General features: G+C 44.8%; 2 protein-coding genes and 1 long non-coding RNA gene across 10 annotated transcripts in view; 1 reads left to right on the top strand and 2 right to left on the bottom strand.

Annotated features, from left to right (window-relative positions):
• Positions 1-8501, bottom strand: part of LOC113912798 — a 9088-nt gene extending 587 nt beyond the window's left edge. The window contains exons 1-4 of one of the 3 annotated variants that reach the window (XR_003516976.2): positions 8203-8501; positions 7637-7911; positions 6919-6987; positions 1-1156 (exon numbers count right to left, since the gene is read on the bottom strand). The exon at positions 1-1156 is cut by the window's left edge and continues 587 nt beyond it. This is a non-coding gene — a long non-coding RNA (uncharacterized LOC113912798). Of the gene's footprint in view, positions 1157-6918; positions 6988-7118; positions 7362-7636; positions 7912-8202 lie in introns of those variants that run through there. The other 2 variants (XR_004819598.1, XR_003516977.2) reach the window with 2 other exon arrangements.
• A 63941-nt stretch (positions 8502-72442) lies between these two features.
• TIMM21 (translocase of inner mitochondrial membrane 21) lies at positions 72443-78476 on the bottom strand. Its single transcript, XM_027576767.2, has 6 exons — positions 77911-78476; positions 75336-75398; positions 75140-75237; positions 73227-73300; positions 73035-73140; positions 72443-72938 (listed from the first exon to the last, which is right to left on the bottom strand). The coding sequence occupies exons 1-6, from the start codon at positions 78206-78208 to the stop codon at positions 72843-72845; spliced, it is 735 nt and encodes a 244-aa protein (XP_027432568.1). The 5' UTR covers positions 78209-78476; the 3' UTR covers positions 72443-72842.
• A 123-nt stretch (positions 78477-78599) lies between these two features.
• Positions 78600-126109, top strand: FBXO15 (F-box protein 15). Of its 6 annotated transcripts, none has more exons than XM_027576765.1 (10): positions 78600-78630; positions 86395-86511; positions 89111-89215; positions 92510-92752; positions 93293-93517; positions 96911-97037; positions 98518-98600; positions 99559-99701; positions 120154-120278; positions 125728-126109. In XM_027576765.1, exons 3-10 carry the CDS (start codon positions 89112-89114, stop codon positions 125992-125994), a joined length of 1317 nt encoding a protein of 438 aa, XP_027432566.1. In that variant the 5' UTR covers positions 78600-78630; positions 86395-86511; position 89111; the 3' UTR covers positions 125995-126109. The 6 variants fall into 6 exon arrangements, with proteins under 6 accessions (XP_027432566.1, XP_027432564.2, XP_027432561.2 ...); XM_027576760.2 differs by lacking the exon at positions 78600-78630 and adding an exon at positions 79072-79268; XM_027576761.2 differs by lacking the exon at positions 78600-78630 and adding an exon at positions 79078-79268 and having other exon boundaries at positions 93308-93517.
• Positions 126110-143595: the final 17486 nt, after the last annotated feature.

Below are 143595 nucleotides of genomic sequence, written 5' to 3'. Positions count from 1 at the left end.
TCACAAAAGGCCAAATATTGTATGATTTCGTTTGTAGGAAGTGTTCAGAATAGGCAAACCTATACAGACGGAAAGTGGTTGGCTAGATCTGGGGAAGAGGGTTGAGGGGAAATGGGGAGTCACGGCTAATGTGTGCTGGGTTTCTTTTTGGGGTGATGAAAATGTGCTAAAGTTGCTTGTGGTGACAGTTGCACGTATCTGAATGCCCTAAAAAACCATGGAATTGTGCAGCGTTAAGTGGGTGAGCTGTATAGTATGGGAATTACATCTCAATACGGCTGTTATTTAAGAAATTCAACAAGCTCCAAGTACACTCATCCTCTAAAATAGTTATCGTCTGGTTCGTTATCTCAGAAGTGTCTGCCCAGGTCACACCAGAAATGGGGGTGACATCCTGCTCCCCCTCAGCATCGCTTCCTAAAATCAGCCACCTGTTAAAAGTGGCCTCCCGTAAGGTATGGGATGTGAGGCTAGAGGAGGGGCTCTTTATATTTTGTCCTGTTCTACAGTTTGAGTGAAAGTGTTAGACTTCTGCAATCGATAGTAAGAAATAGCTGGAATGACTGATCGACTCTAATACCCATCTCCTTTCTCCAGCTCCCATGTCACCACCTTAGTTCACATGTTCAGCTCTTCTCTGAATTGTCGCTGCGTGTGCTCCCTGGCGCCTCCCACCCGGATCTGGCCGTGCCATTATTTTGTTCCATGGTGTGTCCTTAGAGCCTCTTCCAATTCCTGGAACATGGGAGGTGTTTGTTGACTGAATAAACTAAGAAGTGAAGTCCCTCAGCTGCTCCCCCAGCCCCATCTCGACTTCTAATGTCTAATCCCCATCACCATCAGATGGTTCGTACAAAGACACCACTTTGATATCACTCTTGCCCAAAAGCCTTGGCGATGTCACCAAGTCCGAGGCAGTGCTGAAGGCACTTGGCAAACTTCTCAGCCTTTAAAGATAGTGATTGTTAAGAACTGCAGTCAGAAGCCTGAGTGTTGTGTATTGGAGCATGGGCGCGTTTAGACTCCAGGAGTTTCTCAGCACAGCACGAGGCAGAGAAAGGTGTTAGCTGACAAAGCTCTGATACTCTTAACTTGCTGGATCCTGTTGGCTGACGAAAGCCTATGAACAGCTATGTTGGTGCCTGGATCTTGGAGCCTGTCCAAAAAGATGGAGGACAAGGGAGGGTGGAAGGTTATCAGCAGCAAACATGAGGGAGGGCAAGGCTGACTACGTATCCGAGGGTCAGGGAAGTTCTGTGCTCTTGGACCTGAGTTTGATTAGCTTATGCGAAAGCACCCTTTATCTCTGCCAAGCTGCAGTTATCTCATGACTTCAGCAAAGCCTGCCCCTGACCTGAGTCTGTGGACTCTTCCAGGCTAGTCAAGTTTACTTGGCAGCAAGCCCAGTCCCTAAAAGCCTTCCTTTTAACTAAAACCTACTGGTTTGGGGGGCCCCAAGTGACGTGCTCCTTCTCAGAAAACTGATCATTTCAGCATTTAAGACGTACTACTGAGGCTTAGCAATAATTGGAGAGAACATTTTTCTCTTTCCTCTTGGTATGAGCTCGGTCACGGATTTACCCCGAGACACTGAATACGATCTAAAGCGCTCCGTGTTTTTGGTTGAAGTTTTCGTATAGCAGAGAAAATCCTTTCAGGGAAATCATGGAGTAGATGTTTGCTCTTGTCTCCAGTGCTCTTCACTATCAGTTATCTTTCAGGATCATCCGTGCTGAGCATTATGCCCCTTCTTAGCTGGTTCCCTGAGTTTTTCAAGTTCAAACTGGATTCCACAGTCTTTTCATTTCTCCTCAAGCTCTTCTCAACAAGAGCAAAAGCTTAGCATGAGTCTGTCTTCTGTGCCCCTCTTCAGTGTCAGGCTGACTCTCCTCAAGGATTCCAGAAGACCTGTGCTTGGCCAGTTTGCTGAGTCAGGCCAGGAGAAGAACATGCCTTCTCTATAAGAAATTAATTCCAGGGGCGCCTGGGTGGCTCAGTCGTCAAGCGTCTGCCTTCGGCTCAGGTCATGATCCCAGGGTCCTGGGATCAAGCCCTGCATCAGGCTCCCTGCTCAGCGGAAAGCCTGCTTCTCCCTCTCATACTCCCCATGCTTGTGTTCCCTCTCTCGCGGTCTGCCTCTCCTCTCTCTGTCAAATAAATAAAAAATCTTTAAAAAAAATTAATTCCATCATGTTTACAGGATTTGTTTCGGATTTCAGGTTGGCTGCCTCCCTATTTTTAGAATGTAGTTGAAGCCCCTTTAATTGTATGTTTGGATGGTTGATTACTCAAAGTCGGGTAAAGTGGGAAATCATTTTATTTTAACTTACTTTAAGTTTACTCAAGTGTTCATTTATTTGTCCAGAGCTTTTCAGTGTGCGTCCACTGAATGAATGCATCAGGAACTCAGCAGCTAGACCTCCCTTGCTCTTGCCGAGAGAGCACCCACCATTCCTGTACCACAGCATTCCGGGAGTTTTAGAATTTTCTACCTGGTCTTTAGTGTGTCTTGTCGGCGGCTCCTAACCAGGCTTTCTAAAACAAACCCTTGACCAAAGCTTTCCAACGCGTTCAACTTAGTCTTTGCAGTCTTTATAGGACCGTCTCTTCTTTGGCACCATATTTCTTTCCAGGCTACTTAATATTCAGTTAAACAGTGAAATTACACTTAAAGGTACAGCTAATATAAATAAGCAGAGGGGAAGCAGATAGAGCTGATAAACAATCCACTAGTTAGAGTGGGGCATGCAGGTGCTCAGGAAGGCAGGCTCTTAATGGGGCATATCAGTGTGTCATGGGCGTTGGGTGTCATGCATTTCAGAGGACATGGAGAGAGACAGCTAATCCTGTGACGAGATTAAGTAGAGATGGACGATAGAGCTCCAACTGTAATTTATACTGCTGGCTCTGGACTGCTGATTTGTTCTCACCCATCTCAAGCTCAGGTTGTAAATGGGAACTTATAATTTGTGTTGGTGTTCATGCAGTACCTCATAGACAACTGCCTCTCTCTGACACCCTCTCTCTCAGTAGGAGAAACCCAAAGGAAGGATCTTTCTGGTAACTTCTGGTGTAGCTGAATAGCAAGTCAGGCTTGAAAGAGTGGCACCTATAGTTTAGGGTAGCAGGTCTCCGCTTCATGAAGCAGCTCCAGGAGGTCATTAGAACCCCAGAAATTACATGAAACATTTTGTTCATATGCATGTTTTTCTGAGAGAGGTATTAGGAACTTTCCTTAAGTCCTTAAAGGGCCTGTTATTCCCCAAAGATCAAGAGCCACTAGCCTTAGTAAGTGTAAGAATGAAGGAAAAACCATCCCTCTTCGGGTCCCTAAAATTTACCCCCCAACTATGCATTGAGTTGGGAACCGTCTCGGCCTGGGGATACAGGCCTGACAGGTCGTTCCCTAAGGCTCTGTCTGCTCTCCCTATCATACCACATGAGGAAGGCAACTGTTGTCATGACCTCAAGTATGACCCTGTGACTCCATACTCTCCTGAATCCCTTGACCAGAGACCTTCCATCCACCCATTCAGCCGAGGGAGAAGTTTCCATACATCAGTTTTTGTAGAAAGCCCTGGAGGTACAAACCCTCTGAGACATGAGCAAGCTGGAGAAGGTTCCAGGAGGCTGGCTTGGGCATCTGGGAGTTGATGGTGTCCTGTCGTCCAGGTTGGAGACAAAAGCTGCCAGCTCTCCATCTAGGGGACAGGGAGGCCTGGAAGGAAGCTGAGCACTGAGGTAGCAGGGAGGCCAAGGGCGTGCAGGGCTCAGAGCCCAACAGAGAGACTGCCACAGAAATGTCCTTGGAGGGACGGAGAAGAGCAAGTCTGCCCCGGGCCAGGCACGCTTTGGAGGGTGTCACATTAGGACCTCGCCCAATCCTCCCCCGACACACAGGAGGTGGGAACCTGCTATAATCTCCGTGTTAAAGATGAAGCACCAGAGGCCAAGAGAGAACTCAGCCAAGGTCACCAACAATGACAGCTGGGACCCACGCCAGGCTGGCTCTGAGCCCATGGGCTAGGACTGAGACTGCACTTGTGCCCTAGGACATCAGCAGGACAGTCCTGGCTGGCCCTCTTGGGAGAGACTGCTTTGTCCAGAATACTGGTGTGATGGGGGAGCGGGTGGGGGACCGCTGGAGCGATGGGCAGGGGCTGGAGGGTGTGGGAGAAGGGAGCTGCTTGGCGGCCACAGGTCCCTGGGCTGGAAGGGCCAAGGAAGCCAGAATGTTCCACAAGAGTTGGAAAGAGGAGAAAGGGAAACGGGAATCCACGCCTCTCATCTTCTGTGAGGGGGAGGTGGTGGAGGAGAGAATGAGGAGTGCCGTGCGGAAGGGAAGGAGAGTTGCCTGGGCGGCACCAAGACACCAGGCGGGTCGGAGACTATGCACGTGGCAGGGTTCCGTGTCCCCAGCTGGACACAGGCGCACTGTCCAGTGTCCTCTCAAAGACCTGCTTGAGGCCCACATGGCCCCACTGGCAGGGAGTAAGGTCCCTTAGCCCCATGGCCTTCCTCCCATGAGGTGGCCGCTAACACTCAGGGCACTTACTGAATGTAAAGTCTTATTCTGGTCACACTCCACGAAGCGCTAGCAGCCTGCCCTGGGCATGTCCTCTCTGCCACCAAGTGTCCGTTCCCGTCTGGTTGCAGCACCCAGATTTGACCGGCAGGAGACCAGCCTCCCTTGCTCTCAGCTATGTGATATGGGTGGGATTGACCCTCCTCCTAACTCCAGGATGAGCCCTGATGAGCTTGAGCTAAAAACAAAACAAAACAAAACATCTCCTGACTGTAGTGAAAAAGTATTTCACTGTTAGTGCTCGCTTCGGCAGCACATATACTAAAAGTATTTCGCTGTCAGAACTGGAAGCAAAAGAGCTGTTTGCCAGTGTTTGTGTGTGCTTCTGAAAAGACCATTTCTCCTCTCCTGGATGATAGGGTGTACAGATGTATGTTTTGGCACGTTGCAGCCCTTTTGACATCATGAGATACCTTGGGTCCTGCTGGGGTGAGGACTCAACGAGGTCTGAGAGGAGCCTGTACCCATGGAAGGCAGACTGGAAAGATGGGGAAATCTGAGTCCTTGGAGACACTTGATAAGCTGCTGGATCATGCCTCTCCTGAAGCTAAAATGATCTCTCGTGGCTTTTTAGAATGTCGGAAGCATAGAATACTGCTGACGATTTGATAAGTGTTGACCTACAAGAATGGCAGTTTCTTTCAGTTCAACCTGAGAGTTGAAATTCATAAATCCCCTTGATTGTGTAAGTCAGTTTTAGGTTGTTTTTCATCACTTGCTACTCAAAAGACAGGTGGGGAACACAAGCTGGACCTTAGAACCATGCCCCAAGGAAGGGGAATCTCCCTCACTAAACCCCAGGTGCTGATGGCTCGAAACCGTCTTTGTGCTGCTCTTGCCAGGTTCCGGGCAGTACCAGAGATACAAGAGTTTGCTCCTGTGGCCAGCCCCCGGTGTGGCCAGCCCACGGGAGACAGGTGTGGTTGCCCTTGGCTTCATTGACCACCACGTCCATCGGCCCCAGCCTGGAAGAGTTACAATTCAGAGCAAATCCCAGCTCAGGTCAGCAAGAGGGAGCAGGTTAGCACTCAGGAGCCCCCTTCATGTGGGAACCATCAGTGTCGGGGGTCAGGGGACGGACACTTTTCTTTGGGGGGCACCCATCCTCGTCACGGATGTTCCCCCAACATTGGCATGGCCCCGAAAAACGGCCTTCCCCTAAATACTGAGAATGCATCGAGGGGCCCTCACGGCGCACAAATATTTTTTAACTCGGAGTAAATATTTGGGAACAGCCAGAAGGATTTGTGGGTGGTGGGATAAGTCAGATCCGTGCCAGTTTGCGGGCCACGGGCAGTGTTTCTGGGTTAGAATGTGTGCTCTGTAGACCGTTGAGCTTTCTGGCTAACGCTGATGTTGCGCTAATGAACTGCAGGCTCAACCAGGAGCCATCATTCATTAGCACCGACTCATCGTGTTTCATCAGGTAACTGGCATTGGCTCATGTGGGGAGAGAGAAATCATAAGTCATGCACCTGTGCAGGTTTAACTGAGCTCTGTTTATTAGTGAAACATGCCCCTCCTCTTGCCCCCTGATTTGTCACTTTCAAACCCTGTCCCCAGAGAGAAGGGGACAGGCTCCTTCCTGAGCCCAAATATATGCAGGGACAGCTCAATTGTTGGTATGGCCAGCGAGGTCTTCACTTCCACTGTCAGGGCTAAAGGTCAAGGAGCTATTAAAACCCATACACCTTCTTTCTGAGGGGTGTAAAATGAAGGATTGTATGAGATTTTAATAGCGAGAGTCAGATTCCAAGCGTCTCTTGGCATTTGCCTTTGTGTTGTGGGGATGTGTCCCCATCATTATGCAGGGCATGCTATTTGGGTGAGAAAAGTATTCTCATTGTAATTGCTTCCCCTTAGAGGCTAAAGGCGGACCTGGGGCCTTGCCCCTCGAGGCCCCAGCTGCCTTTAACTCTTGTGTGGGCAGGAGAAAAGAAAGAAAATATATTTAATATCTTCTATGTCTGTCTGCCTTTATTGGTTTTAAGTTTAGCCAAACAATTAAATGATGAACAAGATTTATATTCTCATTTTGCGTACGATACCATCGAATTATTATTATAATTTCACATGACATAAACCTCTCAGCTTTTACTTTCAGGAAATAATTGAGCTCTCTTTGGAGAAAGCATGCCAAGAAACCCTTCTGGAAACCCTTTCTAAGATCATGCAAGCTAAACTAGCAAACTGGAAACTAATTTCCTAACCAACCGGAGTCACTAGTATAATAAAACATACAGTGATAAAACATCTAATCGATAACAAAACCTGTGCTATAAACCAAGAGTTCAGAGGTAGGTTATTTGGGGGCAAATCCGAGGCAGACTCACCTTACAGTCAACTTTCCTGGAAAAGTCCAGGGACAGAGGATGAACAGGAAAGAAGCATCTCACGTTGTCCTGATTGATTTGGACACAAATAGTTAGTTGGAATTATTCTGTTGCATTGGTTTTCCCGGGTCATAGTTGGAGGTGGGTGTTTCTTACGGTACAACTTTTTTAAAGATTTATTTATTTATTTGAGAGAGAAAGTAGGGGAGGGGAGAGGGCGAGAGAAACTAAAGCAGATTCTGCACTGAGCTCGGAGCCCAACGCGGGGCTCGATCTCACGACCCTGAGATCAGGACCTGAGCTGAAACCAAGCCAAGAGTGGGACTCTCCAGCGACTGCGCCATCCAGGTGCCCCTGCTTATAACAACTTCTGCTTGACCTCTTCTTCATCATTTCTGCTCAAAACACGCCACATGGGCCTCCTGGGAATGCCAGGGATATTCCTGAGAAAGAATCAGGTTTTGATGAGGAGAGCCCATAGGGGGAGTTTCTGATAGACAATACATTTCTATTCTCTGTAATTAAAAACCGTAACTGTTGGGATGAGAAATGCCTCTCCTTATGGATTTTATATGTTACATACTAATAATCTGTCGTACTTTGTTAGATGGCCAATATTTAAACTCAAAAATCAATTTAAATAAATGTGTTCATGTGCCAGGGCTGCCTTCACAAACTACCAGAGGTGGGTGGGTTAAATAGGAATTTATTGTCTCACAGTTCTGGAGCCGGATGTCCAAGATCAAGGTGTCAGCAGGCCGGTTCCCCCTGGGGCTGGGAGGGGGAGGGTGCTTCAGGCCCCTCTCCCGGCTTCTGGTGGCTTTGCTGGCAATCCTTGGCCTCCCCTGGCTGTTGCTGTGTCACACTCATCTCTTTCTTCATCTTCACATGGTGTCCGCCTTCTGTGTCTCTGTCTGGACACCAGTCCTACTGGATGAGGGTCCACCCCACTCCAGTGTGACCTCCTCTTGACTAATTATATCTGCAATGACCCTGTTTCCAAACAAGTTCACATTCTGAGGTGCTGGGCTTTAGGACTTCAACGTATGAATCTGGGAGGAAAAATCCAACCCCTAACAGTGACTAAATCTCATATTGGAGCAGAATTTCAGGGAGATTGTGGCCTAGGACCCGTTGTTTAATTAATTAACTTTTAAAGCAGAAAAATACCGTGCCAGCAATTGGTGATCCCACTCCCAGGAGGGAAAGAAAATATTAACATTAAAGCACCACCAGATCCAGATCGACATTTCTATTCTGGAAAAATGGCATCGTGACACAAACCTGGTGCCCCGGTGCTGGCCGAGACATTATCTGTGGAGCTCCTTGGGCCCCCTCTGGGCCTAGCTGACCCCGCAAACCCAGGCGAGTGAGGGCAAGCGCGGCAGGAAGGAAACGCACATCAAACAGACCTCGCTGGGATGGAGTCCGCCGCCCCACGTGTGCTGCAAATCCAAATCCGAGAGCTGCTGGACTGGGTGGAGGTGAGCCTAGAACAAAGTCCCACACGGCTGCGTTAACAAATCTGTTCGTTCACCAGCTCTGCTTTCCTTTGAGGTTGAAAACCTGACCTGCTGGGCAGTGCCCATGCCAATGATTCAGCACATAGCTGGGAGCGGAGCTTTGCCAGAAGGTGCCGTGAGGCTGATGGGCAGAGGCAACCCTTCCTGGGGCACCCTCCCCCCTGTGCACGCGTGGGTGCGGGTCAAGGTCGCTGGGAGTCGAGGGAGTTCACTTTTCCAGTCTTTAACGGAGGAAAGGGCATTTGCCATGATGCGGTATTAATATATTTTTGCCTAAAGCTTTGTATTGAGTTTGTGACTGACAAACAACTAAAAATTATACCTCCTCACAGTTAGTGCTCCCCTCCCCGGTAGCATCACATTTCCCACCAGCAGTGGGGTAGAATTTCTATTAGCTTTAAAAAAAAAAAAACCTCATCAAAACTTCCTGTACACTGCAATATTAGGACCGTGTTGACTTTCAGGCATGAAGTTGAGTTAAAGAAAAGGTGGGACGGTGTAAGGTACCCAGGGATGACGTTGAACCTGGAACCCAGCAGGGTCAGAGCCATCTCCAGGGGCGATTGTCCGCCTAGTTCTCTGTCCTGATCTCTTTCTTCTAACGCTGCTTCCCCAGTGAGTTTGCTTTGTTTTTTCTTCCTTTACTTCTAGCTGGCCAATACGTTCTGTTATCTTCTAGTGCACATGCTGTGAGGAGCTAGCTTTCTGGCTCGGCAGAGTATTATCGCCACAGCCTTCGGCACCCCATGGACAGGTCCCCTGGGTTCGGGGCATCTCTGTGGCCCAGTCCGTGACCCAGTACTTCTCAGGGCGGATGGTACTTTGGGGGTAGTTCGGGAATGTGCGGAGACCTTTTTGTCTCCTCTCATAACTGTACCCACCAAGCATTTACAGATTGAAATAAATATTAATTATGAGTTGCTTTTGTTTTATTTTTCTTTCTATTAGACTTTGGTCATCATGATTATTCTTCCTGAAAGCACTTATGAGTTATATCATCTAGGAGTCGTCAGATGAAGATAGCCTTCCCAAATACCAGTTTTAAGTGGGTTGGTAGGGGCTCTGATAGGTCGAGAACCTGTAATGCCATGTCTCGTACATACGGATGTGAGTTACTTTCTTCTGAAGAACGATGCCATCTTTTCTCATGTTTCAGATGTTGACCCCTCACTTTTTAAAAACCTACAGAATTTGGGGGCAGGTGGCAATACCTACTGCTTCGTGAGCAATGCCCCATCGTCGAACCTCGCCCCCTCTGCCCCCGTAGCAGCTGAGCTCCCTCACCTACGGAGGAGGCTGAAACCCGGCCACCCACCATGCTCGGTACCGCACGAAGGCTGCTCTCAGCAGTGCGTGCTGGAGCCTGTGGGCCCGTGAGTCTCTGAGTCTCACAGTTCTGGTCTGGGGTCTTGGCCCTGCTTCTTGTACTCGTTTTCCCCTCTGATACCAGCATTTTATGCTCCAGCCTGGCTCATAGGAGGGCCTGCATTTATTCTGGACACACAACTGAAGGTTGATGTGCTGTTTTCTAGGTTAGTGGCATCACATACAGCCTCAAGATATTGGTGGCCTGTAGAATTTCCTCTGTCAGTTTGGATAAGGCAGACAGATTATTTTAAGTTGAGGGGAGGTTGGGGCACCTGGGTGGCTCAGTCAGTTGAGTGTTCAACTCTTAATTTCGGTTCAGGTCATGATCTCAGGGTTGTGAGATCGAGTCTCGTGTCGGGCTCCACGCTCCGGAGTGGGATCCTCTCTCTCGCTCTCCTGCACCCCTACCATGCTCTCTCTCTCTCTCTCTAAAATAAATAAAATAAATCTTTAAGTTGAGGGGAGGTTGGTAGTCTTGTACTTTATTTGGAGCTACATATATGTATGCTTAAGTTATACTGAACTCATATGTGGAAGAAGAATGTCAAGGATTGAATTACATCTCCCCCAAAAGACACATAGAAGTCCAAATCCCGGGCGCCTGGGTGGCTCAGTTGGTGAAGCGACTGCCTTCGGCTCAGGTCATGATCCTGGAGTCCCGGGATCGAGTCCCGCATCGGGCTCCCTGCTCAGCGGGGAGTCTGCTTCTCCCTCTGACCCTCTTCCCTCTCGTGCTCTCTCTCTCTCATTCTGTCTCTCAAATAAATAAATAAAATCTTAAAAAAAAAGAAGAAGAAGTCCAAATCCCTGGTCGCTGAGGATGGGATTGTTCAGAAATAGGGCTGATGTAATTAGTTATGATGAGGTCAAGTGGAGAGGGGTGGACCCCTGATTCGGTCAGTCCTCATGAACAGATGGCTGTGTGAGGACAGGGATACACATGGAGACAGCCATGCTGAAGGGCGAGACATGAGTAATCCAGCTAGGAGCCAAGGAACGGCAGGGACTGCCCACAGCTACCAGAAGCTGGAAGAGGCAGGAAGGCTCCCCACTCCCGCAGGTTTCGGAGGGAGCACAGCCCTGTCCACACCTGTATTTTGCACTTCTGGCCTCCAGCACTATGAGAGAATACATTTCTGTTGTCTGAAACCACCTGGTTTGTGCTCTCTTGTTATGGCAGCCCCAGGAAACGAATCCAGGAAGAAGGAGGGATGTGTCCCATTCGAGACAGCGGGTCAGGGAGGATCTGAGTGGCCAGCATTTTCCTGCATGACAACGAGTCATGCATCTCTCTGTACCCCCTGGATCTTGGCCTCCTAACACACCCAGATATTTAAACAAACAAAAGAAGATCAAGGTAATGGTGTCAACTAAGTAAAAATAAACATAGACAAGCGATTTTGAGGAGTGTTGTGTCGGGAAGGCTGTAAGATGAACTGACGTGTTTTCGGTATTTGTACGATGCTCACGGGGTGCCTTCTGGTGATAGGAACCACCGCAGAGAGCACGGTTCGTCGGACACTAATGGCGGCACACGTAGAAGCCTTGGGGAGATTTGGCCACCTCCTTCCGCAACTCTGCAAGAGAGGACTGCTTTTCCTGTGATCCCTATGCCCCAGCTTGTGGGTGCGGGCAGCTTCTGGCTGACCTGTGTCATAATTCCTAGAGGGGTTCCCTTAGCAAGCAATGCAGTCGGCCTTGACTCTTTCTGTCTCTTCGAACTGTTGTCACCCTCTCAGTGGCACCCGGGCAGGAGCCCTTTCTCTCTTATCACCTCATCATCTACCATGTCTGCCTCTCCCTGGGTCCCTGGATCATTTCTCCTCATATATTAAGGGCTGACTTGACACTCAGCCACATCCAGGACGTGGGAAATTCTATCAGAACTCAGTGTCTTCAACCAGTAAGTGGCATTAAAAGGGGAGGAGGTCGCATGGGTTAAACTTCTCTTAAGAGCTAGATCCATCAGGTAAAGTGTGTCGGCCTTGTTTGTTTAGATCCTAATTTAAACAAAGTGTAAAGAGACATTTTGGAGATAATTGGAGAGAATGGACTGAGTACTACTAGGTGATACTGGTGAATCAGGTTATTCCTTTAAGTTTTGCTGCAGATGATAATGGTATTGTCCTCAACTGTGAGAGACTTGTGTTCAAGTTTGTTTACAATTTGCTTTAGTATTTTCTTGCCAAAAAGTAGGGGGGAGCATGGGGTAGGGCGATGAAAAAAGAATAGTGGGTGAGGCCACATGGGGCTCTTCCTGTTTGTGCATGTTGTAAATTTTTCATAATACGATGTTTAAAGAAGAAAAAGTAAATGGGTTGTGAGCTCTTTGGTGCCAGTGCTGTTCCAGATTCGCAAATAGGGCACCACTGAATTCATTTATTATTTATTTATTTTTTAAAGGTGTATTTATTTATTGAGGGAGAGAGGGGGCCCGAGGGGTGGGGCAGAGGAAGAAAGAGACTCCTCAAGCAGACTGTCCACAGAGCCTGGAGCCCGACGCGGGGCTTGATCCCAGGACCCTGCGATCACAACCTGAACTGAAATCAGGAGTCGGCCGCTTAACCAGCTGAGCCACCCAGGCGCCCTGTCATTGAATTCATTTCGTCACCGTGATGACAAAAGACGAATTCAGGTCGTGGCCCCATGGTTTCCATGAGCATCCCAGCAAGGTCACTGCTCCATTGTCTAGTTAAAACAACCTGGCAGCTTTCTGTCCAAAACCACAAGGAAGATGAACATCCAGGTGACCAGTGGCAGAGAGCAGATCGTGGGACCCCTGTCCCGCCCAAGCAGGTGGCTTCTTTGGTGAGGCAGCACCCAGCAGTACCATTTTGCATGTGTGAGCCCAGTCCTCTGTCAGAGTTGCTGTGTTGTTTTCCTTCTCTTAGCCTGAGCTCTAGCTCTCTTTGTTCCAGAGAGTGAACATGGGGAGACTCTTGTTTCATCTTGCTGGTTCAGATAACAACCGGCTCTTGGAAAGGACACCTCTGTGACAGAAGTTAGCATACTTTGTCCAGACCTTTGTCAAGCACTGCCCCCACAGAAAGGAGCCAGGTCTCCTTGGGGAAATGGCTGATTTCAGGGCCAGGACATGTGGGTCCGTGAGTATGGAGTGCCTTATGCCACAAAATACAGAGTGACTTTAAAAAAAAGATGGGGCTTGTCGGAAGGACGCAGGGGCCAACTCGGCAGGGCTCCCATTGGCCAAAGCTAGCCGGACCTGAGCAGGAACACAAGCAAGTAGAGTAATGACTTACAAACCATTGGAAAAAACAGGAGTCAGTGAGTCCATAATGATAATTAAAGGGTAAATAAATGGGAGAGCAAGGAGGCCTTTCGTGGGACACGGTGCTCAGCAATGTCTTGGATGACTGAACAAATTAGTGCCTTTCTATCATGAAGGTGTCCTTCCCAAGGCTTGGTTTTTATCTGAACCAGCATTATAAAAACGCCTCTGCCAGGGGGTGACTGTGACACAGGGAGGGAGCGCCAGAGGTGGACGATCTGCAGTCCTCAACGTGAACACCGGTTCTGGCCAGAACCACCACGGATGCCGAGTCTAAGTGGGATATTTTGTGAGGGTCAACGTATGTGCTGGCCGTCGTGTGTCTCCTCTTAGACTGATTAGTCGTCACAAGGGAAGCCATACATAGTAACTCCTCAGTGGAGAAACTGGTGATGCCTGATGGGGTGCTCATTTGCAGTACTAGTGAGGGGCCAATGGAGTGCACGCCTCCAGGCAGGATGCCCTGATTGGGACATGGCATCGTGTACGTGCTTCACTGGCCAGGAAGGCATCCAACCCTAAATGAGGACAGTGCCACTGGAAGGGAGAGGAGACTATTCTTCAGAAATATAAGGTCCTGGGCGCCTGGGTGGCTCAGTTGGTTAAGCGACTGCCTTCGGCTCAGGTCATGATCCTGGAGTCCCTGGATCGAGTCCTGCATTGGGCTCCCTGCTCAGCGGAGAGTCTGCTTCTCCCTCTGACCCTCCCCCCTCTCATGTGCTCTCTCTCTCTCTCTCTCTCTCTCATTCTCTCTGTCTCAAAAAAAAAATCTTAAAAAAAAAAAAGAAATATAAGGTCCTAAGAGATAATGACAAGCCATAGGAATATTCCAGAATGAGCATGACTACAGACGTGACAAAGGGATGCAGTGCCAGATGCAGGGCGAAGTGCTGAGCTGGAGGAGAAAATGCTGTACGGAGTATCGGTGGGCCAGTTGGCAGAATTAGAATATAGATGGTACCCTCGCTGGGTATTGTGATGTTTGTGAAAGGGACTGGGGTGGGGCCGCCATGGCTGCCCTGTGTCCTGAGAGCCCCAGGCAGTGTGGGGCGAAGGGGGTGCTGGAGCGTGTTCACTGCAGCTGCTGCATGTTTCTAGGAGCCACCGCTCGGGAACCAGGACACTACTGCTCACGATGCTCATTGCTCTCCACCCTTCCTCCTGTCTCTCTTCTTTCTCGCCCAAGCACAGGCCAGGCCTTCTCTTCTTCTAAGCGATTCCCTAAAGTGCCAGAAGGTGCAAACAACTCATTCTTCCTTTGTAGGTGAGCTGACAGTTGGTGATCTAACAGGTATTATTTTAGCAAGTAGTTGGTGAATAGCTTCCTTTGTTTTTTTAAGAGTGAGCCTCTTATGAGGAGAGAGGGGAACCCTCCTGCACTGCTGGTGGGAATGCAAGCTGGTGCAGCCACTCTGGAAAACCATATGGAGGTTCCTCAAAAAGTTAAAAATAGAGCTACTCTGTGATCCAGCAATTGCACTACTGGGTATTTATCCAAAGGATACAAACATGGTGATTCGAAGGGGCACATGCCCCCCCAATGTTTATAGCAGCAATGTCCACAATAGCCACACTATGGAAAGAACCCAGATGTCCATTAACAGATGAATGGATAAAGAAGATGTAATACACACACACACAATGGAATATAACTCAATTATCAAAGAGAATGAAATCTTACCATTTGCCACGACGTGGATGGAACTAGAGGGTATGATGCTAAGTGAAATAAGTCAATCAGAGAAAGACAATTATCATATGATCTCACTCATATGTGGAATTTAAGAAACAAAACAGAGGACCACAGGAGAAGGGAGAGAAAAATAAAACAAGATGAAACCAGAGAGGGAGACAAACCATAAGAGATTCTTAATCACAGGAAACAAACAGGGTTGCTGGAGGGGAGAGGGGTGGGGGGAAGAGGTAACTGGGGGATGGGCGTTCAGGAGGGCACACGATGGATGGAATGAGCACTGGGTGTTATGTGCAACTGATGAATTGCTGAACTCTACCTCTGAAACTAAGAGAAAGAAAGAAAGAGAAAGAGAAAGAGAGGAAGGAGGAAGGAAGGAAAAAGAAAGAGAAAGAAAGAAAGAAAGAAAGAAAGAAAGAAAGAAAGAAAGAAAGAAAGAAAGAAAGAAAGAAAGAAAGAAAAAAAAAAAGAAAGAAAGAAAAAAGAAAAAGAAAGAAAGAAAAAAAAAAAAAAGAAAGAAAGAAAGAAAGAAGAAAGAAAGAAAAAGAAAGAAAGAAAGAAAGAAAGAAAGAAAGAAAGAAAGAAAGAAAGAAAGAAAGAAAAAAGAAAGAAAGAAAGAAAGAAAAAGAAAGAAAGGAAAAGAAAGAAAGAAAGAAAGAAAGAAAGAAAGAAAGAAAAAAAAAGAAAGAAAGAAAAGAAAGAAAGAAGAAAAAAAAAAAAAAAAAAGAAAGCCCTAATAAAAAAAAAAAGAGTGAGCCTCTTCTGGTGTCTTGGGTTCTCAATATATTCATCTCTGAAGTGGCATTTCTGATAAAGAAGTATATACAGCTGCAATGCATGGTTTTCATTAATAAACATATGGTGTTTCAAAACCATTGTCATTACTGGACCCTGATACACGACACCCCACCTTGGTGCTCCTTTGGGTTCTAGAGAATAACCCAGCGCTGCCGCGGATTTTCGCCTGTCAGGAGGGCTCGGTGGTACCTGAGCTCAGGTAGGTGCGCCAGGGGTCCCAAGCCTCGCTCTCTGGGGCAGTTCCATCGGAGCCATTGGCTTCCCGTGTCTCTCTGCGGGAAGCGTTCCCAGCCTCTGCCTGGGTTCAGGCTGGCCGGCTAGTGGGCAGGTATGCTGTAATGTCCCAGGAGTGATTCAATCAGTGGGTGCAGCAGTGGGTGGGTGGGTATCTGGCTTCCTCTCCTTTCCGGAGGCAATGCTAAGACTGCCCCTCTGCCCTGCGGAGTCCCTGCTGGGGCGCAGCCCCAGTTGCCTGTGACTGTATCCCTCCCACAACCTTCCTTGTGTCTCCTCCCCGCCCCGTGTCACCTCCCCGCTCGGGATCACCTCTCCCATAAACAATTTGTGCTTGTAGGCTTGTCCCAGGTTGACTTTCAGGACACCTGTCTGAGACATACAGACTTCTCATCTTTATGGCTATAGGAATTGGCTATTTCCAGAAAATGTGATGGTTGGTCATTGCCTTTTACCCATTCGTGCACTCATTTATTGTGCAAATATTTATTGAGTCCTACTGTGTGCTAGAACCATTGCTAGAGATAGAGTTGCCGGCACCTAGTGGGTGGATGGCAATTGCCTAGAGGAAGCAACAGGGGAGGGCATGTGCTATGACAGAGGTGGGGAGAGCCCAGAATGACAGGCAGACAAAATATAAGGTAAATGTGCTTGAAAGGTAGCATTAGAAATACGAGCTTCCTTTCCAAATGAGCATTGGAGGTGTGCAAAATCTGGCTTTCCCACAAACAAAATTTTCATTTGCAGTACAGTCTGTTGCAATTTTAATTGATATTTCAAGCCGTGTTGCAATGCAGGTCAGATTAATACAATCGTGGCAGGACTGACTGACCTGACCATTTTGGAAGGCAGCATGCCGTTGCCCAATCTCTGCCCCACGAATGAGAGTGCACCCCTTGGGGTTCACGGCCGCCTCCGGTTCAGACAGGAGGAGCACTGAGTTGGGAGTTGGGAGAAGTGGGTCTTAAATTTGCGTGTTGCCTTTAACAGACTGTGACCTTGGGCTACAAGTCCTGCAGCTTCTTTGAGTCCAGATTCCTTGTAAATTATAAACTATGAAATTGTGAAATAATGGGCCAGGGATGAGCAGCATTTTGTTGTGCAGAAGCTAGTTTAGGAAGCACATGGTTGACGGATTCTCTTTTAACCAAGGACAGCAGTGATAACTATAAAATCCGGAGTTGCAGTCCTGTGTCTGCCTTTGTGTGCAGCATTTGTGAGTCCTTTCTCCTGAAATTACATAGTGTGTTGCCCTCGGTGGCCTCGAAGATCTTTTGCGGCTTTAGAGGCTTGGCTATTACTGTTCTAGCCTCAGGTAATAGCTAGGGTTTAGTTTGACATCTTTTGAGATACTTGATAGGTCTTGAAAATGATATGAACAGGGTTACAAAAGAGATTTCTTTTTTAAGATTTTATTTGAGAGAAAGAGAGGGAGATGGAGAGAGAGAAACACAAGCAGGGGGAGGGGGCAGAGGCAAAGGGAGAAGCAGGCTCCCCGCTGAGCAGCCCCCCCTCAACGTGGGACTCCATCCTAGGACCCTGAGCCTGAGCCGAAGGCAGACGCTTAACTGACTGAGCCACCCACGTGCCCCAAAAGAGGGGTTTTAAACCTGTGACCTGTGTGTACCTTTGTGTAGTTCTGAATATGCCTGTGAACTTGGAGATGTCTCAGGTGGGTGTGAGGGTGAATGGGTGATTCTCCTGGCCCCTGTTCCAACTACACAAAGAAGTGATACTTGTCTCCATTATGTGTTACAGGGATCCACTGTGCCCACAACATCACATTGGGAGTGATGAACTCCTTACCAGATGGAAATACTTGCTTGTTTGACTTTTCCTACATCATACTTTCTTTCCTCTGGTTGTTTATTTACACTCAGTCCTGTTTATAAGTCACAAGAGTTCATTCGAAAGCATCACTCCAAGTCCCGAGGACCCATGCACACCAGAGTTCACCTTTATTTTTTTTCAAGATTGATTGATTTATTTTGAGAGAGAGCGCAAGCGGGAGGGGCAGAGGGAGAAGGAGAGAATCCCGAGCAGACTCCCCACTGAGCACAGAGCCCAACGCGGGGCTCTATCGCACCACCTAAGGATCACGACCTGAACTGAAACTAAAAGTCGGGCGTTTAACCGATTGCACCCCCCAGGCGCCCCGAGAGCTCACCATTTGGAGCACAACCTGCTTTAGGAACCTGGATTCTAGTCATTCCAAGTCTGCCAATCAGGGTGCTGGTCCCCGGCAGTTATACACTCGAATCCATCCCTCCCCTGCCCCCTGCCCCCTGCCCCCTGCCCTGCCCACGCCCTGTTTCACAAGAGTACCCATGCTGCGCTGGCTTCCCTGGCTCCTGAGGCACCGCCCCTGGGGGGAGCTCCGTTAGCAGGGGCACCGGGCAGGAGGCAGCAGAGGGGCGCAGCATGTGGCCTCCGTTCTCCCTCACGTAGTATTGCAGGGCCTCTGACTCTGCTGACGAGGCCTTCCATGATCCCAGTTAGGCCCGTAACCCCACCGCCCTTCCCTGGGTCCATCTGTCCTTCCCTCTGCTGGCTGGCATGCTCCGCCTTGCCTCCCTGACCCCTGCGTGGCTTCTTGGTTCTTCTATCAACAGCTTAGCAAATCCACCAGCACTGATTTTGATCTCAGACACTTGGCATGGTTTCTGTTCTCCTGATGGGACCCTGACTGATGCTGGGTGGGGGGATGATGGCTTCGTTCTGCACTGGAAGAAACAAAGGCAGAGATCACACAGCTAATTAAGTTGCAAGGAAAGTTAATCCCAGGGCTTCAGACCTCAGTGGCAGAGATATCCTGTAGACCGGACCGCTTCCAGCAGGATTGAAAGCTGGACAGGAACCATTCGATGTCACATTGTTCCGTAATATTAGAGCTCCAAATGTATTGGTTTAGACAAATAGAATGATCTTTTTAAAAGTCAGAGAGAGAAGAACAGAAAGTGCGTTGTTTTAGTTCCGTATTTGATACATATTCCTTATTATCAGCAAAAGCTAGCTTCGAATGTGTATTTCTGAAAAGGTTACAGGGCAAGATGAAATGCAGATGGGCTGTGAGATATACTTCCTGAGGTAGAAACGTAGCTTTTGAGCATTTCCTCTAATCCCATCCTCCATTCCAGGGGTAAGGCCGTGGTTGCCGCCCCCCAGCCCCACCCTGGCACCTTCCTGTCCAGGGCTGAGCTGCCCTGCATCTGGGGGCCAGTAGTTTTGAAAATTATCATTTCTTCACTGACTAGGATTTTCAGCAAAACCACTAACAAGAAGCAAGATGCTCCTTTTACTTTTTTAATTCTTTTTATCACTATCTGGTTAGGATACTGGACACCAGGCTAGCTGGCTGGCTTAGTCGGTCAAGCAGACGACTCCTGATTGTAAGGTCGTGAATTCGAGCCCCACATGGGATATAGAAATGCCTTAAATAAAAAAATTTAAAAAAACAAAAGAAAAAGATACTAAAAATCAGGTTAATGGCCAAAAAGTATTTGTAAGTTAAGTATTAACAACTGCATCAGCTCTATGTAAAGAGAAAAGAGCTCTACTAAAAGGTTCAGAGCAAGAGATCAAGAGTAGGTCCAGAAGAAAAGAGGGGGTTTCCTTTTGGTGTGTGTGTCTATGTGTTTGTGTATTTTAAATACAGTTTGTGGAAGTAGCAAAAAGACCTGGTTCTTGTTAAATTCTGCTGACAGCCAAGTTGATTTTATGCCCTGTGTCTGTCACGTTTGCAGCCTTCTGAATCGGCAATGAAATAGTTTCTGTGTACAGGGATAAGATTACAGAAGCATTCAGTGTGTCCCGAAATTCAGGTCTTGGACGTTCATTCCACTGTTTCTTAGAAACCTTTTATTTTATAAGGCAGTATTTCAAATTTGTTTTCAGCATCCAAGAAGCTTTGAAGTTGGGGTAATGTACATTTCGACCACTTAGGGGACAAGGTTGAAGTTAGATAAACTATTAATAAATCTTAGCATGAAAAGATCTGAATGTAAAAGAAAACAGGAATTCAGTGTAGCAGCAGGACATTTAGGGCAGGAGGGGGAGAAGAAGGTGGGGTTTTTAAAAATTGATCTCTGTTGTTTTACATTATGATTTTGAAAGAGGCTCAGGGCTACTTAGGGATCTCTCTACCGGCTAAACTGGGGCCCAGCCCAGTAACCTTTCTAGAAGAAGTCTTCACCCCTCACAGAGGCACACGGCAGGACCACGTGAATGGCCCCGTCTCGGGAGGAGTACCACCAGGGAAGAATGCCTAGAATGACTTCTCAAATCACTCTCTGGGGTCCAGGAGAGGGAGGGAGTGGCTCTGCTTCCATCCTCCAGGCCCCAGGAGAGCGTCTGGTGGGGATCGCTGGAGGCCCTCTGATCCAGGCAGCCTGTGGATGGGCCACTGTAGCCCTTGCCATTGGGTGGTCCTGCCTGGCTCCATGTTGCCTCCAGAGTCCCTGGTCTGAATTCACCCCTGCAGGGGGCTCTGCCCCACATCACCCCTGGGAGGAAGGAAGTCCATGGGGTTCCCAGGGCTGTACGATGTTAGTGAAGGCAGTGCTGGGAGGGGTCCCTAGTGGTTCTGTGGGACAACCCCAGTGTCTTACAGCTGCCTTCTGCTAAGGCCTCTGATTCTGACTTCTGGTTCATCCTCTTTCCATTGCATTTTTATGGAGCTTAGAAAGGGAGCATAGTGGTATAGGGCTGTGGCCAGAGGTCCACGGAGGGGCCTCCACAGGGGCTCTGATTGGGTGATGGAGCAAGTTAGGCGTTGGCATCCGGTTCTTTCCTCACCTGGACTGGCACCAAGTCTGCTCTTGGATCCATACTGCCTGAGCTCGGCGGCCGGCTCAGCCCCTCGCCAATGGGCGAACTTATGCCATTTGTACAAACCCTTCATGTCTTTATTTCTTCTTTCATGTAAGAAAGTCACGGCACTTACATTGTAAGGTCATTATGAGAAATCAGCGAGTTTGTGAAAAGTGTTTGGAGCATTTCATGGTATTTAGCAAGTGTTCAATAAATGCTAGCTCTTCTCAGGAATTTGATAGTAAGGTAATGTTTGTCCAGGCACATGTGCTGTGCTGGAATTTTAACATACTCACACTGGTAAAGCCTGCTTAGTGAGCCACAGTTTCGGGAATCCTCCCTGGAGGTATCCAAGCCCCGTATCTGCAACTGTGCATGCCTTGTGTTGTTGTTAAACAGCTTTATTGAGATAGAGTTCACATACCCATACATGCTCTATTTTGAGAGTGGAAAATATTCTAAATCTGGAATTCTGACCAGGACTGAAATAATATGACCATTATTGGATATACAAATCTAAAAATAGGATTTCTTTTATACATTATTTCCCACAACTAGAACTGTGTCTGGTTATCTTGACACAGAATTGCATTTTCCAAAAGTAATATGATTTACATAGCTCAAATTAAACATTTTGTAATAATTCTGTTACTTTGGCTTAAGTCTCTCTATGCAGATCTTGAATTCTGAACGTATGCAGCATAATACAATTATATCACCTTACTGATGAATGTTTACAAGGAACTAAGTAAAATAGGTGGGAAACATCCAGCATTTTTATTATCAAATGTGGGTGTTCATTTTCGTAAGCTGCTTTGGCTTCTAGCACTGGCTTGAATTGAGCAGGCGTGAGCAGGAACAATTCCAGGGGCCCCTGTTTACTGAATCAAGCAGATGGGCCTCATCTTTTCCAGACTTCTACATTTCCGCTGTTGGAATGACATGGTATTCTCATTTGATTATGTGTCATGGGCTTAGAAATAATATTTCCACATCACGCAAATAGTATGGTTTTTCTGGTAGAATGCCATCACTCGTTCTTCCATACTGATTTATTTTTGGTTGACAACACTCAAGAACTTCAAACATTTGCTCTTTGGAAGAGAAAAATTAAATGTCTCGCAACTTGACTATATGCAGTAGAATTTTCTAGAAGGGATTCCTGAGTGCTCAGTCATAGTCAATGAAAGACGAAATTCCTACTAATTTCATGTCTCTGAGAGAAAGTGGGTTGCTCACTCCCAGGCCACGTAAGTATGTCAGCTTTTCATCTCTAAGAAGTTCAACAAATGCCCTTAAAACCTGAGGACCATGACCAATTGCTTCTTATTAAGTTTTGACTAAAAAAATAACGTATCAATGAGATCAAAGTCTTACCTCATTGCACCTCATATGGAGTTTCTTATACATGAATAATTCACATTAAACAACTTGACAATATTTTAAATCTTATTTAAAACTCTCATTTCTTTAACTTTTATTCCAAAAGGCTTAATTTTTCTTGTCCTGCTATTTTTGGTTTTTAAATATTCTATTTATTTATTTGAGAGAGAGACAGGGATAGTGAGAGAGAGCACTAGCGGGGAGGGGAGGGAGAAGCAGGCTCCCCACTGAGCAGGGAGCCCGATGCGGGGCTCGATCCCAGGACCCCGGGATCACGACCTGAGCCAAAGGCAGACGCTTAACGACTGAGCCACCCAGGTGCCCCTGTCCCGCTATTTTTACTAGAACCCTCTAATTATTCAAAATGATTGAGGCATGGGATTTTTGATTAACTATTAACTAATTTAATTAGAACTGAGACTGTCCCAAACTGTCAAACATATTTCAAATGCTGCTTGAATTGATAACAACTATTATTATTATAAGCTTAATATTGTAGAAAACTGACAGTAAACAATATTTCCCATAATTGGATTTCTAAAATGAAAATAAATCAGAGTAATACATGTTTAACATCAGAAAGTTAATAGACCATAATGAATCTTGGATATTCTAGAGCGTGGTGGGTGCTATACTGTGTGTCTCCTTGTATCTGTGGGGATGGTAGGTGTTAATTATCTCAGTTATTCTGATGACAAGACTGAGGTTCTAAGAAGGCTCTCGAGGAAGCACCAGGTCCTTTTGATCACTGGGTCCTCAACCCTTGTCACAACACCTGGAGTAGCCAGGCGTGCCGTCAGTAACTGTTGAGGGAAAGGTGTTTCTGCATAGCTGGTCTCAAGCTAGAGTACTCTCCATTAAATGGCAAGGAAGACTGAGTTATGTTTGTTCTGACCCCAGGATGTTGTCTTAAAAACACACAAACCTCCCAAATCAGCTCACTTCTCATCTGGATACTGAATAAACACCGAGTTTCTCATACTCTGGTGCTGAAGTGAAATTGGGAGAACATGATCCTATTTTGGTTATAACGTGATAGATAAGACTCAAAGCTGTGTCAGGTAGACTTGGTGTTAAGATTCCTTGACCTTTTTATCCTTATCCAGGGTCTAAAGTTTTAGGACTTAAAGCCTATGGCTTCTCTAATTGGCTCCTGGGAGCCGATTACCGCTTGGGGCAGTGCCTCTCACGGCAGGCTCCTGGCTCCTGGCTCCCGGTGTGATGGACGTCTGTGTGTTGCTTGGTGAGAACCATCTCCGCTCCTCTTTGCCCCCCACCCACTAGCTTGCCACTCATGTAGGGGATGGCTCCCCCTCCCCTGGGCAATCCTGACTCCAGCCACATGGCTCTAGGGAATCACTGGCCTTCTACTAAGACCACAGCTGGTGGTCTGGGGGTGGTTTTCTCCAGGGACTTTCTGTGCAGAGCTGAGGACGAGCCCTCCCCTGAGCATGGAGGCTTGGGCTGAGAGGCCAGGGCTTTGCAGCTGTTTCTGAGAAGGGAAGGGAACCAGCTGCCCTGAGAGAGAACAGAGAGGAGCTTGCTGGAGGTGTCGAGGCCTGTCTCTGCAAATCCTTGAGCCCCACATGCATCTGTGGCCTTCCTAACATTTGGATTCCAGGGGCTGTTAAATTTGTTTTTGTTTGTTTCTTTGTTTGTTAATGTCCAAACTTGCTTGCACTGATTTCTGACGCTGGATGCTCCATAAAAGGTCTGACCCACACAAGATTAATGTCTCAGGCACAAGGTCAGTTTATTCCTAAATAGCATCCTGACGTAGCCGCTAGAAGGTGAGTAGGTGCCGTTAGAAGGGACGCAGGTGCCGGGGGATGGGAACAGCCAGGATTCTATGGCATGTCCTCTGGGAACCGTGGTTCTCATGCCCGTAGGATGCGGACCACGGAGCCTCACCTTCCAGTTCTCCTTCCTCTGGGTTCCATGCGGCTCACCATCCCCCTGCCCCGACACATTCCCTAGTGTAACAACATCCTTCTTCATGTAGATGAAGAACATTTTAAAAACATTTTTTTCTCAAATTCAGCTTTATCGAGTCAATCTCCATCTGGCTTATCCCACCCAGCAGAATAATCTCGATGTCCATCTATGTTATTGCCAACACAATATATGAAAAGATGCTCAACATCACTTATCATCAGGGAAATGCAAATCAGAACCACCGTGAGTTGTCACCTCACGCCTGTCACAATGGACAAACTCAAAAACACAAGAAACAACAAGTGTTGGCAAAGATGTGGAGAAGAGAAGGTTTATGCGCTAGTGGAGGGAATGCAAATTGGTGCAGCCACTGTGGGAAACAGTATGGAGTTTACTCAAAAAATTAAAAATTAGAAATGCGCTATGATCCAGCAATCCCACTTCTGGCATATACTCAAAGGAAATGAAATCAGGATATGGAAGGGTTATCTACACCCCCATTTTCATGCAGCATTATTCACAATGGCCAAGACATGGAAACAGCCTAATGTCCATCAGCAGATGAGTGGACAAGGAAAATGTGATATATATAGTGGAATATTATTCAGCCACGAGAAAGAAGGAAATCCTGCCGTTGGCGAAAACATTAACTTTTATATTCATCAACTATTCAATTACATTTTAAGATACGCTGTTTGCTGAAGATACATAAGGAGTTTAAACTTCGCTTTCTTGAATAGTTAGTTCACTTTTAGAAATATGCTCAGAATGTACTTGATCCTTTTCCTGGTTCACGCTAGCATTCTTTTCAGACTGATATTTGATTAAACCATTTCAAAGCTTGGAGGGACCTGAGGCTCCTGGCTGGCTCAGTCAGAAAAGTATGCAACTCTTGATCTCAGGGTTGTGAGTTCAAGCCCCACATTGGGTATAGAGCCTACTTTAAAAAACAACAACAACATATCTATCTATCTATCTATCTATCAGTTTTTCAAAGCTTAGAGGGATATAAACTCCAACCTATTTGGGTGTATTCTTTATTTTTTAAATAAAAGCTCAATATAAGAACTCTTCCCTCAGCAATGCATGGAATCCATAAAGCAAAGGCACCCTATTCAGGAATGTGTCTGTTGCCTGAATTTCAATGACTGAATCATGTGCCAACTCTCATGACTCTTGTTCAGGAGAGAAACTCTTTTTGGGAGCCTTTCACCATTATAAGTGATTTAATTGTTCAGTGATAACAGACTACAATTATTTCCTGATACATTAATTGCTTTCACTAGTACCTTCTATATTTGGGTATGTTTGCATTTTAATATAACTTGGACACTTTTCTCTCAGAACTCGGGGGTCGATGCAGATGGCTCTTGAGCATTCTGTGATCGTATGCCTGACATTCGTGCCATAATATTGATTTCAAGGAAAACCTACACACTGAGCTCTTGAAGCAAAGCTTGCAATGGGGAGCTCTCCCTGCACCCCACATTTGCCCAGCCGCCCCAGCCGTGGCGGTCAGCTCTTCTCCGGGTTCTGCCTCCCACATCTTCCAGTCCCTCTTTTTGAACAGGGCGGCTTCCCTTCCTGGCACACAGGTTACGTGGCTCCCATGCCGGGCTCTCCTGCGCCTTTGGCTCCCCCTAGTGTTGACTGTTCAGAGAGGCCTTAGTTGTGACTTTACTCAATGCGCGGGGCACCATGGGAGGTGCTTTATGCCCACCAGCACGCGCAGCCGGCCCATTTAGGGGTGGCGTGGGGGACGCACAGTGGCCAGGCGCACATGGCTCAGCATCACGGCGGCCCACTCTCACTTTCTCGGCCCTGATTGCCCGGTGGGTTCCTTCCACGGCTGCTAAAGCCCCCAAGCGTGGCTTTGCTGCTGGGACCATAACCGTGTGGCTCTTGTGGGGACTTGCTGGAGAGGTCAAGGCCTGCCCCAGTCCCACGGCTGTGAGTGTGCACGGAGACTGTGGGTGGCCCGCCACCGTGGCCCCGCCGGGCCAGAGCTCCTGCTCTTGGCCGTCATGACTGGGATGGCGCCGCATCCGCTTCCTGGGGCTGCTGGGACGCGGAATCTCAGACTGGGTGGCTCAAACCCCAGGAATCTCTTCTCTCCCAGTCCGGGAGGCCAGAACTGTCAGAGAACGGTGTCAGCAGGGCCGGTTCCTTCCCAGGCTCTGTCCCAGGACTCTCTCCAGCCTCAGGCTTTGCTGACAGTCTGCGGTTCCTCGGTTCCAGCATCACCCTGATCTCGACCTTTCATGTTCACATCAGTTCTCCCTGTGCTTGTGTTTGTGTCCAAATGTCTCCTTTTTATAAGGACAGTCATATTGAATTCCGGGCCTCCCCACTCCAGTATGACCTCATCTTAGTTCATTACGTCTGCAACAACCTGGTTTCTAAATACAGTCATATTCTGGGCCCCCCCGTATGAATTTGGGGGACATTCAATTCGAGCCCTAACAGGTTTCCTGGCCCTGGGACCCCACCTGAGGTCAGAGTCAGTGCTCAGAATCACTGCTTCTCTCCGTGGTGACCTGTCGCCTCAGAACTGATTCACTGACTCTGCTCTTCCCTCCCTGAGGATGGACTTCTGGGTTCAGGAGGCTCCTCCTTTCTGCTCCAGCCAGATCCCCATCCAGGTCCAGGGCTGTGCTCCACTGGGCTCTCAGCTGAAGTGACACGGACAGGTCACTACTGCTCATCTTGTAGTGCCCACAGGAAGGCATGCGGAGGTTCTGGAAAGGCTTTCTTCCTCAGTCTGTTCAGACTTGACTTCGTTTCTGGTAGTCGGGGCTTCAGTGAAAATTCAACAGAGTAAATGATTTTCATCAGATGAGGAACTCTCACAAGTACAGAGGGTTTACTAGAACTAGGTGTCAAATATAAACACAGTCTTGAGATGTTCTTGTGGGAACAACACAACCCTTAAGGTGCCACCACCTCAGGGCTGGTCTTTTGCAGTTCCTGGATCCCACATCATGGAATTTAGGACACCAGAGCTCAGAGGGTACCTGGAGATCGTCTGGCCGGTGTGAGTCACCGGAGGACTGGGAGGAGGCTGGCTGCAGGTCCCTCTGCCCTCCCTGATTGGGACGCTCAGATGGACACCGCCTTCTGCTCATCCCCAGACATCGGGGCCAAGCTGGCCAGGACTTGGGCCAGTGGAGGCATCCAGTCCCAGCTCAGACCTAGAATCTTCCCTGTAGGGCAAGGCGCAGGGGAGAAGCAGGCTGCAGCCTGTGGAATCGGGCCATGCATCTAAATTCAGACGGATCAATACCAATAGCACTCCCCTTTGGGCTCTCAGATGACAGCACGGCTATCAAACTCTTTCCTGAATTCACTTACATTCCCACTCCCCAGGGAAGAGGAAGGGAAGGGACGGACGATATCTAACACTTAATAAGCATTTACTTACATAATCTCATTCAGTCTCCACAACCAGCTCGTGAACCAGGATTGATTACTATATGAGTTTCTCAGGGCCACCGTTACAAAATGTCCCAGATGGGTGTTTAAACTAGCAGAGATTCAGGGGCACCTGGGTGGCTCAGTCGTTAAGCGTCTGCCTTCAGCTCAGGTCATGGTCCCAGGGTCCTGGGATGGAGCTCCACATTGGGCTCTCTGCTCAGCAGGAAGCCTGCTTCTCCCTCTCCCGCTCCCCTGCTTGTGTTCCCTCTCTGTGTCTCTCTCTGTCAAATAAATAAAATCTTAAAAAAAACCCAAAAAACAAAAACAAACAGCAGAGATTCATTCTCTTACAGTTCCAGAGGACACAATTCCCAAATCAGGGTGGCAGTAGGGACCAGCTTCTTCTGAAGGCTCTGTGGGGGAGGATCCTTCCTTGTTTCTTCAACCTACTGGTATTGCTGGAGTCCCTGCGTGATTCTTGGCTTATGGACACATCCCTCCAACCTCTGCCTTTTCTTCTCTATGTGTCTTCTCCTCACGGGAACACAAGTCCTACCTAATCCAGCATGCCTGTCTTAATTTATGTATTAATTACATCTGCAAAGACTCTATGTCCAAATAAGACCACACTCAAGTATCTTTTGCAGGGACAGAACTAACCCCCGACAGTTACCATCGTTTTACAAATGAGTAAGCAGTGAAGTAAGTTTTCAGGTTTTAGTTTGCAAGATGGCAGAGGTAAGACTCAAAAGTCAATTCTGTCCTACTTAGAGTAAGCGTGCTCCTGCCATGCCGGGCAGGAGGCTGGCGTCAGCCCACCCGCACCACTGCGGTCTACTTCGGTTCATGCAGCACATACAAACTCAGGACAGCATCCACAGTGTTTTGTCGCAAGGGAAGGCGCCGATACGTCCTCCCTGGGAAAGCCAAGCCCAAGGGTGCATCCTGTGAATACCGGTTGGCCAGAGCAGCTTGCCCCGTGGTGCCCAGGCCAGGATGGGAGCGGCAGGTTCACAGAGGGGAGAGGGAGTCTCAGGCCCCGGCACGCTCGTAGAGCAGAGAATAAATGGGGCCCTGGTCCTGGGCATCCATCACTCACCCCCGCGTTCCAGTTAACACTCAGGCGGATTTTAAATTCTTGGAACAGAAAGAGAAATTGTGCGAAGGACAGAAGAACAAAAGGAGACTTAAAACCAAGAGCCTTTTATCTTGTGTGCGCACTGTCCAGCACATCAGGGGAGGAGCACGAAGAAGTGCAGTGGATTTGACGCATTCAGCAGATGTCTCAGCAGCTGTCTGAGCAGTTCTTCCGACCTCGTGGCACCTGTGGCTTGCGGGATGGGTTTCGTTCTAAATGACAGGAAGTGAAGATTTTTCTGATGAGCTTCCCATTCCCCTTTCCTGTTCCTCGTGTCAGTAATCTGGGTAATGCCCAGACCCCAAATTTCCATTTTTCTTTTCCCACAGATTTAAGAAAAAGTGTTTTTTTTATCCCCCCACCCCCATGGATTTTGGCTAAATTGAGCACTCTTTAATACCAGGCATTCAGGGAGAAAATAAGGAGATCTGTGCATGTGAATTTTGTGGACAAAGATAGCAGTGGCACTTTCCACCCCTGCCCCACCTCCCCAGGCCCCAGGGGAGACCACGCAAGCTTCTCCCATGGGGAGAAGGTGCAGGCGTGGCCCCTGGACCGAGCGCAGGAAGGTGGCATCCGAGCAGAGCTGCACCCCATCAGCTGAGTGTCCACCGCGTCTGTGGAGCCCCCTCCTTGCTCCCGTCCTGCCCAGTAGGACCCACTTCTCTCGTATCTTCTTCCCCACACCAGGGGCTTGTGCCCTGAGCCCAAGTACCAATGGCACAAAATGTGATCGTCGTAAAGTAAGATTATTGTAGTGAAACAGGCTTTTCTTATCTAGTCACGCTGACTACCGCAAAGTCGTTTATTCATCGCACGCAGCACGTAACCGGTTTGATTCCACTGCTCTTCCCAGGGAGCAGGTAATCATCACAATCATTAGCATCTGCCGAGCTCTCCCCGTGTGCCCGGCACCGGCTGAGTGCTGGATGTCTCGCTCCCTCATCTTTATCCTTTCCGTAAGCTTTTGAGGAAGGGACTGTAACTATCCCTGGTTTTCAGACAGGCACGAGAGCTAGCCAGAGATTAAGGAACTTACTCCAGGGGTCACAGTCAGGAACTCCAGGCGCCGTGCTGTCAACAGCCACGAGGCTGTGTATGGAGAAATCTTGGCGCGCGAGGCAACATCTGTTTCCTTCTCCTCGTCCAAGCTGAAATACTCACAACTAAATCTTGAGAAGTTTCTGTAACTCTCTGGGTTGTCTGCGGTTCTCCAGACGGGCGGGTCAGCCTTCCTCCTCTTCCTGTGCCCCCAGCTCCCCTCTCCAGATGGTAAAATCCTTCACTCGCAGATTCTGGAAGGAGCAGCGTAAGAAAGGATGACTGGCCCTCCTCACTCGTCATTCGGACCATGCAGAGAGAGACCCGTCGTCAATGGGTCCCTCGCTCTGACACCAGTGGGGGCCGCAGCCTTGGATCTGGTGTGCAGAGCGTGCAGGACCGACACTTGGAAAGCGAGAGCTCAGGGTCTCGTTTTGCCAGTGACGGACACCCTTCACCTCCACGACAGACCGGCAATCCACGTGCTCAGCCCACAGACGGCTGTTCCGATTCTACGCCGTCCTTCCTAATATTTGAAATATCTCTGGAGGTTGTGAGCCTCTTCTTGGGACTTGACTGCCCCAAAATGTAGAGAAATAGATGAAATTCAAAATTAAAGAGAAAAATACCCCAGGAGCAAAGATCCCATGTTTAGAAGAATAAGGATGCTATTTTTAACCTTGGCGGGTTAACTCTAAACATTTCCATCTTCACCTCTAGTTAGTTCCCTGCACTAAGTTTTATTCGCTGGCAGCACTTTGCATCTCCTTTAGTAAGATGCCCGTCGAATATTAGTGAAGTCTCAGCCTTCACGAACGTGTTCAGAGGTGGGCAAGCTAAACTGAGCTTTCTTCAGCCAAATTTCTCTGTGTTGACACAACAGGGTAGAGGCATAAGCACAATTTCAAAGATGTTTCCAAGCACGGAGGTGACAGACGGCCTGTTTTCAGGGCCCTCCGTGTATCAGACGTGTAATTCCTAGTCGGCGTGCTGCTCACTGGTCATGCTTGCGTGCTCACCAGCTCAAGCCCTGGCTCTCCCCGGATGCAAAGCCTGATCGCAGATCTATCCAGCCGCTGGTAGTCCCATCCGAGGTGTGCTGGATGTGCCTTATCTTCAAGCCTTTTCCTATGTCGTATCAGCTTGTTTCCAAGCCCCCTACCTTCAGTCGTTTCCAGATCAAGCTCTTCTGTGACAGCCGGCCCCTTGTCATCCAAGTTTGCAAACTGGCTGCCGTTTCCAAATCTGCTTCCTCCGTAACCCTCCTGGTCATTTGAAGCCAGAGACTAGTGATTTTATTCCCCGAAGGCTCGTTTTCTCAGGGACAGATGTCCAGTCTGTGGCCCTAGCTCAGCCCCTGCTGCCTCACCTGGACCTTGGCAACCGTGTGCCAGCCAGCCTCCTGCCCTGGCCCCGCCTGAAGAACGGCATCCCTTTCCCTTCTGTGCCAGGCCCTGCGCTGGCTGTGGAGGGCCAGAGGGACACACCGAACACATGTGGGGGCCACCTTTAAGGGACTTACGGTGTCAGCTCATCCTTTCCACTGTGGCCAGAGAACTCTCCGTATGACAGGTCAGCTGGGCCTCGCTGGCCCCCTTCCTGCCCCCTGCCCTCCATTCGTCTGGGGACACCAGCTCCCATCAGAATACCTGCGAGTCTGTGTGCAGGCCCCAGCGGGCATGGAGGGTCTCAGAGACAGTCTGGGGTACCGCCCGGGAGCCCGCTGTTGACTTCCCTTCCAGCGCCCTCCCCTCTTGACAGGGTCTGTGGGCGGAAGGCCACCTGCCTCTCCAGTGCTTGCGTAGGTGCCGCTTCCTGCCAGGCCCAGCGACTCCACTGTGGCTGGGGCAGCTCTCTGCCCTCCACCATCGGGGCGGGGGTGGGTGAGACTGTGCATCACGGCTGGGCTGGGTTTCGAGGGGGTGGGGGCGCGTCCCTCTGTGTCCCTGTCACTGCCATGATCTGAGCAGCAAAGCTGCAACCGCTTATCTGTCTGAGCGGACGCGCCTCACCAGGCCCGGCTTCCTGAGCCCCGATTTGCTGCCTCCGGAGTGCAGCCCCGTTCAGGGTACTGACTGCAAGGTGCCCCCGGGGGGGCTCCATCAGCCTTTGCTGAGCATGTTGCCCCCCTTCACCCTCTGGGCCTGGCTTTTCTCCTGTCCCTCTGCTAGGGATCGCGTTGTCCCAGGCTCAGGGGTTGGAGCTGCGGTGTACCCATCAGGTGCACGTCCTCGGCCCCCCACTCTGACTGGTGACACCGAGAGTCAGTTGGTTATCAGACATTTGTTTTCAGGTGGATGCCTACATCCAGTTGACATATGCCACTGGTTTACAATCTGGGGAGTTCCTGGGGACTAGGGGGCTGGCCCAAGGGCCTTGGGGCTCAGATGTCCCTGGACTGCTTGCTCATTGATCGAAGCTGGCTCAGGGCCCACAGCCCAGGTAAGTGGGACAAAGGGTAGTGTTCAGATGTTTGGACTGGCAGGAACTTTCAGGGTCACACTCTGCCCTTGTTTGGTGACTCCTTCAGCTCCCGTTGTGCAAAACAGAAGAGAAGACATACCCCACTTCACCAAGTAGCGGGAGCCCCAGGGCCACATCAGGCTTGCACTGACTCCTCAAAGCAGGAGCCTGGAGTGTTCCCTGACCAGGCTACACAGCATGGTTTTGGGAGAAGATAGATTTTTTTTTTACCCTTTTTAAAATTAAAATATCTTTTAAAGGGGCACCTGGGTGGCTCAGTCGGTTAGGCATCTGCCTTTGGCTCAGGTCATGATCCCAGGGTCCCGGGATCGAGCCCGCGTCGGGCTCCCTGCTCAGCGGAAAGCCTGCTTTTCCCTCTCCCACTCCCCCTGCTTGTGCTCTCTCTTTCTGTCAAATAAATAAATAAAATCTTTAAAAATATATCTTTTAAAGGATTTTTTTAAAAATTAAGTTCCTTATGGGGGAAAAACATCATGGTGGCATTTGGTAGGTAATTTTAGATTTCTAAGGTAGTCAGGTTTGGGGGATTTCCCGTTTCTTTGTTTGTTTTCTCCAGTGAATCCAACGGTGACCACAATCTTCTCTTTAGGAGAGTGTGGGAATGATTTTAGGCTTCCTAAATCTCTAGCAATAAACACTTGAGGAAGATAGATTGCCTCACTTGTCATATTAAACGCTGTATGTCCCGGTCATACTCCCTTGTGCTCCACGCCTTCAGCTGAACCCTCTCAAACCCTGAAATGCTGAGTAGAGTCTTGCTAGCACCCCCTTGTCCTGTGCATTGTTCTGCTCTGACACTTACCACCCAGTACTGTCACGAACTATTCATGCTTCTGATATGCCTATTCTTGAAGACAAGGATTGAGTCTCAGTTTGGTGGCTTCACTGTCAAGGACAGACTCCTATGGAACAGAATGCAGGCTGAGACAGTTAAATATTGTTCCATCCGTGAAAGCTGGGTAAACAGCTTTTTACTTAACATTTCATTGGACTTACTAGGCGATCTTGAAATTTAAATAAACCCTATACGAATGAATACTAAAGAAGTGAATATCTTCAGAAGACTATCCGGGAAAAAAAAAAAAAAACTGTCTTATAAGAATGTCTTTGTAGAGTAAATAATTACCAATTTATTACATTTCAGGAGTCTGAAATCCCTTATAGTGGATGTCTGTGGCCCTCTAGTGGCCCCAAAGGGTTAAAGCGTTATTTTAAGGCTCAGGAAACACTGAGCTTTTCCCAAGATGACCATCTGCTCACCAGAGATACTTTATGAAGTCAGCCGAGTGGAGTGAAACCACGTGGGCAAGGGCCCGAATAAGTGCAAAAGCGGATACTTCGAGCAGCAATGGTCTGACCAACTCAAACAGTAATTTGGCCTTTTATATAGAATCCTTAATACTATTCCCCTGTTGACAAAATGAAGAAACAAACCCCCAAAACCTGAGGTGCTGGGGAAACAAAACTAAAAACCGAGAGCTCCCGCTTCTGACCCAAGGAGGTTCTGAGCCTCTTTGGTGACATTTCCTGAAAAGTGAGACCGCGCTGCCATTAGGAAAAGATCGGGTCCTGTCTTCTCCATCTTCATCAGTCATCTCTCCTTGGGATCAACGGAAAAGACAAAGATAGGGTTTATTGCTCCGTGTGTTTCAGAATACTATGAACTTTGGTTCCCTTTTCCTCACTTTCTTTTATATGGAATCATTTTGTTATTCTAAGCAACTTATACATCTGGATCTGGTAAAGGTGTTTGTGTACGTAGATTCCCATAAAGGGCAACCAGCCCTGTGCTCTTTTCTTTCCGGGCCTGGAGAGGAGAGTGAGGCCATCACCTCCAGCATATACTGTAGGGGGGCTGAAAACACAGTGATCAAGATAACATTTCTATGAGATATTTTTAGAAATCAAAATTAATTGAAAATATCTGTAATAAACAAAATATCACCATTTTAAGGACAGGCAATATCAGTAGGCTGATTTTTGCCCCACTTTCCCATTGTCTCGACATGGCATCATTTTCTCTTCGCCCCAAATGAGTTTTGTTACAGAAGCATTGTCTTGGAGTGGTTAAGGGCCCAGCCTCAGTAGCTGAAATGCCTGGGTTTCAACCCAGATGCTCCTATTTACAAGGTGCCCGACTCACTTGTTCATCACGTGAGTCCTTGAAAATGGAGAATCCTGACCAGCTGGGTCAGACCGAGGAGTTGGAAGAAGGAGTTGAGATTCAAAGGGGGAGAGGGTCTTGACTCACCATTGCTGGCTTTGAGGACAGAGGCAGGGATCCAAGGAATGCGAGTGACTCCAGGAAGCTGGGAATGGTCCCCAAATGATAACCGGCAAAGGAACAGTGCCCTTGGTCCTGTAACTGCAAGGAATTGAATTTGCCTACTTTCCAAATGAGAAGGGCCTCAGCAGTCAGACAACAAAAAGAAACAAAAGGCATCCAAATCAGCAAGGAAGAAGTCAAATTCTCACAATGACACTCTATAAAAAAACGCGAAAGGCTCCACCAAAACAAACAAACAAAAAAATCTGCTAGAACTGATACACAAATTCAGTAAAGTCGCAGGATACAAAATCAATGTACAGAAATCTGTTGCATTTCTATACACCAATAATGAAGCAGTAGAAAGAGAAATCAAGGAATCAATCCCATTTACAATTGTACCGAAAACCGTAAGATCTAACCAAAGAGGTAAAAAGATCTGTACTCTGAAAACCATAGAACACTTATGAAAGAAATTGAAGATGACACAAAGAAATTGGAAAACATCTCATGCTCATGGATTGGAAGAACAAACATTGTTAAAATGTCTATACTACCCAAAGCAATCTATACGTTCAATGCATTCCCTAGCAAATGAGCAAGGTAACAGATCGTCCCCTAGAGTCTATAGAAAGGATTGCAGCACCGCTGACACGGATTTTAACCTGTGAGACCCATGTTGTGCTAATGATGTACACAGAATTGTAAAGTAATAGATTTGTGCTGTTTGAAGCCATTAAGTTTGCGGTAATTTGTTATGGTAGGCATAGAAAACAAATACGGTTTCCAAATGGCGGAAGCTAGGGTGGTGCTCGGAAACCGTGACCTGTGGCTTGCCAACATCCACAGGTGCTGGCAGATTATACTAGGTAATGGTGCTAAATTGGTGGGCCGGGATAGGGGGTACCATCTGCCAGTGTCCTCAGTGAAAATGGGAACACACACACGAAGTGGGGAGGGACAAGCCAGCCGCAATGAGACCTAGTCTTCATTTTGGAAACCAGCTAGGTTTGATTCCAGGATTCACTAGGGAATAACATAAAATGGACTTCTTGTCCAAACCCCAGGATGTGTTAAGAGGGATGTTTCGGTAGCAGATGAAAAATGGGTTGTCTTATGGACACAGTTTTTATATTTTTGTTTGGACCAAATTTCAAATAGTCACTGATAAAGGACATGTATAGTGATGCTAACTGATTTCAAAATGATTTCTTCCTTTCTGTCTTTAGTTGGGGAGTTGGATCGATTGTAAAGAGTTAAATGAAATTGATGAAAGATAGAAGAGCAAAAAGTTCTAACAAACGTGAGACGGGGGCGCCAGACTATCTACTTGGAAAGAAAACTACTAGCACAGGCAGGTAAGCAGGTTCTTCCTGAATCCAGAAGGACGCGTCAAATATTTAGGTGTCTCATACCCCTTATTTACAGCACCCCCTCCTTTTCCTTTCGATCTTTATTCTCTTTTCATTCTACCATTTCCCTTGATAATCTCAGCCACTCCCATGACCTTAATATTTATTTGCCTTTTTCAAACCTTCACCCAATCTTTATTTTATTTTTATTCAATATCCCGTAGTTATCTCAAAACTTTGTACATCCAAAAAAGACTTCATCATCCCCCACCCAAAGATCCTGTTAGACTTAGCTCTTATTCTCTCGCACACACTCTCAGTCTCTTTTCTATCCTGTGATGAAGGACTTGAGCCAGAGTGTAAAAATACATGACAATATCAAAGATCAAAATAAACACTTGAATGTCCTCTGGCCAAAGGAGAAATACGAAAAGCCAGCAGGTAAGATGAGCCCAGAAACAAACGTTAATTCATCCTTTAAAATGGTAAGTGGGTCTCAGATTTAACTCTATGCTTCCTATGGGCCAAAGAGAATCTGGAACTACATTCAGCTACTAAGACCCATTAGATGCACAAGACTGCAACTCACTCAATTTCCAACACAGTTTCCTGTGCAACCTGAGTGAAATTTCACCCCGCCGAGGGGAGCCTTGTATATTGTGGCTAATGCTGTCCTGACCCTTATTCGTGAAAACATTCAATTTCCTAGACCCTTTTGGAACCAGAGTGACTGTCTGCCACTGGTTATGTGTTATAGGTAGATATAGGTTAATGAGTTATAGTCAGAGGGCTCTGTTGAAGCCATCTCTTTCCAAATAAAAAGACGATGTTTTTTTAAGGAGAAAGACTGCTGCATTCCCCCTGCTTGGTGGCGTGTTGTGCCCCATGGTTAAGATGACAGAGCCAGAAGATAGAGGGATCCTAGGTCTGCAAAGGCAACTAGAAACACTGTGATTGCCCCTGATTATTGACTTTAAACCTCCTTATTACGTGTGAAAATAATCTTGTTTAAGCCACATCTTCCCCCCAAATTTTTATTTAAATTCAAGTTAGTTAATGTATAGTGTAGTATTGGTTTTAGGAGTACAATTTAGTGATTCATCACTTACATAGAACACCCAGTGCTCATCACAACAAGTGCCCTCCTCAATGCCCATCCCCCATCTAGCCCACCCCCCCCCACCTCCCCTCCAGCGACCCTCAGTTTGTTCGCTATAGTAAAGAGTCTTTTATGGCTTGCTTCTCTCTGTTTTTATCTTATTTTATTTTTCCTTCCTTTCCCCTATGTTCATCTGTTTTATTTCTTAAATTCCACATGTGAGTGAGATCATACGACAGTTGTTTTTCTCTAATTTTGTTTAGCATCATACCCTCTAGTTCCATCCATGTGGTTGCCAATGGCAAGATTTCATTCTTTCTGACGGCTGAGTAATATTCCATTGTGTACGTATACTACATCTTCTTTATCCACTTATCCGTCGATGGACATCTGGGCTCTTTCCGTAGTGTTCAGCCACATTTTTGGAGGGTTTCTGGTACTTGCAGCTGAACATAACCATAATCGATAAAATATCCCCATGATAAATACTGTATTATTTTCCCAGGGCTACTATAACAAATCACAAACTTGGTGGCTTAAGACAATTCATATTTGTTCTTCATGGCTCTTGAGACAAGAAGTGGCTTGGCCTCTTGAGGCCAAGACATTGGCAGGCCATGTTTCTTCCACTGAAGGCTCTAGGGGAGAAGTCTTCCTTGCCTCATCCAGCTCCTGGTCGTGCCTGGCTTTCCTTGGAGGTCCTTGGCTTGTAGCTCCTTGACGCCTATCCTTGGCTCTATCTTCACATGGCTATTTCTCTCTGTGTGTCAAGTGTCCTCTCCCCTTCTTATGAGGGCACCAGTCGTATTTGATTCAGTGCCTACCCTAATCCAGCATGATCTCATCTGCAAAAACCTTATTTCCAAATAAGACCACATGCTGAGGTTCTGGGTGGACATGAATTTTTGGAGGACACCAACCCACTGCAAATACTGTATCAACCTTTGTGTAGGTCTCAGACTTTTTGACTGTTGCCCGCATAGACAGGATAAAAGACTGTAGACCCTGCATACCCCTCTATTTCCAATATTCAGTGGAAACATAACTAGAGGAGAAAATTGGCAAACTGCGGTCACCTCACTGACGTCCATTCCACCCTCCCCGGGACTTGGTGGCCATTCTGTTTGAGTTCGTACAGACCCATTCCCAGCTCTAGCTGCGAGCACGAATCACACAGTGACTGGAAGCAGTAAGCAGCAGTAAGAATCTCTCCCTAAACTATTCCGTGCAGTGCCTTACCCAGGCCACAAGGGGTTTAGGAGGGTGAAGGATCTGAACGGGGCTGTGCGAATGCAGCTCTGAGGGTTGGGGAAGGAGATGTTCTTTGTTTGTAAATGGGGAGGGAGGCTCTGGTACTGTTGACAGACATCTTCCAGGCTAGAGAAGATCAGACGTGGCATCAGGCGGACACCTTGGGAGGCCAAGGGGAGAGACTGGAAAACACTGGGTCACTGTTGGTGTTGGACTTTTAGGTTCCACCCCACCTGCCCCCTGATCTACCCCTGGGCTTTTCTGTTGTGTGAGCCAAGAACTTCCCTTTATTAAGGAAGTTTGATTCAGAGTTTAAGTTCCTCATAATAAAAAGTATCCTAGCAGACATGCTGCCCAAGCAACTTTGGGGGGATTTTAAGGTCCCAAAACTGGAGATTCCCACTCTGAGGACTAATGACCTCCCTAAAATAAATATAATCATGCATTTCCTCTGCTAACAAGTCCTTCATTTCCCAGAAGACAAAATCTAGCCCTTCCCCTGGTAGGTAAGGGCATTCACCAGCTGTCTTCAACGCATACCCTTACCAAGCAAGCTCCCCCACCCCACCCCCTGGCAGATCCCGCCTTACTGAATTCCTCCCTGTTCTCAGAACCTCTGGGGACTGTCCACGGAGGATGGGTGTGCCCCGGGAATAGGGCTTTCATTCTACTCACACACGACTTTGTCGCTCCCTATTCTGTTCCTAACCTGCTCCTGTGGGGATCCCTGCCCTGTTGGACTGTGAAGTATTTCTCAGAAAAACGATCTTCTTGAGAATGGTCTCCCTCTTTTTCTCTTCCATTCTCTGTGTGTATAGTCTGCTCTGTGTCTCTGTGTCTGGTTTGTGCCCCACTCTCGTCTGAGTTGGGGTAGGGGGTCACAGACTTCACTCTATTTGTCCCGTAGGAAATAGCTCCCAGGTCACACCCCAGCTGACAATCTCCCACCCTGGGCAGGAGCTTCGCAGCTCAGACCCCTATCCCTTCCCATACAGGAAATGCAGATACTGCAAGAGCCCCAGAAAGATCTCTTTAAGGAATTATTCCTTTATGTTTTGAAGAACATTATTATTTCTTCTTACTTTTTTTTTTTAATCTTCTAAAAATAATTGATTTTAGATTGGTGGCTTTCAACTGTGGGAGGAGGCAGGGGGTGTAGATAGAGATTCTCAGTCATCTGATGGCAGAAGAGAGGGCAGCTCTGCCCCATCCTGGCAACTCCTTGTCTGGTATGAAGGGGGTGGCCTGGGGGGTGGTCAGCAGTGCTGAAGGACCAGGCTTTGGAGGAGGTAGTCATTGGTGGGCAGGGTCAAGTAGAGAGACTAGAACCGCGAACAGCCTTGCCTTTCGGGGAGAAATCAAAGCTAAGACAACCAATGCAGCCTTGTTGGAACAGCAACAGGCTGGCAAACCCCTCTGATGGGACCGGAAGACGCACACGTTGAACTGTTCAGACAAAGGTCTCTTGTGTAGCTGGTGAGCCAAAGGAAAGAGCCTCGTGTGTACTCATAGTGGGACCATTACCAGTAGTGGTCAAGAGAAACAAGGAAGGGCAAAGCAGTGGTACAGTAAAGACAGGGAAGGAATACAGGTGTGCTTGCATGTGTAGAGAACACCTCCCCGAGGACAGAGAGGAAATGCGGGGTGGGGCTGTTGGGGGGGCAGCGTGGTGAGCCGAAGAAGCCCTTCCTGATTCTGAACACCCTCCTCCAGCTACCTTGAGCTTTAGTGCCCTCTGCCTCGCTCTGTGCCCACCCCCATCCCCAAGCCCAATTTGAGGGTCCTTGCTCTCAACCCCCATATACCCTTTTAAATTCTACCAACGCAGCAGGAGATTCAAAGTTGTTGAATGCCACTCTCTTCTTTTTTCCTTTTTATTGCATACGCATTTGGCATAAAACGCCATGCCCAATGTGGATATGTAATATTCATTTAATGAACAGCTGTTGTTTTTTCTTTTGCTAGCCCCATGTGTTGAGATTTTCTTCTTTTTATGATGAGCTAAAGAAAATAAAGCCTTCAATTTATTTCATATGCCCGTTAAAAGCTAAATTAACACAGTTGTTCGCACACTTAGAAATCTGTGATGGCCTCAGCCTGTCTGTTCTGTGGCCCCCAGGGGCCCGTGTGTCAGCCCCCGGCCACTCCCAGGCCCCAAAGCACATCTGTGAGAGTGAGAAAAAAAAGATCGTTCTCCAATTTAAAAAGTTTAATTTGGAATATTACATTTTCTCAACAGTAACAATTGAAAACATGAAATCATTCTATGCCAGTGATACAAATCAAATTGTTGAACCTAATTAAAAGTTGAAAAAATTTACCAAAATAATTAGGAACTCAAAGTCACTAGGATAGAATAATTAACCTGATGTATTTTTGTCTGTTCTTTTCTTTTCCAACATTTCATGAAATGTGTACATCACAGCGGACAAGAAAGTAGCTGATAGTCACTTCAACCTCATGCTTCGTTCTTGTGATGATGACATGACATGCGCTTTTCCTGACACTTCATTTATTATCCCCAAATGTACATTCAATAGCATTTTTTCATTTTCTTCTCTAATAGTTTTCAGTTTTTCATGTTCTGATTCTGAGTTTTGTCTTCTGACACCTGGGAAGTATTTTGTCTTAGGAATTGTGACATTATAAAAATAGGCAACATGCTTCTGAATTTTAGCAGCACTTAATTATCCTCTTGATGAAATTTCCATGACAATAAACAAACAATTGCCATATTTAGTACATTATTATGTATCTAATTTGTATATAATCCTTGTCTTGTGGGTTATCCTAGCAGACAGGGATGTTACTGTGTAGTAACGTGGGTCACAAGGAAAATAATAGGAAACTGAAGTTGTCATCTCAGTGATGCCATTCTGGTAAATGCTCATAGGAAGTATGATGTGCATCTCTCTATCCATCTCCTATCAATAGGAGGTGTTTTTAATCTTAAAATGTTCACTAATCAGTGTATCATCTAGAATGGCAGCTCTTGTTTATAAAAAAAAAAAACTTTTGATGATCAATGTAGTTCTCCTCTGTAAAATGAAGCAGAATATATATAGTGTTAGAATAATACCCTTTATTTCCACCATCAGAAAGCTGTCTTGGTGCATTAATTTTTGTTAGAACAAGACACTTTATTGCTCTCTTCGAGAAAATAATTAGAAATATAAAACATGCCCATTTTGGATTAACAAAATTAGAATAAAGATGCAAGAAATTTCAAACAATGAAGGTGCCCACAATGGGAATGGAGGCTGCTGGTGTGGCTGGTGTGTGGTGTGGAGCGCACAGGGAGACCCCGGTGCCCCGCAGCCGCCCTGAGCGGCCGACACCAAGCTCCCCCCACCAGGACCTGCGCAAGGGCTGCACCTGTACTGCCCATCTCAAATGCCTTCTTCCCACCCACCCCACATGGCACCATCACTCTTTTGTCCTCGGCTTACGTACCAGTGCCCTTAGGCTGATATCTCCCTGCCCCGATGGAGGCAATGTGTATAAGCTGGTGCTGGCCATGTTCTGGAATGTCTCCCCCTGGAATGTGCAGGTTCCTCCTGGACAGACATGGGCTTGTCCTCATCTCTCCATTCCCAGAGCTTTAGCCCAAAACATGCGTGAAGTAGTGACTCAATGCAGAATGAATGGAAGGAGATTTTAGTCTACATCTTCGCTAGAAAAGTCTTCACTTAGTGATGATGACTCATTATCGGCTGTTTTCACCATTGATTTTGGATATTGGTGTTTTGCCTCGTAGTCTTCTCTGATTTTGAGGTGTTTTCCATAGTTTTCTGAGACTAGAAACTATAGTTCTTTTTTTAAGTCGCTTGAGCAAGATGACTCAAACAATGAGACATTTTTACTACATGCTCTGTGGATTTACTTAAAAAAAAAAAAAAAAAGCCTCAAAGCATATATAGTGTATGCGAGAGAGCATGGGATGTGGGGAGCCAGGACCTTTGCTACCAGCTGAGACCTGGAGCCTCCTCCGTAAGATGGAGACATCGATAATGCTGTGTCCTGGGTCACTTGTGGGGATAAAGATGCTCTAAATTACTGTGGAAATGCTAGTTCTTGGTATTTGTGTTGCTCCTACCCCATCATGATGATGAGTTAAATAACATTGAATGATTACTTAGTAATCGTTGCCACATTAAAAATTCAGTGATCTTGGAACAAGTGTTAGGTTTCCCTCAGTTTCAGATGATTTATGATTCACTCTTTGTGGTAGTGTGTGTGTTTGTTTCGTGTGTGTGTGTGAGATAGATGGGGGAGGAAATTCTTGCAAGTGTGTAAGCTAAAATTCTTGCTATGGTGACTAGAACATTCCTTGCAGGAGGGATTAAAACAAGGAAGGCACTTTTTAAAATGAAGACTTAAAAGTTGGAGAATGAGTTTTATTTTTTAAATACAAAGAAGGTGGTCAGTGTGGTTGGAGTTGTGGTGTTGTGCATGAGAAGACAGCATTGTGGGAAGGGAGAGGTACGTGCGTGGATGGAGTGGTTTGAGTGTAGCCGACTCTGGGACAGGGCAATGAGGGAAGTGGATGCGAGGGGAGAAGGAGTTAGAGACTCTTAGAAGTGTGAGATAATGTCCACGTTTGACGTTGAGAGCAATTTGGAGCCACGGCATATTTCGGAGCAGAGTAATGGCATACTCAGAAGGACAATAAGCAAGTTTATATATATATATAAATATAAATAAATTCTATTTATATCTATTATATAAATATAAATTATATATATTATATAATGTTTATTAGATATATATTATATATATAATATATATAATTTAAATATATGTATATAAATATAAATATATATATATATTTAAGAACTACTGGAAAATACTTAAATAATTTATAGATTCATGTCTAACCATACTGAAAGTTTTCAGTTCCTTGGGCTCAATAAAAAAAAAAACAAAAACAGGAGGGGCGGAGCAAGATGGCGGAGGAGTAGGAGACCTAGATTTCGCTGGTCTCAGGAATTCTGCTGAATAGGGATCAAACCATTCTGAACACCTACGAACTCAACAGGAGATCGAACAGGAGAGTAGCAACAACTCTCTGAACAGAGAAGCGACCACTTACTGGAAGGTAGGGCTTGCGGAGAAGTGAATCCGAGGCGATATTCGGGAGGATAGACGGCGGGGGAGGGGCCTCCGTCGGCCGCTTCTGGCAAGTGCTAGAGCCGCGGAGCACAAAATCGGACCTTTTAGAAGTTGGCTCGGCAGAGGGACGTCGCTGCAGTGGCTAAGCGGGGGGTGGAATCCTCCCGGGACAGTGTGGTCTCAGGACCCTTGGGGTCACAGAGATACCGGGGTGCCTGAGTGCAGCAGAGCTCCCAGGTATCAGAGCAGGGAAACCGGCTGCAGATACGGAGCAGAGTCGCGGGTTCTCAGCTCGGGGTTGCCATAAACTGTGATCCGCGGCCCAGTCGGGGCACGGCTCCCCCAGCAGGGACCCAACAAGCAGCAGATCCGGGGAGACTCCCCTTCCTTCCCGGGGAGGAGCGGTGCGGGAACGCACTGCAGGGATCTGCTGGGTTTGGAGACTCCGCGCAGGGTCGGGTGCCAGAGAGAGCAACGCTCGGTCACAGGCCGGGTGAGCACGGAGTGCGGCCGGAGACCGGGGACACGGAAGTGACTGCTTTTCTCTGGGGGCGCACTGAGGAGCGGGGCCCCGAGTTCTCAGCTCCTTCAAGTGGAGATTGGGAGGCCACCATTTCTGCCCTGGGCCTCCAAAGCTGTACCGAGAGCTTGCAGGGAACAAAAGCTCCTGAGAGCAAACCGGAGCAGCTTCCTTAGCCTGGACCGACAAGGGCGGGGCAATTCCGCCTCCGGCAAAGACATTTGGGAACCACGGCAACAGGCCCCTCCCCCAGAAGATCAGCACGAACAGCCAGCAAGCCAAGACCAAGTTTACCGATCAAGGAGAACGGGAGAACTCCAGCGCTAGGGGAATACTGCACATAGATTCATGGCTTTTTTTTTTTTTTTTACCATGATCATTATTTCATCAAAGTTAATTTTTGTTGACTGTTTTTTTTTTATTTTTCTTTTTCCCTTTTTCAACCAACATCTTATAAATCCCTTTTAAAAAAAAAAAAAAAACATTTTTTATTTTTCATTTTTAGAGTCATATTTTATCCCTTCATAGTAGTTACCCTTATTTTTGGCATATATATATAAGTTGTTCTCTCTTTAAAATTTTGAGGTACAGTTTCTTCTAACAGATCAAAATATAACCTAAATCACTAGTGTATGGCTTTGTTCTAGTCTCCTGCCTGATCACATTCTCTCCCTTTTTCCTTTTTTTTTTTTCTTATATCTTCTTTCTTTTTTCAAACAACTTATCTTACCAAGTCCTTTTATAAATTCTTTTATAATTTTCATCTTTACAGTCATCTTCCATCCCTTCATTGTATCAACCCTTATTTTGTACATATATGTCTTTCTTCCTTTAAAATTTTAGGAGGCACTTTTTTCTAACAGACCAAAATACGCCCAAAATCTAGTGTGTGGCACTGATCTATGCACTAGCCTGATCATATTTGATCATATTCTGCCTTTTTTGTATTGTTTTAGTTTTTATCTTTTTTTCTTTTTTTTTTCTTTTTCTCTTTCTTTTTTCTTTCTTTCCCTTTCTTTTCCCCTGGTGTCAGGTCTTTTCTGATTTGTATACAGTATATTTGCTGGGGACGTTGTTAACCTGTTAGCATTTTGTTCTCACATTCATCTATTCTCCTCTGGACAAAATGACAAGACGAAAGAAATCACCTCAGCAAAAAGAACAAGAGGTAGTACCGTCAGCCAGGGACCTACTCAATACCGATATTAGTACGATGTCGGACCTAGAGTTCAGAATCATGATTTTAAAGATACTAGCTGGGCTTGAAAAAAGCGTGGAAGTTATTAGAGAAACCCTTTCTGGAGAAATAAAAGAACTAAAATCTAACCAAATCGAAATCAAAAAGGCTATTGATGAGGTGCAATCAAAAATGGGGGCACTAAATGCTAGGATAAATGAGGCAGAAGAGAGAATCAGCGATATAGAAGACCAAATGATGGAAAATAAAGAGGCTGAGAAAAAGAGAGAGAAACAACTACAGGATCACGAGGGCAGAATTCGAGAGATAAGTGATATGATAAGACGAAACAACATTAGAATAATTGGGATCCCAGAAGAAGAAGAGAGAGAGAGGGGCAGAAGGTATATTGGAGCAAATTATAGCAGAGAACTTCCCTAATGTGAGGAAGGAAACAGGCATTAAAATCCAGGAGGCACAAAGAACCCCTCTCAAAATCAATAATAATAGGTCAACACCCCGACATCTAATAGTAAAACTTACGAGTCTCAGAGACAAAGAGAAGATCCTGAAAGCAGCTCGGGAGAAGAGATATGTAACCTACAATGGTAGAAACATTAGATTGGCAACAGACCTATCCACAGAGACCTGGCAGGCCAGAAAGGACTGGCAAGATATCTTCAGAGCACTAAACGAGAAAAATATGCAGCCAAGAATACTATATCCAGCTAGGCTATCATTGAAAATAGAAGGAGAGATAAAAAGCTTCCAGAACAAACAAAAACTAAAGGAATTTGCAAACACGAAACCAGCCCTCCAAGAAATATTGAGAGGGGTCCTCTAAGCAAAGAAAGAACCTAAAAGCAGCAAAGAGCAGAAACGAACACAGACAACAGACAGTTAACAGTCACCTTACAGGTAATACAATGACACTAAATTCATACCTTTCAATAGTTACCCTGAATGTAAATGGGCTAAATGCCCCAATCAAAAGACACAGGCTATCAGATTGGATTAAAAAACAAGACCCATCCATATGCTGTCTGCAAGAGACTCATTTTAGACCCAAAGACACCCCCAGATTGAAAGTGAGGGGTGGAAAACCATTTACCATGCTAATGGACACCAAAAGAAAGCTGGGGTGGCAATCCTTATATCAGACAAACTAGATTTTAAAACAAAGACTGTAATAAGAGATGAGGAAGGACACTATAGCCTACTTAAAGGATCTATCCAACAAGAAGATCTAACAATTGTAAATATCTATGCCCCGAACATGGGAGCAGCCAATTATATAAGGCAATTAATAACAAAAGCAAAGAAACACATTGATAACAATACAATAATAGTGGGGGACTTTAACACCCCCCTGACTGAAATGGACAGATCATCTAAGCAAAAGATCAACAAGGAAATAAAGACTTTAAATGACACACTGGACCAAATGGACTTCACAGACATATTCAGAACATTCCATCCCAAAGCAAAGGAATACACATTCTTCTCTAGTGCCCGTGGAACATTCTCCAGAATTGATCACATCCTAGGTCACAAATCAGGTCTCAACCGCTACCAAAAGATTGGGATCATTCCCTGCATATTTTCAGACCACAATGCTTTGAAACTAGAACTCAACCACAAGAGGAAAGTCGGAAAGAACTCAAATACATGGAGGCTAAAGAGCATCCTACTAAAGAATGAATGGGTCAACCAAGAAATCAAAGAAGAATTAAAAAAATTCCTGGAAACCAATGAAAATGAAAACACAACTGTTCAAAATCTTTGGGATACAGCAAAGGCAGTCCTGAGAGGAAAGTATATAGCAATACAAGCCTTTCTCAAGAAACAACAGAGGTCTCAAATACACAACCTAACCCTACACCTAAAGGAGCTGGAGAAAGAACAGCAAATAAAGCCTAAACCCAGCAGGAGAAGAGAAATCATAAAGATCAGAGCAGAAATCAATGAACTAGAAACCAAAAGAACAGTAGAACAGATCAACGAAACTAGGAGCTGGTTCTTTGAAAGAATTAACAAGATTGATAAACCCCTAGCCAGACTGATCAAAAAGAAAAGAGAAATGACCCAAATCAACAAAATCATGAATGAAAGAGGAGAGATCACAACCAACACCAAAGAAATACAAACAATTATAAGAACATATTATGAGCAACTCTATGCCAACAAATTAGATAACCTGGAAGAAATGGGTGCATTCCTAGAGATATATCAACTACCAAAATTGAACCAGGAAGAAATAGAAAACCTGAACAGACCTATAACCACTAAGGAAATTGAAACAGTCATCAAAAATCTCCCAAGAAACAAAAGCCCAGGGCCAGATGGCTTCCCAGGGGAATTCTATCAGACATTTCAAGAAGAATTAATACCTATTCTCCTGAAACTGTTCCAAAAAATAGAAATGGAAGGGAAACTTCCAAACTCATTTTATGAGGCCAGCATTACCTTGATCCCAAAACCAGACAAAGACCCCATCAAAAAAGAGAATTACAGACCAATATCCTTGATGAACATGGATGCAAAAATTCTCACCAAAATACTAGCCAATAGGATCCAACAGTACATTAAAAGGATTATTCACCAGGACCAAGTGGGATTTATTCCTGGGCTGCAAGGCTGGTTCAACATCCGCAAATCAATCAATGTGATACAATACATTAACAAAAGAAAGAGCAAGAATCATATGATCCTCTCAATAGATGCAGAAAAAGCATTTGACAAAGTACAACATCCTTTCTTGATCAAAACTCTTAAGAGTATAGGGATAGAGGGTACATACCTCAATATCATAAAAGCCATCTATGAAAAACCTACAGCGAATATCATTCTCAATGGGGAAAGGCTGAGAGCTTTTCCCCTAAGGTCAGGAACGCGGCAGGGATGTCCACTCTCACCACTGCTATTCAACATAGTATTAGAAGTCCTAGCCACAGCAATCAGACAACAAAAAGAAATCAAAGGCATCCAAATCGGCAAAGAGGAAGTCAAACTCTCACTCTTTGCAGATGATATGATACTGTATGTGGAAAACCCAAAAGACTCCACCCCAAAACTGCTAGAACTCATACAGGAATTCAGTAAAGTAGCAGGATATAAAATCAATGCACAGAAATCAGTGGCATTCCTATACACCAACAACAAGACAGAAGAGAGACAAATCAAGGAGTCGATCCCATTTACAATTGCACCCAAAACCATTAGATACCTAGGAATAAATCTAACCAAAGAGGCAAAGGATCTGTACTCAGAAAACTATAAAATACTCATGAAAGAAATCGAAGAAGACACAAAGAAATGGAAAAACGTTCCATGCTCATGGATTGGGAGAATCAACATTGTGAAGATGTCAATGCTACCTAGAGCAATCTACACATTCAATGCAATCCCCATCAAAATACCATCCACTTTTTTCAAAGAAATGGAACAAATAATCCTAAAATTTGTATGGAACCAGAAGAGACCCAGAATAGCCAGAGGAATACTGAAAAAGAAAAGCAAAGCTGGCGGCATCACAATTCCGGACTTCCAGCTCTATTACAAAGCTGTCATCATCAAGACAGTATGGTACTGGCACAAAAACAGACACATAGATCAATGGAACAGAATCGAGAGCCCAGAAATGGACCCTCAACTCTATGGTCAACTTATCTTTGACAAAGCAGGAAAGAATGTCCAATGGCAAAAAGACAGTCTCTTCAACAAATGCTGTTGGGAAAATTGGACAGCCACATGCAGAAGAATGAAACTGGACCATTTCCTTACACCACACACAAAAATAGACTCCAAATGGTTGAAAGACCTAAACGTGAGACAGGAGTCCATCAAAATCCTAAAGGAGAACACAGGTAGCAACCTTTTCGACCTTAGCCGCAGCAACTTCTTCCTAGAAACATCGCCAAAAGCACGGGAAGCCAGGGCAAAAATGAACTATTGGGATTTCATCAAGATAAAAAGCTTTTGCACAGCAAAAGAAACAGTCCACAAAACCAAAAGACAACCAACAGAATGGGAGAAAATATTTGCAAATGACATATCAGATAAAGGGCTAGTATCCAAAATCTATAAAGAACTTATCAAACTCAACACCCAAAGAACAAATAATCCAATCAAGAAATGGGCAGAAGACATGAACAGACATTTCTCCAAAGAAGACATCCAAATGGCCAACAGGCACATGAAAAAGTGCTCAACATCGCTCGGCATCAGGGAAATCCAAATCAAAACCTCAATGAGATACCACCTCACACCCGTTAGAATGGCTAAAATTAACAAGTCAGGGAACGACAGATGTTGGCGGGGATGTGGAGAAAGGGGAACCCTCCTACACTGTTGGTGGGAATGCAAGCTGGTGCAACCCCTCTGGAAAAGAGTATGGATGTTCCTCAAACAGTTGAAATTAGAGCTACCGTTCGATCCAGCAATTGCACTACTGGGTATTTACCACAAAGACACAAATGTAGGGACCCGAAGGGGTACGTGTACCCCAATGTTTATAGCGGCAATGTCCACCATAGCCAAACTGTGGAAAGAGCCAAGATGCCCATCGACAGATGAATGGATAAAGAAGAGGTGGTATATATACACAATGGAATATTATGCAGCCATCAAAAGGAATGAGATCTTGCCATTTGCAACGACGTGGATGGAACTGGAGGGTGTTATGCTGAGTGAAATAAGTCAGTCAGAGAAAGACATGTATCACATGACCTCACTGATATGAGGAATTCTTAATCTCAGGAAAGAAACTGAGTGTTACTGGAGTGGTTGGGGGTGGGAGGGATGGGGTGGCTGGGGTGATAGACATTGGGGAGGGTATGTGCTACGGTGAGCGCTGTGAATTGTGCAAGACTGTTGAATCACAGTTCTGTACTTCTGAAACAAATAACGCAACATATTTTAAGAAAAAAGAAAAAGAAGAAGAAACAGGAGAGGAAGAATATGTCAGAGGGGGAGACGAACCATGAGAGATGATGGACTCTGAAAAACAAACTGAGGGTTCTAGAGGGGAGGGGGGTAGGGGGATGGGTTAGCCTGGTGATGGGTATTGAGGAGGGCACGTTCTGCATGGAGCACTGGGTGTTATGAACAAACAATGAATCATGAAACACTGCACCAAAAACTAATGATGTAATATATGGTGATTAACATAACAATAAAAAATTAAAAAACAAAAACAAAAACAAAACCAAACCAAAAACCAAAAAACGAGTGAATCTGAGAGTATCTTTTTAAGATAAATCCCTATTTACAGGAAAGATTTGGTTTTGTCAGATACAGACACAAACTCAGGAGTTGGTCTAACACTGGGAAATAAAATATTACAGAGAATTTCCAGAACCCACCATTAAATTTGACTTACCAGGGGTGGCAGTGAGAATCGGGGCTACACCAACTTAATTTTTACCCAATAAAAACCTATTAGGGACGCCTCATAAAGAGAAGGAGACAAACTGTAAATTCAAAAGGTGGCTCTTGGGCAGGTAGCAGGACTGGCAGTTAGGACACATGGCGATTACTCTGAGTCATCAGCCAAGGGCTTCTGTCCAAGGATTTAAAATTCTCACCAGAGGCTCACAGGGGGACATACACACCGTGATTGCTTTAGTTTCTTCTGTCTTATTTCAGTGTTTTAAGGTGTGGGCGGGGGATGGGGGGAATGACCTGATTTGCACTTTTAAAAGTTTCCCACTCCATGTTGGGTGGAAAACAGATGGCGGTGTGGGTAGGAATCGGGGATCAAGCTGCAGGCAAAGGGCGTTGGTGGTGTGGGTCAGAGAGGACACACTGGAGATGGACAGAAGGAAAGATGGACAGAAGGAAAGATGGACAGAAGGAAAGGTATTTGTAAGGAACTGCTGGTAACACTTAACTGAAAAGTTAGAAGGAGGTACAAACAAGGAAGATGGTGATGCCTTTTTCCAAGGTGGAGAAGGCAGGAGAATATTTTTTGGGTGGTAGCAATTCAGTGCTCTGCTTTGGACATGTTAAATTCAAGATGCCCATTAGATATCCAGGAGGAGATGCCATAGAATCGGTTGCTAACGGCATCTTCAGTGCAGAAGATAAACAGGATTCATATATCAACGTTATTACAAGTCATGGGACCAGAGGCAATCAACTAAGGAGAGAGTGTGCAGACCAGGAAGAGATGAGGGCTGCAGGCCAAGGCATGAGATGTTCCACCTATAAAGGTTGAAGAGAAGAGACTAAACCAGCAGAGGGGAGGAAGAGGGATGGCGGAGAGGTGGAAGGAAAGCCCAGCTCGTGAGGACAGCGTCGTGGAAGACAAGAGAAGTTGTCCCTGGCCATAACGGCTGCCGTTAGGTCAGATATAATGCAGGCAGACGGGGGATGACGGGATTGGCCACAGGGAGGGTGTTTGACCTTCACAAGAGCAGTTTTGGGAAAGACGAGGAAAGAAAACTGAATTGAGTAGGTCAAGGTGAGACGGAGCTGAGGCATCATTTTATTGCTTGTGCTAATGATGGGCACATCAGTGTCTTTAAAACGTTTTCTTGAATGCCTGAAGAATTTCATAATGAAATTGTTTGAAGATGAAGAATATGTATCACTTATTCTAAAATTTTTTTCTTAAGTTGCAAAATTCTAAGAGTTAAAATTAATTTAAAAGTACACTGTAACTTTTTTACCGATGAGACATTAAGGTGAGTTGCAGAGGTAGAGTGGTGGGAGGGGCGAGGTGGAGATGGGGGAGGGCGGAGCAGGTGAGGATTGTCAAGGGTCATCGTTACGTAGTATACGGTAGTATTCCATAAGAGTATTACTATAATCACAGCATGTATTGTCAGCTCTGGGAGCAGAAAAATAAGTCTGGGGTCTACCCTGAATCTACAAAATATATATTTTTAAACATAAATGTGCAGAGGTCGAATAGCTAGGCTGAAGAACAGGTAGTATCTTATTAAGCATTTTGATGTGTATAACCAGATTTTCTTTCTTGAAGTGTGTCAGTTGTAATTCTCACTTGCAGAGAACTGATCTATCTGTTTTGTCATACACCTCTGACAGTCTTGAGCAAATCCTTAAAAAAATATCAGAATAATCCTGGAGAGGTAGAAAAAAAGAAAAATAAGAATGAAAAACAGACAAGACAAAAATGTTTGGAGTGGATGTATTAATATGAAAACGTGAATTTCAGGGGCGCCTGGGAGGCTTAGTCAGTGAAGTGTCTGCCTTCGGCTCAGGTCATGATCCGTGTCCTGGAATCGGGTCCAGCATCGGGCTCCCTGCTCAGCGGGGAGCCTGTTTCTCCCTCTGTCTGGCCCTCCCCCCTGCTTGTGCTCTCTCTTTCTCTCTGACAAATAAATAAAATCTTTAAAAAAGAAAAAGAAAAAGTAAATTTCAAAGCAAAATGTATTCCTAGAAATAAATAAGCGTAACTCATAGTGATAAAAGGGTCAATTCAACAGGAAGAGACACCAGTCAAAAATGTGTATATGCTCAATAATGGAGCTTCAAAATCTGTGAGGGGAGAATTGACAGCGTTCACAGAAGAAATAGACAATTCCATAATATAATCTGAGATTTTAACACTTCTCTGTCAAACAGTTGATGGAGCAACTAGACACAAATCCAGCGAAGATGTACATAGTAGATCTGAACAATGCTATCAGCACCAGGCCTTGTTTGTCATTTATATCAGTTGTCAGAGCTACAAGGATCGGTCCCAGCCTCCATGCCCTTGGCTTTCTAAGACCCTACAATTGCTGTCCCTGGGACTTTCTGCAAGGTCCTTCATCACTCTGTGCCTCGGTTTTCTTGTTTGTAAAGGGAGGATGGTAATGGCACCTACATCACTTACTTTTTATGTATTCTATGAGATAATGAGTAAGAAGCAAGTTAGCATAACGCCTGGCATATATGAAGTGTTTGATATACCCCAGTTATTTTATTTTTAAAAAGATTTTATTTATTTATTTATATATTTATTTATTTATCAGAGAGAGAGAACACAAGCAGGGGGAGTGGCAGAGGGAGAGGGAGAAGCAGGCTTCCTGCTGAGCAAGGAGCCCGATGCCGGGCTTGATCCCAGGCCCCCGGGATCGTAACCTGACCTGAAGGCAGACACTTAACCACCTGAGCCACCCAAGCATCCCAGATATATGCCAGTTATTATTGTAAAATCCAACAGACCCCATTTGGTTGCCTGGCCCAAATTAGGGGATTTGTTTTGTTTTGTTTTGTTACCATGACCTGGAAATCAATCTGCCGTGGACACCATCCCGGTCGAGGCCTCACTCAGAGTTGCTCCTAAACCGTTCCAGTGCCTTTGCACTTCAGCTTCCCTCCCAAAGCCATGGTGAGCCCACAGGCATTGAAACATTTGAAAGAAGCCCTTGGTACTCCATGCAAACCTCGAAACTTCCAAATTGCCTACACACGTTTTTATCTTTCCCACGTCACCCTGTTCTCACGGGCCTGAAACGTACCGTACGCAACAGTGCTCCTTCCAGAATGTTCTGAGGCGCTTGGCAGAAGCACCAGCTCCACCTGGGATGACATCAGCTAATGGAAGAGGTCAGGCCCGCATTCTCCACCTTTTTATGCTCTTAGGCCTTTAAAAATTAATGTTACACCTCTGTATAGCTATTAATAATATTCCATGGTATAGGAATCATCTCTAAGTTTAGTCCAGGGTCTTGCTTTTTAAAAGGAGCTAAGTTGAAATGTTTGGTAAACAGAAGAGTTCTTCTGTGTTGCACATCATCCCTCCCTGATTGGCAATTTGTATTTCTTCAGAGAAGAACAGCCAATAAAAGAAGTCAATAACATAAAGCAAATTGTCCCTTTCAAGTCGGCCAACACCTTGGGAAGAGCGATTCCTCTTATTTTCCTAAGAATCAAGGCTCATTTATTTACGGGTATGTGTTAAAGAGTAATGAGGCAAGTTGAAAAAGATCTTCCAAAATACTCCTTGTGAAATATGATGCATTACTGTTACCAAGGACTTGTAAACATTTTGAGCCATTTCTTTTCATTAAAACATATGAGCAGTGAGACTGGCTACACTCGATTTGCAGAAACCAAAGGAAAGAGTCTTGCTCTACCAGATTTCTGTGAAACAGAAAATACCTTGTGGGTTGGCCTCATGGAGCTGGGGAGGGGCCCAAGGTGGTCTCAAAATGGCAGCTATGGAGGGATAATTACTTCCTGTGGTGGAGGGACTTTGGAAATTGGGAAGGGCCAATTCTCCCACAAAAAGCTCCCTCCACACTGGCTTGTGCTGCATGTTCTACAGTCTGTCTCCCATACTTGGTTTCAGATTTTAATTCCGGGATGGAACTGTCAATACACTGACTACAGAACAGTGGTTAATGAGCACTGCGGAGCTTATTAAGGGAGGGAGGTCTATATGAATATAGTTCTGGAGAGAGGTTTAAAAATTACAATAGATGGCTTTTAGAAGAAATGAAACAGAAACCAAAAATTTTTTAACTTAAAATGTTTAATTAAACTAATTTAATTTCAATTTTAATTAATTTGATCAAAATTGAACGAAATTTAAATTAATTTAATCTAAAATTATGACTTGAGGGGCACCTGGGTGGCTCAGTCAGTGAAGTGCCCGACTCTTGGTTTTGGCTTGGGTCATAATCTCAGGGTCATGAGATCGAGCCCCACCTTGTGCTTCCCCTTGGGGTGTGGAGTCTGCCTGAGATTCTCTCTCTCCCTCTCCCTCTGCCTCTCCTACCCCTCCCAGGTAAATCAAATAAAATTACACCTCGAAAGAAATATTTTCTCCAGCTTCGTCATAAAAAGTGGACCCGTAAGGACAGCAGGACCGTTACTTCTGCCCACCCGATGTCACGTGTACACCCACTGCCCAGATTATAGCCTCCAATATTATTTAATATTATTCCCCCACAACCAGTGTGCCTGGAAAGTGCTATATTCCATTTATGGGGTCTCAGTGGTATCAAGACAAAGGGCTTTCTGCTAATCTAACTTCAACAATGTGAACATCAAAAAGAAAATGACATCCTTAAGTTTCAATAAAATAGAATTTGAAGTTTTGTGAATTTATAATGATGCTCAGAAAAGGAAAGTCAATATGAAATGCACCAAAAAGTACTGTGAATACAACAGGGCATGCTTGGTTTCTAGTGGTCTTAAAAAGTAGGGGACTGTTTGTGTATGTACGCGTGCATGTGGTTATTCTTTTAGGTCCGTGTCTATTTATGACGTACAGGTGTGTTCTTGTTTTGGAGCATGGCCTCGGTGAATGAATCAGCAAAGTCCTAAACATAGCTTACTATGGGATGCTGGGATCCCTTGACGGCACATTTCAATTAGGATTACAATACTGTTATTGGGTCAGAGGCACCTGAAGAAAGGAAGGGGTAGGTTTTAGCGCGAGGGCTGCCGGCAATCCCTAGAAGGACAAAGGTGAGCGAAGCAGGTGGTGATATTTTAGAAGGACTAGCCTTCCTTCCTGTCCTGTCCTGCAGGCGAGGGATTCATGGTGCCTCCACAGAGCATCCCTGCTTGCTGGCCCTGTGGAATGATAATATTAGCATGCGGTCCGGCACTGCCCTGTGTACTAACACATCTCTGGGGCACAGAGGGGAGTTTTATCTAAAATTCAGAGGAGTAACTGGTAGAATCTGATGGACTATAACAGCAATACCAGTTCAAGTTCTTTATCTCAAGAACATAGAGACACTGCCTCCCCACCAGGACGGGTCTCCCTCTGCTGGGTTTCGTGCTCCGATTTCTGTCTTCTAATGTTTCAGTCTTTATTACTCTGCACCAGCTGTTGCCAGAAGCCGAAGAGCATTTGTGGACAGATGAGCATGTTCCTCAAGTGAGGAGAACAGACAGCAGGCTGTAAATATTTTATACTTTCCAGGATCATTTTCTTTCAGAATATTAAGAATTCATCCAACATTTCATAATGGGTTATCTGAAGAATGCTCTGCTTAGTCAAACATTTATCTTGGTAAAGGATAGGAAGAAAGCTTGGATAATTGCAGAGCTGAGATTTCAAAGTGCTACAGCCTCATGTCATCATCGTAGAACTGCTACCTATTAACAGAACTTTAAATGCCCCTTGTGACTGTTTTTCTTTAATATTTTTGAAACAATCTCCAGCTTACAGAAAAGTTGCAAGTAAGTGCAGTTGCAAATAACTCTTTTTTTTTTTTTTTTACACTTTCTGAGAATAAGCTGCTGTCCAGACGTCACCTTATTTCCAAATTCTTCAGGGTACATTCTCCGACTTTTATGGGCTGGATTGTGTCCCCTCAAAATTCACGTATTGAAGTCTCAACCGCCAGAACCTCGGGTGACCTTATTTGAAGAGAGGGTCCTTGAGGTGATTAAATTAAAATGAGGTCACATGCGTGGGCCTTAATCCAATGTACTGGTGTCCCTGGAAGAAGAGGAGGTCAGGACACAGACACACACAGAGGGATGACCAGGTGACGACAGGGGGAAGAGACCATCAGCCAGCCTAGGAGAGAAGCCTCGGAAGGACCCAATCCTGCCGATGCCTTGATCTTGGAGTTCTAGCCTCAAGGACCTCGAGAGGATGGACGTCTGTCCAGTAAGCTACTGTGTGTGGTACATTGTGATGGCAGCCATAGCCACGTCCCCCACCTGCACAGCCCAGGAGAGCCTCCAGGAGCAGAGCACCAGCACGGATGCGTCGCCGCCACGTGGCCCTCAGCCTTCCAAGTCCCAGTATGTCGCTGTCCATCGCGATAGAAGCACCAGTGCGGGGTCACGGGCTGCACGCGGTTGTCTCCTCTCTTCACCGTCCTTCGGCTGGAGCAGCTTCTCTGAGCTCCGCTTTCCCTGACTCGCACGACCTCAAACATCACAGGCCGGTTAGGGAGTGGGATGTGTCTCAGTCGGGGGGTGTCCGACGGCACGCATCAGTGGCGGGAACGTCACGGAAGGAGCACTGTGTTCTCACGCCTCCTCTCAGGGATGTGGGATTTGCCAGTTCTCGGTGCCGTCCCGCGCCGTGTGCCAAGGTGGCATCTGCCGGGCTTCTCCCTTGGGAAGCCACTCCCAGTGAATAATACTGAATTGTGTGTGTGTGTGGCGGGGGGGGTACTTCGGACCATGTAAATATTCCATTCCTCATGAAATTTTCCATTTCTTCATGTACTGATTTGTATCAGTGTGGACCCAGAGTTCCCTCCTTACTCACTGGGTTGTCCACTGCTATTCACTTTGATGCGCACACGGTTCCAGATCTGGCCGGTAGGGGCCCCTTCAAGATGCTTCTGTGTTCTGATGTGTCCCCATCAGTCAGTGTGTGAGCATTTCTCGTGTTTTGGCATAAGATGATGTAGGTTTCTTGCATGCATCCTGGCCCAGTCCTGGACTCACCCATTTCTCCAGAGAACCTTGGGTCCTTTTAGTGAGAACTGGACACCTGGGAGGTGAGTTAGGGAATAGATGTACAAGTGTAGATACACACAAACACATATGTGCTTACATCCATAGGAATTTCTCTCTCCATCGTGTGAATTAGCAGCCCCGGTTCTCATTGCCACCGCTGCCCCGGTCCAACGGCACAGGCTCACTTCCTTGCAGCAGTGAACTTGGCTCCCCTCCCTTATATATGTGACAGTCGGATCACTGCCCTACAGGTGATCAGTCTCTAGCTGCCTCCTCACGCAACACCCCCTGACCCACCGGAGCTCCAACCCCCTCCCGACAGGCCAGCCCGAGTGGTGGCCCCCTTCCTCCCTGGCCACGCTCCAGCCCCGCCCCCCACAGTGCTGTCCCTACACTGAAGGCCTCCTCCTGCCCCGAGCTCTGACACCCTCCCCCCTCTAGAGGCTCTTCTCACTGTGCTCAGGGCCTGGCCCCCATGCTGGCCCACAGCGCCACTTATAGGCATCCTGTTCATCATCGTTCTGCCCTGGGCCCCCCATTCTCCCCCCAACCCCGATTTAGGGAGACACCTATTGTGTTTGGTCATAACCAATGGCTTTTTCTTCAAACTGATTTGCTTCTGCAGCAATGGGGCCATGTTTCCTTGAATAAGAATTCCATGCTGGCTCATGGAATTTTACCTTATCACGTCTCGTTCAAAACCAGGGCCCCTCTAGAATCCAGTGACTGTGTTATAAGACATGTGTAAAACATGGCGGAGCAGTGCTGTGTTACAGGACTCCTACCTGCGGTCCCAGGAGTGACACGCACCACTACCTTCCTTGCCCTCCTTCGGCCACAGATGAAACCAGGGGCCACTAACCCTTGCTGGGCAGCCTGGCCTTTATGACAGGTGAGCAGCTTGTCCACAGCTCTTCAGGAAACTGAAGCGCAGGTGCCCTTTGGTGGGCTGAGTTCCTGGTTCCGTGAAATACAGCACTGATGTGACAGTGGATTCTTGCTTCCTCGATGTAGCGGTCTTGCCCCGGTTCCAGGATTGCCACCATATCCTTCGCAGCTGTCCAACAGAGCAGGTCTTCTCTCTGTGTCGGCCTGTGGTCCTACATCAGTTGATTTGAACTCACTGCCCTCCATCCCTTTGATTACTCCCTCTGCTCTCCTTTTGCGTGCTTCCTTGAAGGTCTCCGGTAACATTCCTCTTGGTGCTTCTCTTCTTCACACCCTGAAACACTGCACCCCACTCACTCCGTGGAGAGCACCCCTGTTTGGGCTTCCGGACTTGTTTCCCGGGGCTGCCATCACAAATCCCCACACACCGGGTGGCTTGACACATCATGTGTATTCTCCCACAATGCTGGAGACCAGACGTCCCAAACCAAGGTGCTGGCAGGGTTGCCCTCTCTCCACAGGCCCAGGGGAGAATCCTTCCTTGCCCCTCGCAGTTCCTGGTGGCTGCAGGCGCCCCTGGGCTTGCAGCTCCGTCCCTCCAATCCCTGCCTTCGCTTCACGGCCCTCCTTCTTCCATGTGTCCTGTTGTGTCTCTTATAAGGATGCTCTGAATTGATCTAGGGCCCACCCTAATCCAGTATGGTATCATTTCAATCCTTACCTTAATTACATCTGCAAAGACCCTATTTCCAATTAAGGTCACATTCTGAGGTTCCACGTGAACACAAATTTTGGAGGACACTCTCTAACTCACTACAGGTCAGTTTTGAGGCTTGTTGCTTCCCAATGTCCATCCTGATCACGGTGTCTATCAGACCATCGTTCTCTACCCACAGACACACCCTCAGAAAGATGGCCATGTTCATTCTGCGCTCAGGGCTCAGTGGATACTTGGTGTACGCATATGAATGGCCTACGGTTCTAGTCTCCAGGCCTGAGTCCTGCAAAAAATCAGCAGTTTCAGCTGCCTGACCTCTATCCCAGCATGGCTGATGCTGAAATCCAGCATGTCTAGTACGAACTCATTCTTACTCTGTCCCTCTGTCCAACACCGCCATTCAGCTTCTCAGCTCCTTCCCAGCTCCTCTGGGGTGTCAGGGGCATCTGAGTTTTGTAGTTGTGGAGGCTAAAATTCTTAGGTTCATCTATGGTGTAGCAATTTGAGAATTTATGGAAATGAAAGAGAAGCCATATTCTATTATAGGCTGATTGAGGAAGGAAATTACAGGGGATCCTTTCCTTTTAAGGTATATTCCTTTTGGGTAAATTACAAAGTTAGCTCAGAGTAGCTAAATAATGTATTATTATAAATTATTATGTTGTTCACAGCTTCAGTTAGAAAAAATAAAATTTTTCTACTTTCCACGTATTTAAAACTCAGGAAAAATGGCTATCACTAACTAGAGGGAAGGCCATTTATACAGGGCAAATAAAAAGAAAACAAGATAGCTTTTTTAAAATGCTGTTTGACAAAGTAGGAGGGGGATGAAGGGCCTGCTTTTTCTTTAAAAATAGTTACATATTGTGGTGGTGGTGTTGAGATTTCTCCCATTTTCTCATTTCTACAGTATTCTTTTGCATTATAACATTGCATACCTGGGTTACATGCATTAAACTGTCCTTGGAAAATAAAATTGAATTCTTATTCTCACACATTCCCATTGTATAGAAAAATGTGACATTGGTTTTAAAACTTCTAGTCCTAGGGGCACCTGGTGGGCTTAGTCAGTTAAGGGTCCGACTCTTGATTTCGGCTCAGGTCATGATCTCAGGGTTGTGAGATCGAGCCCCGCGTTGAGCTCTACACTCAGTCCAGAGTCTGCTTGTCCCTCTCTCCCTCTCGCAATCATGCACGAGAGTCATGGGAGAAGAGAATGATGGCAAGAGAAATGTTATATGCCCAGTGCGGTGTGTGAGGACAGATTTCGTAGCTGAAAAAAACCACTCCTCCCATTCAGGCCGTAAGTTTTGGAATGTACTTGAACCCCATGACAAGGCTTTAAAGCAGACATACTAAAGGGTTTTAGTACTTCTCTAAATCGTTGTGCTCATTATAATCTCAAACAAGGACTTTGAATGGCATATTAAAAATGCTTCAGAGCTAAGGACTTATTTCCTTTCTGCTATGTATATTATTTTGACCAAGAGACAGAATCTAATTAAGCTAAAGCCTTTATGCACATTAAACTAGTCAATCTTCCTTCTCATTCTGCAAATATGCTCAAATCCGAAGGCTGTCTCCCATGAATTGTAACGTACTGTCGGTGTCTATGAATACAACTTCATAATGTCCCAATTTCCATAAAGAGCCAAGGGTGTTTCTAAAGTCCATTGCAGGTAAGCAGAAAAATCACGGGTGGGATTTCCCTCCGGCAATCATGTCACGAGGTCTTCATAATAACATCTGTAACAGGCATTGAGGTGGACAGGCCTGAATTGTCTTTTTGAACTCGGAAATTCCACTGTGGTTTTAAACTTGAGCAGATGGGTGACTGTGGCCATCATCTGCTGTTGAATCCTTTTGGTTGTTTCTGACCGAGGCTCCCTCCTTGGGCTCCATCCTGATACGGCACGGTAATTGTGGAGTGATCTCATCTGTGGTTTAATGGTTTTCGGGAGAGAAAAGAGGCCACTCTATTGAATTCGAGTTTTGGGGGGTAACTTGTGAGTTACATAGTTCATTACACACTCTATCACTTTTTGACACTTGACTCAGAGTGGCTTTTCCAGCGCCTGGAACGCAGCAAGGCTCAGAGGGCCAAAAAAATGGTTCTGGAAACCTCTCCTGGCCCACAGCGAGCTACTTCCCTCCCGGCGCACCGGGAGCCCACGAAAGCTGCGTTCATGGCAACTTGTTTTGCTCGCACCAGGTGTAGTGCAGTAATTTACCTCTGCGGCAGGTAAACGTCCTTCCAAAACGGAGTTAACCTTCTGCACGCTGATTCTTATTCAATGACCACAGATGTGCTGCGAGCAGATGGGAGCAGACGCCTGAGCAGCGTGGCTGTGGAGCGAGTAGGACCCACATGGTGGGGTTCTGGAGAAGGAGCTGCTTAGCTGCAACCCTGGGCCTCCTCTCTCAGAGATGCGCATCCCGCCATGGGGTGCTTGTGCAATCCCAGCCAAAGCCCCAACCCCGGTAAAAAGACAGCCCAGTTACAGAGACAAAACCAACAGGGAAATGCAGAGAACAAAGAGCTCGCTGAGGCAGTGAGAGCCAGTGGTGGGCATGGCCTTAGCCAATTGTTTCTAATTCATCCGTATTACAGAGGGAATCCATTAAAAATGACAGATTCTTGGGCCCCATAGTGTTTGATTAAATGGTGGCCCCTCAAAAAAGATGTCCGTGTTCTAATATCTGGACCATGTGATTGTGACTTTATTTGGGAAGATTCTTCTGCATGTGTAATTAAGGATCTTGAGATGGGCCCTCCTAGATGACACAGAGGGGCTCTAAATCCAGTGACGGTGTCCTTCTAAGGGAGGAGAAGGGGGTGGACACACAGAGAGGAGGCCATGTGACAAGGGAGGCAGAGACTGGAAGGATGCAGCCGCAAATCAAGGACCCGGACCACCGCCAGAGGCGAAACGAGATCAGGTAGGATTTTCCCTCTGGGGCCTCCGAGGGGTGTGGCCCTGGCCTGGCCTGGATCTCGCAACGCTGGGCTGCATTTCCGCAGCCGCAAGCCCTGTTGTGGTGATAGGTTTCAGCAGCTGCAGGGGACCCTACGGCCCCACCCCTGGCCCCCTGGAAGCCATCCGGTTTCAGAAAGCTCTAAAGCTATTCTGAGGATCTGATGATTTTGAGAAATACCGTCGGGGTCCTTGGTCTGGCTCAGAGAGGGAACCCCCGGAGCGCCTAAAATCAGGGATGCCCCAGGCCACACCTCAGACACTGATTCGGGCGGCCTGGCTTGGATCTGAGCCCCCCACCCCGTGACTGTGATGCGCAGTAGGTGTGAGCCTCTGGCTGCCGGGGCCGCTGCAGGTGTCCTTGAGGTGGAGCCCTGGGTTCTGGGCTGGAAGTTTGACCGCAGCCCTGCAGCAGCCGACCTGGGAAACAGTCCAGTCCTGGGTCTTGCCAGCTCGGGCCACTCTGCTTACCCCTTTAAACGGAGGTATCATTTACATACAGAACGCGCAGCTGGTAAGAATTGTTGAGTTTTACAGTTTCATGTATCTGTGCGATCATTACCGCCGAATGTTCTGAATCCCCTTCGGTCAGTTCTCCAGCCCCCAGGAGTAAACAGCGCTCAGTACAGATTAGTTCTTTGTTCCCCTCCTGTAACGCGTCTTCTTTTCCCTGCCCATTTTAAACGGTTCTCTTTACTTGGGTTCCATCAGTTTGAGCCCGACATACCCACATCTAGTTTCTTTTCTTTTTTAAGATTTTACTTATTTACTTTAGAGAGAGAGAATGGGAGGGAGAGGGAGAATCTCAAGCAAACTCTGCCGGAGCTCAGAACCCAACTCAGGTCTCCATCCCGTGGCCCTTGATCATGACCTGAGCTGAAATCAAGAGTCCCCTACTCAACCCACTGAGCCACCCAGGTGCCCCCCCATGTGTAGTTTTCTTGGTCTTTTGTCTCTCACAGAGCTTCTTGGATTTGCAGGCTGTTGCTTTTCACTAACTTCAGAATTGTTTTTGGCCATCGTGTCTTCAAGTATTTTTATTCCTTCCCTGTTTGGTCTTGTCTCTCCTTCTGGGTCTCTAAATTTCCGTCTTTAGAGAACCATCTCTGTGCTGACAAGTCCCAGAGCTGTGTCTGCATCCCCGACCTTTCTTCTGAGGTCTGAATCTGTGGCCGAATGCTGGACATCCGTGTATCAGCGGCATTTCAGATTCCAAAGCTGAACTTACAATTTTACCCCCCACACCTTTTGTCCCTTGTGTTACAACTTTTATATCCATGTCAACACCACCCTCCCCCTCAAATGCAACGTTAGACACTTTAAGGTAACACCTTCCTTGTGACTGTTCCTTCAGGTATAAACATGTATACATTCCATGTGTTTGTGTGGGGCGGTGTGTGTGTGCACCTGTTGGGGGAGGTTCTACCCTGGAATAAATGTGTAAGTCTTCATTCTAACGTTCCCTTAGATGCTGATCATTATAAGTTGCCACATACATGCCCTTAGAAGTCCTGCAGTCGAGAAGTCTTTTTAACTTTGTTTAAAAGTTAAAATGTCATTTTTCAAAATTATTTGACCAATAATTTGGGTGAAAATTTGACCCACTCTTTTTTTAAATAAAGTAGAAAATCTAATAAAATCCATGGGGCAAATTTTGAGAAAGAGAACCAGCACCAGGTGCAGAGAGAACAGGACGATGAAAGCCGTGGAAGGACAGGGTAGGAATGAGGGAAGAGCTGGGTGGAGAAGTGGCCCCGGAAGGGCTGAGACAAGATGGTGACTGAAGATGAGCTGGGCTTTGCTGAGCGCTCCTTTGTGCAGACTCTGATGGTAGGGACTGGGCAGACAGTCCTGCTCCCACCTGCAGCTGCTTCCCTCCACTGGGCTTGTGGTTTAGCCCACCAACGGCATACAGCCGCTGTCGCTTTATTTCTTCCCCAGGCCCCAGCCGATGGAAAGAATGTGAAGCCTTCCCCAGTTCCACCCCTGAAATGTTTGATGGTAAAGCTGCATTGCTTCTCTTAAGAAAAGTAGACCGAGTCTCTGGTCCTACTCACTGTGAATGGAAAATAAACATTTAAGGAACTGGTCTGAGACTGAGATGGGGTCCTGGTGTAGGCATTAGAGGATCAGTGAGATGCTCTGGATCCCTTAGTTGACTTCATGAAGCGGCTTGTTTCTAATTTTGTGCTTCTTCCACTGGGCGAGATGCATCCTCACCTCTCCCGATCCAGTGAGACCCACAAAATTGATCTTGCCTGATTGAAATTAACAAGAAGGAGCTTAATGTTCGTCAAGGGGGTCTTGGCTAGACATAAGTCTTTATTGTAGTCTGTTAAGGAGAGAATAGGGAGAAGACGAGGAGCAGGAAGAAGCAGGAGATGAGAGAGAAGAGTGGAGAGAGTCAGAGGTAGCGGTGGAGGGAAGGGGACACAACAGAGGAGAAAATGTGGGACCTGCGGCTTGATGGATTTTAAATGAGAGCAATCGCATCCTGCTGTTTCCTCGGGGCATGAGCTTCTGTTTAAAGTCACCTGGATAATGAGGTATTTGACTCCTGGTTAACTATTCTTCAGAGCTCCGTGCACACGGAATCCTGAATCTCTCACTGAAACTCGGTAAGTCTGCAGTGTCAGTAAGTCTGCAGGTCCCCTTTGTATAGGAGGAACCCCCCAGCCCACTTGAGAAGCGTCCTCAGGGTTGTAACCACAGGAACCAAATCAAGAACACTTCAAAGACGGATGCAATCCAGCCAAGCACTGCACTTGCTCCCGTGGTCAGATGCCCCCACTGGTATTCCCTAACGCGAGCGCCGAAAGCCGCCGCCTCCAGGTGGCACAGTTAACCATAAGCTTCTGCACAGGCCCTTAGCAAATGCCCCGGCATTCCTGGAATAAGTAAATTAGCAATAAAGCAAAGCAGTATTAATAACACAAATAATGATGCAACTGCTTTTGATAAGGACAAAAATGAACATTTTTATAATGCTTTGAAATGAAAATTAATATACAATCTGTATATTCTTTGAAACTACTGACATGACATAATTATTTTTATGTATTTATATCCATTTCATATTATCTATAGGATAAATACAAATTTATACCAGTGACTGTGACATTGAGCTTAATTACATTTATCGTTTTTATCTGAACTGTTGCTGAGGAAAATGAACAGCATTTACTGGTGGTCCATCACAGCAGCAACCCGCCACTTCAGGGAAAAACAGCTGATTTTCATCATCTGTGCCAAAGACCAGGGTTCCTGTTTGGTTCATTGAGAAATCAATATATTCCTTCAGAGTCTCCTCTACAGACAGAAAGCCATATGCCGTGGGGCGCCTGGGCGGCTCAGTCGTGAAGCGTCTGCCTTCGGCTCAGGTCATGGTCCCAGGGTCCTGGGATCGAGCCCCGCATCGGGCTCCCTGCTCCGCGGGAAGCCTGCTTCTCCCTCTCCCGCTCCCCCTGCTTGTGTTCCCTCTCTCGCTGAGTCTCTACCTGTCAGATAAATAAATAAAATCTTTAAAATAAAAAAAAAAGAAAGCCATATGCCTCACTCAGCATTTACTTGACAGCATTTACTTATCTCCAAAACAATCCTGACAATTGTGCTTAAATAAATGGACATTCCCTCTGCTGCATTTTCGTGTGGCGGGAACAGTAAGTGAACATGAACAATGCATTCTCATAAGTGAGACCCCTCTTGGGACTAGAGCATCATTATTGACAAAAATCATTATGATCCTTCTCTTCACTCATCATGCCACCCCTCCCATGACTTGATGCCGCGGCTCATGCCAAGTAACAGTCAGTGTGCAGTCAGTGCAGGGCTGGATACCCAGGGCAAGGAATGAAGTCTGCACTCTCTATTTGATGAATTTGAGCTTTTCAGCTTTACTTTTTTTACCTTTTTTTTAAAGAGTTTATTTATTTATTTGAGAGAGAGAGAGAGAGTGTATGAGTGGGAGGGGCAGAGGGAGAGGGAGAGACTTTCAAGCCAACTCCAAGCTGAGTGTGGTGCCCAACACGGGGCTCCATCCATGACCCTGAGATCATGACCTGAGCCAAAACCAAGCGTTGGACGCTGAACCAACTGTTAAGTTGGTTGGGTGAGGAATCTGAAAATAGGATATTGGTGGAAAAGGAGACACAGTGCCTCAGCAAGGCATCGGGGTGTCAGGGAAATTTGGGGGGGACCTTCCCTACAAGCTCCACATAAATAACTGACTGGCTGGTAGCATCAGTGCTACACAGTGAAAAGGTGGGGTCTCCAGGTGGGGTCGGGATACCGCTCTGGACAATCAATGGATAACTGCAGAATATCCACTGCATCTGATGAATGCAAATGGTTCTCCTGAGCTGCTTCTGCAGCACTTTACAAGTAAACGGTCACAGCATTTGCATTGCTGTCAAAGAAATGTTTTACCATGGAAATAATCTTTCCTAAAAGAACGGAAGTCTCGGGTCAAATCAATAGATATGAATGCAGCCACTTACTGTGATTCTAGTAACTATTTGATCAGAATATTACTTTCTTTTCTTTGCATTTTTTTCTGTCATGTTGTGAAGTAAGATGTCTTACAAGTTGGTTGTTCCATAAACCATGTTTTGCTGCCCATATACAGATATACACCTCGAAGAGCTAGTGTGTTTTTTTTTCTGCCAATCCTGCTCCTGGAGGCATATCAACCTTCTAGAGGCAGCAGGTTGACATTATTTTGGCTGTTATTGTGTTTTACTGATGCAGGGATGTTAGGGGGCTGCATCCACAGATTTTCGTGGTTTTCTGTTTCTTAGAGTTGGCTTACCAGGAATTCTGCAACTTCTCAGTTGCCTTCTGAGTGACATGTTGCATTAGAACAATGGATGTTTTTTCTTTTTTAAAGATTTTTTATTTATTTATTAGAGAGAGAGTGTGCATGAGCAGGGGAGAGGCAGAGGGAGAAGCAGGCTTCCCACTGGGCAGGGAGCCCAATACGATGCAGGACTTGATCCTGGGACTCCAGGATCATAACCTGAGCTGAAGGCAGGTGCTTAACCAACTGAGCCACCCAGGTGCCCCCGAACTATGGATGTTTCTATCCATGGCTTGGATTTAACAAACATTTTTTGAGAACCTACTATTTCCAAATAGCCCAAGAACTGGAGGTCCAAGATGGCAGTGATGTGTTCTCTGGCTGCGGTCTAAAGGGAAGATGAGAGACACATTGGTAGCTGCAATATTGTTGAAACACCTTCCACATGGCCTCTTAGAATCCTTACAAAAACCATAGGCAGTCATATTGTTGTCTTCTCTGAGAGATGAGGAAGCTGAACTATAGAGGTAAAGCAGCATGAAGTAATGCTTAAACACCCAGGGTTCAAATCCATGGTTTCAAGGTCACACAAAGCAGATTGCTTGGCCGATGCTTTTGGTTGCCTCCAGAATGGAGGGTCCCAAAAGATATGTCCACATTCTAATCCCCAGAACCTGCGAGTGTCATCCTATAAGACAAAGGTCGTGATTAAGTTAAGGATATTGAGGCAGTGGGTTATTTGGTTCAGCCTTGAACTGGCAGCGCTGGGTCTCCGTGGGAGGGCGCACCACCAGCCCCGGGCTTTACGCACCTGCTGTGGAGGTTTTGTCATGATGTCTCACACACGAGGAGCCCCACATTGACCGGCTGCATGGCGATCACACGGAGCAGGAAGGAAAATATTATTTCCTTAAGTGGTTCTCCCTCAGGCTGTCACCCACTCCCCTTTCCAGGAGTGTTGTCTACATGTCGCGTCTGTACATGACGAGGGCTGGGAGGTGCAGTGGGAGGTGAGCCATGATGGGAATCACTGGAGGTTGGTTCCAAACCCCTAGCGGGTAGCAGCCTCTCTCCCTTGCTCCCCGCAGGTGGACCCAGGAAGTGTGGGAAGAGCAAATGCCTGAGTGAGAAATCCTGTTTCCGGCTCCTGGGAATAACGAAGCCCCACGCTCCCCCCAGTTCCGTGGGAGCCCCTGGTCAGCCCATGCGGCTGTGAGGCCCAGAGGAGGGAATGCGGGTAGGAGGGGCTTTCTGCTCCACAAACGTATGTGGCCTGTGGTGGGGGGGATCTGGCTTTTTTCTGCTCTGTAAAGGCATTGCCATAAAATATGCCTTGTGGCTCTAATTTTTGTGTGGAATTGTATGGAATTCTGTAGATGGCTTTTGAAAATGCCCCCAAGGGAAGGAGACATCTTGCCCAGGAAAAGCATAGCTTCCATGAGTGCTTTGGTGGGAGAGGAATGGGCACATGGCCAGTTGCTAAGCATTAAGAAGATTCTGAGTAGCCGAGAATATTTACTAGTAAAACACACGCGGGTCTTAAAACAACCTGTCAGTGAGGCTTGAATGTAAGGGTGTGAAGAAGTGAGCCCGGGGGCGGGGCTGGAACAGGGTGGCTTGAACAGACAAGAGGCTGGCCCTGGGGGAAGGAGCCATGTGGAGGGTCGGGGAGACTCAGGCAGAGCTGATTTTAGGGGAGGGCAGGAACTCGGGGCACAGACGGTGGTTTAGGAGATGATTCTGACCTCCCAGCTGATGGCAGCTAGGGATACCTACCCCGGCACGGGGGCCGTGGGGACAGGGGGTAGGAAATGGATTCAAAACGAAGGGGGAAGGGGCGCCTGGGCAGCTCAGTCTGTTAAGCAGCCGACTCTTGATTTCGGCTCAGGTCGTGATCTCCGGGTCCTGGGATCGAGTCCAGTGTCGTGTTCCCTGCTCAGCGTGGAGTCCGCCTGAGATTCTCCCCCTCTCCCGCTGTCCCTCCCCCTGCTCACACACTCTGTCTCTCTCAAATAAAAACCTTTAAAAACAAACAAACTCAGGAGGAAGAACAGATATGTAGCCAAACCTGTAACATCAGACACAATTCAGGATACGGAGAAGACAACAGTGGAAGGCAGTATAAGTGGGGAAGAACAGAAAAGAGGGTTTTCGTGTATCTGCTAGTGTCTGGAGCTTGGGGAGACTCCAGGGTTCAGGGAAACCAGGTAAGTCGAATTGAAGGCTGAGACGAGGCTGAAGGACCCACTCAGGCCTGGAACACAGGCCTGGTGGGGGAAGTGGTCTCAAGTTTCCATCCTGAAATGTTTGTCTGGCGCGGATAAAAGTTATCACCTGCACGCAGGGGTGGGCTTCAAGGCCCCCACGTCTTAGGCAGTTTTCGGAGTCTCCTGTAAGAAAGGGAATACCCAGTGCAGGGCTGGGCTTTGGGGTCTATGACAGTGAAGAACCCCGCACTTAAAAGCTTCATTGCCATCTGCGTGAATTTGCCCGCGTGTGGCGGCAGGTGAACAGCAAGACAGCGGCGTGAACAGCCCCGGCCGCAGCGCCCAGCCTGAGCTCCTGTCCGTGAGCAGCCCCACGAGGCTCCCCTCCCGCCCCCCAGACGAGGACTGATCTTCCCTCGCACCGCTTTATGGGGTTTGCCACATCGGGATGCATCACCAAGCACTAAGTTTATTTACTTTTGAGTGTTTCTAGACTTCATAAAAATGTCAACATGCACGTTAGTATTTTCCGATTTGCCTGGTTTTGCTCAAAATATCTGTGAGTATCCTGTGTGCTGATGTATGTAACTGCGTTGGTTCCTTTTCTTTCACACTGTCTAAATACAGGGGGGTCCCCGCCTCGCTTGGCGCCCTGAACTGTACCATGAGGCATGGCTGCCTCTGCTTCTGGGGCCAGGGTGTCTTAGTCGGTCCGGGCTGCTCTAAGAAGATGCCACACACCGGGTGGCTTAGAAACAACAGCCAGAAGTTTACTGCTCACCTCTCTGCAGGCTAGGAGACTGAGGTCAGGGGGCCACAGGGCCCAGGGAGGGCTGTCTTCTGGGCCGCCGGGCTTCTTGCTGTGTCCTCACACAGTGGAAGGCTTTAGGGAGCTCTCTGGGGGCTTTTGTAAGAACACTAACCCCATTCACGGGACCCACGCCCTCACAGCCTAGTTGCCTCCCAAAGGCCCCACGGCCTAACCCCATCACCTCCAGGGGTTACGATATCAACATGTGAAATTTGGGGGACACACAAGCATTCAGACCATAACACATGGTGACTGAAGTTGTGTATCGCAGTGTCTTTCTTCAGGCTTCCGTCCAAACTTGCCAGGCTTTTGCTCTTACTCTGTTCCTGGTGTGTGCGCCGGAGGTGTTCTAGACGCCTAGTGGGAGGAAGGCCTGAGTAGGGGACGTTCTGCGTTTCCCACTTTTCTGAACAGTACAGAGCGAGCTCCCCAGCAGGTGCCACAAAGTGTTTACCGATCTGGCAGATGGAAACCAGTGACCCATGCGGCACGTTCTTGAGTGAGGCTGAAGGTATTCTCCGAAGCTCATTAGCTCCACATGTCTCCTCTTCACTGGTCACTGTTCTGGGATGGCGCCTACTTTCGCACTAGGTGGCTGCTTCTTGCTCACTGGTTGTTTTGGAGTTCGTTGTTAAGTAATCTTTTCTTTGCTATATGGGCTGTAAAGTGTTCTCATTAGCGGCTTACTTTTTTTTCTGATGAGGTTTTTTTTTTTAAGATTTTATTTATTTAAAGACAGAGGGCAAGTTGTGGGGAGGAGCAGAGGGGGCGGGACAGGCGGACTCCGTGCCGAGCGCAGAACCTGACGTGGGGCTGGATCCCAGCACCCTGAGATCATGACCTGAGCCAAAATCAAGAGTTGGACGCTCAACCGACTGAGCCACCCAGGCGCTCCTCTGATTAGGTTCTGAATCTTAAGATCAATCTTTTTCTTCGTGGTTTCTAATTTTGTCTTATGGAGTCCTTCCCACAAATGTCACAGATAATGTGCGTTGTAAAGCGTTAATCTGCGTGGAATGGAGGCTTGTGTGGTGTGGGGCAGGGATCCCACTCCCTCGCATCGCACCCGGGTACCGGATGCCCCAGCAGAAGCGCATGCTTTCTGCCGTGGCGTGGGCTTGTGTCTGGTGTGTGTCTGGGCCCGTGGCTGCAAGGGAGGCTCGCTGCACGGCTCCCTGCCCCCTTCCTGTGAGCGCTGCCCCCTGGGCAGGCGAGGCCCTCTGCATCTTCTCTAAGCAGCTCACAATCTGCCCGGGAGACAAGCCCGCTCTCCCGCAGCGCCACGGCCTCACACCTAGGACCCAAGCAGCTGCCTCTCCATTCTGTCCCTGTGACCGCGGGTGCCATGTCTGTGCCGGCTGCCGCCCCACACATGTTCTGGGGCTGATCTCACCCTGGCCCCGACTCCCTGGTCCGTCTCCTCTCTTTCCTTCAGAGGCTATCCCGAACCTCATCCCCCGCTCCAAGTCCCAACCCCACTTTGAGCATTTTCTTGGCTGATGACATACCCAGGCTGGGGATGCCTCCAAACTCGTCACACGCACAGACCCCCGCCTCCCTCCAGTTTGCTGAATCCAGTCCCCTGGGACTTTGCTCTATCGTTGTCCCCTTTCTTCCCTGCCTTTCAGTGTCTTCTTTGCCTCCTTTTCTTTTGCATGTCCCCAAATTTCTTTCATCTTTAACAACCCAAGAAAAAAGACAAAACAAGTTCAAAATTCAAAGCGGAGACCCATGAATCCTTAGTGTGCGTTAACCCTGATAGGGGCTGGGGGGTGTGCCCTCCCCACTCGGCCCCTGCATGCTGCACCGGACAACTCACCCTGTCAGCTTCGGCTACTTCCCCCCTGCAGGGCTCTCCGACCTCTTTCTCTAGGCCAGAGAGCATCAGATTCGACTGTCCTGTTGCTTCTAGACCAGCCACCTGGCTGACTCAGGTACCTGCTTGTTAAGGTAGATGCACAACTTACTATCTCCGCTCCCTTCCTGAACTTCCTATGATCACTCCGGGGGGACCTGAGAGCTATTCTGGGCCACTCCCTCTATATCCGCTTGGCTGCAGAGTCCTGTTCTCCTACCCGCTAAACGTCTCCACGGTAGCACCTTCTCCAGCTTCATCCTGTCGTCCGAACTGCCCGTTATTCACGCTGGCCTCTTCCCCGGCTCTCATTCTCCACACAGCTACCAGTTCCCTTTCTAGAGACACAGTCGCTTCCATTCCTGCTCGTTTCTGATGCTCTCCCTTGCTACCGGAGAAAAGTCTTAATGCTGTTGTCACATGATGTACCAGGCCCTCCGCACCCCCGTGCCCCACAGATAAGGACATTTCTAGAACTCTCCCAGTGCACGGGCACTTCACAGTCACGACTACACTCTTGTGAGGTCACTTTTCTCCAGAACACCCGTCAATGCTTGAGCTAAAACAGAGTTGTCATCTCCCAGAAAGGCATTCTGACATATACTTGCACCACGCTCACTGGTCTCCATGCTCCTCTGGCAGTTGGGAGGGGTGCCCCTTCTAAAGGGCGTGGGGACACTCCATGATGCCATCTGTGGTCAGACGCTTGCACCTGTCCTCTCGCTGTCGTACTAACCAGCCAGAATGGCGAGGTCTGATGTGCACCTGAGGGACCAGTCCCCCTGACCAGCGGGTGTGGGCTTCTCCCACCGCACACAGTGTGCCCACTCACCGAGGATGAAGTACAAGATACGCTACATTACTACAGCCTTTCCACAGGCATCGTGGAGTACGTTTATCATGTGCACTTGTCATTGAACTTCCTACAGTCCTCAAATGTTTTCATGTGTTCAAGTCAGATTCCGAAGTCTATGGAAACAAGCTGCTTCTGACATCTTTTTGTTAGTTTTGACTTTATTTCACAGATTTTATACAGTTATACAACATAAAAGCATAAAATAGTCAACTCTTTTCTCTTATTTACATGGTGTAAAATTTTTAATTAACGAAGATTTCTTATCATGAAAGAGAATATTAACTAGAGCAGAAATACTGTCCATGATCGATTCAGAGAGCATAAACTATGTTCCACTTCATGATTTTGCCCTCTACAAGAGAACCTCCAGTTCACTGTGTTTAAATGCAATGACTACCCACTTGCATTCACTTTTCTGAGCTACACACTCTGTCCTGCCTCATTCTACAGACTCGGGAGGAGCAGGGAAGAGCAGGGCTGGGGGTCCACACCATGCCACATCTGCCCGGAAGCCGTGCTTGCTGGGGCCCTGCAATCACCTCAGGATCGATTATCTTCAATGACAATAGTTCTTCTAGGGTAGGGCTCAAGTTCAACAAATATATATCGAAATTCGTACTCGCCACTTTCTGGGTTCTGGAAAACAAACATATTTCCAGGTGTAACTTTTGTCCCCAGGGCTTACGTCCCGCTTAGGCCCCAGAGCCCTCGGTCCCCACCCAGTCCCCACACCTCCTTCACTTCAAGATGCACTGTTCCTTGCTTCCCAGGCTCAGAGCCCTGGATGTAGAACTTCACGCGCATGTGTTTCAGCCCATCCTTTACATATTCAATAAAACTGTCAAGAAAACGAAAGAGCACAGCTTCAATTCCTGTCACTTAAAAATGACCCCGAGCTTTTGGAACGCACGCGAAGCGCGGTACCTGACGTGCTGCCTCCGCCCGCGGCGCGTCGCCTCCCCGTAGCCCTTCACAGGCTCGCCGAACACACTGATGACCTGTGGGACAGATGCAGTGTGGGACTCGGTAAGGCCTCCGCCCTTTCACGCTTCCCAGGGTAATATTTTCTGACAAATCAAGTGAATTTTTTTAAGAAAACAAATTAAGCCTGGGACCCTTTCAAAATGACAACTCCCAACAATGAAAAACCTGCTTCCACAAGTACGTCTTTTGTGCACTTTAGTCGGTGACCCTGTGGTGTGACCGATGGCTTCACAACAGGTGTTCCTACTTCCCACAAAAACCAGGCACAACAAGGTGGGCAAATGTTTAAACACACATTTGAACGTTTTTAGTGAAATGTATCTCATGGGGTCTAATACTCAAAGGTACAAGAACAAGACAATTTTTTGAGTCACTAAAGACGGTGAAAGATAATGAGTACAGGTTTCTCCAGCTATCCAAATGTTTGCTTCACGACTTCACTCTAAAGAAGATCCTACATTAGTACCTGTTTGCTAACTGAACAAAACCCAAAGGCCTCTTTGCTTTCAGAAAATGGTGGCTGTGCCCTTGCTTCACGCCCTTGACTTAAATGAGAGCTTTCATGGGAGCGCGCCACTTTCAGATACCCGGAGAAGCCTGCAATAATCACCTCAGATCGAGAGGTATGAAACCATGATTCCTAACAGGAAAACTGATAATGACATGGAAATGTAGCTCCTCTTGAATTTAAAATGCAAATACTTTGGAGCCTTTCCAAAAAAAAGTAACTGTAACTGGAACCTTCCTTATTCCCTGCTCATTTCCCACATACTCAGAGATGTGTTTCTCTGCCTCCTCCTCCATGGTTCTCACTGACAGCCCACAGTCCAATGGTAAGAAATCAACAGATTTAAAGAGCAAGATGCCTGAGGTCTCCTCCCTGACAGGATTGGAGAAACAGGTGGAGCAAGCGGAGGTGAGGCCCCAGGGAAACCAGTCAGGGCACCTGGAGCTTCATACCTCACCCGTCACGGGGTGGTGCGTGTTGTTTCTCACACACCTGGGTATGTGTGAGAAGCTGCCCTGATAGTTTTTGGTGCTATCTGCTGTTTTCCTTCAAGGTATAAAGATTAAGATTTCAATGGGTAATATTTTTCTACGCTGAAGCCTTCCACCCAGGGAGTAGGAACTCTTGGCGCTACAATGGCTGTGCTGGCTATTTGTGACCGGAAGGCATCGCGGAAAGCCTTCCTTCTGGCAGGACCCCTAACAGAACGTGGGCAACTTTTCCATACGTCAGCCTCCTTCCAGGGAATGCTTTGGGCAGGCTGCGCTCAAGACATAAGCTTTGGAGTCCCACAAACTTGGGCTCAGGTCCTGGCTGTCCCGCTTACAGCTCGGCAATCTCAGCAACACCTAATCTCTGAAGTGTCGGTCTCCCCTTCTGCAAGCCAAACAGTTGCAGTATTTAACACAAACGGTTTCTGTGAGAGCCAAGAACGATGAGGCACTGAGTGTAGTGCCTGGTGCATAATGTGCCTTCAGCGAGTGTCAATAATTACTATTATGATCACGAGCTCATGGATCAGGTTTTTACAGGGCTAGAAACTTACCACAAGAGTTTAATACTCTGGCAAGGTCTAAGCATTTAATATCTATGACAAGTGACTCTCTTGTATAATTAGAATGAAAACACTGCTACACAGACCTTTAGGGGGTCCTAAAGCATTTCAAGTACAGAACAGAGAGCTAATAACATAATCACAATCCAACCATATGACTTTATTATCATACAAACATCACTACTCTCAGAACCAATGTGTGTGTTCTGGCTCCCTGCCCACCCCGCCCCGGCCCCGGGGGCATTTTTTCCCCATCTTCAGAGTGTGTGTGATTCCATCTGGAAGACTAACCTCAGGGTGTGATCTGCATTTTTCTAAGGCTTTCCCATAGATCTTATTAGGGCTTGATGAAGAAAAAAGTTCTTTGAAAACTGTGTAAAACAAGCCACCTGCAAATTATAGAAAAAGAAGATCAAGCAAAGCAAGAGCAAGACAAATGTTAAGTTAAAAGATTTTAGGGGTTGGTATTGTACTTGCTGTGATCAACCTGTGATGCTGATTCCAAAAAGCACCACAATCAAATAGGTAAAATCTCTTCCAGCTTCTTTCACTGTGGAGAGAAAGCACAGCTGAGTTAGATGTGTGCCTGACAGGCGGGAGCACTCACGGCTTCAGCACTTCTAGTGGGGGACATGTGGACTCGGGACCCCATGTGGGGGTCTGCGTGTGCTCTGGAGTGGCTGCTCCCAAGCCTCCCTGTGAATCAGAACCACCTGAAGAAAGTTTTCAAAAGAACCTCGGTAGAGTTCTGGGCCAGGGAATCTGTACTTTATTTAGTATTACAATTTTAATACCTCTTTACTTTCTCAGACGAAGAAACACTAGAACAAGTGATGCAGGCCCTCGGCGTGAAAACACGATACAGACTGGGCAGCGCCGGGCACATTCTGCCGCTCACAGACCAAGTGTTTGCTTTGTCAGCTGCAGTCCAAGGGATCGAAACAGACCTCAACTCTCACAGTCACTTCCCACCCTGCCACCCCCACCCCCCACTGGCTGCGCACACAGTATAAACAGAATGGAATTTAGAACAGAAATTTGCTTGGCCAGACAGATTTGTGAAGCAAATAAACTTAGAAAATGAAGAACCTGTCCAGATCCGGCATCTCTACTGAGAAGGAGCAGCAGGGTTTGTGGGGACATGACCCAGACTACAGTGCACGTGTATGGCCTTGCTTAGGATCTGTTAGGTCTCCCACTTGTTATTACCTCGTTTTAAGGGACCTGGACCTTCTGGATTTTGGCTGTCCTGTACAGTAACCACACACCACACATGGCTATTTGAGTTTAATTTTACAATTAAGTTAACTTAAAATTAAATAAACACTCAGTTCCTCAATCACACTAGCAACACTTCAAGTGCTGAATGGCCACATGTGGCTAGTGGCTACCACACAGAGACCGCATACAGACAGAACATTTCCATCACTGAGTCAAGTTTTATTTGGACAACACTGTTGTGGACATTCTGCAAAACATCACATTTGTCCATTCTATTTACGCCATCATGTTAGAGCGAGCCCAAAGTAACAAGGGGCATGTGTGTCAGAAAGCTTGGTAAACACATGTACTCCAAGTGTGTATGTGTGGTGGGGGGATGAGCCCAGAAAGCAGATCCAGGGTTCACCGACCACATATGCAAAACTCTTAGGGGTACACTGCGTGGGGCATGCTAAGACACCCCATCCCAAATAAAAGAAACTACTGCATCCCATACCCACGCTGTGATAGGTCCCTCTGTACTCTGCGGGCAGCATATCCCACATTTGGGAATACTGCTCCCACTCGTTCACTGAGCCACCAGGAAGGCTGTCACCTCTGAATGGGGTCCGGATGAGGACAGGACTCTGCAGTAGGACCCATCTGCAGTGTAAGCAGCACTGCTGCTGGAGCCAGAAGACCTCACAGACGCTCTTTGACACTTGTGCCTCTGCCCTCTGCATACAGGCTGTTCATTCGTGCTGGATTTTCAATCATCCCTCACAACCCTGTTCAGGCTATTTGAATGAATGATTATGTGTTTTACATATTCAGCAGATTACACACTTGATAGCATACCTTTTTTTTTTGTTAATGTCGTTAAAGACTTCATGTATTGAAATGACATAGAGCAAAATTAACAATAGGCATCTTTGCATGGTATAATCGTGGCGTCTCAACCGTTTGCTTCCGTTTTACTTATTTTTTCTACAGATTACTTGAGAAATGAAGAAATAAACAATAAACATTAAATTCATTAGCTCATCTATGAAAACTCTGACTTTTCCTGACAGCTAAATTTTTGCCTTTCCCATTATCTATGTTCTATTACTGCCCATGTTGAGTCTGTCTCAACATCTGGGCACAGGAGTCATTCAAGAGCAGTGCTGAGTTGACCCACCTGAGCCAATCCATACCGGTTATGCCTCAATAATACCTGTTTATTACACCCAATTACTCTGTGTCTATGTTACGCTCGCCGGTACTCTCTCCGGAGCACAATTACTGTGTTTTCACTGTTCCACTCTGTATCTACCTTCTTCTTCATCAGGTGCTAATCTGTGTACAGGAACTCCCTGGCACACCCATTAGCATCTGTTCAAGTGTCGAGCATAGAGAAAGTGGAAGGTCAAGAAATACTCGTGAACGGCTGTTTTAAAGAGCACTGACGTGGCTATTAGGAAGTTAGGATTAGGAAAATGTGGTCTTAATTTTCAGTTGTGTGAAACTGGGGAAGTGTGCCTCATACGTGGTTTTAATGTCTGAGGGAGTGAGCAGGAAACTCAACGGAGGTAACGGACATCTGTGAAATCTACTTATGATAAACTTTCAAACAATGGTTAAGTTTTATACAGCTCCACGCTAAAACTGATAAAGTTGAGAAAAATCTTCTAGACATAATTCAACAAAGTTATGTAAAAATCAACTCTGAAATCCGAGTTCAAGTCTGTGAAGAAACTGCAGGTCTATTTTCTCAATTCTGAACTGTGTTGAACGGTCTTCCTGGCTTTAGCACCGAACCTGTGTGGAAGCGCCCTGGTAGCTCTCGTCACGTTTGCTGAAAAGACCGACCACCCCGTTACCTTTCTGTGACGTGGAGACGCCGGCTTCCCGTCCCTGGCTGTGCACAGACACTTGTTTGCCGCCGTCGTCCCCTACCCTCTGCGCGCTCCGCCCCTGCGTCCAGATGGTTTTCTGGGTGACTCCAAGGATACACCTGGGTTGCACCGTTTCCTTTCGCTCTCGCACAGCCCAGCTCAGGCTGGGCGCAGTCTTCAGGCAAGCTCTGTTAGGCACCAAGTGTGGCGGGAACCACCGCTTCCCCGACGACCTGCGCAGCTTCTCCGCACACTGTGCAGCTCGTAAGAAAGTACAAATCATGATCACAGAAAACTGCTCCGCTTTGGAAAGGTGCCAACTACGAAGAGCAAAGCTTCACGGCCCGATACACACGCAGCCGGAGTGTACTCAGGGCTACACATTCACAAGGGTGATTCTGCACGGCGTTTTCGGCAAAAACGTTAGCTCACCAAAGAAGCTGCGTCCACTTCCTCTTCCCTTCCATGCTCTTTTTAATCGAATTCAAGGGCTTTAATCACCTTCCGGACCGACGTTCACACACTACCCCCCATGCCTCTGCAAAGTAACCTGGGAAACCTCGAGGCGTCCTGGGAATAGTAGTTCGAGGCCCTCCCCCTTCACAGAGCAGGAAAGGCACCAGGACTACATTTCCCGTAGTGCAAGGCGGCCAGAGAGCGTGGCCCTTCCGCTACCTTCGAGAGTTCCCGACACCTGCGCTGCACGTATGTGGCGCCGCAGGGGTGGGCGGAGTAACCGCAACTGACAAAAATCAAATTAGCGATTATAAGCTGGGTGTTCTTGTGACTCTCTGGGAGGACTGTAAACTGGGAAATTCTCGGTCTGATTGTGGCTTTGCCCCTCGTCATGGGCAAATGATGTAGCCTTTGCGTTTCAGTTTCTCCCCAAGAAAAGCGGACAGGAAGCAGCACAAACTTCCCCAGAGCCAGCGGGGGGTAGGGACGAGGCCGCCGCAGTGCCCAACGCCAGTGGCCGAAACTCAGCGGTCCGCTTGCCACGCAGCGTCCTCAGCTTCAGGCCGTGGGGCGTGGGAAGAAGCAGGGCCCCAGAAGTTTCTAGAGCAGCTCCTGAGGCCGGCGGAAGGGCGGTGCCGCCCTTCGCCCCGCCCTTACGCACAGGCGACGGCGAGGGCGTCGGCGTCGAGGGGGCGTGGCGCGGGTGGCGCGCTCCTCCCTCGGCGGCCGCTCCGCCTCGGGCGCTCCCGCCGGGTCTCCATGGCGACGGGACGCGGCCGGCTCATGCAGCAGCTTTGGTTCGGCCTCCAGGCACTGCGTTTGCCGCCCGGCGGCGCCGGCGCGGCCCCGGGGACTGACCGGGAGGCCGCCGGGCCCGCCGGGATCAGGTGACTGGGGGCCGCGGGTCGGGTCAGTACCCCGCCACCCTTCCCCCTCTGTTTTCGTTCTTCGGCCCAGCGCGGTGTGTTTCTGAAGAATGGCGGGAGGAAATTCCCTCAACTTGGAAACGCGCAGTTACCCCCAGTCCTGACACAAGTAGACTAGCTTCCCCGGGGAACAGTCTTCCTCCTTCTCTTCATTCAGTTCTAGGCACTGGGGGGAACTGGGAACCCTGGCGCGGAGCCTCGCTGCGCTTCGCCGCGCCGATGAGCTCCACCTGTGAGGGCAGGTGCCTGTCACAGGCCTGTACCTGCAGGTCGCGGGAGGGCACCCGTTCAGAACGCGTCCCCCAAGCTCCTTGGTGTTTCTGGGGCGGGAAGTCACCTTTCGTCCTCTTCAGGAGTTTGTAAGCTAGGAAAGTGGAATCTTCTTTTGAGAAGTTTACCAATTTTCTTTTCCCGCCCGTGGTTGGTGAACGGAGGACACAGCCCCTAAGCAGATAATTCTGGTGGGTGGGTTGGCCTGGGAGCGTGTTTTCCCGGGGCAGAGTTTCTGCACTTCCAGCTTCGAGGGCTCCTCTGCATTTTCTTCTCTTTTCTTTTGGAGAGAGGCGGGGGGGAAGGCAGAGGGAGAGGGAGGGAGAGAATCTTAAGCAGGCTAGTCGCCCAGGGCAGAGTCCCACCGTGGAGCTCAAGCTCGCAACCCTGAGATCATGGCTCAAGCTGAAACCGAGAGTTGGCTGCTTAGCAACTGAGCCACCCAGGCGGCCGGTTTCTAAGCAAACCCTGAGGGATGCCTGTTGATAGCCCCCCGTTCGTGTTCATCCCTAATCCCCTTCTGCCTGTCTTCCTGACGAAGTGCTGGGCTTGTGTTCTTGTCCTGGTGTCTAGAGACCCATCTCCTGCATTTCTCTTGGGCGCCCTGGTTCTGAAGGGTGGCCCTCTTCTAGGGCGAGAGAAGGCAATTTTGAGGAGATGGGGAAGGGGCAGGAAGCGGGAGGCTGCAGGTCCGTTCCAAAAGGATCTTTAGCTTAACTCCAAGGGTAATGATTCAGGTTCATTTCCCAGTGAAAGATCCAGTCTGTTCGAGGTGTCAGTGTGCTATCGTGGTACCTTATCAGATTCTTCTCGTTTTATGGTGAGTGGTTCCTCGCTTTATGCCCATCATCCCAATTGGTTCGCCAGGTGGAGGGACAATACAAAGAACAATTTGCATTCTTGAGGAGTCTTTTTGCTTGCAAGTCCTCATGATTTGTAAGATAGGAAAACTCATGTGTATTATGCCTTCTAACAAACCAAATGTCTATGTTTATGTATAAAGTATGATTCTGTTATTTAACAGTTCAATAACTTAAATTACTTTGCGTTTTCCCGAATCTCCAGGATGTCGTCCCATGTTCATCCTAGGGTCCATTACCCACTTACCCTGGTTTCAGAAGTGGTTCTCTGCACCTTAGTATTATGGTAATAGTTGGTTCTTGAGAATAGCGGCAATGCTCGACATACCACAAGCCTCGTGAGAACTAAAATGGTGACAGTGCCTTCAAAACTTCTGTAGGAGAGAAACAGTGGCATTTAAATTGGAGCCTCGAACTTTAAATCAATTTGCCACGATTCCTAAAATTAGTCTTTATATATACAGCTCTGTCAGTGGGGAGCAGAATGATTTTTATGTGATGAATCTTCTATTACTTTGTAAGTTGAGCGAACTTCTTGGTAATGATGTAATTAGAGTGCCTGGCATTGGAGCCCGCATGTCAACCTGTGATTTGGTGAGGTCTGCATTCTTTATGGGAAAGAAAAATCAGCTGCCAAGAATGATTGCAGATGGTCTAAGTAGGTGGTGATTTTTATTGTCTCACTGCAGAAAAATTAGATTTTAATAAGGAATCAGCTCCCTTTTTAATGAAAAAATGTGAACATGTGTAAATGTCATAAACTGTGAGAAAAATAGCAGAAAGGATATCAGGTTGGCTTAATTTCGACTTGATCTAGTTTCTTTGGTTTATCAAGTATCAAAACTTAGGGACAGAAGATAATTTTTTCTTTTTTTTTAAAGAAGGTAAATTTTTTAAATATTGAATTTATTCAAAGCTCTCAGGCAAAATCTATTACTTAAAAACTGTTTTTAAACTAAATGTCATCTTACTAATTATGTCAGCTAAGTATGCACTTAATTTTGTAGACACATAAATCTACATGAGGACATGCATGGAACTGACTGATTTGTTAATTGTGTGTCCCTTGAAAATGTGCACTTGGTTTATTTTATGGAGAAATGGAGATGTACTTTCAATAATACCAAAAGCCATACTGATAAGATATAGAATATAATAATATAGTACAGTCAGGAGAGCTCTGGAAGGACAGTCGGGAGATGGGAAAGTCTCTGGGGCTCTTGGCCTCTATGTTGGGACCTTGAATGAGTCACTGTAAGTGCCTTGTTAGAACTATAGTCTTCTCTGATTTGTGAAATAGGGATTCATGAGATCTATTTTAATTCTGGATAAGTAAAACAGCTAGAGAAAGGCTGTACTTCTCAAACAGGTGCCAGTGGGAATGCATGGGGCATCCTCCTGACGTGTAAAATTAATGCAGTGGCTTTGGGAAAAATGTTAAGTAATTTAACTGGTAAGTAATATAATACATTTGTACAATAAGACAACCACAGATAAGTTATCCAGTAGAATGCAACATTTGCATTAATTCTTAAGATCAATTAAGAGACTTCAAAGAACTTTTGAGCTTTTGGGTGTGCCCCCAGATTTCAGGGCAGCTGGTCCTCCAGCTGTGTGGATGCCTTTGGAACCACTGTACCTGCCCTAAAGGATTATGCTATCACACTGTGAGTCCAAACCTTCTCGTGTATGGGATTCTCGTTTTGAAATTAAAACAATAAAAATCCCACAGTTCATTGCATATTCAATATATTAAGTAATACTAGAAAATGCATGGAGTTCTGGCCCTTCAATTCCTCAGCCCCCATTTAAAAACAACCACCACCCAAAAACCTTGTAAGATTTTTCTTTGTCTTTCCTTCCAGAACTTTTTCCTTTGTGCGTATTTACTTTTTCTCTTAAGAGACAAGATCAAAGATATGATTATGTAGTGTATCCTGAGTTAGCCTGCTTTTTTCAACTGATATGTTATTTATGTAGCGGGTATTTATTGACTGTCTCTGTATGCCAGGATGTTGTGGGTGAAGAATCAGGAGTGAACAAAACTTGTGCAAAAGACCTGCAGATGGGGAGCTTACAATTCCAGTGATGTGAACGGAGTAGATAAGTAAGATGTGTAGTGATGGATGGTGATAGGTGCTAAGGAAAAAAATAAGGAGGGGGCCTAGAGTGCGTGTGTGCACATGCATCTTGTGTGTGTGTGTGTGTGTAGTATGGGTTGGAGTTTGAGAGAGAGGAGTTGTCAGTGAGCTGGTGACATTTGCATGAATACCTGAAGGAGGTGAGGGACCAAGCCATGCAGACATCTGGAAGGCATCATGAGCTCGTTTCTGTCTCAGACACTTTCACCTGTGTTGAAACTGTCCATTTTAATTGGCTGAGCTTTGTTCACTGTATGGAGCCAGGCTGTTTAACCAATCCCTGTACTGTCTCTGGAAGTTCGTCAGTGCAGACAACTCTGAGACAGACTCTCTCGAGTCACATTTTTGGGCTCATTTTCTTGCTTAAGGATATATTTTGTACAAGTGAAATTCCTGGCTTAAAAAAATACAAGTGCCTTTTAAGCTCTTGATAAACACTACCAGATTTGGTTTTCCATACTGTTTATACCAATTTGTGCTCCCAGCAGTGAATGAGATGTTCTTTATTTGGTTTTTGCCAGTTTGTTAGATTGAAACGGATTGATACAGCATATTAATTTACTTTTCTTCGACTCCCTTGGAAAGGACTTAGGATGTAATAGACTTTATTTTTTTGATACTTTTTGATTGCAGAAATATGTGTGGCAAGAAGCTGTTACCAATTTACTAATGCCTTTTTTTTTAAGATTTTATTTATTTGTCAGAGAGAGAGAGGGCACAGCAGGGGGAGCGGCAGGTAGAGGGAGAAGCAGGCTCCCCGCTGAGCAGGGAGCCCAATGCGGGGCTCAACCCAGGACCCTGAGATCATGGCCTGAGCCGAAGGCAGACGCTTAACCAACTGAGCTGCCCAGACACCCCAATTTACTAATGCTTTTAAACAAATTTATATTTGAGAACCCCCCAGCAGTCTTCATTTTTTAAAAAAAATATTTATTTATTTGACACAGAGAGAGCACAAGCAGGGGGAACATCAGGCAGAGGGAGAAGCAGACTCCTCGCTGAGCAGGGAGCCCGATGCGGGACTCCATCTCAGGACTCTGAGATCAAGATCTGAGCCGAAAGCAGACACTTAACCGATTGAGCCACCCAGGTGCCCCCCAGCAGTATTCATTTAAGTTAAGGAAGCTTTCCTCAGTCTTCACATACAATGTCTATATACAGACCCCCAGACTCCTTGGATGACCATGAATAATGGCAGGGGTCCAAGGGTCACTGGCTGGGAAATCCCGGCAGATAGTATTACTTGACGGAGGAGTAATAGAAATGCCTTTTATTTAAAGCTTATGTGTTAGAACCCTCTGTCAACTAAAGATACTTGATTTTTGACTATGTAATACAGATTGGTACAGAATTTACAAGAAGTTAACGACTTAAAATAAGGAGTGCTTTTAAATCATTTAAAAATATATGTTTAAAAATTGTGTATTGTGTTGAATGGTGCTCCCCAAATTCGCGTTTACCCAGAACCCTAGGATGTGATTTTATTTGGAAATGGGGTCTTTGTAGATGTAATTAGTTAAGATGAGGTCACACTGGGGTTAGGATGGATCCTAAACCCAATGTGACTGGCGCCCCTATAAGAAGAGACACCCAGGGAAGATGGCTGGGTAAGACGCAGCAGAGGGCAGAGTTGGTCATCTTAGCTGCCACAAGCTAAGGAACACCAAGGATTGTCAGCAACCACCAGAAGCTGGAAGGGGCAAGGAAGGAGTCTTCCTTAGAGACTTTGTGGAGGGAGCATGGCCCTCCCAACACTTTGACTTTGGACTTTTGGCCTCTAGGACTGAGAAAACAAATATCTGTTGTTTTAAGCCACCTAGTTTGAGTCAGTTTGTTAAGGCAGCCCTAGGACACTAACACAATTAGGAAATTGTATTTCACTTCTCATTACTGTGTTAGAGCCAGGTCAGTGGAGTTGAAGCTTTTCTGTTGTGGAAATCTTTGCTGAAATAATACTTTCAACAGAAATACAAAAATCTGTTGCATAGGTGGAGTTTTCTGGATAAAGGGGGAGGGCGTGGTGGAGCTTTCCAAATGAGGGTCCCTTCTGCCTGCTGTCCCTCCCCTTCCTGTGCTGCTGGGCACAGACTGGGTACCACTGGTTCTGCCTAACTTCTCTGCGTTCCCAAGAACTCACTGGCATGTTGAATGTCTTTTGCTGAAGCGGGCATGGAGAGGCCTGGGTAGCCAGCGTTTCTTACCTCGGTGACTTTGTTATCCTCCAGGGTCTGGAAAGGTTTACTATGTCCCTCCTCTCCTACGTGGAGGTGCCAGCATGCAGATGCTAGCTAATGTTTATTGAGGGCTTATCGTGACCAGCCATTATGCTGTTTCTGAAGAGAAAAACCTAGAAAGGGAGGACAAACTAATTCTCTGGCTGCTCAGAAGCCCATGGGGAATCATCAGGCAATTTGAGTGTTTGCGGATGCGCACATCATGGCGTGCCCTTTTCCACGGGGGATTTCAGGCTGTGCTTGGTTATGGGCCATGTGCTCCCTGTGCCTCCTATGGGCGGGGCCGTGCTTGGGATCTAGGACCATCCTCTGTTCAGATCCATCCCTGGGGCTTTCGTTCTTCCACTTCCAGAGAGATGATTGCCCTTCCTTCCAACTTCTCGTGACCCTCACTTTGCCCCCAGTTGTTACCCATATCCTTTTTGATTGTTAGTCCAAGTATATCCAGGGAATCGGCTTGGTAGGAAAAATGGGGGGTGCTAAACTCTTGGTGACCAAAGTACATACTCAGAGCAATGGCATATTGGTGAACTGGGTGTGTGGAACCTATGCTCTAGATTTTAGTCACATGCTGGGTGGGAGGCGGGTCAGTAATTGATGTATGTATGTTTGTGTGTGTGGTAAAGAAGCAGCTTCCAAACCTTTCCAAGAGAATTAGCGTATCCACCAGTAGCTCTGTCTGGGGGCTGCTGCCTAGAAACTGAAGGCTGTGGGCTCCATGCCTTCCTGGGTTTCTGGGTAGGTTTCAGATCCCTACCAAGCTGCTGTGGAGCAGTGCTGGTTTTGAGGGCTGATTTTAATAAAAATTTATTTTAGGAACTTCTGAAAAGAACTAACTGCATAAAATATGATACCTTACTTCATTGAATCTTAAAAGCCTTTGATTGTAAGATTTACTATTTTTTTGTACCACTAAAATAAAAAATAGATGGCCAGTCAAATATATTCCATTGAATGTGAGATACTTAAAATGTTAAAAAAATTGGAGGATGAGTACTTGGTGTTTCTGTGGCTGTGATCGCCGCAGCCAGGGTTGGAGCCAGTTATCATCCCTCAACGACTAGCAAGGTTGTAGATTATGTGGGCAGTTCTGGTTCACAAATCTAAAGTTTCTCTTGATTGATGCAGTTTTTTGTTACGTTTGTGCTATTGTTGAAGCCGGCCAGTTGATAACATTTTATTTTTTTCCTTTTATTCCACTAAATAAGCTTTATAGCACCTCTCTGATATGTTGACAGTCTATAAAAGCAAATGTTTAATCTTACTGTTTACTACACTTGATCTTAGCCAAAAGGCCAGAAGTGATTAATCTTATGTTTAAAACGCATCAGAATAAGTCCAGTTTTCAGGTTTACTTACTCAGGACACATGGAATGTTTCACAGTCCCTTGGCTCTCCGACCCCACTCCCCACTTCCTTCTTACTTTCCTTCCTTCTTTCTCCTTTCTTTCTCTCCTTCCTTCCTCCTTTCCTGAGATGAAATTTTATAATGAGTCATTCTTGGAGTTTATGAACCCTTTACGGTTTTGTAGAGGGAACTGGACAGGTCACCTGTTCTTACAACTTGACTTTTCCATCTTAGTTTCAGAAAGGGGCCAAGCGCCAGGTGTGCAGGAAGGACTACTACCCTGAAGCAGTGCGCTGGGTGGGGAAGGCGCTGTGAGCAGCCCTCCACTGTGCATCCTGTGTCTCTGGAGAGGTGAGTCGCAATAATTGGCGCTCTTCTGGGGGGCTCTGGGGTGGAGTTCTTAGAGAAAGTTCCAATGCTGTACATACCAAGCTGCTGTTCTGAGCTGAGAATAGAATTGCGTGGGAAGAAAGTACAACATGGAGAGTTTGCTGTGAGTCATCAGCCTGTCACCACTGTCATTATTAGACTAGGTTTATGAAGTGAACTAAAAGTGACAAGTAAATTTTCCTTTTTAAAAAATGTTCTTCAAAATTATTCACATTCTGTTGATAAAGACCCTTGAAACAGTGGAAAGGAGATTAAAGTGTGTTCTTCTAAAAGCTCCAGAGGTCTCTGGGTCTCTTAGCTTTCAGTGCTTTGGGAGCCCATTTTGCCCTGGAAAGGTTCTGCAGAATCCTTTTTTTGAACTATTTGAAATTGATGCTGAGATGCCTGTGGATTTTTGTTGTGCTGATGCTTCTGGGACACCAACTCTGCTAAGCATTGTGTGGCGCCCTGAATGCGTGGGATCACTGCAGACATTTACAGCAAGCGAAGGATGGCTCACATAGTCTGCATATTGCAAAATTCAGATTCAACCATAAGTTACCTGATTTTAAATTTTGGGCTTTGATACTATAACTCAGCTAACAGAGTACATACTTTCAGTGTATACTGAAAGAAGAAATGAAAAAAGTGTGTGCTGAAAAAAGAAATGAAAACTAAAAAAGAAAGAATTAAGGACAGTAATTTAAGTTTTAAACCCTGTAGTCTGAGAACACGCTCTGTCATACAATAATCTGATACGGGAAATAGAACGAATATTGATTCAGTTCATCCATCCATCAAATATTCGAGGACCTTCTCTGTACCAGATACTGTGCTCTGACACTTTCAGCTTCTAGGATTGTCCTGTCTCTCACTTGCCCCATCTCCTTCCCCATCCTTCCACACTTCCATCCGCTGCAGTATGAAATAATTAGAATCCCACACAAAGTGACCCAATATGGGTGTGGATAGTGATAGTACTGGCTTTGAGGAAACCTCATGAACAATAATTAGGAATGTCTTTGATCTTTACTGTTCTAACTATAAAGTGGGGTTTTTCTGCTTTTGCTAGAGAAGTACAGGGAAAGCCCCCCCCCTTCATTATGTTAGTCCGCTGGGTAGGAGGGTGAACGTCTCTAATGGCCTTTGAATAGGATTTTAGTCCAATTAAATAATTCTTCCTGGATAAGATTTGCCAGATACCTTTCTGAAATGTTTTCTTTAAGCCCAACTCTACATTTTTTTGAATTATTTAAAAAAATAATAACTGTGAATTTTTGTGAAACAGTTGAACCAAAATATGAAAACTATGTGAAATGGGTAACCCAAAGGGTCACAAAATGTGCTTTCTTGCAACTGTACCATCTCTGCATTAGCAACATTTTGTCACTAAAAGCATCTAATTTATTGACTCTGAATGTAAGGAATTTCATTTGGCAGGAGGGATTTAATTAATCCCTAAGCAAAACCACTAGTTTAAACAATCAGGGAGTCTTTGGTTAAATATCTCTGAAGGATTTGAGTAGGGGTAGCTTCGACTAGTGACACGGATCAGGCCTGTCTTGCATTCTTCATCTTTTCTCTGAGGATCTACTTCATTCTTTCTCAGTATTATCAGAATCTTGGGACTGATTATTTCCCTATGGAAACATTTGATAACCTGATATTTTATTTTTTAATTTTAATATAAAATTTAAAATCGTTAAAATCACAAGTGAAGAGCAGGGGCAAGCCATTTTAAATTGGTCAAAGCGTTTTACTGCCTCAGTTCTTTATCTCCAGGCCTCCCCCGCCTCCCCCCCCCCCCCCCCCCCCCGTCTTCTCTGGCTTACTTTCTTCCAGCCTTAGGTCCAAATGTGCCCAAACGTGCCCAAACGTGCCCATTCCTGACTTCCTCACATTGGTAAGGTTTTCTGGACACTTTCAGATTCTGATAGTTGTTTTGTAAAAGTGTAAGGTCATAGAAATACATGGGGTTTTGAGAATCCAGCTCAATGTCATTTATTTAGGCCATAAATGAGAAAGGAAAAGAGTTCAGAAAATCTTACGGGGCTTGGTGTCTCCTTAAAGCCCCAGAGGAAGGTTTCAAGTGTGAGGACATGCAGGAAGAGGGTACGTGAGAGTGGTATGGGTTAGGTGAAAAATAAGTGGATATTTCCTATTCCAGTTCCTTTTTTTTTTTTTTTTTTTTTGAGGAGGAGGAGGAGGATTCTGTGTTATTTTTTAATGAATAGCTAAGAACGCATTCTTTTTCTCTTACTTCCTTTTATCTCCCTGAAGAATGATGCATACTTTCATGAGGGAGGTGGGGAAATCCTGCCTGTGGATTCACAGTGTGTGAATATGAATAACATGCCAAGGATGTTAGCTTCCCGTAACCTTGGGTCTCTGGATTCGTTTAGGTCATGAGGATTGTGATAGACATTTCAGTTGAGAAACCAGTGGAAGTTAACGGTACAGTTTGCCTCTCGTACAGGAGGGGTGCTTGTCACCTTCTGTTTGGAAGTGAACACCTGTTGTTTTCTGGGTAACTTTTAGCTCAAATGCTTGCCCGCTTCTCTGATTTCTTCCCCTCTCACAGGATGCCTTCAGAAATCTTGCTGAAGATCTTTTCCTACTTGGATGCTGTGACCCTGCTGTGTGCTGGATGTGTGAATAGGCGCTTTTATCATCTGGCCAATGACAAGTAAGGAGAAAACCAAATCTCTCTCTTGTCTCTTGATGGCGTTTTGATGGAAGTCATGAAAACTAGTGAGACCGTTTTAACCATTTTTTTTTAAACTTAAAAGAGTTACTTTTGAAAGTGTTTTTAGAATAGATGTAATATGTCTAATGCTTTAAGTGGTCAAATGGATATTTCCAGTGATTTGCACTTACATGTTTAAAAAAAAAGGAATATCTTTGCATGAACTGAAAAAGATCAAACTTACTATTGGTGCAACTGTTGTCTCCTGTATGGAAAAATACATCTCTTGTCTGTGTCAGTATGCACACAAGTGGGTTCAGTGTGGGTTCAAGGGAAATACGCATGTTCTTGACAGTGCTAGAATGGATGTAGAACAATTTTTGTGTCTCTTTCTTAATGACTCTTAGTAAGAGGTGAAGACATTCACTAAAGCAAAGTGCAGTAAGGCATTTTTCATGAAAGAGGTCAATTAAATATCCAAATTATAGCTCTTTGAAGGGTTCTTACTTTGTTTAAGGATACAGCTCCAATTACTCAATAAGCTGATAAATTATAAATTGCTTAGTTTCTCTAAATATCACCTCTCCCCACTGACCTTCACAGGCCCAGATGGTGCAGGCACTGGGCCTTCCAGTGGATTTGGGGCCATACCTCTAGTATTGTTCCTTGCATACTTTTATTATTAATTATGTGCCCATCCCACTTTCTTGGGAGTTGTCTTTTAAAAATCTGAGCTTCTGATTAAATTACCCTTGTGTTTGTTTTCTTGTTATAAGAAATATCTTAATTGCGTACATTGCATTTTATTTTATTTTTTATTTAAAGATTTTTATTTTAAAGAGAGAGAGCGAATGTGTGCACAAGGATGAGTGGGGGAGTGGGGGAGAAGGAGAGAATCCTAAGCTGACTCCACCCTGAACATGGAGCCTGATAAGGGGCTCAATTCCACGCCCCCCAAGACCATGACGAGAGCAGAAATGGAGAGTCAGGTGCTCCTGCCACTCCTCCTGCTTGTGCTCTCTCTCTCTCTCTCTCTGTCAAGTAAATAAGTAAAATCTTAAAAAAAAAAGATGTGCACAACCGACTGAGCCACCTAGGCGCCCCTGCATATGTTGAATTTTATTTTTAAGAGTCATTGTCTGATTTTATAGTTAGATTTCATAAAGGGCGTACTAACACTGTTCATCAGAACATTAAATTGGCCCCATTTTGTCAACAACTTGTTTGAATTTTGTCTGTGCCTGACTGGTAGTCAGAATAGCTAACTATGCCCTTGTCCTCAAATCCACCTTAGTTTTTTAACAGGATGGGTGATCAAGAAATGACTGTGTTTGGGTTTTAAGTACTTGTTAGAAGCATCTTATACTTGACATTTGTATTTTATAAATAATCGAGCGGAACAATCTGCACAGCATTTTAATTCTATCAAATGTTCTTTTTAGGCTTCACTTGTGGTAAATACGGTAAGCCGCCGTGTGTGAAAGTGGTTCTTCATACAGATGTTAGGTGTAGTTCTAACTGAAGGTGTGTGGGGTTTGGGGTTCGTGCTCTGCTCCCCCTTCCCCCAGCGTTTGCTCTAGTAGTTTGGGAGCACTGGTGCATGGGCAGGAATAGACTCAGCTGCAGTTCTGTGGGGCCCCGTGAGAAATTTGGGAACACTTCTGTGGAGTAAGATGATGAGTAAAATAAATTGAAGAAAATACGAACAAGCTTTTATGTAAAGGGAGTTTTTAAAAGTGCCTACTCAAGGGATTTTGGCAAAACAGTGTCAGATTTACCTACGTGGACTCAACTCATCATCATTTTGCAACTCTTAGCTCACGTATGAAAGGCCAGACATTTCTGAACTGAGAAAATAAATACCTGAGGGCAGAAAACTTGGTGTGAAAGGATTGTGTGGGGTGAGAAATGATTTCAGAGTGCTTACTAGCAAGAGTGTTGGTAGGGGTCAGATTGTGGGTGAGTCTGTTGGGAAGTCCGTGTACTGCCTGCATCAGGGAGACCCATGTGCAAGTGGAATGTCTGCGAGGTGACCCTTGCTCTGGGGTGACGACCAGCTGACGGAGTGCGGGCTCACCTGTGGAGCGTGGGGCATGCCTTCTCCCCACTGCCTCTTGGCCACTGGCCAGCTCATCCCACACTGAACTACACAGAAATGTGGAGACATAAATTAGCACATCATTACATTTACTTATGTAAAGCTCACCTTCCACTGTAGGAGATTGATTTTAGCCCCGCCTCAGTTTCCCCCAAGAGAAGCTTCTTTCTTTCCCTGAAGGAGAGCAGTGGCTGGGAGAGAGGTGCCTTGGGCTCCGTTCACCTGCTCATTGCCACTGTTCCTGTGACTTCTCCTGGGCCTCGGGGCGTGATGGGCACGAGGGACACACAGGCTGTGGCTCAGAGCTGAATTTGGAGTCAACTTGGTAGCTGATGGGCTCTCTGCATTTGGTTAAATTTCTTGGTTTCCTCAAGTTGATTTCTGTGCTACTGAAGAGGCTGAGAAGCCCAGGGGGTGGGGGGGTGGGCTCTGGTTGAGGCTGCGTGGGTACAACCCTGGGCCTACCGTTTCCTCGACTTACACAGACTGGCCTGGGCCAGATCTTTGCACTGGGGCCTCATTACATTTTCAGTTCTGTGGGGACAATAATAGTAGCTACTTCATGGGTTTGTTGATGATTAAAGTAGTTAACGTTTATAAAGGGCTCAAATTATGCTTAACACAGTGCTCAAAAACTACTAACTGTTGTTATTTTTTTTCATTCATTATGCAGTGAATTTTTTCACTTTCTTCTCTTTGTGCAAGCATAATGTGTTCCTTGTGGAAAAATTAAAACATAGAAATCAAAAATAATATACCGTTCCATTGCTGCTGACATTTCTCTGTGTGTGCCTGTATATATGGTTCCTTTCCAATCCTTTAAAAATGTATATACTTAAAATAACACAATAGGAATCACCTTGTATATTTCTTGTTATTTTTCTATAATCTGTTATTCCATTATTGCTGTAGGATGGCAGTGGTTTGGATGATGCCACATACCATGAGATCACTCATTTTAACTTGACCCTGGGAAACAAGCTTTTCCTTTTACTACGTGTTTCTGGGGTTGATGAATCTGAAACACTTACCTCAAACTGCAGTTCACTTTAACACATGAGCGACTGTAAATATTCAGTTTGATTCATTCATGGACTCGGGCTATTTAAAGAGATCATGCATCTCTAAGGTAATATATTGCTACTGCAGGGGCATGACAATGTGTCTTAGTTAACGTAGTTCCTCTTCTCCCCCAGTTTTATTTGGATCAGAATCTATTCAACTGCATTTTCACCTAAAAGATCTAACTGGAAAGTTAACTCAGCAGAGACGACTGCTGTATCTATGAACTTACTGTCGGTTGAGGATAAAGAAGCTGGATACTGGAAGAAAGAATATATCACAAAACAAAGAGCATCTGTAAAAGCAGCGCTAGCTCAGGTTCTCCAGCCTGTCAACACTTACACAGGCCTTCCAGTCAAAACCAAAGAGGCCCTCAGGTACAGAGCACCCTCTTGAGCCATGCGCATGTGGTTACTTGAGGGCCCCGTTTAACAGTTATGTGCACGTCACCATAAAAAGAAGGATGGTGTAAGCTCAGGGTATTGGGTGTATAAGGATGCATGTGCAGGTTATACTGTGAGGGATGGTCTTGATATATTCCTGTGTCCCTGTGCATCTGCTAGCTGTATAGCATTTCCTTATTCCGTATAAATGGTCTGAAGTCTTTATGAAGAGCAGAAATAACCCAGTAATCTGGTGTAGTAAAGCAATAGCATCCAGAGCGTCCTTCCTTCTGGGCAGAACTTGGTCTTGTCTGTGTGTTGCTAGTTCCGAGAACATGGTAGGTGTTCAATGAATGTTTGTGAGGTGAGGAGAGATGCTCTATAGAGAGGACCATTGATGAACAAAAAATTTATGTCAGACACCTTCTGAGAACTTCAACTTTGACTTTTTAGGACCTAGATACTTTAGAGATGATATGTAAAATTGACCTTAGCATTTTTTTTTTTTTTCTGCAATGAGGCAACCATTTTTAGCTTTTCTTTCTGCAGAATATCTGGTTTAGGTTGGGTAATTATACTGAAAGAAAAAAATGGAAAAGAGTACATCATGGAGCACGTTGACCTTTCCATAAATGATTCATCAGTGACGATTATGTGGTATGGCAAAAATTGGCCACAGCTAGCCACGTTGTCAACCTTAGATTTGTGTGGTATGATGCCAGTTTTTATGGACCGGTCTAAAACCCCCTCCAAAAATGGGTAAGTACTAATTCAACAGAACCTTTGGGTGAGAACATCTTATGTGTAAATACTAGTTGCCATTCTTGTAATTTAAAAAATACCATCAGTGTATTTTAATTTGATTGCATCTTAAAGACGTCTCTTGCATCCCAGATCACTATAGAATAGAAAAAGAATGGATTTATAACATTTATGATTAGATCTAAATTTAGGTTCCTCATACCTTGGTTGTCTATAACAGAGAAGAGTATTCTAATTAACAAAATTCCTAGGTGATTGATGGCTAAGGTTTTGAGCTTTTTAGTTTTAACCATTTTAAGACAAAGATTTATACAACTATTATATCTCCTTTAGTAAATGGTACAGTAATCATAGTTTAAACATTAGGCCATAAGGTAATAAATCTTATGTTTATGCTCCTTTCTGTTGAACTGACGGGGATGTGTGATCTTGTGCAAGTAGCTTAGTCTCTCTATGCCTCAGCTTTCCCGAGTGTGGAAGGGGGGTGGTGATGATGGCAAGGAGTATTTAGCATGCACGGCTGCTGTGAAGAAGATCAGAAGCTTTCACTGTAAAGTGCATCAGTCAGATCCATGTGTGTCACCTTGCTGATGTGCATGGAGTCCTTACTTAGGGGCTCTGTCCTCAGGAGCTCTGTGCTGCGTCCATATGCATTACAAGTCTCTCCGGCTCACTCTTCTGCTCATTAGTCACTTTCTCCAGGACGCTACCTGCTGTAGCGTCCTGACCTGAGCAAGTGAGTGCACCTACATAAAAGGCACGGCAGATGTAGAGGTACAGAGGTTGCAGCTACCTTCTCCAGGGTCAATTGCCTGCCCTCGACTGCCTCCTTCGCTGCCCAGCATCCTTTGACGTTGCCATGGCATTTACCACGTCATTGTTCCTACCAGCCTGTGTGCTGGGGTTCCACCCCTGGTTTCTCTCACAGGTCACATGTGACCTTGGGATGGAGGTGTTGTCATGGTGCGACAACATTCTTTCATGGTTTCCCTGGATGCGGACACATTTTTGCAACTCTGTAACCCAGGACCTTGTTTTAGCTTCTCCTCTCTGGGGCTGATCCTTTGAGGATTGTTTCAGTGATTAGGTTTCTACTTGTTGTGCTGGGAATGTGAGAGCATTGGGCTTCTTAGTGATGATAAAGCCAGGTCTCACTATAATCTGAAAATAACCTTAATGCTATGAAGAATAACATGTGAATAATTTTCCCTGATTATGTTACTGAAGATATTTTAGAAGCATGTTTAATTTTTTAAATGATAACTTTATTTGGATAAATTCCTGAAATTTCATATGGTATCATGATAGACACCAGATTTTTCTAATGTAGTGTTTGAAATGATGTTTGGAAAATCAGTCCACCATCTCTGTACTAATTTGACTGAACAATATGTTATTTGGCATATCATGAAATATTATTTATAGGCATTAGGACAACATTATTAACATCAATTAAGATAGTCATGGAAGACGAAGTGGATAGTGTTGAATTATAAATCTCAGTTAAAGATATTTTGCTCCTGAAAACTGCCATCCGGGTCAGGAATACTAGGTACTGCACAGTGAGAGAAGTGCTAGAATTTATTGGGAAAATTTAGTGTAATTTATTTCCATTAAAACTAAGTAGACTTCAGCCAGCATTTGATAAGCTGTGGAGAACAGACACTAAAAGTGTTTTTTAGGAATCTGTTTTGATGGGCTCTTTTATTGCAAGTTGGAGAGCAAATGCCTTTATCGTGCAGAAGTACAAACCCCATATGCATTTGTGTGACAGCAAAAGAGAAACTTGGTGATTGTTATTTGGGTATTTTTTGTTTCCTCCATGAGAAGTTTCTCAAGAGCAGCAAAAGCCTTATTTATGTAATTTGCAATTTGAATTTTCCTGTAATTTTTACCATTCTAGTCAGATTCATTAAATTTTCTCCTCTGCAAGTGTTCTCCATTTCGTGGTTTATGCTATACTTCTCCAAATTTGGGAAGAATGTTGGGTAAACATTAGCCATCATTTCTCTCTGTGGCCTGTGAGGCCAAGGCACATGAGGACTTAGCCCGTTCTCTGTGGGGTTTGTTTAAACTGCTCTGGAGCCATGGTGATGAGTATTCTCCTTTTGGGCCCACTGAAGAGTGTGAGAGGAGGCTTTTCACACCCCACCTGGCCTCGTCTGTCTACACAGGCAGTGACTACCATTTCTGAGCACCTTAGGTTTGGATCTAAGGTTTCCTTGATGCCAGACGTAGGTTCCTAACCCTTTGTTTGGCTTCCTCCCCATGTAGTCTACCTATGCGGGGTATATTTTTAGGTCACACATCACGCACATGCTTGCCGACCACCTCTCCCTAACCACTGTGGTTTTCAGCACAAAAAGTCCTTTGAAAATTGAGGGAGAGACCAGGGTAGTCTGGAAGCTGTAGATCTGGTTCTGATGCTTAAAGCCTCCCCCTCTCATGCTCCCACTTGGAAACAGTACCACCGCTGAACTCCTTAGTTTTCTGATTCTTTTACTTAGTGAACATTTGAATACCTGTCTCCTGCCAGCTGGTGTCTTAGGAGCTGGAGGAGAATGCTTGAATGCCATGTGGCCCCAGCTCCTTAGGGACTTGCCTCTAATGCTGAGCTATGTTCATTGACCACTGAGATCTCATCTCCCTTATAATTTCCTAAACTATCTCTATATCCCTGGAAATGACAGACATCTATGTTTACCATTATAGTGCTTATAGAATGTTTCATTCTGTTGTTTTTACCTCTTATGATGAATAGCAGAGTTTCCTTACACCTGAGTTGTTACCCTTAGACACTAATTCTAATACAGAGTTCACAGTGGATCTTCATGACAATACTCAGGATTTGGGTTTAAATTCATTTTCTAATATTAAAATTTTCACTCTGAGTTATCCTTGATAATCACTTTAAAAGGTATATATATCTATATATATCTGCTTCCAGACAGCCTACTGAGACCCCCTGCTTTTTTGTCATTTAAAATATTTCATCTTTGCTTATGCATTATTTCTCTTGATTAGGAATACATATGAGAATCTACTTTTGATGGTGACATTGTGCTGGGCTCTGAGGGAAAGAGGAGAAAAGATGGTTCTTTCTCACCCTCATGATTCTTCCACTTACTTCTGAATGGGCTGTTGAGTTGAGAGTAAGAGCAAGGAGGAAGGGAAGGAAAACATAGTTGGGTGAGAAATTTGGGTGTGTCCATTTTCCTTTTATTTATAGGAGTTTTTATGTCCCCTGACCCTCCATGCACCATTTATTAGCAAGGTGCACATTATTAGCATGCTCTTTAAAAGTATTTTTAGATACTCTAGACAGGATTGATAACACTCCAGATGTGAAAGCTCATTTCTCTTTCCTTCCTTTGGCATGGATGTTCAAAGACCTCGGTGGCATTCTTTAATTGCAAAGTACAACCTGAGTAATTTAACTGAATCCACCCTGATTGGCTGGGACAGACTCATTCGGATCTTCTGTCTACACCCAGGCCTCCTGGTGGGGCTGTGGAAGGTAAGGTTCGAGTCCCTGCCTGCTCTGTGCCATCTTCCTCCCAGCTCCACATTGACTCGCCATGATGTATGACACCGAATGTGAGGTCCCTCCAACTTTCCACTAACGACATTCTGTTTTATGTTCTAACGACTTCATTTTTCTAGCTAAATGACCCCCTGTTCTGTGGAGGCCACTCGCCTGTTCTGCTGTCAAAAATGACAGGTAACCTGTTCTTGCCTGCATGGTTTTGTTTGCACTCTCCCGTCTGTGTCATGGGAGTCTCCCCCTTTCTCCTTCCCAGCAGTCCATGCTCCTTCCTCCTCTCACAGCCCGTGTCTGCCAGAGTGTCTCTTACCGTGTGTTTACCCAGGCTCCACACATATTTCTGATCCCAGACGTGTGGCCCTGAGTGTAATCTGCCCTCCAGGGGACAGTGTCTAAAGAGTTCTCCTTTCCCACTGGATGAGGTTTCTTTTTTCACGGGGTGAGGCTGTTGGCTGGCTCCCTCCTCTGGGGTTACTTTCTGGGCAGTCACTTCAGTGAAGAACGTAACAGTGTGATGTTTCTCTGTACACCACACGTGTGTGGAGATCTGTGGCCTTGGTCTGTGGTGGTTTTAAGATAGCAGTTCACAAATGTGTTGCTGAGAATAACAGTCCACAAGTCTAAACGATGCTAGACAGAACCAAGATCTACAGCATCATCCTCTCGTCATACTTTGTCTTTCTCAACCTGCTGAGGCAGTCAGTGTTTCTATCCCTCCCTCGCTCTCTGCGTGAGGGTGACTTGTGGCCCAGGCAGCAGTTGGCTTGCTGGGCATTTCCTTGACTTGATTCATTAGTCGGTGTTGGCTCATGTAGTTATGAGGACCCTGGTCGGTCCAGTTGTCCTCTGGCTGGCTACTGGAGAGCGGTGCCTCAGATCGAACATTCTGGATTACCTCCACCAGTCAATGTCAGCTGTGAATTTGGGGAGAGATGGATGTCTGTTCCTCTACAGTCACATTTGCTACTACTCAACCTGGTGGGTGAATCTGTTCATTCCCACTGGCTTTGCCAAGTCAAGCAGGTACTCGAGAGGAACCTATGCCACTAATGTTAAGTATTTGTGGAATTAATCTTGTATATGTGAAGGTCTTACCACTATTGTCCTTATTTTGGGAAAGAGTTTGAAAGAACCTGGAACTAACAATGTATATTTTCACAATTGTGTATGATAGAGTATTTTGATATCTCACAAGTGCTAGGATGTTAATTCTTTTGGTACTTCATGCTCTGCGTATTTGGGTGAATTGTGGTCCTGCTGTCAATATGACATGTAATTCTTATGGGATAGTAATAATGTATTAGCAGTAATAATGCATTAGTATTGTGGTAATCTTACAGTTGTAAGAAACTGCATTTATTTGTAAGATGAATATGCTGCAATCTTCACAACGACCTTGTGAAAAATTAAAATATTTCAGTTGAAAATGTATTCTTTCTAATTAATTTTTCAGAGGGAGGAAGAACTGGCTTTTGTTATGGCAAATCTTCATTTCCATCACCTTGTGGAGAAGAGCACGTTAGGCTCAGCCACTGTGTATGTATTTATATGTGGGTGTATTAAATTTTTGTAGAGTCAATGTAAAGGATTAGAAGTTGATACCATCTTAATATCCTGAGAATAGCTACAAGGATATTCTGTTTTTAATCAGTAGACACAAGCCAAGAGGCATAATTACTTAGCTGTTGCTAAAATAATTGGATTATTCATGATTACATATTTGCTTTATTTGTTCTGGGTTAAGGATTATGTCCCTAGAAGAATATTATTTATGGGGGCAGGATAGTGTCATTACTGCAAGATGCCAGTGCATCAAGATGCTTCCCGTTCTCTGCACTAATGTGAGTTTTCATATCTTGCAAGGCACACAGACCCATGGCTGAGTTGGGTCTGCAGATGTGTTTTGCTTGGTTAACACAGTGTGTGTCTTTCCATGAATTTGAAGGTCTTCAGGTGGGGAGTATGCTTTTCATTTCACGACTGCTCTCAATACTCATTTTTTAACAATTATCTGAAAAGCTCCTGAATGCTTTTGAGTTTGTTACCTTACAAAGTAAGGTTTTTCTTACTGAATAAAACTTGGTTCCTCATAGCTTTGGGTCTTCTGCCTGGGTTCCTGATCTGTAGGTCTTTTGTTTGGTGCATTTTCCTGCTGCGCAGCTCTATCCTCTGGTTATTGAGACTTCTGAGGAGCAGAGTTGTCTCTGTAGAGCTACTGTCCCAGGCAGATCCCGGAAACGTATTCATCTGTGGTCATCTTGTGGATCCTTACTTAGGGAACTCATTCCTTTGCCTGTTTTTATAGAAGATGGTGAAAGGAATACAAAGCATTTCTTTTGAGTTCCTGGTGTGGAAGATTATCGGGAACTGTGTAGAGGATTGATAGGAGCTGGTGTTTGGATGGATATTAATTTTTTTAAAGAGTATTTTCAGTTTAAACATTTTTATCTCTGGTGTTGACAAACTTGTGTGTATGTTTTGTTTTGCTTTTTAGCCCCTACGAGCTACCTCCTCATACCCCCCTTTTGGATGACAACCCAGAGTGCGGACTGCATGGCTACCAGCTCCATGTTGATGTGCACAGCGCTGGAATTTTCTACATGTGTGGTACATTTCGCAGTCTCTTTACCAAGAAAGGTGAAACTAATTCAGTTTTTGTTTCAGTATGAAATTAAAAGGTTGGAGACAATATGGGGACCAATTTTTATATCTGAGTTAAGAATTGTCTCTTCACTGATCATCTGTTGGCACTCCGTCTTCCCATACCCATACCTCATCCTAGGACTTGTGGAATCCCATGGCCGGATCTAGTCTCATTAGCCTTGGACTCCATCTCCTTCATTACCATCTTTCTACCTTCTGGAATATTCTCTACTCATCTTTTCTATAGATAATCTCCTTACTGTTTTGCCCTGCTGTGCCTCCTCCCCCTCAAACTTCTTCCCTTCTTTCTCAAAGGAATTCAGTAAACTTGCCCACAGGGCCAGTGTAGCATCTGTCCAGGATAAGAATAAAGAGAAACCACCCTTCTGTATATACTGCATCCATGTTTATCATGCTCACCAAAGCTGAGACACAGACTAGGGTAGGCTGAGAGGGAGGAAGCCTCGGTGAGTGAAAGGGAAGAAGGAATGTAGAATGCCCCCTGTTCTGCTTTGTCTCCATTTTTTCATCCTTTTGTTTTTCCCTAAAGATTTTATTTGTTTTACTAGAGAGAGAGAGGGAGAGAGCACAATAGGGGGAGCGGCGGAGGGAGAGGAGAAGCAGACTCCCCGCTGAGCAGGGAGCCCGGTGGGGGGCTCCATCCCAGGACCCTGGGATCATGACCTGAGCCGAAGGCAGACGCTTAACGAGTGAGCCACCCAGGCGCCCCTCAAGTTAAACATTTTTGGTGATGTTTTATAGGGGAAATTTTATACTTCATTTTTGAACATCCACTTCCCCAGAATTCTTTCATTTGATGGATTTGACATCCATTACTAATCCTTGCCTGAATCAATTTCTTTTAGCTTTTAGAAAATGGTAATTTTCTAATTTTTGGTGATTTTCTAATATTTCTACATTTATTAGTTGAGATTTTCTAAAGAAATTCCCCACATCAACTGGTGAACTCCTGTTGTGGCAGGGTAAATGACCTTTTTCTTTTGATCACCAATGCTCAGATTAAGGAATTGATGTTATCATCATCTCCTGTGGTGGAAATTATTTTGAGTGCACTCTCTCTCTTTTATCTTTTGTTGTTTAGTGTCATTGTGGACTCTTGGTTTTTTATTTATTCAATAATTTATAGACAATTACAGACATTATTCTTTTTGAAGCTAAAATTGTCCTTAGTTTGATCATTGGGATCTACTTCGAGCTGGCTTCTGTGCCCTTTTGATACACCCACATTAGTCTTTGAGTCTTTGTTTTTTGACTCAGGATTTCTAGGTTTTTCTATGCTTGTTGGCATTCTTATTAGAATTATGTCAAATATATATATTGACCTGAGGTGAATTGACGTCTTTGTTGTTGAATTGTCCTACCCAAGAATGTGGTTTGTTTTTCATTTTGTTCAAAGATACTGACATGTCTTTTAGGGTGTTTCAGAATTTTCTTCATACTAGTTTTGCCTATTTCTTGTTAAGATCTTTAGTATTTCATCTTTGTTACTTCTCTTTCATTGTATCTTCCAGTTGTAATGTTTTATGTGGCGTTGGTCTCAGGCCATAGATTAAGTTGGAATGTATTCCTTCCTACCTCTGGAATTTTTTGGAGGCTTTTACATGGAATTGGTAGTAGTTCCCCTTAAATGGTTGGTGGAATTCACCTGGGAGCCATCAAGGCCTGGAGCTTTCTTTGTGGGAAGGTTTTTAACTTCAATTTCTTTTATAGAGAGAGGGCTACTTAAGTTATGTTTCTTCTTGAGTGAGATTTGGTATGTTGTATCTTTTAAGACATTTGTCTGAATATTAATTATGTTAAGATTGATCAGTGGGTTAAGGAGTTTTTTGGCTTGCTCCTTCTACTACAAATTTCTCTGTGAATGTTCACCAAATGATGGGCACTTATATCCATTATTTTATTAGAGATTGCAAAAATGATGTTTCCCTAGTTCAATCATTCCCTCTATGCCCATTATCTAGGATCCTTCCGTAAAGAAGAGTTTTCTCTCATCAACTATTTAGTTAACTGAAATATGATTAGTTTGGGAAGGGCAGGGTACATGCTTGAATCTTTCTCTTTATTTACAGAATAGTGATTAATGCTCTAACAATCTTCAAAGATGACTTAGAATTTTTTTTTTTTTTGGCAGGGGGGAAGTATTATTATGAACTCATAGATAAAAAATGTAGTTTATGTGTTTTAGTCTATTTTCAGTCATTATTCCTTTTATAGTTATTGTGATGCTCAAATTGTCATCTTCTGGGGTCTTTTGACATGACTCTAGTCATCTTTGGTAGCTTGCTTGCACTCTAACACAACCAGATACCTCGGGCTCATCTTGTCTGTTTCTTGCACAGATCTGGAATTATCTTTTCCCTAGGAGGTCTGGTTCCTTTTAGTTCCACTACACTATGGTATTTAGAAACTATAATCTGGATCCTGGAGATGCATGTTGCTCTTTGGTTTTCATTCCTTTTAGCGTTTTCCGTAGGCAGTGCTAAGAAAGTTTGTACATTTTATAATGGGAAGAAATAAATCATGCATTCGTCTAAATGAAAGATTTTAAGGTTTTTAATTAACTTCTTTGACTATGTACTTGGTATCTCTTTCTCATGCTGAAAGTCTTTGTCCCAAACAATATCAAAATGTAGAATAATTTTAGAATAGCAATATTTATATTGTTACTAATAATGAACCCATTGAATAATGTTCTTTTAGTTAAGATTTTCCTGTGACTCTTTATGGGCTTAAGATACCTCATGCCAGAGAGTTAAATCACCTAAAGTAATTCTCCGTGTGGTTATGCTACCACTTTGACATACAATCAGAGTGATTTGTTTCAGTTGATTTTTTAATTTTTCAGGATTGCTTTCCTTCTATTTTTACATTAAAAAATTTATATTCCACATTTATGTGGTTTATAGTTGAAACTATAAAACAGGGGATTTCAGGGAGGTTTACTTCTACCCTTGTCCTTCATCCCTCCTTTCTCCCTTTTTTCAAAGGTGACCCTGTATATTGGCCTTTGGCTTATTCTTTAAATGCTCTTTTCTGAATATATGATGCTATATGTCAGTGTATTTATATTTCTCCCAGTTTATTAAGGCGTATTATACTCCTTTTTAAAAGTTCCTTGCTTTTTTCCAGTTGGTAATATATTCTGAAGATGACTCTTTAGAATGACATAGAGATTTTTCTCATTCTCTCTTTTTAAACCAGCTATAGGTAGGTAGTTTTTTAATGGTTTCTTTCTGTGGTTTCCAGTCGTTGCTGTTGCAGGTAGTGGTATAGTAAATATATGGCCTTTTTCATACATCCTTTTATATTTTGCCAGTTTGTCTTTGGAATACTTTCTTAGGAATAGGATTGCTAGGCCAAAGGGCAAATGCACATATTATTTTGAAAGAGACTGTCAAATTCCCTTCTATGTGGGGGAGGGGGGATTCCTAACTTAATAGGGATAAGAAGTTAATAAAATATTTTATTACTAGGGATGTTTGTTCTAGGTTTGTATTATGTGTTCATACAAGGTAGTTTAGTCAAGAAATTTTTTATTCCTAAAGTAGTTGGATTTTTAAAAAAAAAATATTGGAGATGGTTGTTAAATGTTGTCAAATACATCTTAGGGCAACTATTGATGAACATGTGATTCCGTCTTCTTTATGCTATTAATGTAACAAATTTCCTCAGTATATCTTCTAATGGTAAACATCTTGGAACCTCTGATAGAAGCTTCTTATGTCATATGTATGCTTATTTTTAAGTTTCTGTTGGTATTTAGTGTTTTTTCCATTTACACTCAGATTATTTATAATTTCATTTTTTAAAATCTGTTTCTGATCTGGTTATAAGCAGGTTTTCTACTTTACATTGAATCAGTTTTTAGTATTTGTATGATTTCCTAGAAAGTCATCTGTTTTCTTTAGGTTTATTTTGATCTCTTTCTAGCTTTTTGAGTTGGCTGCGTTGTTTAATTTTCAGGGTTTCTTGTTTTTCTTCAGTGCCCTTCCTGCTATGCCCAGAATCTTGGAGTGTCTGAATCAGGAAGGAACTGAAAGGTGATCTAGAAAATGAGCCCTCCTGGGCTTGAATGTGCTCTGCAGGCTCTGCTCAGGGTCCTGCCCTGGGAACGGCCCTCCCAGTTTTACGAAGTTGTGAAAATTCTGCCTTTCTTCTTAGTACTTCAACCCTTTAAATTTTATTCTGTTATTTGAAATAAAGAATAAAATCTCCTTCCTCTTTCTGTTATATACTCTTGAGGGGGCTACTAACGTGCGGCAGTCAATCCTCGGTACAAACACATGTGCCCTCTGGGTCGTGTTAGTGGAGAATTTGTTCTCTCTCTCGGAGGACATCCTCAAGTGCCCTCTCACTTCCAGTCTTTCTTATCTGAGAGGATCTAAGGAGCCTGAGCTGTGTCCTCCAGGGATTAGGTCTTCTCTTAGGTCAGATCTGTCTTAGGGGAGTACGTAGAACTTCAGAGGAGAGGACTCACCCTTTCCTAGTTCTACACAAATACAGCATAACCTCGATTAAGCTTTGTATGCACTCCTTATACCTGAGCTGTGCCCTTAATGAGGAAGATGATAGTACAGGGAAAACTTGTGGGTGCTCATTATAGGTTTTTGCTGAATGTTTTATGTTTATATTAATTATTCAACTTAATCTTCTTAGCAAGCCTGTGAGTTGGGTACTATTTGCTCTCCTGTGTTATTGGTGAAGTGGCTGGAGCTGGTAGTGTAGGTCAGTTCTCTAATGACACGCGGCTCACACATGGCAGAGTTCCATCTGCACCTGCACAGGCCAGTCTCCAGAGTGTGGGTCTTAAATACTGGGCTGCACTGTCTTCCATATGTTTGTACTTTCAGTGACATGCTTCTAGAATACGTGTTCTTGTGTGTGTGACTTGGTCTGTCTTTTCAAAGTGTTGGCGTCCTAAGGGCGGTCAGGAAGGGTCCTTCTCTGCCGGCTTGTGGGGGCAGCCCGTAGCCACTTCTCTGTTAATGCTGGTAGCCCGCTGGGGAGGCCAGATGATTATACAAGATCCAGAGACTGAGGAAGATGGAGGAGGATGGGAAGCTGAGATGGGGGTAACTCACCTTTCATCTGTTTTCACAATTAGAAAACAGATTTCCACCTTGAGAAGCCTGCACATGCGGGACGCCTTTCCTCGGCATGTGGTTCTGCGCTCAGGAATCAGCAGAGGGCGCTGCTGCCATCTGCGTCCTCGCACATTTTAGAGAAGTACAAACTGGAATGTCCTCTACAGTTTTTGAGAAACTCTCTTGTGGTACCATGTGGTATATTTAGTAAATTCTGGCTGTGTCATTGCGGTTGGGGATGACAACACTTAGCCCTGCATTTTAAGAACACTTTCTGTCCCTATCAAGGATAAAATGTTTTATCATCATGTCCCTAGCGTTGAGGTGGTTCTGTCCACTGTTTGTCATCAGTGAGACATGAGAAACCTGGCCTGATTCTAACGAGGCCATCTTTAGGGATTGGAGGAAGTAAAGGGGCAAGGTAGGACGTGTGCCGGGCACAGGGCAGAGACGTGTCAGACACGGGGCCTGCCCTCCTCAGGTTGTACAGAGAAGCCTGCTGAGCCAGGTGAGAGGCACATGCGGGGGGCTAGGGATTCCTGGGGGGTCCTCAGGAAGGGCAGAACAAGTGACCAGTGCAGTGTTCAGACAGGGTAATGGGGAGGGGTCCAGACCAGTTAGCAGGAGTCATGGGTCATGGAAAGGGCACAGCTTTAAATATGACATAACTTATAAATGGAGCCTGAATTTGGTGATTGTGTAGGGTCATTTCCAGCATTCCATCTTTAAATAAGAATTCTGAGGACATACCACTTTAGTCCACAAATTCACTGCAGTTTTATTAAAAAACCCCAGTGGGAATTTATGATGCGACTTGCAGAGTTGAGGCTAAAATCCATTTAGACTTACTCATGTGCATATGGAATGGCTGATAAAACTTTTGTTTTAAAATTTTAATTGTGAGATATTATATTCTTTCCTACATATGATGAGTGGACAGTCCACGGAAAAAATAATAAAACCCATGTAGCCACCACGCAGCTTAGGAAATCCAGCATTACCAGTGTCTTTGAAGCCACCTGTGTGTCCCTCCTTGCTGGTTCTGTATATTGTGTTAACCACTGTTCTGTGTATTAACTTGTTCCCTAGCATTTCTCTTTTTTTGTAATTAAACTTCTTTGTATTGTGCACTGACACAAAGAAATGCATAAAACAGATTATCATAAAGCAAACACCTGTGTGATCACCATCCAGGTCTTGATTAAATTTTGAAAATGGATAGTTAGAGGGGACTGGCCTTACCTCATGTTAAACCCGCTGACCAAGAATGTGTGGTGTCACTGAGGTGGAGCAGAGCCCCTCTACACATCTTTTGTGGCTCCAGAGTCTTTTATCAGATTATTCTGACAAATGTGGGGCACACAGCACACCAATTACTAGCTGTTTCAATGAGTTGTACCATGATATACCTGTGTATCTGAGCATATCTTCATCTTTTAGAGGATGTGTATATATTTCTCTAGAGTGGTAGTGCAGAGTGCATTGTACAGAATCATTTGCCTAAGATTGGCTGGGAGACTCTTGAGAATTGACTCTGCAGGGAGTAGACATAATCAGAGGATTCATGCCATGTTTATATTCAGATGGCACAAGCCCATTGAAATATCAGAGTGAGTTCTGGCCAGTTGAGATGCTCTACCTTTCCTTCACAGTATTTTCTCTGAACAAGCTATCCCTTTGTTCTCTTTTCTTAGTTTCATCTTAGTCTCTGTACTCAAAGTCTCATGGACTTTGCTGCAAGGTCCTTTAGATTTTTTTTTTTTTTTTTCCTTTTTACCATACATGTTACTGCAAACAAAGCAGATGACCCTGGTTAGTTCTTGGTGCCTGGAGTGAGATTCCTCACACACAGAAGAGATCAGGCCTGAGCCGGCTCAGTGGGAGATACCCAGGATGAGCAGTACCTCTGCGGCCCACCAGCAAGGCCCTGCGTTCGGCAGGGCGATCCTCATCCGCTTGAAGCCACAGCGAATGCCTCTTGGCTTAGGATCCCAACACTGGTCTGGTGGGCTGAGTTTCTAGGCCAGTGACTGCCCAGCCCTGCTATATTCTTCACCTACCTTCGCCCACTCATATCAGAACGGGCTCTATTCCAGAGTGCTCAGGAGTAGCCTAGGGCCTCATTTTATAAGATACTGCTCAAGCTTCTTCCCTCAGTCAGACACTGTACTGGGGGGAAGGAATTTCTACCTCTCAGCACTACCTCCTAGTGAATAAAAGGAGCTGTGTCCTTTCTTCTCTCCCTAAAGGCTTGACTCCTTCCCTTTGGAACTTTGTCATATTCCTCCCCCAAGGAACCTGGGACGTTTTCTCTTTGTATTTTTATGTGTTCTGCCACTTTGACAAGTCATGGCTGGATTCAGAGTTTTCCTAAAAGGATCCATATTATCTCTCTTCAAAGAAAAATTTATGATCCCTGTACCTGTTCATATTTGCTACCTGCTTCTTTGTGTATTGTCCCTAAAATCAAGCTAAGAGGCAGTTTAGGAGAAGAAATATTTTGTCACCTGAAGTGGATTTATGAGAGGCACAGGGGTAGGAAGGAAAAACAGTGAAGGAAATAATGAAAGAGTGGTTTGTGAATGAAACTGAGTTAAGCTTATAGAAGTGCCTCATGTATTTCTCTGTCTGCATTCTGTCTTCTGTTCTTTCGCAAATGTGGGTGGACTATGGCATTGGGTCCTCAGGACCAACCCAGATTCAGTGATTCACGGGAGTACTCACAGGACTTAGGATATAGTAGTATTCATGGCTAAGGTTTATTAGGTGAAAGGGTACAGAGCAAACTTGGCAAAGGGGAGAAGGTGTGTAGGGGGATGTGCAGAGGAAAGCCCTCTGCCAGGGAGTCACCTGGGAAGCACTTATTTTCTCCAGGAATGAGTTGTGAAAATAAGTGTGAAAGGTTGTCTGCCTGAGAAACTCATTTAAAGACTCAGTACCCGGGGTTTTTACTGGGGACTGGTCCTGTAGGCACCCTCTGCCTGGCACTACAACATTCCAGACTCCCAGAGGGAAGGACGTTCAGCATGAATCATGTGGTTGATACAGGCTTTTTGGAGGATGATGCAGTGAGCCACTCGTATGGGTTAGGAAAGATGAGGTGGGAATCCTTCTGGAATCCAAGTGCCTGGACAGCCACGGGCCAGCCTTGCCAGCAGGCCTCCCTGAGAGTAGACCGTCCCAGGGCTGCTGTGTTGACTCAGCTCAGCTCTGCACAACTGTCTGTGAGCACTTCCACGGGAGTGTGGTCCAGCCTCTGGAAGGAGCAGGCAGGAAATACTGCAGCTGCGTTTTTGAAGTGTAAATAGAGCTTGAAAAGCATGATCAGCAATGCAAACTATGAAGGAATGTGTATGTTTGATCTTTGTATCAAGCTAATTATTACCAATTTTCAGAAACTGAAGGAAAAGGGTTTTGCCCAGGACAGCATGTTGTAGCCTTTTTATCAGGATTGGGAGGGAGTGATAGTGAAGAATCAAAGGGAAAGGATTTTTAAAATATGCTGCTTCTGTCATTTGACTTTTCGAGTTGTTAGAAAAACGCATTTAAAAACTAATGCCTTTTTGTTATAGGGTTTGAAAATTCTGAATATATAGAAGTTTATAAGGAAGCAAATAAAATTTACCTAGGACAACTATTCTTTATATTTTGGCCCATTTTCAAACATACAGGTCTATTTCTATCTGTGGACTGCATTTCGTGAACAGTGCCATACTCTGCCTTTTCCCCTTACATTGTGGGCATTTTCCCATGTCACTGAATCGTTTAGCAAATTTGATCATGAAAAGTTGTATGGCCTCCACTTGTTTGGTTTTATCATGATGCATTGACCCATTCTCTTAATGGGCCTTTTGGTCTCAGTTTTTCATGATTGTAGTGCTATTGTGATGCGTGTTATTTTGAAAAATATTGGATCATTTGAGAGGTGAAAGTGACAGCTGATTGTTTTACATCTGCATGTGTCTTTGAATATTAGTTTGATTATTTACAAAGGCTGTTGACTACAGTAGAGGTGGGTGGGTGTGGCGGCTGCTGGGTGGGCTGTGTGTGTTGGGGGGGGGGCATTTTCACAGGAACCACCGTGCTGCCACCTCTCCCAGGCATGTGGCCATGGCCAGCTCTCAGTGTCCTTGCTTACTTATTTAAGTCATCTTTACACTCAATATGGGGCTCGAACTCACAACCCCGAGATGAAGAGTCGCATGCTCATCCGACTGAGCCAGCCCTTCACCGTCTTGTGTATTTTGTTATGAAATTATGTGTCCCTCCCCCGATATAAAATTTCTTACTGATGAATTTCTATCTAAGTTTTCTCTATTATTTTAACCCAGTGATTCTTTTAGATGTATTTAATAATCATTCGGCCAGATTTTTTAAAAGATCTCATTTGGATTTTGATCAGATTTGCTTTAAATGTGTATGTTAAATTGGAAGGCATTGATCTCTTTATATTTAGAGTTTCAGACTCTCTTCTTTATTTAAGTCTCTGTCACTGCCCTCTGAAGAAGTGTTCTCTCTATGGACCCTCCACTCACTGGTGCTTCATTTTTATTGTGAGTGAATTCTTTCAGCTTATGTTTCTGTGTTCTGTTAGATTCAGGCTATATCCTACAGAGTTTCTGCAATATGCTCTTCATTGAAATACTGATTAAATAATACGTGTTCAGTACTTAACTCTGTAAGACACAATGGAAAATATTGAGGGGAGAAAAAGAAGGTTTGGATTTCAGAAACTTCTTGTTCCTCCAGAAAAGTGGGGTTTCAGCTGTTCAGCAGCAGAACCTGATAAGCCCAGATAGCCTCTCTTTAAAGAAATTCTACTTGTAAGGTTTTAATACTTTGTTTCAAATATTTTTCATAGGTGGCATGTTATCTCATTTTTACTGTTGTGATTCCAAAAATAAATGACTTGTTTTGTTCCCTCTTTTGATACTAATTACTTTCTATGTTTCTGGGTCGGATTATTCTCTCTAAGCATTTATCATAACAGGAAGACATTAGAAATAGTACACTCCCATCTGGGGGTGGTGATTACCTATGAAAATTAGAACAGATAATTCTTTACAGTGTCTTCATCAGTGGTTGTTAGTACATTTTTCCTATTTTGTCCATCTGGTGAGCCATTATGAAAAATCAACATTACAGATTACCGTTCACAGAACAGGAGAACCCACATCTCCATAACCTTTATGCCAGAGCTATATATACAATGGGATATCATGCAGCCATAAAAAATGAAATCTTGCCATTGGCAACGACGTGGATGGAACTAGAGGGTGTTATGCTAAGCAAAATACGTCAGTCAGAGAAAGACAGTATCATATGATCTCACTGATATGTGGAATTTGAGAACCAAGACAGAGGATCATAGGGGAAGAGAGGAAAAAATGAAACAAGACAAAACTAGAGAGGGAGACAAACCATAAGGGACTCTTAATCTCAGGAAACAAACTGAGGGTTGCTGGAGTGGTGGGGGGTGGGTGGCATGGGGTGGCTGGGTGATGGACACTGGGGAGGGTATGTGCTATGGTGAATTGTGTAAGACTGATGAATCATAGACCTCCACCCCTGAAACAAATAATACATTATATGGTAATAATAAAAAAAAAAAAGAGTTGAAGTACCCTATCTAAAAGTAAGACACAGGCCATGTGATTTGTGGGACCCAGTGCAAAATTAAACTGCAGGGCTCCTTGTTAGAAATGCAAGGATTTCAAAATGACAGCAGCAGAGCAGGCTGTGTCTGAAGCTGGCCCCGCAGAAACACAGGCTGTGTGAGGAGAGGCCTCTTTGTGGGTCCTTCTCATCGTCTGCTGCTGTTCTGGACTCTGACTTCTGTGTGACATTCGACCTCAGATTTTGATTTTTTCTTTCTCTGTGGCTATTTGAATTTTTAAAATAATTTAAAAGGAAGGATATGAGGTCTTCATTTTGTTTTTGTTTCCACTTTCAAGCATATTGTTTAAATAATACATTGTGCTTTTCTCATGGATATTTATGAAGGCAATTGTGAAAAATAGAATCTCTTAAAACAAGCAGTTTGAGGAAGTTACATCTAATAAGAAACATAAGAAATGGGTTTTCTAATTTTTTCCTGGTGTGAATTTAGTTGTTATTAGAACCTTAGACCATCAGGACATTGAGCTTAGAGCCACTTCTCAGATCACAAGCATGTTACCCTCCATGATTCCTGTACCTTCTACAGACCTCTTGGGTTTCTTCTTCTGCTTCTTCTGGTTCTTCGTTCCCTTTCTGCCGTGATTTTCGGGGCACACAGCCTGGGTTACAGGTTTGCTGTCAGTCACCTCAGAGCCCCTTTTCTTGTTGCCCTGTGGCTTCCCTGCATCAATAACTAAAATACTGCTCACCGTGATGCTGCTTCTTAACTTGAATGTGCCCCAGTTCCTTGGGGGAAATCACAAATAGGTGTCCATTGGTGCTGTCAGACTCTGACTTACCCCTTGTTGCGACTCAGAAGTCTTTTAATCAGCTTGCCGTAAGTCCCCTTTATATGTCGTGTAAGGGCTGTTTAGATACGATCACGGTCGTCTTCCTGCTCTGTTCCTTGTTCTTGGCCTCACTACCTGCCGTGCTAAGAAACGTTGTCACCTCTGTGCTTCCTGATCTTTCTCTCTCATCTGCTGTCACGTTGTCACTATATTACAGTCTCTTTGTGTTCTTTCCTGTTTCAGAGAAAAAGATGTCCCACTTCTCTCCAAAAAGTATATCCCAATTTCTTTTCCTAAATATAGATGCTCCTACCTCCTCTGGGACCTGCATTTAGCCATTTGTGTCTCAGCATCATCTCAAATCTGTTTTCCCATCATCATCTTTTTTTTCCACTTATATTCATGTTTTCTGATTCAAAAATTATTTTAGAAGGAAAAAAAAAAGCACTTCTGTACAGATAAAAAAAAATTTGGTTGAAAACTACAGAAAACCTAACCTAAAACTGGCTTAGCAAAAATAATTCATGTTGAAAAATCCAGGGGGAGGTTTTATTTCAAACAGTTTGATGCGAGGGCTCATTGCCTGTCAGTGGGACTGGATATGTCTAGACAGCCTGTCTGTCCCTCCTCGTCTCCCTCATTCTGATTCTTCCTGCTTCACTGTATTCTGAGTTACAGTTCCTACTTTCAAGGCAGCTGTGGCTAGCTCTAGATCTCATGTCCTAGTGTGAGGTTCTCCTTTCCAGCACCCCCTCCCCAGGAGTCTCATTGCATCTCCTTGGCTCTAGTCGGCTTAGGGACTCATCCCTGACTCAGTAATGTGCCAGGTGAATGGGATGCTCCGTATCTGAGCCTGGCTGCTACCATCTGAAATATGGGGACTGACCTGCGTGTGTCTCAGAGGAACACTAGAACATGCTTAGCGAGAAAGGCAGAACAGATACTGGCGAGCCCAAAACAAATATCCATATACCTTCTCCTTTTTTTTTTTTTTAAGATTTTATTTATTTATTTGAGAGAGAGAATGAGATAGAGAGAGAGAGCATGAGAGGGGGGAGGGTCTGAGGGAGAAGCAGACTCCCTGCCGAGCAGGGAGCCCGATGCGGGACTCGATCCCGGGACTCCAGGATCATGACCTGAGCTGAAGGCAGTTGCTTAACCAACTGAGCCACCCAGGCGCCCATACCTTCTCCTTAAACATCTCTGGAAAGACTAGCCTAGAAAAAATAACGCATGGTGAAATAGACTGGATTGATAGAAAATTGGTCCACAGGCATGGAAGATAGAACTGGGTCTTGTGAAAATACCAGTCTGATTTTTTACATCAATAGAAAAAGTTATTTTGAAACATTATTGAATTAATGAACAGTGAACTTTTAAAGATTCTAAGTACACACTTCATCGTGTTGAAAATCGAGTTTTTGTCACCAGGACCAGGAATAATACTAGCAGCAAATGTAGCCTGTTAGGGTTCTCGCTAGTATGAAAGAAGTAGAGACTCTGTGGCTCAAAGACTTAAGGGGTTTTCCTGATGCTGTCATACTCAACAGTTCTGGATTCGGGAGGGAAATTGTCCTACAGATCTGAGAGTTCTACTTTTCCGGTCTCCTTCTAACACAGCTCCGATTCATTTCACTCTTACAGTCCTTACAGCAAGTGAAACCAAGGGAGAAATTTCTGAACCTCATCATGTTCAGAGTCCTCCTCTCTTTTCGTAGTCCATAATCTGTGTCTGGATTTAGCTACTTAAATTTCATGTGTATCAGGGGTTTGGGAAACAACAGAGGTATCTGAAAATAGCTGAGAAAAAGAGAGAAGCTATGTGTTTGCCTTGAGGAGATTTATATTAGATACCTAACAAGGAAAGGGGGAGGTACTCAAGATTTCATCACCTAAGAGCAGGTGCCTATTCTTTTTGATCATTAGAGTCTAATGACTTTTCTGTCTTGTTATTAATTATTCCTTTGTCACGTTGGAGTCTCTGCAGCTTTAAATTGTTAATACTAAATATATTTGAGTTTGTAGGGTCTTCCTTCCTCTTTACCCAAGATTTACACACCCACCTGAGAGTTGCTTCCTGATGTCCAGTCCATTAACTCATGGTACTACGTTGGTCTCTCAGATGGCGCTCCAGGGCTCCACCTTACTCAGTGTTCGCTCCTCGGGTTGATGTGTGTTGCTTTTCCTGCCTCAGAAAAGAACCTCAGGCAGTACTATTCTGCTTTAACCCCCTTCCCTTTTCTCCCTGTTTGCCTTAGGAAAATCATTCAGTCAAACCAAACAATCAGTCAATCTCTCCTCCCAACATTCTTTACTTCCTGCTTTTTCTATGTTCTATTTATGGGGCAAAAAATGAATTCTAATCATAGCTGAGAAATGAGAAATGTGATAAGTAGTGCCATTAATCACGCCATAGAAGACATGACCTTTATTCCCAAAGACTGTAGGTTATTTCAGGAAACATCGAACATGCAGAAACAATCCAGTATAATTAAATGTTCAGGTGTGTGTGCAGCAGGGGTTAGAAAAGGAAGAGATTAGTGTAGGCTGAAAGGTGCTGTTAGCCATGGAGGGGAATACTGAAGTTTTGAGGGACTAAACTCCCTAAGGGAAGAGGAAGAAGATCTGAGGACACAGATTTCGGCATTCCTAGAGTTATCTGTTGATAGGAAAAGAACCGCTAGTTGTCATAAGCAGAAGGGGGCCTTCAGAGGAAGGTTGATAGAGCTGCTAACAGCTCACCTTTATTGAGTGCTACTTTTTTGGTAACTTTTTATTTTGATGTAATTTCCAACCTAGAAAATTTACAAGAATAGTACAAGAACTCCCACGTACATTTTTTCTGATTCTTTTTTTCACCATAGATTAGTTTTGCTTTTTCTAGGACTTTATATCAATGGGATCCTTCCTACAGGATGTACGCTTTTGTGTCCGGATTCTTTCTTTCAGCAAAGTGCCTTTGAGTTTCATTTATACTGTTGCAGGTACTGATAGTCATTCCTATTTATTGATGAGTAATATTCCATTGAATGAATATGCCACAGTTTGCTTATTTGTTTTCCTGTTGATGGACAGGAAATTTGGGTTGTTTCGTGTTTGGGACTATCTTGAATAAAGCTGTCACAGAATTCTTGTGAAAGTCTTTTTTGTCGACATAAGTTTTTTGTTTCTCTTGGCAAAATACCTAGTACTGGAATCATTGGGTTTTGGGGGAGGTTTATTTATTAAAAATTGCCAGACATTTTTTTATGTATAAGAAAATTCAGGGCACCTGCGTGGCTCAGTTGATTAAGCGACTGCCTTCAGCTCAGGTCATGATCCTGGAGTCCTGGGATCAGGTCCCACATCGGGCTCCCTGTTCGGTGGGGAGTCTGCTTCTCCCTCTGACCCTTCCCCCGCTCATGCTCTCTCTCTCTCATTCTCTCTTTCTCTCAAATAAATAAATCTTTAAAAAAAAAAAGAGGGGCGCCTGGGTGGCTCAGTCCTTAAGCATCTGCCTTCAGCTCAGGTCATGATCCCAGGGTCCTAGGGTGGAACCCTGCATTGGGCTCTCTGCTCTGCAGGAAGCCTGCCTCTCCCTTTCCCACTCTCCCTGCTTGTGTTCCCTCTCTCGCTGTGTCTCTCTCTGTCAAATAAATAAATAAAGTCTTAAAAAAAAAGATTAAAAAAGAAAATTCTATGTGTAAGAAATTGCCAAAATATTTCTTTAGAGTGTTTCCATATCCCAGCTGACATTTAATGTAATTAGTCTTTTAGTTGTTCCATTGTGTGGGAGTAAGATGATCATCATGGCCTTGATTTCTGTCTCCCTAATGGCCAGTAGTGGTGAGCGCCTTTCTATGTGCCTCTTGGCCATTTTCCTGTCTTCTTTTTGAAGCATCTACTAATCCTTTCACCTTTTTAAAAATAATGACTTGTCTTTTCTTGAATTATAGGAGTCCTTTATGTATGTATTCTAAATACCAGTCGTTTGGCAGATAAATGTTCTACAAGTATCTTTTCCCAGTCTGTGGCTGGCTTATTCATTTTCTAAATGGTATCTTTAAAACATTTTTTATTGAGGTATAATTGACATATTATAACATTACATTACTCTATAGTACAATGTACTGATTGGATATTTATACATCGTGAAATGATCACTGCAGTAAGTCTAGTTACCCTCTGTCACCATACAGAAACTTTCAGCAACTTTCAAGTATGCTCCACAAATATTTGACTGTAGTCCCCATGCTGTACATTACACCCCTGTGACTTATGTATTTTGTAAGTGTAGTCTGTACCTCTTGACCTGCTTCACCCATTTCATCCACTCCTCCCCTCTAGCAACCACCATTGTGTTCTCTGTATTTATGAGTTTTGTTTTTTCACTTGTTTTGTTTTTCAGATTCCATATATAAGTGAAATCATAGGGTTTTGTCTTTCTGTGTCTGGCTTAGCTCACTTAGCATAATGTCCTTTAGGTCCACCCATGTTGTTGCAAATGAAGGATTTCCTTCTTTTTTGTGGCTGAATAATACTCTATTTAGTGTGTGTGTGTGTGTGTGTGTGTGTGTGTGTGTGTTACATATTTTTGGATATGATTTTTATATGTGTATTACATATTTTTTTCTGTTCATCCATTGATGGGCACTTAGGTTGTTTCATACCTTGGCTATTGTAAATAATGCTAGAGTGAACATGGCGATGAAAAGGTTTTTTTTTTTTTTTTTTTTTTGACATAGTGATTATATTTCCTTTGGACGAATACCCAAAAGTGGAGTTGCTGGATCATACAGTAGTTTTTTAAAAACATTTTTGAGAAACATCTATACTGTTTTCCATGGTAGAAAGTGTAAATTAGTGCAGCTACTTCCCACCGACAGTGCACGAGGGTCCCCTTTTCTCCACATTCTCACCAGTCCTTGTTATTTCTTTTTTCTTTTTCTTTTTCTTTTTGATAATAGCCATTCTGACAGGTGTGAGGAAATCTCTCAGGGTGATTTTGATTTGCATTCTCTGATGATGAGTGATGTCAAACATCTTTTCATGTGTCTGTTAGCCATCTGGATGTCTTCTTTGGGAAAAGACATTTTTAGATTCTCTGTCCCTTTTTTAATTAGATTTTCTTTGGTATTGAGTTTTATGAGTTCTTTGGCATATCAGCTCCTATTGGCCATATTATTTGCAAATATCTTCTCCTATTCAGTAGGTTATCTTTTCACTTTGTTGATGGTTTCCTTAGTGGTGTGGAAGCTTTTTAGTTTGAAGTAGTCCCATTTGTTTACTTTTGCTTTTGTTGACTTTGCTTTTGGAGGCAGATACAGAAATGTATTGCTAAGACCTATATCAAGGAGCTTATGTTTTTTCCTAGGAGTTTTATGGTTTCTGGTCTTACATTCAGGTCTTAATCTATTTTGAGTTAATTTTTGGATATGGCGTAAGATAGTTTTCCAGTTTTATTTTTATTTTTGCGTGTGGCTGTCCAGTTTTCCCAACACCATTCATCAAAGAGACTGTCCTTTCCTCACTATGTATTCTTGCCTTTTAATTGTATCTTTTAATGATCAGAAGTTTCTCATTTTGATGAAATCTAATTTATCAGTTTTTTTATTTTATAATTTTTGGGGGGGGGCGCTTAAAAACTTTTCCTACTCCAGATTATAGAGATATTCTTTCCTCCAGTTGTATTATGGTTTTAACCTTTACATTTAGATCCATGATCCATCGCTAATTAATTTTTGTGTTAAGTATTATAAGGTAAGGATTGAGGTTCATTCTGTTTTTCCATATGGATAATAAGTTTTTTTGCACCATTTGTGAAAAGACTTTCTCATTGAATTATTTTGATGTCTTTGTTAAAAGTCAATTGCTTGTAAAAGTGTTGATCTATATTTGGACCCATCTATTCTGTTCTGTTCATCTATTTGTGTGTCTTACAGTGATGCCCCACTGTTTTGATTGCTGTACCTCTATAATAAGTCTTAAAGTCAGCTTTTTTTTCTTCTTAAGATTGTGTGGCTATTTTATAGGTCCTTAGTATTCCATATGAATTTTAGAATCAGATAGTCAAATTTTATTATTTACTTATTTTTCTATATTGACTCTTTATACATTATTAAAATGCCTGCTGGGTTTATTATTGTGATTGCATTAAATCTGTAGATGATTTGGGTAAACAGATGTGTTTATAATTATTGAGTCTTGTTATCCGTGCACGTGGTACATACCTACTTCCTGCTTGGCAGTAGGCTTGGCTCTTAGAGGAGTATTATTGATGTAATATATATAAGGTGCTTAGCACCTTTAGCCTGGGATATATAATAATCTACCCTGTAATGTTAATATGTATTCTTAGTTTTGTTAATCTTCACAAAGCTTTATAAAGTATTTTCTATTTGTGTCCTTATTTTACTCAGCTTAGAACTTGACCAGGGTTACACAGCTAGTAAATGGCTGGGCAGGGCTTGGAATGAGGCCTTCATGACTCTAAAAGCCAGGCTTGTAAGTGAATGTCACTTGAAGCCAAGGGCAGTGAGCCTTGAATTTAATTTCTCTGCATTTTGGGGATGGTCTTATGGTTTGGTAGGTTAGAGTTGGAGTTTCTAACAGAATTTATTGTGGTGGGTTTAAGCAACACAGGAATTCACTAAGGGGATGTTAGCTTAAGTGAAGGAACCCAGGCCACTTATGACCTAGTTATACGAAGGTTGGGGAGGGGAGAGGAGTAAGCATGAGATGCACAGATGCAGGAATTGCCACAAATTTGGGGGAGCCATAAGTGATTCCCCAGCAAATATTGTCTGCTAATTTATAGATTTTTCTCTATTGGCAGTAGTACGAAAGCAAAAGTTTGAGAATTTAAATCTGTATTATAAATTCTCAGTATTTAAGCAAATAGGTGATTATGTTTCCCCTTTTTGTATATGTTTTAATCTATTGTAAGATCCATCTTATAATAGACACATAATGTTTGAATCATGTCTCTGCCACTTACCAGTGGTATGACCTTGGGTGACGTACAGTTAATCTCTTTGTGTGCCCTTCTCTCACTTGTGAATTCAGAAAACTATAATACCTAATTAATAGTAGGATTTTAAGATATTTTAAAGTAGTCTTTTAAGCTACTCTACATAAAGTGCTTAACACAATGGCTGGTGTACAGTAAATACTCAAAAATATTGCCTATTTTATATATACACGTTTTCACACATACATTCTGTGTGGAGATTGTTTAAATGTAGGGTGAGCTTAACCTTTTTCTCTGATAGATATGAGCACTTACAGAGTATGCCGAAAGAGCTCTGACCTTTGAAGATACTGCAAATGTTAGAGTTATTCTAAAGCGGGAGAATATTTGGTAATAAAATAACAACAGTCCTTGCTTCCACAGAGATTTCATGTTTATTAGCTTAGACAATTGCCATTGAGATGTTATTGGCTGTTGTACTTTGGGGTCCGTTTTCTGCAGTGTCCTGAGGACAAGCCACATGGAAAATGAACTCGCGGCTTTCTGTATGGCATCGTCTGGCTGCCAGTGCACATGCCAGCCAGTCGGAGGTCTCTCTCGATTTTGCACATGGCTGTGCAGTAATATAGAGCAGAGCAGAGCCACATCTGGTCCATTCAGAATGTCATTACCACGTCTCCTCTGAGGCTTCGCTTCTCACAGATTTCCTCCCTGCTTCCATTGAGCCCTGCCGAGGTGACAGTGGAGCTCTTGCCGGGAAGGGTCAGTGTCATTTGGCATTGGCTTCCGCACCTGGGGAGAGGAGGAGAGGAGCTGCACGGTCCTTGCTAATTACTCAGCAGCGAGGGGACCACGTCATGGGCTGCCTCTGTTCTTGGTACAGATGGGCTCCCAGCACCCTCCTGCAGGGCCGGAAAGTTCTGCTCCTAGTGGGTATCTCCCTTAGAGCCATTACTGTGTCACAGAAGAGGCTGCTGGCAAAGCAGCACTAAGGCTTGGCTTAAGTGATGACACCATGCAGAATTTCTAGGGTAGGGCTTTGGCTCCTAAGGCAACCTAGCTTTGGCTTTATTTTTCTCCTGAAATAACCCATCTAAGGCCAAAGAACATTTGTTCTTCCCATTCTTCTGTCTGCTTTGCCCTGTGACTCACATCTTACCTTTGTCAAGGTGCCTCTTTCTGAAGAAAGCTTGCGTACAAGTGAAGGAGCTGTTATGTTGTCCTGCGTGCTGGTCACTTTTCAGGGCACGTAAAAGGAGGGTGCGGAGCTCATGGTCACGGGAAGCTCAGCAGTCCTGGGGGCTGTCTGAGCATCAGGGCCTTGGAAAGTGGAACTCGTGCACCTGGGTTGTGTTGGGCCCTTGCTAGTGGCCAGGTAGCTCTTCGTCAGTGTTTAGTCAGAGAAGGGGCAAGGCCTCTGGTCTCAAGCTGTTGGTAGCAAGTGCACGGATTTTTACTTACCAATAAACACATGAAAGATGTTTACTCCTTTATGTGCGCGGGGCTTCTCACTTCTTCCATACTTCCCTGCTCTCAAGTTCCTCAGTCCTCTGGACATTGCCCTCCTTGCTCCCTCACATCTCATGTCTGGACCACTCTGGCATCTGCTTTCCGGAAAGCTCCACAGTTCTTATATACTGTTTGTACTGCTGTTAGCTTAATCAAATCAGAAGAACCTCGGCCTCCTTAGCAACTTCTCATCGGTGACAGGTGAGATCCAGGTTCACCCCAGTCAGCTCCCCCCACCCCCTTTGAGATCGTGTTTCCAGAGTGTGCACTTGTGTCTCTGTCTCTGGAGTGTGGGTATGCCACTGGCCTCAAGCCAGATGCCTGCATCCAGGACGTGGCTAGATGAGGCATTCTTTATGAAGCAGCAAGCCTAAGGAGTCTTGACTTGTCCTGCATGGGTATGTCATAATTTAAAAAATCTTAAATCTTTTCAGGATCCATTGAAAATGGATATGTGAAGCTTGTTGTTATAAGTTTCAAAAATAACACAGAACACCTACCTCTTATTGGAAAAGTTGGCCTCTCTTGGAGAACGGATGTTTTCAATGGCTGTATAAAGGTAATTTGTTGTTTTATTTTCTTAATGTAACCTGGTTTCTGTATAATAAAAAAGTCTGTGTATATCTTTGATACTGCTTTTAAAGTCCCAGTTTTAGTGTTCTAATGTCTGAAGATACGTGCGCATTCTCTTAGCCTGTACCTTCTGGTTTTTGCTGAGTGTGGGGATCAGGAGTGGTGCGTAATATGCAGCAATGTTTTTGTACCCCTGCCCTCCCTTGAAGCCCCTCTGTCTGTCTGTCTGTCTGTCTGTCTTGTGGAGAAAAAGTGGAGCTCTAGGTTGGACCAGGCAAGTAGCATTGACTCAACATCTTACTTGCTCTTACATCAGGTTACCAGTCAGGATACAGAGATTTCCTGGAACACCCTCCCTTGAACAGTTACGGTTGGGAGTCGGCAGGGAAGGGGGAAAGAAGAGGGGGCGGAGGAGCATGAGAGCCTTTGAGACATAGTTTTGTTTCCTCTGTGATCTTGTGCCCGTGGCTGCCCCTGGTTCTCATTGTTCTCTGTCTCTGCTTTGTGGGATGGATGGCATTTACCTGTTCCTGGCAAGCCACTGGGATCTGTCATCAGTAACACGCCTCTCTTCTGCCGTGCAAGTGTGGACACTTTGTTAGGACGATTACTGGTGATGACAAGGGCAGTGTTATCATTGAGTGTTGAAAACAGTTAATTATCATTAAGTATTCTCTCTTGAGCCACTTGTTATTTGATACAGTGAGCTGGTTTATTAGCCCTTATTTATTGGAAAACAAACATTTAAACTTTGGTATAGATTATTTTTATCATATATAAAAGAACCTTCATGTCTTTAAGAGCACAGATCCTTTTTTAATGGGTCTTATAAAAATATGTACTAAAATAAAATATTATAGTCAGAGTAGACCTTGTGGTCCAAGAAAGGCAAAATACAGATACTGAAGAGTTAACGTGTCTGTGTGATTATAAAACTGATGTAATTTGTTCTGTGTTTTCTGGTATTTGGAGCAGGATGAGAGCGGAGTGAGGGACGTGGAGTAGTTCTACAGAGAAACAGAGCTCCATCATAGCTCTCGTCACACACACAGTCTCTGGTGGGACTTTAGGTAGGACACCCTAAATAGCATTTTAGCTGCAACTGCGGGGACAGATTTTTTACAGCAAACAGAAGCCGAAGGTGTAGCTTCAAAATGAGCTCCAGGCCGTGATTCCGTAGGTCGCTAGACTGACGTGACTCAGGAATGCATTTTTCCAGTAAAATGGCTTGATCTGAAAACGGGGTTTGGTCCTTGCAGTCAGGCATGGGCTGCATGTCCCTGCACACTTTCTCCTGCAGTTTCTTCTCCCACCTGGGCTCTGGGGGGAGCTGGAGTGGGGCTCCATGGCTGTACCCTCTCCCGGGGGCCTGCTGCGGCTGGGCAAGGTCCATTTGTATTTTCCTGTTCGTAATTTGGGGTTTGGTGTTAGGACTGAGCTACCCTCAGAGGTCCTAAAGGGCGAGGTAAGGGATGCCCTGTGCCTTGTGTTTGCCGCGCGGGTCGGGCATTTCCCTCAGGCATCTGAGCAGCGTGACTATTGTGAAACTATAAAACATGTTTTGAGAAATTGCTCTCAGGGTATTTATTAACAAGGGTAAACTGTAAAAAAGTTTCTTAAATACATATAACTATGAAAAACCAACAAAGCGGCATGCTTGTGGCAGAGATTGTGGAAACGGCCTCCTGGACTGTCACTCAGCACGCTGTTGTGGTGCAGGTCAGTGAGAAAGTGTCACCCAAGCCGTCAACTCTGGGCCCGGGACAGATACCAGTGATCGTGATAATGACGGACGGCGAAGCTGCCCGTTGCACTGTGTTGTCGAAGTGGCGTGTGGTCACGGGTGGGCTCTCTGGGGTCCTCCTGGTTACTGTTCACAGAGGGATCTTCTCTGCCAGAGGAGCCACGGGAGTGTGAGGCCGGCCCCGTTGGTCGTTCAAACCAGACGTAACGCCCGCCTGGGTGCCTGGAGTCCAACATCAGCAACCCATCGTTTTGTACGGGGGATTGCTCAGCCATAAATACTTAAAAACATCACGTTAAAAGCTGATGAGGTTTTCTTTTCCTTTTCAAAGTCAGCTTGTGGTCTCAAATACATTGTAGAGCCGCCTGTCCCGGGTGCTGTTAGTGCTGAACCCACACAGGCCCGCTGTTCTCCGACCGCTCTCCAGTCTGTCTTACAAAGGCCGTTTGAGTGGCCTGGGTGGTTGCTGCTACAGGCTTCGGTAGAATTCAGGGCCGGTCAAAACCGCTCTCCTGCCCTGCCTTCTCTTCGTTCCTATCAGAAGTGCTGATGGATGGAGTGTCCTTTGGTAAGGCTTTTCTTATATCCATTCCTTGTACTTTCTCCTTTCCTGCCTTGGCATTTTTTGTGTTATTTTAATGTTACTTACTTCTAGATCTATATGGAGCTCAGCATTCGTTGTAATTCAAGCCAGATATTTTAGTGTAACTGTGGTTGTGCTTTATGCAAGAATAGTGAAGCCTGCCGATGGGCGTGTCCCAGGTTCAGTGTGTGATGGTGGCTGTGCCCCCACCCCAGCCCCCAAGAAAGATGCCCTGGTGGATTTGCTGGCAGTGCTGGGTGATTGAAGGAGTCGGCACCTTGGGAGGAACCCGACACCCCACGTGCATTAAGGAGGAGGTGGCCTCTGTGCTCTGTGAAGCAGGGTTTGGGTATCCACTGAGCCTGGAAAGGGGTGGAAGAGCCCAGCGGTGGCTGTCTGTCCATCTTGAGCTTCCCCAGTGTGACCGGGCTCCGCAGCAGAGGAGGGAGGGGGTACCAGGAGGTGGGTGGAAAGGCAGGCTGGGGGGCGCTCACAAAGGGCCTCACAACCTAGGATAAAGAATTTGGAGTTGAGGCTGTTAAAGGGTTTTTTTGTGCCACTGTGTGCCGGGTGTTCCATAGGATATGTAGGAATTGGAGAATGCTAGGCTTTTAGAACCAGGAGAGCTTCGGAAGATAGCTCACAACTCTGTCTGGCAGCTGAGGGGCCGAAAGCAGACAGGAAGCCGTTTCCTGAAGGGCTCAGGGCTCATGAGCAGCATCCTTATCAAAGAGTTCTTATACCTCTTGACCCTGCCTCCTGGATTTCCTTCTCTATCTTCCTCTGGAATGTTGGGGCAGCCCAGGGTGTCACCTTCTTCTCATGGTCTCCTCCTTGCTCATGGTTCTAGCCACTGTGTCTGTGCTGCTGGATTTTGATGAGGTTTTAAGTAACAAAACCGAGAGACTGCTAAACCAGTAGTTAAGATAATGAAGGGCGATGGGGTAAAGAAAGGCTTGGGTCCGCATGACCACCCGGCCAGGTGTATTATCTTGGGCATTGACATGGCCACGGAGCTTCCTTCATCAAATGGCCGTGATGATAGCTGTTTATTCCAGAAGGGCTCTGGCTGCCTGAGCACAGACAGAGACACATTCTAGCTCTCAGGGTTGGCTTTGGTTCCCCCTGTTCTCAGCCCCAGTGAGCCCTTCTCCATGGTCTGTGAACGTAGTCCCTGTTCTGTCAGAAGCAGAGGGTGTGATCGGTGGATGTGTGCTGTTCCAGGACGTGGAGGGTCTAGTGTTGGGCTCCTCAGGCTGTCTCGCTGGATGGCCCGCATCTCATGTGGGCAGTGGCTTTCAGCTCTGGTCTGTATTCTCTGCCATCGGGGGCCGGGGATGGTTCATGTTGGCTTGTTCTTCACTCAGGTCTCCTCCAGAGGCAGGAACCACTTCTCATCCCTTACTTACTAGACCATCTCTCTCTCTCTCTCTCTTTTTTTTTTTTTAACTTTTGGAATGTTTGTGTTCCTTTAATTTCTCTCTGAGAAACACTTTTTTGAGTCAGGACTCTTTGGCCTGATCATACTCAGGTCCAAATGGTCAGTGCTATTGGCCACATTTAATCGTTTATAGATCTCTGAAAGCAGTGTTTATGCTGACATCTATAATATCTTTATATATCTCTCTATGTAGGTATCTGTAATATCTGTGTCTCTATAATTAGGTTGATATCATTGTTCCATTTTGTGCAGATATCTAAGAGTAAGCATTTAAATTCCAATTAGTAAAATACTAACAGAGGGCATAAGTCATGGCAAATAATGAGCCATTTCTTAAAAAGGGAAGTGTTAGAAGATTTTAGCCTTCATACTACCACATAGTTTCTTGAGAAAAAAAAATTAATTCTTGAGAATTAAATAAAATAGTATATGTAAACTGCTTGGATTAGTGTTTAGTAAACAGAACATGTTAAAAATTATAGCTAACGTTACACACTCATGTTCATTTCATAGCATTTTTTCACAAGAGTCAAAGGTGACTCAAAGAAACCCGGTGTCCACCAGAAGCTGAACGGATAAACACAAGGTGGTGTACACATACTATGGACTATTGTCCCACCCTACAAAGGAAGGAAATTCTGGCACACGCTACAACATGGATGAACCTTGAGGGCATTATGTTAAGTGAAATAAGGCAGACACAAAAGGTCAAATACTGTAAGATTCCACTTACATGAAGTCCCGAGAGTGGTCAGTTCACAGAGACATTGAGTAGAATGATGGTTCCCAGGGGCTGCAAGGAGGGAGGGCTGGGAAGTTAATGGGTCCAGAGTGTCAGGCTTGCGAGATGAAAAGGGCTCTGGAGGTCTACGGTACTGAAGGCCGCACAGCAGTGTCACTTAATGCCACTAAGCTGTACGCTTAAAAACGGTTGCAGTGGTAAAGTTCTGTTGCGTGTGTTTTACTACAACTAAAAAAATCAATGTATATTGATTAATCATTATCAGCACCTCCCCCGACTCAAGTCCCCGTGCAGCAGTGACTCTTCACGTGGCATTGTAGATGCAGCGTGTCTGAAATGGACACGTTTCTTCTCCCCAGACCCTGCCCTTCTGCAGCAGTGGGGGAGAGAGTAGAAGGTCAGCGCCCCTTTCTCCCCTACCCAGACCTCCCGATACCAGGTGCTGCTCAGTGTGTCTTATAGATACTTCTTCCATCTCTTTCCCGTGAGTTACTACCACCGACGGCTGAGGGCTCACGTTACTGTCTCCTTGCAGGCGTGTAATGGTCACCAATGTCCCTGTGCTGTTCTCGCTGCCCCCACCCGTTTCATTGCTCCGTTTATCGGAGATGCATTTACTGGCACTGGTTGCTGCTTGCGGTGGTGGAGGTGATGTGAGAGCCACCCTGCCGCCCGCATGACCCCGTCGCCCCCCAGCGCCCCTGGTTCCTAGTCCCTCCAATGCTTCTTGCTCATTCACCGTCTTGGTGTGGCCCTGCCTTCTTCTGTAACTCTGTTCTCTTCTATCTCCTCCCTCCCCTTTCACTTCATCCTTCACGGCAAAGGCTTCATTTACGCATTTACACACGTATTAGTTAGACCTGGAAATCAGGTCCAATTGGCCATTTTGCCCTTACACTCATGAGTATTTGTGTTTATTTTGTAGAGTTGTTCTATAATGGACGTAACCCTTTTGGATGAATATGGGAAACCCTTTTGGTGTTTCAGTTCCCCTGTTTGCATGAGATCTTCCGGGCCCTCTGATGGGCCTAACTTCTTGGGACACACTTACTATGTTGACTATGTGGACTCGGAAGGAAAAGTGCACATGGAGCTGGTGTGGATCAAAGAGACAGAAGAATACTTCATCGTCAGCCTGGTCCTTTACCTGAGGATAGCAAAAATAAACCACTGGTTTGGGACAACATACTAAGTATTGGCAGGGGGTGGCAAATTATTGTTGCTGTTTGTTTATTTTGGACTCACCGGTTGTGTTCTTGGTGTTGGAAGTTGAAATAAAGCAGTCTGTTTGAAGCGTGCTTCTTTCACATTAGAAATTATGATTTATGGGTCATTTCAAAGTTAATGTTTAGAGAATTAAGTTAAATTTTAAAAACATGAAAATAGCATGTCCCAATGAAAATTCATATAAAATAAGGAAAAAGATATTTACTTCTCTTTTGCCCTTAGAATTTAAAAGACAAGGAATTCTGCTTAAGCGTGTGATCACTGTGTGATCAATGTGTGTGTATGTGTGTGCATGTGATCACTGTGCACATGTGTGCGTGTACATGTGTGTGTATGTGTGTGATCATTGTGTGCACGTGTGTGTGTGTGTGGTAGAGATAAAGTTTTTTTTCTTTATTGGCTAGAACCCAAAATGAAAAAGTATTTAAATATGAACTTCATGGTGTCCATTGACATGAGAAAGTGCTGTATTCATAGCATTCAGCAGCCACATTAGTATTTAATGAAACTAAATTCAACAAGGGCCTACCTCACAAGGTAAGATGTATCTGAAATCATTTGAAGAAACTGTCATTGCTTAATAGAGCAAAGTGTGATACAAATGCAGTGAAGACCCCCAGCTGGACATTAGTGGAGACCCAGACGGATGAGTTAGTGGTGAGCGCATCCTCTGCAGAAGTGCTTTAAGAGAATTGACAGGCACTTGGGCTTCAAACAGGGGTAACGTGTATCTAAGTATATGTGGTTTTTTTTTCTTTTTTTTTTTTTTAGGGATTTTGTTCTAAATTCGTTTTAGATTGTATAGATTATTTTTTGATCATGTCTTTATCTCCTTAAGGTTACTCTCAGAAGTGATTTCTTTTTTTTAATTAATTAATTAATTTATTTATTTGACAGAGAGAGACACAGCGAGAGCAGGAACACAAGCAGGGGGAGTGGGAGAGGGAGAAGCAGGCTTCCCGCAGAGCAGGGAGCCCGATGTGGGGCTCGATCCCAGGACCCTGGGACCATGACCTGAGCCGAAGGCAGACGCTTAACAAGTGAGCCACCCAGGCGCTCTCAGAAGTGATTTCTGAAATGCCGTGTTGCTCCTACTGGGAGGCGCGTCCCCTCCTTTCTATTTTTCTTTCTCGTCCTGATCTATCTGATCAGCTCTCTCTCGAGGGATGTTTGTGTGTGTGTGAGCTGCTTGAAGAATGCAATAAAAGATCTGGGACAGATATTAGGTTCTTAGCCAAAGAAAGTGACAGTACAAAGGACTCCTGCCCCGATGCCGTCCCTGCTGTCCTGACCTCTGGGGCCTCGCGCAGGAGCCCTGGGAAGGGAGAAATCTGAAATCTGGGTCAGAGCGGAGAGCAGGGGATCATGTTATTTCGTGGTACCCCCAGAGAGGTGCAGAGCACCTGCCCCACCTGGGTGAGCGTTGGGGGGATGGAGAGGCAGTGGCTTGAGCCATGAAGACGTCAGGAGAGGGGTGGAAGCCACGTGTCACCTGAAGGTCAGAATTGGAAGATGACCATGAGACTGTGGTGATGCCTGCAACTCATTGAGTTAAACTGTGGAGGGTGTAGATGTCCTGGAAATGTCGGAAGCCAGGCAGAGGCAGAGACCAAGCATGGTTCTCTTTAGCCCCAGGGGAATGCTATCTGGATGCGGGGGGGGGGGGAACTCAGGCTGGGGCGTCTTGTTAGAACTCTTGTGCATACTGAATTGAGTGTGTAATGTCTGCCTGCCAGACTGCTAGTCCCGTGAGCAGGACTCAGCTCTCTTGTTTACTACTCTATCTCCAGCATCTAACAGGATGCCAGTCTCATAATGTGATTTGTTGAATCAACAGAAATTATTATAAGGAATATACCAGCAGCTATGGGAGCATGAAGGAAGCAGGCACAAATTCTGACTTGAGGAGCCTGGGAGCCCTTCACATCTGAGTTCGCTGTGAGCAGTGCTGGCGAAGGGTGAGTGCAGGCGAGGAAGGGCATTCACGGCGTCCTGGCATTTGTGAGCATCTTATCAGAGCAGGGTGTGCGCACCACACATCACCAAATGGTGCCAGAAGACCCCGCCCTGCCCCCACCTCTCCTCTCGTGGGTCTAAGATAACGTTCAGCTGTTTAAAGCTGTTTCTTCTCAGGTTTGCCCCCGTATTTCTAAGTAATATTCTTCTGTGGCTGTTTCTGGATTTGTCAGTTTTGGACATCTATTGACTTAAGGTATAGATAAAATAATAGCTTTTCTATTCCAGCCATCTTCTCTCTTGCATCATATCAAATATAGCAGTTTTATGTAGTTGTTATGGTTTGTTAATTATGACTGTGGCATCGTTCCCTGCAGAGTCAGAGTAATAGGGCACTTCTTTCTTTTACAGCTTTTTCTTTTTCTTGGATGCATAATTGTCTCCCTTTTTTCTTGCATGGCTTTGGTGAAACTTAGATTTTCCAAGAAGTTCAGTCTTTCATATGTTGGTCAATTTTTTCAGTATTTTTTTCTAAGTCAATCATGTCAAATAATCTACGAATTCTATTTTTTCCCCAGGCTATTTCATTTCCAGAGTTCTGCCTCTATTTGCTTTAAACTTCTTTTTAGCCCTGCTGGACAGCGTTATCCTGGGAAGTTCCTGTGGGAATCTTATTTTATGGAGTCCTGTCTTCCTCTTTCTTCATTTATATCTTTTTTTGTGTGTGTGTGGTGCACATTCTCCTGCCGCTTTCTAAGAAAAGTGACGTGGGAGACACATTTTGGATCCATGAATTCCTGAAAATGTCTGATGGATGGTTTAATTGGGTAGACACTGTAGGATGACAAATGTTTTCTCTTAGAACGTGAAGACAGCTTTAACATGTGCACATATCCTAGCATTGCTGTTGATGGAGATTGTGCCATTTTGATTGTTCTTCCTTTGTATGAGAGCTGTTCTCTTTCTCTTCTCTAGCTTGGTATTTCAAAATTTCAAGACATTGTGCCTTGGAGTAAATCTTTTTCATTCATTATGGGTCATTTAAAGAATTTTTTACTTCAATTCTGGATTTAAAAAAGTATTTTCTCTTTTTCTGTAGCTTTAATCAACTGTCATGCTTTTTGGATTGATTTTCCGATTATTTCTATCTTCTTAGTCTTTTCTTCTGGAATATTGTCTCACTTTTGTTTTTCAGTCTTTCTGTTGATTTTTTTTTTTATTTTGATGATTTGGTCAAGTTTTTATAAGAATTATTTTTCTTTATTAAACTTTCTGTACCTGTCTCATAAATGCAATATTTTCCTAAACACAGGGGTTGGCAGACCTTTTTCTTTGAGGGGCCCGAGTGTCGTTTAGCCTTTGTGGGGAACGTGCGGTGCCTGTTGCATCTCCTCAGCTGGGTCCCCGCAGTGCGAAGTCTACAGATGGTGCACAAGCGAACGGGCCTGCCTGTGTTCCAGAAACCTTTATTTACTAAAACGGGCAGCGGGCTGAGATTGGCTTCAGGCTGTAGTTTGCAAGTCCGGCACAAAAGCCTCTGAGGTTATTTTTAGTTTTCCCAAAAAACTTCGTCCTCACCATTTGACAAAACCATAGTAGATTCTTATAGGCAAGAATCCTCAATGGATGCGAAAATTCGTGGGTGAAAATAGGAACAATATAGGGACGTAGTCTCGGAGTGTGTTGCCACAAGGCACTTGCTGTTACAGAGGACAGAATAGTGTATTCACAGTGGAGGGACCTGGGGAGACAGCTCGTTCCCCCACTGCTCCCCTCTGGCTCTGCAGATGCCGCCTCCTCACCTTGGCACACCGTGATTGCATGCTGTGCCACGAGGAGACCCATCGCACCCTGCCAGGGCCCCAACACATCATGCCTCGGTGGCCCCCACTCCTGCATGTGCAGCCTCCTCTCCCCATGTGGGCCCAGAAACATCACAGTGGGGCCACCATTTTATAAGATTTCAAGAGTCTTTTGATGCTGGGACATACCAATGCTCAGATAGATGAAAGGCAGCTCCGTATGAGGGAGGCTGGGCCATGCGGGGAGTTGTGCCCGGCGAAAGGGCGACAGCACACGAACTGGAGGGGGCATCTTATGAATGAAAAGCCCAGCATCGATAGCTAGGTTTTGAAAGCTCCTTATGGGTTGGCAGATTTGGATAATCCTCTGACAGGGGTTGTCCCTGGTTCTCAGGTGCCTACATCGGGGGCCACTGGGGGAGGTGCAGAGTGGCACCAGAGAGGGGGAGCCCCTCTGGTAAGGGAGTTGGGTGGGGTGTGGACTTAGCCTCTTAGGAAGGGGACTGACCTGCCTCTAGCCTCAAGACTGTCTCGGGACAGCAGTAAGAGAAGCCCCAAACCAAATCAAAACCAACCATATTACAGCCACTTCTCTGCATGGATGTCCTCATCACCCTCCTTAGGCCCGCCCCCCCTCACCAGGCTGCTTCAAGTGAGGCGCCCTCCTCACCCTGCCTGGACTGTGTGGATCCCCCACTCCACCCACTGCAGGTGCCCACCTCGTTGGACCTGGCTTCATGGCTGTAGGAATTAACAGTGGGGGAAGGGCAGATATTTCTCAAGGGTTAAGATATATTAGTGTGTGTCATAAATGCTCACACATTATGCCCAACCTAAATAATAAACCTTTTAGGGGGCTGACCATCTTAGTATTGTATGTAGTGACATTGTTTTCAGACATGTAAGATGAAAGCCTTTACTCATCGTACTCCTTTGTCTGAAAGGAAGACTTTTGACTGTAAAGCAAGAGGAATTATGCTGGATGTCTTAAATACAGTGAGGATGGAGACTCACGGAGTTAAATCAGTTCAAGTTAAATCAAAGTAACAGGTGCAAACTCTTAATTATGCAGTTGGTAAAGGAAACAAGCGTGAGCTACACCCAGAAAAGCATACCTACCACCGCTGTAGAATAAAAGGGACATATTTTTATTTCAAGAGTACTCCAGATGCAAAATCTTGCCTGATTTAAAATCAGACCAAAGATCTGACCAGCCTTCTTAAAGATGATTTTTATATGTCACCTGACTGTTGTCTCATTGTCATTAACCTTTGATAAGTCTGATAGTAACTGCTGCAGAAAGAAAATGCTCACACGAGAAAATCATTCTGCAAAATGTTTTTAATGCCCATAGTGTAAAGAATGTGCCTTTAAAGAACTGGGTGTGAAGGTGTGGGTTCTACACACTAGGGTACATTTCGTATGTGGAATATCACATCAACTTCAGCATAGGATGTCTTTTGTAGTCTCCTGCGGCTTCATGGACTAACATCTGGATTTTCCTTGAGCTTCCGCTAAACAAGACATGGGCTGCAGAACCCCCTGGGGCTGAAGGCTACCTGCACTGAGCACAGCTCAGTAGGATTAAGCACAGGGAAAGAAAGGGGGACAGTAGGGCACCTGGAGAAAGGAGGAGCAGCTGAAGGTGCCTCTCCCGTGATCAAGGCAGCAAGGTCCACCAGGCTGCAGGCAAGGTCGGGGAGGAAAGGGCTGGTCTGGGCACAGCTAGAAAGAGCGACGGGCCCTGCCTTCAGCAGAACAGGAGAGACAAGAGGACTCACGCAGGGACTCAGGCTCACACACCCATCATTTCAGGTGTACATAAAATTATGTTTTTTCCTGAAAATGATGCACAGGGATGAGCATGTGCTCTGAGAAATGCGAAACGGTCGGAGTTATCCGTGGAATGGCAGATTTTAGAGTCTTACCAAACTGGTTCAGCCTCAGCCTGGACAGCTGGCCTTAGTTAACGCTCTCATTTACCTTCTGGCCTCTTGGGGGTTATAAACTGAACTCTGGGAATTGCCCCGAAGGCAAATGTTTGCTAACTGGTTGACATATAGTCAAATGATTGAGTCACAGTGAAATGGGTATAAAAAGTACATTATTTTTATGTGTCTAATTCAGAAAAGTACCCATACACTTGAGATGAAACACCTATGACCTCTTACTGGCTTGCTGTTGGCTGTTCACCATGAAATAATGACTTTCATTTTTTTAAAACTTGAGAGCTTATTGTGTGCCAGGCACTGTGTAACAAGCTTTACCTGTGTCTTTAAAATCCTTAAAAACCCGGGTCACCTGGGTGGCTCATCGGTTAAGCGCCTGACTCTTAATCTCAGCTCAGGTCTTAACCTCAGGGTCATGAGTTTGAGCCCCACATTGAGCTGCACGCTGGGCATGGAGGCTACTTAAAAAAAAAAAAAAAAAAAAAGTCCTTAAAACCCCTGCGGGGTAGGTAGTGTGCTAACAACATTGTATGACAAGGAGCTGAGGTTCAGAGGGATTATATGCTCAGAGGTGCACGTCTGGTAACAGAGCTAGGATTCACCTGTCTTTGAAGCCCGTGCCTAACTGTTACTGCGTACTGCTGCGTATTCTGTGGCACTTACTTTGGGAAAAGCAAAATAAGGCTCTTAGGAGACGATAAGGCATCCTACAACTCAATAGCAAAAATAACTTGATTTTGAAAATGGGCAAAAGACTTGATAGGCATATGGCCAACAGGTATATGAAAAGGTGGTCAGGATCACCAATCCTGAGGGAAATGCGAGTCAAAGCCACAGTGAGGGATCACCTCACACCTGGAAGGATGCTGAAATCAAAAACCCGAATGTAGCAAGTGTTGGTAAAATTGCGGAGAAACCGGAACCCTTGTGCACTATTGGCAGGAATATAAAATGGTGTAGCCACTGGGGAAAACATGATGGAGGGTCCTCAAAAAACTAAAAATAAAACTACCATATGATTCAGAGCTATCATAATCCCACTTCTGGGCATATATGCAAAGGCATTGAAATCAAGATCTCGAAGAGGTTTCTGCACCCCCATGTTCATTACAACAGCCAAGATACGGATGCAATCTCCATAGACAGATGAATGGATAGAGAAAATGTGGTGTATGCATAAAGTGGAATATTTTTCAGCCTTAAAACAGAAGGAAATCCTGCTATACGTGGATGAATGTTGGAGACATTATGTTACGTGAAGTAAGCCAGTCCTAAAAGGACAAATACTGATGATTCCACTTACATGAGGTGTCTAAAATAGTCAAGCTCAGGGAAGAAGAGAACAGAGCAGCCCCCGGGGGCTGGGGGAGAGGGCAGTGGGGCGGATGTTCGTTGGGCATAAAATTCTAGTTATACAAGATGAATAAACTCGAGGGATCTGTACAACACAGTGTCTACATTTCACGATATCGTATACTTAAACATTTGTTAAGAGGGTAGATCTCATGTTGTGTTCTCACCACAATTAAAAAGACAACATGGGTAGTATTTCCATGTGGCAGCATCTCTGATGGGCACTCAATTCAGGCACCATTTTTTTTTAAAGACTTATTTTGATTTATTTTAGAGAGTGCATGTGAGCAGGGGTAGGGTCAGAGGGGGGGAGAGAGAGAGAGAAAATCGTCAAGCAGACTCCCCATTAAGCCCGGAGCCCGATGCGGGGCATGACCCCAAGACCTTGAGATCATGACCTGAGCCGAAATCTAGAGTTGTCCACTTAACCAACTGAGCCACCCAGGTGCCCCAGACACCATTCTTTTATTCTTTTAGAAACAGGACCTTCTCTTGTTAGGAGACATATGCCCTCTCTCGATAATTTTTTTTTTTAAGATTTTTTTTATTTATTTTAGAGAGCATGAGCGGGAGGGGCAGAGGGAGAGGGAGAGAGAATCTTAAGCAGACTCCATGCTGAGCATGGAGCCTAACATGGGGCTTGATCTTATGACCCTGAGATCACGACCTGTGCCAAAATCAAGAATCTGACACTTAACCGACTGAGCCACCCAGCCCCCCACCCGTTTTAATAACTCATGCTGAGTATTCCTCTCCATGTTGTACCAACACCTGTGACTAAATAACTGTCAAAAAAAAAAACAAACAAACATGTGACTCCCGGGCCAGCATTCCCCTGACTGGTGGTGGTGCACAGTGTATGTCTGATCCCACTTGGCTCCACCTCTGTTGTTTTTAAAGGGAAGCTGAGGCAGGTCCTAAAACATCAACTGAGCTGGTGGACTGATCTCTGATACATCTGTTTAAGGGATTTTAGTCAGTCATGGATGGTTATACCTATGAAAAACAAAAGAAAAGTCTTATTATGTAGTGTATGTATAAATAAAGCAGGATGTTTGGACTCTTAACATTTCAGCTGCAGTGATGTTTTTGGTTGCATACATTTTTAGGAAAAGTTAGCCTTGGTGCAAACAGTGAGCCCAAAAGAAGCCTGATGGTCACCAAAACTTCACATAAGAACAGCAGACCTGGAAGAAGTAATGAGTACTTAAGGAAATGCTTAGTGGCAAAAATGTTAATTTGTAAAATTTGATAGGCACCAAAAAAAAAAAAGTGAGTCACATTTCTGTTGCGGACTGTACATGGAAAGGGTTTGGCGCTATGAAGAGGGAACAGTGTGCACAGTTCACTTATGTGGTCTAGAGAGCCCATCAAAGGGTTGTGTTGGTTTAATGGCCTTTATCATTGGTATAATTCTGAGGAAAATGTTTTTATTAATAAATAGAGAGTAAACATCCTCATGGTCAAAACAGTGGGGTTAAAACATTGTGTATTGATTTAAAATGTCAAGCACTTCTTAGCTGCAGTGTGCTTTAAGCTCAGCAAAAATTATATATATATTTTTTGTAACAGGGACTAGATCGAAAAATGGACAAATATATGCAATTTGATTTGTTGAAGTCATGGAATTATGAGGACATTTTATGTGTAATTCTATTAATGTCACCGTAATGTAATAAAATATTTAAAAATCTGAAATTTAGTTTGTGGCTGCATGAAGTCTGTTAAATTCTGATGTAACTAGACTCTGGAGCCTGCAATAGAAATTATTTGATCTTTTATTCACATCCGGCCGATACCCCAATAGTCCTCTGTTGCCCCTGGTTCTCGTGCTTTTCCAATACATACTGATTTCTTGCCTTTGATTAGGGCACAAGAAATTGTAGTTGTCATGGAATGAGATACTAAGTGGTATCTCTTACAGATTTATAAACCCTGGCCACCCATTTTCCCAGAACACAATACTTTCTTTCTGTAATAAGATTCTGTTGGCTACTGTTCCACAACTAAATCGCTAATTTGCCCTATTATTCTTTCTGCTCAAGTGGAATGAGTGGTCATGCAAGAGAAATCTGTTTCCGAAGCGGCCCTCTGAAATGGCTAAGCTGATGTTTCTATTTACTACGCGCTCTGTGTGCAGCTAAAATAGGCCCGCGTGATGCCCGACCATAAATTGTAGGCTCTTCTCTCTTTCACAAGGAGATAATTATGGTACATTTATAACTAGTTTTTTACAGAGATCCTCAAAGCTCTCCGTAGGAAAAAGTCCCCAGATGGCAAAAACTTTGTTTCATTGGGAGGGGGGCAGGGGAGCGAAATGGAAAACCTTCCACACGGTAATAGGAAAAGGGTAAAAGTTTCATTCCGGAGGCAGAGAGCGTAATGTAATCTCAGGTGAGGAAATTGTTCCCTTGATATTCTGTATGGGCTTGAAACTTGGACGGAATACTGAGGATTGCCTTCAGTCCTTTAAAATGTGTTGGATTCTGTAAAAGCAGTGAGAGGATCGTGTAGCAGATGAATGTAAACTCCGTGTTTCAAACTTCAGTGTGAGCCCTGGGGTGTTTGGAGGTGTCAGTGTTCCTTGAGCTCCAGCGAATACGTCACATTTAAGTGGCAAGTTCTTGCTCATACTTTATGGCACTCATTCTAAACCACAGGTAGGAAACCTTTTTTCCCCTCAACAATGACCAGTGATCCAAACACGTGCACCCATTCAGTGCGGGGCCGGATCTGGGTTCTCTGGTTACCAAGATGACAAGATACATTCACTACCTGATAAAGCAGATCGCACAGCTCACCCAGGCCTGGCTTCGGGCCAGGAAAGGATGTGAGGTGAGATCTGGCTGCTAGTGGAAAAGATGCCTAATTTTGTGTCTTTAGTAGCTGCTCAGTAACTCTTTGTTGACCTCAGTTACAAGTGTGGGCAGCAAAATCGATCGTATCCGACGTTACCCTCTAGCTGTGTGATCTCTGCGCTGAGATCTTACTCTAAAACGGCAGGATTTCTGCCTCTGCTGGGACTTTGGTCCCCAGGGAATTGCAGTCTTAGATGGCTCCATCTCATCTGGTAGTGGTCCTTGGAAAATCCCCATACAAGTGAGGTGTGTCTCTAGGGTCCGTGGTAGGTCGTCTCACCCGCCAGGCTGGAGCACTAACTTCGGCACTGCCGTGAAGGGATTTTGTAGAGGTGGCTAATGCCTACAGTCATTTGACTCCGAGTAAAGGAGGTTGCCCTCCATTATCTCTGTGGGGCTCATCTATCACTTAAGAGTAAAAACTGAGAGTTCCCAGAGGAGAAGGAATTTGGCCTCAAGACTGCACATCCGTGGACCCTGCCTGACTTTCCCGTCGGCAGGCCAGCCCTCACAGAGGAGTGAGCCATTTCTTAACATTAATCACAAATGGGCCTATCTCCTGTTGGTTCTGTTTCTCTGGGGGACCCTGACTGACACACTGTCCCCGCCACCCATGAGTGGGTCTTCTCCTTTCTCTGTCATCCCTCCTTCCTCTTACTGCTCAATGCCCACCACATGTCGCCCATGCTTGTCACCCCCACTGCAGCCCCCACGAAGACATACAGCCTCCCAGTGGCCTGTCCTGGGCTCTGGAGCTGCCCTTGTTCAGAATCACGTTCCCACTCAGGAGGGCCTCAGGAGGGTATTGGGGGATTTGATTAAAGTGGGGGTTCACACATTGTAGCTCACATCTGAATAAAACTCCAAATTTTGGGCCTCACCCCCAGAGTTTCTGATTCACAACACCTAGAGTGGGGCCCTGAATCTGCATTTCTAATGGGCTCCCAGATGAGACCGAGGACCCCACCTGGAGAACCCCTGGCCAGTCTCCAGACAGCACACGTAGCTGACCATGTCACTAGAGGGTCAGGAACCAAAGCAGAGGACAAGACAGAACTCTTTCTTCATTCAAGGATAGAGTGAGGGGGGTGGAGAGGGTAATGGTCAAGAAGATTGGGGGTGAGGGAGCAATGGGGCAGGCCGTCCTAAGAAGGCCTAAGAGAAGAGAAGTAGAGGCTTGGAATAGATGATTTGCCCCCTGGGACAGGGCTGGTGCATCTTTTTGTTCATTATTCTTCCTCATCAGACTCAGTAAGTGCACACTGAATAGACATACAAGGTCCCTCTCGAAAGTCATGACCAGATGTCAGACTCCCATGTAATAATATTCAGTCAGGGTAGGAAGGCTTTTCCTTCTCGTATCTGCCCTGAATCCATCAGGTGATATTTGTACATTTCCCCTGAGAAACTGCTGCTAGCAGAAGGAACCTCAGAGGTATTCATTCATTCATTCATTCATTCATTCATTCATTCATTCACAAAATGCTCACTCACTAAGCTCCTAGTGTGTGGGAGACATCGTTTTGTATATGCAGGGGATATTCCTGCCCCTCCTTGTCTTCAAAACATGCACAGCCTAGCCAGGGGATCTCTTGGGATCTCTAATCTCAAAGGAGGGAGAGTCTGTGCTGTGGCTGAGCCAAGGAGTCTCCTGACCTGTGCACGGTCTGATGGCCCTGGTGGGCCACCCCTGCTGGGGAATGTGCTATCTCGTTGGGTGGGGGAGGCGGGAAGTAAACCATGCCAGGCGCTTGTTACCAAGAGGTTAATGCTCCTTGCTCAGCCATCCCACAATGAATATACACTGTTCTTTGGGCAATTGAGAATCTGCATGCTGTGTATAACCCAGACTGGAATTCTCCAGAGAAATAACTGAGTGATGGAAGTCAAAGCATCCGGTGTAGACAGGCACAATGAAACATGGTGGATGTCATCCCTGGGTAAATTTGATGGGAGGTAGAGAGTTAGATGTGGATTTAGTGGCTCGCAATGACAAACACATAATGCAGCTCGTACTGCACACTCCCTCTCCCCTCTCTTTCCGCCAGAAACATTAACAGCATTCATTTTCTGGGAAAATATTCCCTCAGAGTTCTGAATCATAAATCAGGGCCACCAGGAATTCAGCCTCAGGTAGATAGCTGTGTTCTTACTGTCCCACTGGTGTGGTGTGGACGATGACAAATCACATGGTGATGAGAGGAGAAATGCCTTGTGCAGCTCGTGCATGCCCTTAGACACCCCAGTAGAGGACAGGGTCCGATTCTGAGAAACACAGAGGCCAGGGCTGTGATAGAGTGGAGAGAACTGCTTTTCTCCAGGCTCCTTCTCAGTTATGAAACCCAGTACGACGGATAGTTACTGAGCACACAGCAGGTACAAAGTATTACCTGTCTTCACAACATTTACTCTACCACAGTCTGTAATAAAATTTGTCTATGATTCAACAGTAATTGCCCTGTTTTCAACCTTCAGTGTCTGTTTAACTTGAAGATACGCCTAAAATTTCAGAGCTCAAATTAAAGTTCCCGGACACCTGTCAGTGAGGAAATTGAAACTCCCTGTGAATTAAAAATGGGTTCATAACACTGTTTTCCACTTGCTGTATTGGAATCTTAGAGAATTTGTTCCATATGAGAGGAAGTCGGTTGTGCCCATCCTGGGATCGGAAATCCAGTATATATAGCAACCAGCTGCAGATGGTATTGAATGCTGTGGCGCAATTCTCTCCCTCCTCCTCAGCAGCTAAACTGTGAGCGCATCTAAAGGAAGACATTAATGTGTGGATGAGGAAGGCAGGATGCAGCTGAAAACGTTCAATTTTAGAAAGTTAGGAGCATTGAGATTGCGCCGAGGTTAGTGTTTACTGTAACCATCTGGGCATTGAAGGAGTGGATGCGTCTCGGTTCTCACTTTGTGGTTCACTTTCACGGTGACCTCTAGGATGTCATTTAGAAGGGAATCTTGCTGAACAAGATAGCATGCTAAATAAAGCCCTCAGAGAGGACATGTTGGACTAATGAAGCTTCATTCTTCATTAAAGTTTGCCAAAGAGATTACAGTAACCAACTGATGTCACCCTTCACATGGTAGGCCGTCAACAAATGTCCAACCTGAGTGAGTTAGTTCATTGAAGTGAGTGCAATTATGTGTGTCCTCCTGACTTGACTCAAATAATTGAGCCGCTAATATCCATTAGAGAAATGGTGCTTTGCTTATGTGATCAGGCAAGTTATTTTTAGAGGCAAATGAATGCTGGAAATTGTGCCCAAGTCTCTGCTCACAGCACATTTTGTAGCTGTGTGTCCAGAGAAGTTAATAGCTTCAGTTTTGGGAATATAGCTTTCGTGAAATTCCTCAGCCAGAGTCAGCCTCTAGGAGGTGTTTCACCTAGGAAACAATGGGATAAGCCCTCTTTTAGCCATCTGTGAACCTTACAAATGATAAATCACTGCTAATGTCATTTGCAGAATTACCTCTTAGCCTACCAGCTCTGCAGACCATGTGGCATAGGGAGGATGAGATTAGGAGTTGGGAGAGCCTGTCTGTCTCTGAGAAGTAAAAAAGAAATGGGTAGTTAAAAACTAACCTATGCGGATGACCTTTTCACTTATTACGCTCTATAGCTTAAGATACAAGATAAAAATAAATTGAGATCATGTGGTACTACTATTTAGAACAAAAGCTAAGAAGCAGCTAAGGGGCATGACAAATATGAAGTCAAGTAATTGATAAATGACTCCTGCTTGAAAAGCTAATGAGATAATTTCCCTAATACATTGCATTCCTCTAATCTCAGAATTTTGGGGTTTGCTGAAAATAACTTGGTCTACTTTCTTCCTGTTAAGGGAACTGGCCTTTCTGTGGATGTTGACAAAAATTTCATTCCAATAGCCAGTGGTCATGGAAACAAACACCTGTTGTCGGGAGACCACGAGAGCAAGGATTTGGTGTAAATGCACTTCCGTTCCCAAACTGGAGACAACACAGGGTTGGGGCTTCCCTAGGGCAAGGTGCACATGTGAAGACGAATCTATTTGCTCTGATAATCATCCCTATACAAGCATTGTTTTTATTTTAAAAAGGGCTGTGTGACATCCATTTTCCTGTACTGACGTACATGTTAGCAAGCCCGACTTGTGACATGCTGGACAGTTAATTAGGACACAAGGGTGAGGCTGCTGCCCCTATCCAGTGCCACTTCACCTTATGAAAGAATGCCTACAGGCCTTATTTTTTCCTCCCCAAATTGAAATAGACATGTTAGATTGTCATGGAATATAAAAGCAATGCATGCTTCTTGTAAGAAGCTTAAAAAGTACAAAACGAAGTACAACGTGGAAAATAAAAATCACCTTCCAACGGTGTAGATATAAATGATATTAACAATGAAACAAAAGACAAAAGTACTGATATGACAAATTGAAAATATGAGGAGATAATGAACTAATTTATTCAAAGGAAAGCAGAGAAAACTAATGCTTTTTAGGAAAAGTACAACAAAAATTGATTTAATAAGAAATAGAACATGTGAATGAAATAAAATTGTTAGAAGAGATTCAGTAATCAAAACCCCATATATTAAAAAAAACCCTCACTAAGTTTAAAGAATTTAAAACTGATTTTTCACTTGATGTTCAGTAAGGACCAGATAATACCAACATTTTGCCAACTGTTCTGGAGCATGTGAAAACAGAATGTTCTCCAATTCCTTTTTAAACAATTTAAAATCTTTTTAAAATTGTAAATTATAACACTTATAGAAAAGCTGTATGAAGAAAAAGTGTACAGATTGATGAACTACGATTCAAAACCCTGCATACAAGAGAGTTGTGGCGCAGTTCTGCCCTCACCCCAATACTGCCCTCACCCCACAGGTCCCCAGGTGCCTTTCCAATAAAAACTCTCTCTCTTTTCTCTAAAGACAACCACTATCCTGACTTTTAGGTTATCACATCCTTATTTTTCTCCATACTTTAATAATTGAAGTATGCACTCCTAAATGCCTTAATTTTGCCCATTAGTGATCTTTGTGTAACTGTTTTGGATAGCAGTCTGAGGTAGTGCAGGAAGGCTGGAAAAGGGAAAAAATGATTAGAAAGGAATACTCAAACTGTTATTTGCAGATGATATGATTTTCTACATCAAAACCCCAAACTAACCCGTTGAAAGAATATTAAAATTAGAGACTTCATCCAAGCTTCTGCATAAATTATCCATGTGTAGAAATCAATTTCTTTTAAAAATCAATTATTAGAAAGTTTAATTAAATAAGATATTATTTGTAATTGCCAAAAAATCCACCCAAAACCTAAATAAACAACTCTATGGCCCTTGGGAATAAATTCAACAAAGGATATTTAAGACCTTTATGGAGAAAATATAAAACTTTCTGAAAAGACATTAAAGAAAATGTAAATAAGTAGAGACCATTTTTGTGGAGGGGAAGACTTACTCTAACAATGTCAGTTCCCAATAAGTTAATCTATGAATGCGATCTAATTGCAACCTCATTACAAAAATGTTTTACATTTAAAAAGACAATTAAAAAGCCATATGGAAAACTGTAGGACTAAGAATGGAGAAGACAATTTTGAGGAAGAAGCTAGCAGACATACTTTTAAGACTTATTTTGTAACCATAGTAATTAAAACAGTGTGAAATTAGCTCAAGGGTAGAATATTGATTTACAAACACACAAAGTTGGGAACCCAGAAACAAAATCATGCATAATGGAAACAATTTATGGCACGGTAGAATTGTAGTTCAAATGGGAAATGATGGACTCTTCATAAAATGGTGCTAGGACCATTGGAGAACCATATGCAAAAGATTAAAATTAGACTCCCTATTTGGGAGAAAGGATCCAATAAATAAAATCATGAATGAAAGAGGAGAGATCACAACCAACACTGAAGAAATACAATTATAATAATATAATTATATGTCAACAAATTAGGCAATATGGAAGAAATGGATAAATTCCTAGAAACTTGTAAACTACCAAAACTGAAATAGGAAGAAATAGAAAACCTGAACAGACCCATAACTAGCAAAGAAATTGAATCAGTAATCAAAAATCTCCCAAGGAACAAGAATCCAGGGTTCAGATGGCTTCCCAGGGGAATTCTACCAAACATTTAAAGAAGAAGTAATACCTATTCTTCTGAAACTGTTCCAAAAAATAGAAATGGAAGGAAAACTTCCAAACTAATTCTATGAGGCTGGCATTACCTTGATCCCAAAACCAAACAAAAATCCCACTCAAAGGGAGGATTACAGACCAATATCCCTGATAAACATGAATGCAAAAATTCTAAGATACTAGCTAATATGATCCAACAGTACATTAAAAGGATTATTCACCATGACCAAGTGGGATTTATTCCTGGGCTGCAGAGGTGGCTCAACATCCACAAATCAATCAACACGATACACCACATTAATAAAAGAAAGGAAAAGAATCATATGATTCTCTCAATAGATGCAGAAAGAGTATTTGACAAAATACAACATCCTTTCTTGATAAAAACCCTCCACAATGGAGGGATAGAGGGAACATACCTCAACATCATAAAAGCCATATATGAAAGACCCACAGCGAATATCATCTTCAATGGGGAGAAACTGAGAGATTTTCCCCTAAGGTCAGGAACATGACAGGGATGTCTACTCTCACTGCTGTTGTTCAACATAGTCCTGGAAGTCCTAGCCTCAGCAATGAGACAACAAAAAGAAATAAAATGCATCCAAATTGGCAAAGAAGAAGTCAAACTTTCATTCTTCACAGATGACATAATGTACTATGTAGAAAACCTGAAAGACTCCACCAAAAAATTGCTAGAACTGGTACAGGAATTCAGCAAAGTTGCAGGATATAAAAGCAATGCACAGAAGTCTGTTGCACTTCTATACACTAACATTTAAGCAGCGGAAAGAGAAATCAAGGAATTGATCCTGCTCACAACTGCAGCAAAAACCATAGGATACCTAGATATAAACCTAACCAAAGAGGTAAAAGATCCGTACTCTGAAAACTATAGAACACTTATGAAAGAAATTAAGGAAGACACAAAGAAATGGAAAAACAATCCATGTTCATGGGCTGGAAGAACAAATATTGTTAAAATGTCTATACTACCCAAAGCAGTCTACACATTCAATGCAATCCCTATCAAAATAACACTGGCATTCTTCACAGAGCTGGAACAAACAATTCTAAAATTTATATGGAACCAGAAAAGACCCCAAATGGTCAAAGTAATGTTGAAAAAGAAAACCAAAGCTGGAAGCATCACAATTCTGGACTTCGAGCTGTATTACAAAGCTGTAATCACCCTGAGAGTATAGTACTGGCACAAAAACAGACATAGATCAATGGAAGAGAAATGGACCCTCAACTCTATGGCCACCTAATCTTTGACAAAGCAGGAAAGAATGTCCAATGGAAAAAAGACAGTCTCTTCAACAAATGGTGTTAGGGAAAACTGGGCATCTACATGCAGAAAAATGAAACTGGGCCATTTTCATTTCTTTTCTTTTAAAGATTTTATTTAATCATTTGACAGAGAGAGAGAGAGCACAAGCAGGGGGAGCAGTAGGCAGAGGGAGAAGGAGAGAGCCCAATGTGGAGCTCAAAACTGGACAA

This window comes from Zalophus californianus, chromosome 14 (assembly GCF_009762305.2).
Source record: "Zalophus californianus isolate mZalCal1 chromosome 14, mZalCal1.pri.v2, whole genome shotgun sequence".
NCBI lineage: Eukaryota > Metazoa > Chordata > Mammalia > Carnivora > Otariidae > Zalophus > Zalophus californianus.
Note: the sequence above shows the minus strand (reverse complement) of the source record. Positions and strands in the feature narration are given on the sequence as shown.

What these genes read in the sequence shown, in the direction of transcription:
- FBXO15 (XM_027576760.2), top strand. Translation starts at nt 79,141, where the DNA reads ATGGCGACGGGACGCGGCCGGCTCATGCAGCAGCTTTGGTTCGGCCTC. An exon ending in CAGTCTCTTTACCAAGAAAG is followed by an intron (nt 99,702 to 120,153) that starts GTGAAACTAATT and finishes AAATCTTTTCAG; the next exon opens with GATCCATTGAAAATGGATAT. An exon ending in TTTTCAATGGCTGTATAAAG is followed by an intron (nt 120,279 to 125,727) that starts GTAATTTGTTGT and finishes TTTATTTTGTAG; the next exon opens with AGTTGTTCTATAATGGACGT.
- TIMM21 (XM_027576767.2), bottom strand. Translation starts at nt 78,208, where the DNA reads ATGATTTGTACTTTCTTACGAGCTGCACAGTGTGCGGAGAAGCTGCGC. An exon ending in AATGCAGATCACACCCTGAG is followed by an intron (nt 73,301 to 75,139) that starts GTTAGTCTTCCA and finishes TCTGTCCCACAG; the next exon opens with GTCATCAGTGTGTTCGGCGA. An exon ending in GGGCGGAGGCAGCACGTCAG is followed by an intron (nt 73,141 to 73,226) that starts GTACCGCGCTTC and finishes TTTTCTTGACAG; the next exon opens with TTTTATTGAATATGTAAAGG.